At 35.6% G+C, this 115,850-nt stretch overlaps 1 protein-coding gene across 1 annotated transcript; it reads right to left on the reverse strand.

The window, feature by feature from the left end:
* Nucleotides 1-24,066: 24,066 nt before the first annotated feature.
* On the reverse strand, nucleotides 24,067-86,862 carry LCA5 (lebercilin LCA5). The gene is made up of 9 exons (XM_055329878.1): nucleotides 86,806-86,862; nucleotides 69,261-69,442; nucleotides 66,346-66,683; nucleotides 61,532-62,061; nucleotides 32,833-32,970; nucleotides 31,821-31,917; nucleotides 30,974-31,116; nucleotides 28,567-28,699; nucleotides 24,067-26,853 (listed from the first exon to the last, which is right to left on the reverse strand). The coding sequence occupies exons 3-9, from the start codon at nucleotides 66,539-66,541 to the stop codon at nucleotides 25,991-25,993; spliced, it is 2,100 nt and encodes a 699-aa protein (XP_055185853.1). The 5' UTR covers nucleotides 66,542-66,683; nucleotides 69,261-69,442; nucleotides 86,806-86,862; the 3' UTR covers nucleotides 24,067-25,990.
* Nucleotides 86,863-115,850: the final 28,988 nt, after the last annotated feature.

Below are 115,850 nucleotides of genomic sequence, written 5' to 3' on the forward strand. Positions count from 1 at the left end.
TTTTCCGATATTCTTTTTTTTTCTACTGATTGATTGGAATATTAAAACACTTGAAGAGATACAAGGTTAAATATTGAAGGGAAAAAAATTTGCTAAGATGATACATCAGCCATAGCAAAGATATTCCCCACCTTTTGGGACAATCCAGGTTAACTGGCACTTTTCAGCAGAGATAGCTGTGGTTAGTAGAGCAAAGTGATAATACTGCACCATCTTAATTAGACGTGACACATTAGTCTGAGGAAATCTGAGAATTATGGCAAATAGAGTCATTTTTAGCAGGTTCCTCAAACTACCACCAAAGCTAAAGGTGCATCATCAGAGCAGCAGATATGCAGGAGCTGCTGGAAGCCGTTGGCTCAGTTATACCACTACATGGACTTTCAGGCCTCCTAGGACATATTTTGAGCTTCACAGGCTGGAGTTAAAAGGGTTTACATGTTCATTTAGATTTCCCTTCTGAATAGTTCTTAGAAAAAAACAGATCCAGGAAAGTATAGATTCCTTTAAATCTCCAGGGCAGGAGTTTAACACAAAAAATCCCTCCTCCTCTGATTTTTTCTGCTTAGGTAAGAAGCTATTTTAAAGTAAGTGCCAAAGACATACTTTTCAGTGTTTTCTCAGCACTACAGCATGGCTCAGTAACTGGCTGGGCAGGAATCGTAGCACTCGTGTGTCTGGTTGCCCTATCTCAGCATGGAGTGGGAAATGTTCTGTGTTTCAGAATTCTCTTCTGGAACCAAGGCCCCTCTTGGGGGAAAATGGCTCTTGAAGAGTTTGCTGCTCATAGGAGCTTCTGAATGGAGGAGTGAGAAAGTTTCTAGCCTGGGCAACATAAATACAGCCTAGGTACAACTGAAGGTCAGACGTGTCTACCTTCAGTGGCCTTGACTGCTGAACAGAAATGGTGGTTTCTGTATTATGCACTAAACTCTGTCTGAGGCCAAAGCCTGTGGCCCTGGGGAGGATGCTATTGAGTTCCTAATGACCCCATAACCACTGAGTCTTCTAACTTTCACAAGCCAGCTCCATTTGTCCTGTTAACCCTACAAGGTAGGCAGGACAAGTATCATTATCCCCATCTTGCTGCTTGGGAGAAATTAAATGATTAGGCCTGACTGTCTATACTCTGCTAGCTAACAACCCTTGGCTCCCTACCCGTAAGCCAATGCTCTTTGCTTTATATCATTTATCCACTCTCCCTTTGGTCCTGTGCCATATGTCAACAAGGCAATCTGATAAAATAACTAACACTAAAAAGAGATCAGAGGTACTTCCTTTTGGTCTCTCTCCTCTAAGATCATTCTGGAGATATCTTAAAATGTTCACTGTCTTGGTTAGAATTTTTGGCTAGAAAGGACAGAATTTTCTCATGGCTTTTAGGGGTGATGAAAACTGTGAGTAAATGTGTATCCTTTAAAGTGTCTCATATAGGATGTTCAGGAGCATACCCATGGATCTTTCGGTTGTTCAAAAAAAAAAAAAACTGGTCAAGATGATAGGATGCTGCTTTGTGCGTGGTCAGGAGTACTGGGAGACAGGGCTTGGGTACTATACCCATTAAGTAAAGGAACTTGACCTGTGTGTTATGAAAACTCTGCCAGGACATAATAGTCATTCAATTGTAGAATCATTCAGGATGTTTCTTTTAAACAATAGGGCAGTTATTCTTGCAAATTTTATTTCTGTTTTCCCTGGATTTGAGAATTGTTTTGGTGACCAGAACAACCGGAACAGTTTTGGGAACAGGTTTAAAGTGCTATGAGATAGGACAAGGAAAGAAGAACTGGCAGGAGTCAATGGGATTGTTTACCTAAGTGAGCCTTGGTCCAGAATATTCATGAGCAGCAGAATTGCTTAGTGGCCTTCTGACAAAGAGAAAGAAAATAAATACTGAGGATTGTTTCTGAAGTCTTACCCATTACAGGGTCAATCACTGAAGGCATTTGATCTCCATTAGACTTGTCTAGCCAGCAGTCCAAGATTCTACCAATCAGGAAACCACGGTTTTTCTGAGCTCCAAAACTAGAAAGCTAAAAATGACATCCCCCATACTTGTTCATACCCAGGGTTCTGGAAGCAATGAGGTGGAAGCTTTTTTCCTTCAACCTGGGGCTTTTTTTCTGCTGGCAACCAAGCCTATGGAGTATCCAGTCTCTAGCTGCTATAGAGGCAGCAGGAACCAGAGTCTGGGCTCCAGTCCCAGCAATTGCAGTGATGGTAGCTTTCTGATCTTGGCTTTTACTTCTCTGAATCAGAGCTGTATTTAGGCATCCTTGAAGTTAGGTGGCCTCCTGATTACCTCAGAAGAAGTAGGAGTGTTCTGGGAGTCTGCTCCTGAAGCCCCATCGAAAACCTGCTCCTCCAGTTCTGATTTCATAAGCACTTTATTCCTGGTATTAAATCCTTTTTTTTTAAAACATCTAGTATAGTTTCTGTCTTATGCACTGAACTCTTGTCTGATACAGAGTACCACAAAAGATTAAAAAAAAAAAAGACCTACAGTAGACATGTCCTGCTGACATTTAATTTCAGTAATGAAGGAGTAAAATCTGGGCAAAGACATTAGCAAGAGGAGGGCATTTGAATTAAAATAATAGTTCGTCTCTGTAACACTGAATACCAAGAGAATTAGAGTGGTATCAAGTTTAGGAAATGAGGCATGCTCCTCTAAAAGATTCATAATATATAACTGTGCGGTACAGGTTCTGAGAAGCTTGTACTAGGGAAGCATGCTTAATTTTGTTCACCTTCATATTTCTCAAACTCAGAAAGATAGCCATTATTTGGGGAATGCTAGTTTACTTCAATTTGAGAGGGAAAATACAGTCCTAATAACTATTCTTAAAGTAACCTAGTTCTTATAATACCTTACTAAGGAAATATATGAGACACCAAAAAAATAAATAAATCAAAATTTGAAAAGCAGAGGCAGAAAAGTCAACAAGCAGTAAAACCAATAAAATTGTTAATGTCTAAGTAATTGTTAATATGGTTATTAAACTTAATATTCATATGAGGCAAAAGTCTTGAAAGGGAAGATAAAGTAAAATAATAACAATTAATTTAAGAGCCTATAATGTTTCAACAAAAAACTAAGAAGTGGAAAAGGAGGAATGAAAAAAGTATGCTAATTTTTATATTCTACACTGAGGAAGGTCAAAAGGTTTAGATTTATTCTTGACACTGATAGAAAAATTTGGGAAATAAATGAAAGAATGAGTACATACATACATATTTAATTTTAAAGTAACATCAGGCAGCCCGGGTGGCTCAGTGGTTTAGCGCCGCTTTGGGCCCGGGGCCTGATCCTGGAGACCCGGGATGGAGTCTGATGTCAGGCTCCCTGCACGGAGCCTGCTTCTCCCTCTGCCTGTGTCTCTGCTTCTCTCTCTCTCTCTCTCTCTGTCTGATGAATAAATAAATAAAATCTTAAAAAAAATTAAAATATTAAAATAACATAAAAGTATCAAGATTAGCGGCTTTCAAATTAACAGAGAGAAAGATAAAAACCTAAGCAAAAAATCAAGAAATCCTATTATTAGAGGACAAATGTAAAACAAAACCCAGTAGTAATAACTATAAGTGTAAAAAGCTAAAACACTGTACTGGCTTTTTAAAAAATCCAACAATATGTTCTTTATAAGCAATCTATGAAAAACATTATATGGAAAGCATAAAAGAAACCAAGGGACAAAGATGTAATGAGAAATTCAAATTAAAGCAAAGTAGGAGGTCTTGATACCAATACCAAAATGAAATTTAAGTTAGAAGGTAGTTGGAGATAACTGGGTGATGGACATTAAGGAGGGCATGTGATGTAATGAGCACTGGGTATTATACAAGATTGATGAATCACTGACCTCCACCTCTGAAACCAATATTACATTATATGTTAATTAATTGAATTTAAATAAGATTTACATTATAAAAAGGAGATTTTAATGATGCAAAAAATTACACACTAATGTCAAAGGAGAAAGAAACCATTTTTTCCTTCTCTGAGTGCCTGCCTCCCTTGAAATAGAAACTCCCCAACCTCTCAGAATTAAGTCCCAAGCCTCCAGATGTGCATCCCTTACAGCTCTCTTATGTTCCTTCCACAGAGATGACACTGGATCAGCGAAATCAGTAAAGGATCATTGTGCATTCGTCGTCTCCTCTCTTTGGCATGCTCTCTTAGAGCCACCTACTTTAAGTGAGTTCCATATGGAAACCTCCCTGAAACATAGAATGCCGTTAATGTGTGACTTCAGAGAAATTCAGTCTTCCCCATCCAAGCCACTAGAATTAACAGTAAAACAGTGTGCTTGCTATTCAGAAATGACTTCATACAATCCCTAGGATGCTCTTCTAACCCCATTGTTGTCCCTACCCCCGCTACTTAGAAAGTTTGGGGCCACTGCCTTTTCCTGTCCTTGCTACCCCGTTTATAACTAAATAAAGTGAGTAAGTTGTCAACTTTGGCTAGAAATCTAAACTTAATCCTCCAATGCAATTTAGCAAGCAATGAAGCTAATATTTCATTCCAATCTGATTTCTGAATATCTTCTCAATAGTTTATAAACTGGAAAGGAGAGAGCTGTGGGTAATTACACCCTCCAAACCTCCAAAATGGAGGCCATTAACTTTAATGAAAATACATTAAAGCAATATATAAGAAGAAATTGACAAAAACCACATTCCAAAAGGGAGACTTAAACATTCTCTTTTAATTCTTAGAACAAAAGAACAGGGGCAGCCCGGGTGGCTCAGTGGTTTAGCGCTGCCTTCAGCCCGGGGCCTGATCCTGAAGGCCACGGATTGAGTCCCACGTCAAGCTCCCTGCATGGAGCCTGCACCTCTCTCTGCCTGCATCTCTGCCTCTGTGTGTGTGTTTCTCATTAATAAATATTAAAAAAAAAAAAAAAAAAAAAACTTAAAAAAAAGAACAAAGAGATAGATAGGAGATGGAGAATTTGAACAAATAAGAGTTTAATGAAAAGATACACTGAAATTTGTGCTCTACGAGAGAATAAGCCTTCTTTTCATATATCCACAGAAAAAAATCCACAAAATTTGATTATATATTAAGCTTCATGTAGAACCTCAATAAAAATTTAAAAACTGACAATTCTAGGGCACCTGGGTGGCTCAGTCACTTAAGTGTCTGACTCTTGACTTCAGCTCAGGTCATGATCTCAGTGTCATGAGATTGAGCCCCACCTCAGGCTCCTCACTGGGTGTGGAGCCGGCTTAGAATTCTCTTGGTCCTTCTCCCTCTGCCCCTCCCTGGCTTGCATTTGTTCACACATATGCAGGTGCTCTCTCTCTCTAGGAAAAAGAAAAGTGACAATTCTACCTGACATATTCTCTGACTATAAAAATAAAACTGGAAATTACAATACAAAGCAACAATAAGATAAAACTTAAAATAGATTAAAGATATTAAATAATCCTAACTTTCTAGTCAAAGACATAAAAGTCAGTTTCAGAAAGTTAAATTATATCAGATGCCTCTTTTGTACCTCATATCCTACTTGGTCTCACCTCTGATTCCATCTGTATTTGTAGCTAATATTTCCAAACAGATTTCAACTTATTTTGTGCACAAAGCAGTGTATCTCAAGGTTGAGGCATTCTCAGTACTCATGGATTCTCTATCAGGAGGTAGGGGAGGGGGGACGCTTATGTAGCTCAGTGGTTGAGCATCTGCCTTCATCTCAGAGTGTGATCCCACAGTCTGGGGATTGAGTCTCACATGGAGCTCCCTGCATGGAGCCTGCTTCTCCCTCTGCCTGTGTCTCTGCTTCTCTCTCTTTCTGTGTCTCTCATGAATAAATAAATAAAATCTTAAAAAAAAAAAAAAAAGGAAGTAGGGGAGGTTAAGGCCCTCAACCAATGGAGATGGGAGTCAATGGAGAAATAAGAAATACTTCTTCCTTTTGTCCCTTAAGGATACAATGCTCTGACATATTTAGTATAGTCCTTAGAATATCCTTATGGGATCAAAGACCACTCATTAAGGATCATCAACTTATGTTGATGTACCTATGAATTAGATTTCCCTCCTTTCCCGAATTCAGTTTCCCTGGTCTCTCATTCCCATTTCCTGGTATCACTTCTCAAATAAACTCCTTGTACATAAGCTCTTATAAGTCAAGCATGGTCCTGGAAAGCTCACCTTGGGATGGTATCTGGAACCCAATTCACCAATCAGATGGCAATGAGAACCCCACTGTGTTGAAATGAACTTCACTTAACTGAGAGATGATTAGAAACATCACCACAAAAGGATGCCTATGAGTGCTGAATACATTTAACTACAGAATTAAGAGTAAAGCAAAGGTCTAATAGGGTATCAGAACAGAGTAAAAATGTTTTATGTCCTGATATTATGAGAATTATAAAACCAATAAAACATGGGAATAAAAAGGAGAAATAGGAGCTATAGTAAGTATATTAGTTTCTTCAGCTGTAATAGTTTGGAGTTAAAAGATATCACTTAAAGCTGACAATCCAAGAAGGAGAAATATAATGATATTTAACAATATAAAGAGTAAGAAGTAATATTATCAACTAAAATCTGTTGGTGAAGAGGGGTAAGGGGAAAGAAACATGCTAATTTTTAATTCTGCTGAATAGAGAATAGGTACTCTTCAAAGTAGTAGAGGACTAAGGGTATTAGATACTAGAAAAAAAATCTTAAACCTTTCTTAGTATCAAAAAAATACACATAGGCATATGCATGTGCAAAGAAAACTAACCACTTAGTCAAAGAAATTTTAAAAACTGCTAAAACAGGGTACATAAAGTAATACAATGGAACAAAGATCAAGCTTATCTGAATATCAGTAAAATTAATAAATGTATATATTGAAAGAAAGATTTCCAGACTGGATCACAAAATAAAACCCAATTTTATGCTTTATACAAGAGACATATCCAAAATAAAAAGACCCAGAAAGTTTTAAAATAAATAGCAGGCAAATACCTCCCCAAATAAAAATAGGTTCAGGATCTAAATATTAAAAAATGGTGGAAGTCAGACCAAAAAGCAATAAATTATGCATAAAAATAAGGACTTTACTAAACCTAATGGCCACAATTCATAGTGAGTAAATAATTATGAATCTTTCATATACCAAATAATACCTCTACAAGTTTTATAAAGCAAAAATTACAGAACCTGCAAGGAGAAATAGAAACATATTCTACAATATAATTCACCACAATATTAGGCCTAAAAAGACAATTATATTCTCCTGTTGATACCAAAATATTTGGAAATTAATTGGATACCCATTCTTGATTATAAATACTAGAAAAGATGATTATTTGCTTAATATGATAAATCTATCTCAGTCCAGAGTCAGCATCATGCTTAAAAGGGAAAACAATAGAAGCATCCTCACCAAAAATTATATATAAAACAATTATGACCACTGTCACTACTATTACATATAATCTTTTACTGGAGGAAAAGAGCCAGTGTAATCGACCAAGAGGAATAAAAAGCAGAGACAGGAGAAATGGAAATGAACAGCTAAAACTATCCAATGGAAAACTGAAAAAAAAATAGCTTCACATATACAAATAGTAATCAGAAAAAAATATATGATGAAAGCAAAGTTGGTATTTATAATAGCAACAAAAAGCTTAAAAACCCAGGGATGAATTTAACAAGAAATGTGTGACACTATACAGAAACAATAACACTCTAGAACATTACTGAATGATACAGAAGAACTAAACAAAGGGAAACACATTCTTAGATGTCAGCCAAATATAAAAGTATCTATTTTAAAACAGCAAAACTTAAAAAAGAACTAGACAAAGTGATTCTAAAATTTAGAAGGCAAAAAATAATATCAAGAAAAACTGAAAAACATGAGATGTGTCATGAAGAGGCCTAGTACCACTAGATATGCCACTAGATATATTTATTTTATAGTTTCAAAAATTAAAACAGTGTAATATTAGCCCATAAGTAGGCAATAAAAAAACCACAATAGAATTTTCAGAAATAAGTCTAAATGCATATTACATATATATAATTCATATGTATAATTCATATATATGTAACACATAATTTCTTATGTAATAAAGGTGGAATTCCAAATAAAAGCTTAAAGATGGACCTTTAACAGTGTTAGGACAATTGGATAGCCATTTGGAAAAAATTAAGTTGAGATTGTATCTCACAGTATAAACAAGTATAAATTCTACAGAAAATGAAACTAAAAGAATTGTTACAATAAAATAAAGGAGAATGCTTTTATAGCCCTCTACTGATTCAAAATAAGTGACTGCTAAATTCTGCATAAAAATAAACTATACATGGTAAAAATAAAAACACCAAAAAAAACCCCACCCATGTACACACATACCATAAGCAAAATCAAAAGACAGTGACAAATTGGAAAGAAATGTTTCTAAGTCATATAACAGATAAAGGGCTAATCTCTCCAATGTAAAAATAAATCTTAGAAATAAAGATTAATAACCTAACAGAAAAATGGGAAATGAATATGAACAGGCAGTTCAGAAATGTAAACGGCTTTTAAAACGATCCCACACCTAATAAGGGAAATCACAAATGAACACTATGTTGAGGTATCTATCAGAAGGGCAAAACAGGCACTTGTAATGCTTATGTATGTATAAATTGGTTAAAACCATGGAGGATAATATTGTAGTATCTGTCAAAATAACAAATGGTATACCTTCTGGCCCATCAATTCTACTGCTGGGAATTTGTCCTACAGATATGCTTAGATATATGTGAAATCGATATACAAAGTCATTCAACAAAGCATTGTTTGTAATAGCCAAGACTGGAAGCAACCCATATGTCAATCAATAGAGGACTGGTAAATTAATTTTGGATATCCGTAATAATGGAATAACATGAAGCTATTTTCTTTTAAGTGAAGATACTTTCTGTGTAATGATATGAAAAGGTCATTGTATTAGTTTTTCAAGGCTGCTATAACAGCTCATCACAAGCTGGATGGCTTTCAAACAACAGAAATTTATCCTTCTACTGTTCTGGAAAAGGAAGTCTGAAATCAAGGTGTTGGCAGCACCATATTCCCTCTGAGTGTCCTAGAAATCATATGTTCCATGCTTTTCTTCTAGCTTCTGGTATTTTCCAGCAACTCTTTCCATTCCTTAATTTGTAGCCTTCACTTCGTTATCTATCTCCATCTTCATGTGGTGGTCTGATTGGTGTTTGATTAAATAACTGGGTATTATAGATAGCCAAGTTCACATGTAAAACTAGCCATCATAATTGCCATAGATATATATTGAATGTAAAATAAATCAAGGTACACGATAGTGTATACCTTTCATTTACAAAAGAGGAAGAATAAGAATTCATATTGCTTACAATGGCATAAATTCTGGAAGGGTTTTCATGAGTGCATGTGTAACTGGTTAGGGACAAGGAAAGGAATAATAATTTATTATATATCTTTTTATATCATTTGTTATTTGAACCATGTAATGTACTACCTGGACAAAATGTTTAATTTTTTTAAAAAGGATGTAGCAGTAGGATCTGTGATACTGATGTGGGAAAAGACAGATTATTAGAATAAGATACAAAGTCCCCAAATACACACACACACACACACACACACACACACATTGGTTTTTCAAATGAGTGATAGACCTAGAGGTCAATTTTATGTTCTTTTGCTTATCTGTATTGTCTATTTCCTCAAAGAGCTTATTTCTTCTTAAAAATGTTTAAAAATTAATAGCCTCTCCAATTTTTTTTAAAGATACATTGCTTACCTTGAGGGATTTGAAGAGAAGAAAAAAGTCAGAAAGGCCCAGCAACTTCCATCAATTGTATATTTCAGGTATTTATGAAACTCAGAATTACTAGTAAGACATGATCTTTAGGAAAACTGACATGATCATCTCTGCTATTATCGATTTATTTCCATTTACACCTTTTTTCTACACACTGAGTAACCCTGTGCAGATCCATGGCTACAAATTCCATACAAATGTGACTGAGTCCTAAGTCATTATCCCTGATGTAGATCTTTCTATTTTTGGCTTGGTATATCCTATGGACATCCCACAACAAACTCAATAGGCTTATGAAGAGCTACTCTACTCATATCATCAATCACCTCCCAGATCTGCTCTCTTCATTAAAGAGTCTGTATCACTGGTACTTCCTCAGCCTCTTCTTGTTCCCCGTTCTCCCATATCTAATTGATAACCAAGCACTTACCAATTCCCTCTCCTGAATAACTACAATTTTATGTATAGCATATTTTCATTGACCCTCTCATTTCATTTTTCCTGTTTCATTGAGATATAATTGACCTATGTCATTATAAAATCTAAGATGTATAGCATAACAGTTTAACTTACACTTACTATAAATTAATTACTGCAATAAGTTTAGTGAGCATCCATTATCTCATAAAGATACATGAAGAAGAAGGAGGAGGAGGAGGAGAAGGAGGAGGAGGAGGAGGAGGAGGAAGAAGAAGAAGAAGAAGAAGAAGAAGAAGAAGAAGAAGAAGAAGAAAAGAAGAAGAAGAAGGAAGAAGAAGAAAATAAGAAAAGAAGAAGAAGAAAAGAAGAAAAGAAGAAGAAGAAGAAAGAAGAAATAATAATAATAATAAAAATAATAATAATAATAATAATGTTTTCCCATAATAAGAACTCTTAGGATTTATTCTCTTAATTTTCCTACATATCATTCAGCAGTGTTAACTATAGTCATTATGTATATTACACCCAAGTTCTTATTTATCTTGTAAGTGGAAGTTTTTGCCTTTTCACCAACTTTTTCCAATTCCTCTACCCACCCCAACACCTGTCTCTGGTAACCACAGATCTGATCACTTCTTCTGAAGTTTTTGTTTTTGTTTTTGTTTTTATAGATTCCAGACATAAATAAGATCATACAGGATTTGTCTTTCTTTGTCTGACTTATTTGACTTGACATAATGAACTTTAGGTCCATTTTTATAAATGGCAAGATTTCCTCATTTTATGGCAGAATAACATTCCATTGTGCATATACACCACAATTTCTTTATCTGTCAATGTTAACACTTGTCTGTTTCTATATCTTGGTTATCGCAAATAATGCTGCTATAAACATGGAGATGCAGATATCATTTCAGGTTAGTGTTGTTTCCTCCTAATACATTCCTAGAAGTGGAATTACTGAATCATATGATAGCTCTGTTTTTAATTCTTTGAGTTTACAGCCATTATTGCCTCAAATATATTTTCTGTCCCTTTCTCTTTTCCTTCTGTAATGTGGATTTTCTTTTTATTGTGTCCTATAATTCCCACAGGCATTCTTCATTTTTTTTCATTCTTTTTTTTTTTTTTTTTTCTCCTCTGACTGGGTAATTTCAAAAGTCTTATCTTCCAGGTCCCTGATTCTTTCTTCTGCAGGGTCAAATCTGCCTTTGAAGCTCTGTATTGAATTATTCAGTTCAGTTATTGTATTTTACAGCTCTGGGAATTGTGTTTTTTTAATGTTTTTTATTTTTTTGTTGAACTTCTCACTTTATATATGCATTGTTTTCCTAATTTATGTTTCGTTTTCTGTGTGCTCTTGTAGTTCACTAAACTTTTTAAAGAGGATTATTCTCAATTCTTTGTCACAGTCCATAGATCTCTACTTCATTAGGTTCAGTTATTAAAAGTTATGAGTTTCCTTTTGTGGTGTTACATTTACCTGATGTTTCATGATCCTTGATTCCTATGTTGGTATCTGTGGATTTAGATAAGTGGTCGCCTCTTCCAGACTTCATAGGTTCACATTGGTAGAGACAGTTCTTCCACAGTCAGTTTGGTTTGGGTTTCTGGACATGTCTCCTGGTAATGTCCTTGGGCAGGTGGGACCTGCTATCAGGATCTAATTGGGGCAAAGCAGCAGTTTGCTCTCTGAGGTCAGGGGTGGTGGGACATGCCACTGGCTGAGAACAGCTGGATAGGACTCCTGGCTTGATTTCCTGCCCAAGTGATGTTGTAGGATGGGCTCGGTTATTGTCTAGACTCTCTGATCAGGATTACTAGACAGTTAGGCCTGAGTATTATACCCAGCAATAGGCAGGGCAGCAGGTCAGGACCCAGGGCCTGCACAACTCCTTGTTTGGGGCCCCAAATAGAGCAAGAGTGTGCATCAAATACCCTGGTCTGGTGAAGACATTGGTTTTATTCTGCAGGCAGGGAAGTAACAGGCTGTTGTTTCTATTCAAATGTTACTATAAGCAGGGCTGTTGGATGGGCTACACAACTTACTAGTGTGTGGTTTGATAAGTTTCCCTGGTCAGGGGGCTGAAGGCTGTATCCACCTATAGCCAATAGATGGAGTTACAAATTATTTCCCTGTCCAGGTACGGCAAGAGAAGTTATATAATACCCCTTACCTTAGAGGACTAGGAAGGCCCACTCCAGAAACTCCTAAATTTTCCTGAACAGACTTTCTAGTAGGGAAAGCTGGGAGCCATAATCCACAGCAGGTAGGGCTATGACTCAGTACATCTGCTGCGTGTAGAAGACCAATCTACAGGGCAAAAATCCTGTTTGGGGACCCAAATTAGGCAGACTTGCAACCCACTGAGTTGTCTGGTCAGACTGCCCCTACTCTGACTTAGTATGCAGATAAGCAGAACTGCTAGTTGGGATTACCAGTTGGGCTGTGCTGGTAGGAACTCTTTCATGATCTGAGTGCTAGTTATTAGAAGCCCCTCAAAAAAAAAAAAAAAAAAAGGAAACCCCTCACCACTTCTTCATCATAATTAGATTCTCAGTGATTAAGCCCAGCAGATGACCCTGCAGTCTCCATGAAGCAAAACCAGCATAGGAGCTCACACAAAGTGATCCAAAATGCCAAGGGTCCTGGATGTACTTACTGGGCTCTCTCCTCCCACTGGAGGAACTGTAGGCATGGTGCTGTGGCAGCCTGGACAAAGAACAGCTGTTCCTCTTACCTTTCTAATGCAGTCTGCCTTGGTTTCTGTTGGGGGCAGGGATGAGTGCTTCAGCCTCAGTCCTGTGTTATTGGATTGTCTCCATGGTGTCTTGTCCATGAGTAGTTACTTGTTCTTATGAGAAGGAGCAAAGTCAGGAGGAAGCTACCTTACCATTTGGTAACATCACTTTTTTTTCATTCTTTTTTTTCTAATTGAAGTATAGTTGATACAGTTATGTTAGTTTCAGGTATACATGATGATTCAACAAGTTTATAGGTTTTGCTATGCTCACCATCTGTCACCCCACAACACTTTAAAATACCATTGATTCTATTCCCCATGCTGTACCTTCCATCCCCGTGATTTATTCAATTCCATAGCTGGAAGCCTGTGTTCCCATTGCCCCTCACACATTTTACAGATTCCCCCACCCCTCTTCCCTCTGGCAACCACTAGTTTGTTGTCTGTTTTTTGAGTCTTTTTCTGCTTTTCATTTTGTTTACTTGCTTTTTAGGTTTCACATATAAATGAAATCCTGTAGTATTTATCTTTCTCTGACATTTCACTTAGCATGAAATAGTCTAGGTCCATTCATGTTGTCGCAAATGGCAAGATTTCATTCTTTTTTTATAGTTAATAGTCCATTATTTATGTACAATGTGAAACTTGGTTTTTTTCCATATCTTGACTATTGTAAATGATGCTGCAGTGAACATAGAGGTGCATCTATCTTATCTAATTGATGTTTTTGTTTACCCAGTGGTGGAATTACTGGATCATACAGTATTTCTATTTTAAAATTTTTGAGAAAACTCCATATTGTTTTTCACAGTGACTGCACCAATTTACATTCCTGCCACAGTGCACAAGGGGTCCTTTTTCCCAACATTTTTGCCAACACTCGTTACTTATCTTTTTTATTTTACCATTCTAACAGGTGTAAGATGATATCTCATTGTGGTTTTGATTTGCATTTCTCCAATAATTAATGATGAGCATCTTCTCATGTGCCTGCTGGCTGTCTTTATGCCTTCTTTGGAAAAAAAAATAATCAGATTGTTTTCTTTTGTTCAGGTGTGTAAATTATTTGTATATCTTGGGTATTAACTACTTATCAAATATATCATTTGTGAATATCTTCTCCCATTCAGTAGGTTGCCTTTTAGTTTTGTTGATAGTTTTCTTCATTGTGCAAAACTTTTCATTCTGGTGAAGTTCCAATAGTTTTTTATTTTTGCTCCCTTTGCCTGAGGAGATATATCTGAAAAAAAAATATTGCTATGGCCAACATCAAAGAAATTAATGTTGATGTTCTCTTTTAGGAGTTTGATGGTTTCAGGTCTCCAATCCTTTTGTGTATGGTGTAAAAAAAAAAAGTGGTCCAGTTTCATTCTTTTGTATGTAACTTCAATTTTCTTAGCACCATTTATTAAACAGACTATCTTTTCCTCATTGTATATTTTTGCTCCCTTTGTCATAGATTAATCAATCATATAAGTGAGTTTATTTCTGGGCTTTCTATTCTGTTCTGTTGATCTATGTGTCTATTTCTGTGCCAGTACCATACTATTTTAATGACTACAGCTTTATAATATATCTTGAAATCTAGAATTGTGATAACTTCAGCTTTGTTCTTCTTTCTCAAGATTTCTTTGGCTGCTTGGAGTCTTTTGTGGTTCCTAATACTAATACTACAAATTTTAGTATTAGTCTAGTTTTATAAAAAATAATATTGATATTTTGATGGGATTGCATTGAATCATTAGATTACTTTAGGTAGTATGGACATTTTAACAATATTAGTTCTTTCAATACATGAGGATGGATTATCTTTCAGTAATGTTTTATAGTTTTCAGAGTACAAATCTTTCACTAATGATTTCTGGGTATTAATTTTGTAGCCTGCAACTTTACTAAATTCATTTATAACCTCTAATAGTTTTTTGGTGGAGTCTTTAGAGTTTTCTATGTATGGTAACATGTCATCTGCAAATAGTAACAGTTTAACTTCTTCCTTAGCAACATGGATGACTTTTATATCTTCTTTCTGTTGTCTGATTGCTGTGGCAAGGACTTCCAGTGCTATGTTGAATAATGGTGGTGAGTGAACATCTTCATTTTATTCCTGATCTTAGAGGAAAGGTTCTTAGTTGTTCCCCATTGAGTATGATAGCTGTAGGTTTGTCATATAGTCTCATAATCTTGAGGTATGTTCCCTCTAGACCCACTTTGTTGACAGTTTTTATCATGAACAGATGTTGAATTTTGTCAAATGCTTTTTCCACATCTATTGAGATGATCATATGATTTTTATCCTTTGTTTTATTGATGTACTTTATTACATTAATTAATTTGTGGATATTGAACCATCTTTTCATCCCTGGAATAAATTCCATGTTTCTAATGAATGATCCTTTTAACGTATTATTAAATTAAGTTTGCTAATACTTCATTGAGAATTACTGAGGATTCACTGATATATTTGGAAGCTTTCTTTTATTTTTTGGATTAGTTTGAAGAGGATATTTGGTATAATTCACCTGTGAATCCATCTGGTCTGGGGTTTTTGTTTCTTGGGAGTTTTTTTATTACTGATTCAGTTTTGTCATTTGTAATTGGTCTGTTCAGATTTTCCATTTTTCCTGATTCAGTTTTCGAAGATTGTAGCTTTTTAAGGATTTATCCATTTCTTTTAGGTTGTCCAACTTGCTGCTATATAATTTTTTGTAGTAGTCTCATAATCCTTTGTATTTCTGTGATTTCAGTTGTTACTTCTCCTCTTTAATTTCTGATTTTATTTATTTGGGTCCTCTCTTATATTTCTTGATGAGCCTGGCTAAAGGTTTATCAATTTTATCTTTTCAAAGAACCAGCTCTTGCTTTCCTTGATTTTTTCTGTATTTTTTTTAGTCTCATTTCATTTATTTCTACTCTGATCTTCATTAACATCCCCCCCCCCATTAACTTTGGGCTTTGTTCTTTTTATAATCCTTTAGGTATAAGGGTTAAATGTTTCTCTGAGATTTTTCTTGTCTCTTGAGGCAGGCCTTTACTGCTATAAACCTCTGTCTTGGGACTGCTTTTACTGCATCCCAAAGATTTTAGAACATTGTTTTCATTTTCATTTGTCTCTATGTATTTTTTAATATCCTCTTTCATTTCTTCATTGATTCGTTGGCTGTTTAGCAGCATGTTGTGTAGCCTCCATTTGTTTGTGTTTTTTTTTTTTGTTTTTTTCCTGTAATTGATTTCTAGTTTCATATCATTGTGGTTGGAAAAGATGCATGATATGCTTTCAATCTTCTTAAAGTTATTAAGTCTTGTTTTGTGGCCTAACATGTAATCTATCCTGGAGAATATTCCATGTGAACTTGAAAAGAATGCGTATTCTGCTGTTTTGATGGAATGTTCTATCTCTTTTATGTCCATCTGGTCTAATGTGTCTTTCAAAACACTGTTTACTTATTTTCTACTTGGATTATCTATCCATTGATGTAAGTGGGGTGTTAAAGTCCTCTCCTATTATTGTATTGCTGTCACTTTCTCCCTTTGTGTCTGTTAAAAACATGCTTTATGTATTTAGGTACTTTGGTATTGGGTACATGGACATTTACCATTGTATATCATCCTGTTGGATTTATTCCTTTATCACTATGTAATGCCCTTCTTTGTGTCTTATTATTGTCTTTGTTTTAAATTCTATTTTTGTCTAAGTATTGCTATCCTGGCATTTGTTTTTGCTTCCATTTGTATGGAATATCTTTTTCCATACTTTCACTTTTTTTTCTGTACAAAGACACATTCTTTAGGGCTAAAGTGAATCTCTTATAAGCACCATCATTAGGTCTTTTTTATCCATTCCTCCATTCTATCTGTAGAGTGGAGCATTTAGACCATTTACATTTAAAGTAATTATTAATAGGTATGTACTTATTGCCATTTTGTTAATTGTTTTCTGGTTATTTACACATTCTCTCTTATTTCTTATCTGCAGTTCTTGAATGGTGTAATCTAGCTTCCATATTAGTATAGAAGTTGCTCGTCCAAAATAAAAAATCTCATGTCATCTAAAAATCCACTTTTGACTTCTAGTAAAGGGCATCATATAGAATAGAAGCTCCATAAACTCTTTTTAAATGAATGGATACATGAACTGGATGACTGACAGTTGAGTAGGTTCAGTCACAGTTATTTTCACTTACTAGCTACAAAACAATTGTTGGAAAAATGCCAACCATTTAAAGCCATTTGCTCATCCTAACCTTTGAGACAACTGGCTATATCACATCAAACTAGTGTAGATGAAGTTGTTTTTCTTTATAAGTTTCTTGATTTTATTTTATTAAATCAGCAAGAAACAATGATCATAATTTATATGAAATTTTGGAATTGAACACACCAATAATCATAATAACTACAATAGGATTTCTGCAGTACTATAGACACCATGGAGATGTATTTCCTCGTGGCAATCTAAAATTCAGAATTCTTTCAGCTCCAAACCCATATATATTGTGCAACACAAAGGAATACTCTCCCTTAAATAAATGTGATTAATTCTCATCCACTAAATTGTTATTCAAAACACATTCTTTATAAGTGTACCTAAACACTTGTAAAGCTAAAAGCATCCAGAGATATATAGCACTCATCTTGCTATAAATTTAAATGCAATCCTGACCTGTATTCTTATGAATTAATAAAAATGTTACTTGGGCAATCCAGGTTTTGCAATTAATCAAGAGAATTGTATCTTTAAGAGAGTATCCTAGCAACCTTTCAGTAGCTCAGGAAAGACCCAACTGACAATATACACTGATTTAATTATGCTGCTGGCTCTATCAAACTTTGTAGTTAAAAAAATACTTAAAAACAGAAACAGAAATTAAGTCACAGCTGAAAATGAGAACTGGTGAAGGAGCATAAGGGAGGAATTTCATAATTAAAGGAGAACTTTTTACTTGGAACATGTTTATCAATATAGTAGAAATGAAATTGGTAAAATTATCATTGCTGTAGAAGTGTCAGAGCCAATATATTGATTACTCTGAGATTGCTAGTCCAGGACCAAAATTACATTGGGAAAATCACAGCTTTAAGAATATGTTTAAAAGTTGCAACCCCAGTACATTTTAAGTGGCCATCCAAATGTTCACTTTCTAATGGCAATGCATTTCAGGGGACCTGAGCCCTAGAAAAATATGTTTCTCCGGAGAACACATTTGGGAATATAGCTAATTTCATTACCACCACTTCCTTCAACTACCACTCCCCCTACCTTATCATCACTACCACCACTATTTTACCTGGTCCAATACTTGGCACCATCTTTATCTGTTTATATCTTTATCTATTTATAACAGATTATACAGCAACAGGTCTATCCTTGTTGAAGTGGGGTTTTTTTCATAATAGACAAATCAAGGAAGCTAGAGAAAGACAGATGGAGACTTTATATAGCATATAATATACAAAATCATGAAAACATGACCTACTTCATCTGTGAGTAAACACTATCTCTGGGATGTATATCTAAATTCTTGTTTATATATATATATATCTGTCTTCACAGATGCAAAACGTGGACACATGAGAAATTTGAATACTTAGTTCTATTTTTCTTTTATTTAACATATTCCCTGTTTGTAGGGTAATTTCATTTAGATATTTTTAATATTTCTTAAACCTCAAACACAGAATATGCTTGCCTGGACCATTAAGTACACAAACATACAACACACACACACTTTGAAAAAGCTAAACATTTAAATTTAATAAATTTGTTGCTATGCCACAATGCATGTTCTACAAAGAATGTCAAATTTAAACCACATTGATTACTTCTTCAAGGAGTGCTGTAGGACAACAATTTGAAGGTATTTCTGGAAACTTGGGTTTTATAGACTATGATAGAGGAATGACATAGGAACTACCCAATCTTTTTGGTGTTGGGTGTTCCAATAGCATTCCTTTTTCCTGACTAGTTTAACTCTTCTGATATATTTACAACAGAAAACTGACAGTTACAGACCATAACTGTTATGGCCATAAAAAGAGACAGTGGTTTGTTTCTAACCCAGAACATAGAGTGTGAGGGGGCAAAGGTGAGTTCATATACTGTACATGCACCCTGTGATCCCAAGCTATGCTAAATTTCAATTTGCAAAACCATTCAGGTAGCCAATCTAAAGAGGAATGCCCCCAACCACTACCGACTAGTGTTAGCATAGAGCACTGTTTCTCAAACTTGAGTTCCATTAGGATCTCTGGAAGACTTGTACAAATACAGACTGCCTTACCTCCAGTTTCTGATTTAGGAGGTCTGGGGTGGATCCAGAGAATTGGCATTTCTAACAAGTTCTCAGGGGACACTGATGAGGCTTGGGGGTGGGGAGAAGACACACTTTGAGAATGACTGCCTAAAGTATAAAGCAAAATTGTTTAAAACTAGACTTCAGAGTTATGGGCCCCATTGATTCTGGACTTCAGTGATAATGTTTGAGGTGATAATATTAACAGATTTTCCTAGCATATGTTCTTTGGTTCTACTAATTCTATTTCTCTACTGAAAAATATTTTGGATACAGAACATAGAGATTTGTGATTACTTGAAGGAGCTCTTCTCTAAGTGCTTAGGAGAGTAAATTTTACAGATTTCACTAATATTAGAAACAAACATTGAAGCTAAATTTAAGATTTGGAGGGTAGTTCTTGTAGAAGAAAAAAAAACATTGCAATAAAACTTGTTTCTAGGTGTAACCAGAAGTTTTCAGTATCTATGATTGCCTATTTATGGTAACTCTCAGGTTCTTTTTATCAGGGTGAAAAAACTGAAGTCTGTGATGTCCTGTTACAGATAGTGTGAAAAAGTAGGCCTCACCAAAACACATATTAACTGGGACAAAAATTTTGAAATTTGATATTCAGGTCAGTTAAAGAGAAGAAAGGCAGCTGCCTTTGGCTATGCTATTCATGGCATCCCCCAGCTATACTAGCAGAGAGACTTCTTCCTGAATTCTAATACTCCGCCTTTGGAGCAGAGTATGGGCTCCTGATTTCTGTTACCCATGGAAACAGCTGGAGAAGTAAAACTATGTGTGTAAAACTGGTTCTCCCACGGGTTGCCTCTTCATAGAAGCAGCAAAGTGTCTTCTGTGGAAGACAACTTCTGCAAAGGTCCATAAAGACAAGATGACTTCAAGATGCTGGGTTATAGGGTAAAATAGTTTTTAAAATACCACCTTGATTCTGTTGTTTAAAAAAAAGTTTGGGGTGATGCAGAAACAAAAGAAAATGCTGAATAGGTAACACTCTCCTGCTACTGACATGCCTATTTTTATCAATTCTCTTCTCTCAAAACATCATTTCATTTACTCCTCACATTAGCTTTTTAAAATATGATCAGCCCTGTTTCACATCTGAGAAACCTTAAGAAAAATTAAATATTTGACCAAAGTTGTAATTAGTAAGTGGCAAACTCCAAATTAACCTCTGACTGAAAAGCCAGTTTTCTACTTTATTCTGGCTACCCATTTCTAATTTTTTATTCTAGCTTGAGATAGAATATGTTTCTTTATATACAGATATTTTAATATGAAAAAATATATATCTGGAACTTTTCTGTGAACACCAAAGTGTTTTTTAAATGTCTTGCATACTTATCTTACATAATGATGGAACAGTTCACCTTTCAATAACAAAATGAATTTCATAGTGCAACTCTATGGTTGTAATATTACAAAAATAGCTTGTTCCTAGGAATAAGGTGTTTTGAGTAACTAATGCTTGTTCCATTAAGAGCTTTTCAATGTTTTTTCATAATAGTCATTACTTTAAACATTTTTAATTGGAAAATACAGGCATACCTCATTTTATTGTGCTTCACTTTATTGCACTTCACAAATACTACATTTAAAAAAATTTTTTTTCATTTTTTAGAATTCGAAGGTTTGTTGCAACCCTGCATTGAACAAGTTGGTATCGTTTTTCCAATAGCATTTGCTCACTTCATTTGTGTCACATTTTAATGATTCTTGTTAATATTTTAACCTTTTTCATTTTATTTGTATGGTGATCTTTAATCAGTGATTTTTTTAATCAAAGTATAGCTGACACACATTACATAAATTTCAGGTGTACAACATAGTGATTCAAGACTATGCTACTGCTCATTAACGGCACATCAGGTCACCCAGGAACTCTGATGAGGTACAGTGATATTCATGTTGTTTTCATGCCTGCTAACACAGCATCTGTTCTGTAGCCATGGATTAAGGAGTAATTTTGACAAACAAATCTTATTTAGGAAATACATTTTGTAAGGCTGTAACTGGTAATGATTCCTCGGATGGATCTGGGCAAAGCAAGTTGCAAACCTTCGGGTAAGGATTCACCATTCTAGATGCTATTAAGAACATTTGTGATTCATGGGAAGAGTTCAAAATATCAACATGAACAGGAATTTGGAAGAAGTTGAGGGGCTGAAGACCTCAGTGGAGGAAGTAAATGAAGATGTGGTGGAAATAGCAGGAGAACTAGGAATGGAGCCTGAGATATGATTGCATTACTGCAATCTTGTGATCAAACTTGAATGGATGAGGAGCTGCTGCTTATGGATAAGCAGAGTGTTTTCTTGGGATGAATATCTAAGCCTGAAGATGCTGTGAAGATTGTTGAAATGACAACAAAGGATTTAGAAGATCCTGTAAACTCGATAAAGCCATGGCTGGGTTTGAAAGGATTGCCTCTAATTTTGAAAAGCTCCACTGTGTGTAAAATGCTGTCAAACAGCATCACATGCTTCAGAGAAATCATTCATGAAAGGAAGAGTCCATCGATTTGGCAAACTTCACCGTTGTCTTATTTTAAGAAATTGCTACAGCCACCCTCACCTTCAGCAACCCTCACCCTGATCAGTCAGCAGTCCTTAACATTGAGGCAAGACCTCCACCCGCGGGGGAAAATAAATTGCAACTTGCTGGAAGCTCAGATTATGGTGAGCATTTTGGTGGTGGTGCGTAATATTTTTAAATTAAGCTATGCATGCTGCTTTTAGGTATAATGCCACTGCACACTTAATAGACAATAATGTAAATCTAACTTTTATATACACTGGGAAACCATAACACTAATTTGACTCACCTTATTGTGGTGATCTAGAACCAAATCCACAGTAACTGTAAACAAATTTTTCATGTCTAAAATTTCTTCATCATGGAAAAATGCCTCCCCCATTCCATAGAAGTTATAATCATTCCATGAAGAGGGATAGTAGAGTTTTGTCCTTCTCCACAATGCCACTAGCCCCATACGTAGACATATAACATAAACTAGCCAACCAGACCTTTGCCAGAGCTATAGGAAAGATCTTTTTGATATGCGTACCAGCTGAAGAGAGCCACGCCAAGAGGTGGACAGAGTAAGCGCTATTATTTGAACCTCCAGATCAAACCACACTTTTTTGAGCTTTCTATATTCAAGCCAAAAATAATTTTCTGTCTAAGCTGGTTTGATTTGGGTTTCTGTCAATTACCACTTAAAGAGTACTAATGCAAAATTCTTTTCTAAAATATCTTATTTCTTTGGACTTCTTAAATTGAGACTACTAGATGTAGTCTATTACCTGTATCCATCACTTTCATATTACGGTCTACTAGCTCCTACTATAAAATGGGTTAACAGTATCTACTTTAGAAAAAACTTTATGAAGATTAAATGAGCTAAAGCACATACATAAAAACACCAACTGCCAGGCCTGGCACTCAACAAATATCACTTCTCTTCCCTGTTTCTCCATAGCATTTCCAAAACATTAACAGCAACAATTTGAGCCTTTACAGTTCTATTTTTCATGTATCACCTCATTTAATCTATGCAATCACCAGAAGGTAGGTACTATCATTAGTTCCATCCTATAGAGGAGGAAAAGAAGGTGCAGAGAGGTTTTGTAGCTTATCTAAGGATATATACATTGTGGGAGAGCTGGGGTACAAATGATCACATTATGCGATAAAAGTCCTGTGTTTTCTGAATTTCATTTTTGCTGTGAGGCTTACTGCATAGTTAGAACTTTCCTTGCTTTATTCAGTATTAAGTGCAGATCTAAGAGGCACAATATATTTAGATGTTTCATGATAATTTAGGTTTTTTTTTTATCTTGTGCAAAGTGTAGTGTCTATATATGTACATACCTATTTTTCAATTATACCATAAAAGAACCTCAATAAGCTATGAGAACAGCTAATGTTTACTGAGCACTTATAATGTGCCAGGCATCCTGCCAAGCATTAACCTAAGTATTTCACTCATCCTTCATAACTACTTTAAAAAGTATTAAACAAGAGCAGTAACAGCTGAGCAAACCCAAGGACATTCAGAGAGTGGGTAGGAGGGCAGAGATGGAAATGTGTGCAGCCTGGCTTACTGTGCTCTGCATTCACGGTGAGGGCAAGGGCAGGGTTATCTTACTCTCCTGGCACCTACTACTTGCAGGGCACCCAGTTAATGAATGACTGACTGCATGCTCTTTACTAAAAAAGAGAGCACTTTCAAATGATATAAAAGGTGACTTTAATGTGAAAGGGGCATTTGTTGTGCAGAAAGGAAAAAGCTTTAAAGGCAGATCTTTTCTTGACAATTTATAGTTCCCTTTTTAATCCTAAAAATCCCACATTGTTACTGGTAACACACATTTCCCTTCCCCTTTTCATCAAGCAGATCTGCATGCTGTATCCAACTAACACCCAATCAGGGCTGCCAGAAGGTGAGTATGTCTGATAGGAGATGGAGAGGAATATCAGAAAAACAGTGAGTCAGCCATGAAGTAAGTTTATTTTATGATTCAATTTAATCCTCCTTACCCCCACCTTTTTTATATTATGAGCAATATATGCCATTAGGATAGCTATTAAGGGTGAAAGGATTAATTAAAACTATAATTATCTGATAAGACTAGCATACTGTCTAACCTGATTTAGGGCAAATGCATCTACTTCAATTAAAAATACTGGACAGGAAAAAAAAAGAATAATGAAATAAAAATTAACTATGCAGGTCCTGTTTCTACCATGAATTTCCTAAATGACCTGAGGTATCATTCAAACAAAGAGCCATAGTGTGTTTTGAGATTTTATTAGTTAAAACTGAGTTCTGAGTACAAATAACAAATTTAACTTGACAATTAGAAAAAAAAGATTTACTCTGAGGTTTGTTCATAAAGAAAAACCTGTTCTGTACATTTTAATCTCTAATTTTAATGCCTAACACCATAATGCTTCTAAGTCTATAACTTAATTTTAGGTTTAATTTTAATAATTCTGTCTTATTATATTTGGTGAAAGAGACAAAAACATTATGTAGAGAAAAAGCAAGAGACTAATTAAAATGACTTGAATATAAAATTTTACTGAACGGCTTTTAAATTAGAATACTTTTGGCAGAAAAATTAGCAGCTATGAACAAAATTAACATTACATAATATTTTATCAAGAACTGCATTACAATATTGCGGTTTACATATATTAGAATGATTTGCAACATACTAAAAGCTTATTTATATCAGACATAAAAATCTCTTCGCTAAAACAATTTTTTAATGTAGTTTAGCACTTTTGGGAGATTCAGTTCCCAATAAATGACAGTAACACAATTTAGAAGATGAAAGATAGCATATCTTTTCATTAGAGACCTATCCAGGTAAGTCTTGCCAAATAGTTATGAAATTATATTCAATAATAAGCATTCATAAGAACTCAAAACAGTAACTCTGGTCCCCTCATCAGTATATATGCTTGGCATCAAAAATCATATTAGTGAAAACATACTAAATTTTTCTAGGGAAAAAAGCTCATTTTAGAGCAAGTGTCAATCTACATTTTTTAATACTTTTCCTGACACACTGTTTCCACCACTCTTCATTTTAACAGCGTTTTCTCCATGGGTGGTATATTACTGCTTCTTAAAGACCAATCATACCCAGCATAATCCAAAGTCATCAACTCCTCTGCAGCTGAAGTAAGCTACAAACAGCAAAAGACCAATGCATTTCAATAGAAAACATCCAACAAGGCAGAACCCATCTCAAAAAACATTTTTAACCAAAGGTTGCTTTAAAATTAGTCCTATCAACCCAACAGTATTACATTATCAGTATCGTTGGTTTTGACAGTAAGTTTCAACCTTAAAAGTATATATTATAATTTCCAAGTTAAGGATTACACTGGAAACATAATTGAGTTGAGAAATCTTTCTGTATTAAATAGGATGAAATTTCTTTAATTTCATGTATTTGGGTATGAAATCTCATACCCAGTCACTGAGCTATAGAATATAGGAGAAGGAGGTAAAGGATTACTGATTACACTGTACCCAAGCCTCTGGGAGTCATGAGAGAATTATCCATGCAAACAGACGAATGTCTTCTGAATTCAACCTAATATGTTAGCACAGTTGTAGGTAAGCCATTTAGTGCACCTCTTAAGTGGGAAATCCCTGTGTTGTCACTGCTTCCACTTAAGAGTAGCTAAGCTTTGCTCTGTAAGAAAGGGACCCCTGTCCCATCCACAGAGGACAGGAATCCTAAGTAGCACCAATGCTCCACCATCTGAGAACTATGCTTCCCAACCCAGAGCATCTCACCTTTAATTTCCACTCCACAACTGGGGAAGACTATATTTAGCTCAGTGAGGACATGACCAAAAACTAAGTAAATAAATAGGGATAAAAATAGAAAATAAATATGAACTCCATTGGAGTAAAACTTCCTATAGAGGTGATTAAGAGGTTAAAAAACTATTTGTGAATAAAAAGTCAAAACCAAGTAAAATACATCTCTATTTTTGGTTTCATTCAAAAGAGTCTCCTTCATTCTTGGCAAACTAGCTATGTGGTATGATATGATCTACTTCTTTTCATTTACACTGTATCTATTAAAAGTCATTCCTTAATAAGGACTTTTTAATATTAAAAATTCTAAAGGTTTATAATAAATATTGTATTAAAATACTTTAATATTTACAATTGGAAAAAATGTATACTGTAGTCAGTCATCTCAAGGCTACTTCTTCAATTTCATCTTCTACAGTTTCAACTGCTTTTACTGCTGGTTTACTGTTTGCATGTTTTAACCGGTGTCTACTTGGATTAAAACTTCTTCCTTCACTGAGGAAAAAGTCATCATCTTCATCATGTTCTCTATCCCTGCTGCTCTTATCCCCAGGAAGAAAATTTAGAGGGTCAAAGTCTCCTTTGCTGATAGCCAAAGAATTTGGGTCACTGCTTTTAGAGGAAATGGTGCTGCTGCCACTGGCACCAAATAGCTGTTCCATCAGATTAGCTTTTTTCTCTCTTCTTGTAATTAAATCTACGCTGTCTTTACTAAGTTTCTCTATATTGTTTCTTTGGACATCTAAAAGGCCACTCTTTTGGCTAAATGGATTTGACTTCCCTGATGTTTTTGCAAATGAAGGCACATAACTGCCAAATGCAAGTTCATTTGGAGAGGCTGGGCTTCTAATATTTCCCAGATTCTGAACATCTCCTTTTGTAGTGAAAAGGCTGATGTCTTGCAGATGATGCCCATTATATATTCTCTCTGAGGATTCAGAGGACATGTACGTTTTGGGGGTTCTCTCTAGGGAGGGCAGTTTTGATTCCAAATCAGGTAGCAATGGCAGAGGAGGGCATTTTGTATTCCTCGAATCTTGGAGTTCTCTGTTGATTTCATTCAGTTTAGCAAGTAGCATTTCTCTCTTCAGCCTTTCTTCTTCCTCTTCTTCCAATTTATCAATATTCTGAATTTGGTACATTTCCATTTGGTATCTTCCAGTTTCCAATGTGGGCTTTTCTTCTCTCTCCAGCAAAGAGATCTTCTCTTTTTGCCTTTTAGCAGGTTCTTCTCTTTCCCACTCTGTATGAAATCAAATTTTAAAAAGGGGATTTTACAGCAGATATTTTTAAGCAGGAAAACTCAATTCTTATCTTTTACAAAATGGTGTATCTAATTTAGTTATTAGTACAGTGAGAATGAACACCACGAATTTCACTGCTACACTTTATATTCTGGAATTCAGAAAATATACTTAATGTGTATTGCATTTAAAATTCACATTTATAGGACAAATTTTATCTCCAGTGTAGAGGTGAGGAAGAAGGTTCTCTATTTTTTATACTTAATATAAGTGCTTTACACTGAATGGAAGGTGATTGATGGATGGAGTTTAGTTCAAACTTAAATTGAACCTCTGGATGCATACACTGAGAAGAATACAACATCACTTATATAGTATTGAGTGAAGATACCTTAAGTTGGGTATCAGAACACTTCAGATAAAAAAAAAACACTTCAGATAAACCTCAAATAAGGAATATTCTATTTTTTAAAGTGGGTCTTTATTCTTCAAAAGTGTTAATCTCATGAAATATTTAAAGAAGACTAAAGAGATAGGAGACCTAAATGTAATTCATAATCATATCTATAAAGGACAATACTGTGTCAACTAATAAAACTGTAATATGGATAGCAGATTTGAGAAATATGTTGTATCAAAGTTAAATTTTCTGAAGTTGAAAACTATACTGCAATGATGCAAGAAAAATCCTTATTTTGAAAAAATACACATGGATGTATTTTAAGGTATGGGCATGAGGTATATACAACTTACTCTTAGTAACCTTAGTAAATGGCATATATTCTCACTGATGTTAGAGATCATTCCATACAAATTCCAGGAAAAAAAAAATAAAGTTGAAAAGAAGGGGCCAGTCTTCTGTTACTTTCTTTTCCTGTTACCTAGACACAACTGACCATAAGACATTTCTATTCTATGCTTTCTAGATGAAAGCATCTGTGACTTACCCAATAGTAATTTATTTTCTACTTCAAATGTTACATTGTTTTAAACACACACAAATATACAATCACTAATTTAAGCAACAATTGAATCATAATTTTATGTTCTATTAACTTTAAGAAGAGGATTTCTCTGTAAGCAGCTTCCATAAAACTAATGAACTATATGCAGATGCTCAGACAGGGATTCCTTTCGCCCATACCGATAAGACATTTTATCCAGATGGAAATGAATTTATTCCTGAACTTCATTTTCAGTATCTGAAACTATGTAAGTTGGTTCACTAAACTTCCACACTACCGGTTGAACATGGTAAAGATTTACTTTACATACTAAATCAAAAGAAAACTTACAGGAATATATTTAGGATTTCACAATTCATTGATGTTAATGTCTGGGCTAGTGTACAGACTGGAATCTCAAGGGCAAGCCAATAAAGTGCACTGTCTTTCAGTTACCTCTTCATCAAGCTTTAGTTAACATACACACAAAAATTTTCTCTTTTATCTCAATTCTACTTCATCTGAATTTTCCAAAAGGTAACTTGTCCTTATTCCCTAACCCCAAATACCAACTTGAGTTATATTTTTTCTTTCCTTAGTAACTTTATTCAAATGTTTGTGATTCCTAATAGACCACCTACTACCATTATATCGACCTTTTCTTATTCTGTATAACCAATTCACTATTCAGCTGGAAAATACTCAGGGATGCTAACACTTTCTTTACTAAAGGATTCTGATTCATCACTTGATTAAACTCTTTCTTACCATCCTCCAGCTTCTCAACCTCCTGTTTTACAACATGGAGTCCTTGATCTTTGACAAATTTTTCTTCTCTTTTCACAGCTGAGTTTAGAATCCCTGCTTCTTCATGTTTACCTCTCTCTTGAAATTCCAGGTCCTATTACATATTTTTTTAAAAAAATGCAAGTCCACATGTCAAAAGGGGAAAATGCTATTTAAATATCATAGAGTCATCTCCCATTAAGTATGACACCAACTAAGTTAGAAATTAAAGCACATTTTAATTTAATAAAGCAGTAAGTCACAACCCCTGAAAGATGCTTCAAAAGCACACAAGATTATTTGCTTTAGTTAAAAATTTTTTTTAAAAGTGTAAGATATATCAAATCAATATCATGGAATTAAAGCCAATAACCAACATAAAATACTGAATAGACATGTTTCAGAAGTATCTTTCCTTTGCACATATCACAACCAAATCTGATTAATTCTGTTAACCGGAAAAGGCTATTAACCAACTATAGAGGCCATGTGAGGAGGTGCTGCTGAACTATATAATACAGGAAGTAACAATTGCATTCCATCTTTCAAATTTATACTTACTATTTCTAAAGTCTTTAGTAAATTTCATAATATTTAAATCAAATAAAAATGTAAGATTAAAATTACTTGTTTCTTATGGTCCCTTTCATGTGTAATTTTTCTGAGTAAAAGTAAATACCTATTATTAGTACAGCAGAGGATTGTCCCCTAGTATCAATTTCCTTGTTTTCCTTTTAGTTACAGAATCCCTTGAGTTTTAGCAGGGCATACAGATGCTCAACTGGAGACTACATTTGCTACTCTCCCTTGGAGCTAAATAGGACCGAAGGGATGTGAGTCAAAATATGTATGCAACTTCTGATCACATAAAAATAAAAGCTTCTTGCCCTCCATTTCCTTGTTCCTCCTTCTCATAAAGGTGGTGAGCCAGTTCCAACCATACTCTTTAAGGTGGAAGAACAGTAAGACAGAGGATGACTACCAAGGAACAAAGCTGTTTACCTATCATGAACTACCCACTGACCTTCAATCTATTATAAAAGAAAAAAGACTTGTATGTTACTTGAACCACTGTATGCTGGGTCTCTTTCCAACAGCAAATTAGTTTGGACTTTAATAATGTTCCCATTTGCTGAGACCCTTTAAAATGGCAGGATCAGTCTTAAGAGCTTTATAAACTTTGTGATTAGTTATTACCACAACCTGAAGGGTAGCCCATTCCTGTTTTATAGAGTAGGAAATAGAGGCTCCAGGAAGTCACACAAACTAAAATGTTAGAACCAGAATCTAATTAAAAAGCAGTGCTAACTCCAAGGCTATACTCTCTTCATTATATTAGATTGCTGCTCCTCATGCTGAATCCTACAAAGGATCTTTTAAAGAATGATTTTGCTATTCCACACTTTACCCTCTTTAAAAAGACAACATGATCTACTTTCAATGATAGTGAAAATATAGAAAGAAGGACACTTAGCAGATAGCTACTCAGGAACCAAGTCAGACCATTCTTTCTGTTTTATACCACAAGAAAAGATCTCTGGGTCTCTGGGAAACTTACAAGGCACAAAAACAGGAATATATGAAATATGCTGGATCCCTGGTAAACTGTTCTCTTTGGAATTTAAACTATAAATACAAAATATAGAACCCTCTTAGAGAAAAGAACATACTGGTATTCAGTTTATAAGTCCTTTTAAATGAAGGTCCAAGACAGACCCCCCTGAATTTCACTCTAATTTGAATGTTCTACAGTCAGATTCTGCTGTAATTACTTTGTTCAACATTCAGCTAATCTGTAAAATTCTCATATAATAGGAGGCAAAAAAAAGGGGGGGGGACAAATTAAAAAAATCATTTGAAAACCAGTAAAAGTTACTATTAAATGTAAAAGCAAGGAGGATTTTTAGAGATTATCTGGGTACATAAAAGGTAAGAAACCTCTCTCTCTGGGGATCTGAGTGGCTTAGTCAGCTAAGTGTCTGATTCTTGACTTCAGCTCAGGTCATGATCTCAGGGTTGTGAGATCAAGCCCTGCTTTGGGCTCTGCACTAAGCGTGGAGCCTACTTAAGGTTCTTTCTCTCCTTCTCCCTCTCTGATCATTCTCTCTCTCTCAAAAAAAAGAAAGAAAAAAAAAGAAAAAGAAAAAGAAAAACCTCTATCTCCAACCCAGAAAGTACAACTAAACTTCTTGAAGCATCTGGAAGATCCAATGACAACTAAGAGTCCATCCAAAGGAATTTAATAAATCACTCTCTTTAAAAGGCTACTTGTACATTTACACAGATACAGCAGTAGCTTCACTGCTAACTTTTAAAATGTTTCATACCGTGTTTTTTAGGAATAACTTCAAACCTAGAGTTTAGTACCTAATCATGTTGCTAAACTCACCAACGTAAGACGTTCAGGTTTTTCCCATTTGTTTTCATAACACATAACTGTTTGTGGTGTTATAGGAAATTCTTCCAGCTCGAAGTCTTCACTGGTTTGTACTCCTTTTGTACACTGGTCTGTAAAATCACTCTGGCATGCAGCTACCATGAAAATTACAGAAGAATTTTCTAATCATATTGAACAGTGCTAAGATATATGGAATTTAACTACTATATGTTCACCATTTACATGAGATAATGCATGTTTTGCTCAGCTCTAGGACTACTCACTATTACTATTTCTGTTTCTAGGATTTACTGGCAATTAAGTAATTGAGAACAATTTAGACAGGTAAACCCTATTAAGCTTTTACAAAGTCTGTTTTTAACTTTCTGCAATTCAGAAAAGAAAAATTTATACTTTTGTTTAATAAAAAAAAGTAAAGATATGCATAATAATACCAAAGTGTTTATGAGTGAAATGAAATGACAGCTGGGATTTACTTTAAAATGCTCTTAAAAAAAAAAAAAAAAACCTCTAGAAGTAGGAAAAAAATAGATGAAATAAGTTTAGTAAAATATGTAACTGTTAAAGCTAAGTGATGCATGAATGAAGATTCGTTATAATCAAACTCGTTTGGAGTATTCTTATTTTTATAAAAGTTTCAAAAATAAATTTTAAGAAAAAATTTGAACCTTAGGAAAAACAGAACAAGTTGACAGGATTTCTGAAAATTAACTATAAGGAAATTTAAATTTACTTCAATGAAGTTCTTTTCCTTTTGCCTTCCTTCTACTTTAGAATTATTTAATTTTACTATTAATAAGTGACACAATATGTGTTTCAATAATAATAGCTACTATACCATTTTTTCTTGATCTAAGTTCTTTTTCTTTCTTTGGAGAAGATTTTGGCAGCCGATTAGAATATATGTTTTTTATATCCAGTTCTCTCTCCTTTTCCTGAAAAGAAACCCAATACAATTTAGGATGTAGAGTTATCAGTTTGAAATAAAACAAAAATTCTCACCTTGTCAAATTGGAATATATTATACTATAATACTATAATGTCCTTACCAAGTTGGCATGTATTATATTGTATCTAGTTCAGTTTCCCTTCTTATCCACAGAATAACAGAAAGGAATGTCTCTAGGACATCTACGTTAGGACAATGATTTACCCTAAAAAGTGCAATATGTACGGGCAATCAAAATAAATATGGCAAAATTCATTTTCTATCCACTCTCACCTGATCTACTAGTGTCTTTAAATGTGATCCAAGTTTAGCAAGAGACCAAAATCATTTTGTTAGCATCTTTCAAACATAGGTTTTGAATTACAAGTTAAAAATTATACTTTTTTTTTTAAAAAACAGTGTTCTTTATCATTTTGAGGCTACGGCTCTTTCTGAGAATTTGATTGACAAAATGAAAATTCTATGTAAAATCACATTCAGTTTAGCACACAGTTTCCACCTATCAATGATATCTGGATACCTTTAAGAAAACTAAGTAATGTGAGTATTTCTTCTCAAAGCTGAAAATGAAGGACAATATTTGAAATAACTTTTAAAATAATCCTGGGGGTTATCTGAGGAAAAATATTGGGTTACTCAACCACTTAACAGAGAAAAACTCTAGTTCCAACAATTCCTTCCAGGATTTCATAACTTATTTCAGTTATATCAATCCTATTAGGATTATTGTTTCACTTTTGGCATTTGTCATAGTGATTATATTAACAAAACTTTTCTTTAAAAGTACTGAGAATAGAATTTTGTAAATTATATTGTACCAACTTACAAATGTGAGTGTTTTAAAATGCTGAGTGTTCAATATATTTTATATATATTATTCATTAAATAAATACATTCTTACTTTTAATTTGTGATACAGTTGTTGTAGCTCCTTTTGAAGGACTTTATTTTCATCATGAGCCTCATATGCTCTTTTCCTTTCAGCAAGCAATTGTCGTTGGAAACTGTTAGTACTCAGCTCAAGGTTTTTGGATAGTTCCTATGATGAGTATATGAACATAAAAAAAATAGTACTTGAGAATAACACTGCACTTAGCAGTGAAATAATGTTTTTAGTAGTACCATACAAGACCTACAAAGCAGGCTGCACGTAGTGTTCATGAACATAAAATAAACTGGAAAACAGATCTACCAACAATTTAGTAAGGTACTTTAGCCTATGTTTCCTTTTTTTTCCCTTTTCACAATGATTTGTAAATGAATTCTTGAGCATTTGCCTGAAGCATACATGAGTAATCATTTAGGTTGGTTGCAAACTCAGCCAAAGGATGTGATGAGAAACACTGGCTTTTGGGAATCATAGTTCAGGCAAATATATACCAAGACAGTTGCATAAAACTATATAGCACTATCCAAGGTGCAGAGATTACCCTGTAAAACATTTCTAGATAAAAATAGTAGTTCTACGTTCTTCAAACATTTTCCATAAAGTTTGTGAAAAAATTTAGGTTAAAACATTTTCTTTTAGGTGACATCAACATCATGGTGACATGAGTTATTCCTTTTTTCCCCACCTTTCAATTTATAACTAATCAGATCCATAAAGCAAACATGCATAATTAAACAAAAGCACTTCTGCACAGCATGTCAGGACACCTGAGAGAACCATCCATCTCTGCACCTGAAAGTGGGTGGACTAGACATCAGAGAAGGCTGTGGAACCAGGGGTGATGGTAAAGTGGCAGAAGTGGTGGCAGGCCCATATGACTTTTCTGGCAGGAGGTGGAAGTGTAAAGGTGTTAAGTGGGGATGTGCCCGGCCACATATGTGGCAGTTGAAGGGACCCTTTCTGAGGAGAGACCACAGTGACTGAGGGGAAGGAAAAGAAAGGGAAGGAGGCAAAGAAAACTGAAGGAATACCATTTCCTGCTGTATGCCCAGGATTCTGACAAGAGATCAATCGTGACCCTTTGGGAAACAACCTGAGTCAAGGATCCCCTAAGGGGAAATGGGCAGAGCATCAAGTGGTAAACACACACCTCCCTCCACTCTGCCACCACACCTTTTCCTTCCAGTCCACCAGCTTTTTTTTTTTCTTAATTGTATAATTGTTTTTCTCATATGTATTTTATCTGAAGGCCCCTGATTCTCTCAGTACTATTTATTACGTATGTAGACCCTTCTGGTCCCTGAGAATGACTTAAGATCTTTAAATAGCACAAAGAACAACTGGGAACTTGAGTACTAACTAGATATTTGAAATATTAAAATGTTAATTTTTTAGACATTATTCTTGGTATTGGTTAATGGCACTGTGTTTTTAAAGTCTTCGTATTTTAAAGAGATACAAGGTAAAATATTTATGAATACAACAATAAGATATCCAAGATCTACGTCCAAATACTACAGAGAGGTGGGAGAGAGTATATATGAAAAGTGTATCCTATAAGGTAGCATTTAAAAAAATTATTCTTTATTGAAGTATAGTTGACACACAATGTTACATTAGTTTCCAGTGTACCACATAGTGGTTCCACAATTCTATATCTTATGTTGTGCTCACGACAACATCTCATCATACAATGCTATTACAATACCATTCACTATATTCCCTATGCTGTACTCTTTATTCCCAGGACTTATTCATTGCATAACTGGAAGTCTGTATCTCCTACTACAATTCACTCATTTTGCCTATCTCACTACCACTCTCCCTTCTGGCAACCATCAGATTAATCCCTGTCTTTATGGATCTGTTTTTGCCCTCCTTAGGCCCGATCACCTATTTAACCCATCTCCCCCCACCTACCTCCCCTCTAGCAACCCTCAATTTGTTCTCTATAGTTAAGTATCTGTTTTATGGTTTGTGGCCCCCCTTTTCCCATATTAATTTGTAAATGGAATCGTTTTTTTAATTTCACTTTCTGCTACTTTGTTATTAGCATATAGAAACACAACTGACTTCTGCATATTTTGTATCCTCCAACTTCACTGAATTTATTCTAATAGTTTTTGGTGGAGTTTTTAGTATTTTCTATGTATGGTATCATGTCATCTGCAAACAGTTACATGTTTAACTTCTTACCAATTTGGATGACTTTTATTTCTTGTCTGATTGCTGTACCTAGGTCTTCTAGTACTATCTTATACAAAAGTGGCAAGAACAAGACATCCTTGTCTTGTTACTGATCTTAAAGCTCTGTTTTTATCCACTGAGTATGATGTTAAACTCTAAGTTTGTCATATATGGCCTTTATTATGTTATATTCCCTCTATACCCACTTTTTGAGAAATTTTATCATGAATGGATGTTGAATTTTGTCAAATGCTTTTTCTGCAGTTACTGAGCTGATTGTATGATTTTTATCGATCACTTTGTTAGTATTGTGTATCATGTTGATTGATTTTTGAGTATTAGACTGCCCTGATATCCTGGAGTAAATCCCACTTGATCATGGTAATTTTTAAAAATATATTGAATGTGGTTTGCTAATATTTTATTGAGTATTTTTTTTTTGCATCCATGTTCATCAAGGATATTACTGGCCGGTAGTTTTCTATTTTTTAGGGTCCTTGGTTTTGATATCAAGGTAATATGACCTTATAGAATGTATCTGGAAGCTTTCCCTCTTATACTTTTTGGAAGTTTGAGGAGAATAGGTATTAACTCTTCTTTAAAGGTCGGTAGAATTCACCTGGCCCTGGACTTTTATTTGTTGAGAGTTTTTAAATTACAGATTCAATTTTGTTACTAGTAATCAGTCTATTCAAACCTCCTACTTCTTCCTAATTCAGTTTTAGAAGATTGTTATGTTTCAAGAAATTTATCCATTCTTCTAGGTTGTCCAATTTGTTGGCATATAATTTTTTCATAGTATCCTTCTCATAATCCTTTACTATCTCTGTGGTGTCATTTGTTACTTCTCTTTCATTTCTGATTTTATTCATTTAGGTCCTCTTTTTCTTGATGTGTCTGGCTAAAGGTTGATCAAATTTATTATTCTTTTTAAAAGCCAGTTCTTGGTTTCATTGATCTTTTCTATTGTTTTTAAGTCTCTATTTCATTTATTTCCATTCTAATTGTTATTATTTTCTTCCCTCTACCGGCTTTAGGCTTTGTTCTTTTCCTAGTTCTTTTAGGTAAAAGGTTATATTATCTGAGATTTTCTTGTTTCTTGAGGTTGGCCTTTATCACTACACTATAAATTTCCCTCTTACACCCGCTTTTGCTACATCCCAAATATTCTGAAACATTGTGTTTTCATCTGCAGTTGCCTCTGTGTATTTACTTCCTCTGTGATTTCTTCCTTGACCCCTTATTTCATAGCATGTTGTTTAGCTTCCTCTTTCATATTTTTTCATATTATTTTTTTAAAATAGATTTTATTTATTTATTCATGACAGAGAGAGAAAAGGCAGACACAGGCAGAGGGGGAGAAGCAGGCTCCATGCAAGGAGCCCAATGCAGGACTCGATCCTGGGACTCCAGTATTACACTCTGGGCCAAAGGCAGACGCTCAACCACTGAGCCACCTGGACGTCCCCATACTCTTTTTTTTGTAACAGATTTCTAGTTTTATATCATTGTGGTCAGAAAAGAATGCATGATATGAATTCACTCTTAAATTTCCTGAGACTTGGTTTGTAGCCTAATGTGATCTGTCCTGGTGAATGTTTTACATGTACTTGAAAAGAATGTATATTCTGTTGTTTTGGGATGGAATGTTCTGTTAGGTCCATCTGGTCTAATATGTCAGCTCAGGCACTGATTTTCTGCCTAGATTATCTATCCACTGATGTAAGTGGGGTGTTCAAATCCCCACCTGTTATTATACTGTCCATTTCTCCATTTATGTCTATTAGATTACATTATATATTACATTATATGTTTCATGTATTTAGAGCACCAATGTTCAGTGCATAGATAATTACAATTGTTATATATCTTCTTCTTGGATAACCCCTTTATTATTTGTAATAAGAGACAAAGAAGGGCATTATACGTCTATTTTAAATTGTATTTTGTTTGATATAAGTATTGCTACCCCAGCTTTTTTATTTTCACTTCCATTTGCACTGGAATGATCTTTTTCGCCTCTCTTCACTTTGTCCGTACCTTTAGATCTGAAGTGACTCTCTTATAGGCAGCAAATAAAGGAGTCTTGTTTTTAACCATGCCTCCCATCCTCTCCCTACCATGTCTTTTGATTTGAGCATGTAGGCCATTTACAATTAATCATGAATATGTATGTGCTCTCTTTCCTTCAGATTGATGACTGATTTAGTGTTTTGTTACTTTCTCCTTATTTTCTTGTGTATCTATTATAGGTTTTGGATTTGTGGTTACCATAAGGTTTGTATATAACATGCTAAGTACACGTACCCAGTGTTAAATTGATGGTCACTTAAGTTCAAACACATTCTAAAATAACTTCATTTTTACTTCTCCTTCCATGTTTTATGTATATGTTATCATGTTTTACATATTTCTATTTTGTTTGCCCTTATTTAATATTTTAGTTAAAATTAATTTTGCTATTTTTGTCTTTTAACCTTCATACTAGCTTTGGAAGTAACCCAAGACTGACTCAGTCCCCACCCATTTTACCTCCAGCCATCATCTAAACAGAGCAGGCCCAGCATGGAGTGCCCTGGGAACCACAGCCTATGTCAGACATAACTTCAGCCAGTTAACCTAAAGCACCAGGAACACACAATCTACACAAGATATGACCATATACAAGACCACTCCTGCAAATTTATGTAAAGTAGCTATTCTGCTATTTCTACAAACACAGAAAGTCAAGGAAATGAAGAGAAAGAGAAATATGTTACCAATGAAAGAACAAGACAAAAACCTCAGAAAAAGAACTATATGAAACAGATAAACCAATTTAGCTAACAAAGAATTCAAAGTAATGATTATAAAGATGCTCACACTGAAGAGTAGAAGAACTCAGAATTTCAACACAGATAAAAAATTTAAGAACCAATCAGACTTGGTTCCTGTCCAAGATGGCAGAGGAGTAGGAGACCTTAATTTTCTCTGGTTCCAGGAATTCAGCTAGATAGCTATCAAATAATTCTGAACACCTGCAAACTCAACTGGAGCTCTAAGAAAAGAATTGCTGCAATTCTACAAATAGAAAAGCGGCCACTTTCTGCAAAGTAGGAGGTGTGGAGAAGCAAATCCGAGGCAATACATGGGAAGGAGGAAGGAGCCTCTGCAGCAGCTACTGGAAAGTGATATATCAGCAGAGCACAAAATTGGAACTTTTAGAAGTCGGCTCCGGTGAGGGAAAGGTGCTCTGGTAGCAAAATAGGACAGAATCCTAGGTGGGACAGTGTGGTCTCAGGATCCCCAAGGTCACTGAAAGAACAGGGGTGCCTAAGTGCATCAGAGCAGGAAATCCGACTGCATCAGCAAGCCCAGGAGTGGGCTCTTGGCTAGGTCTTGCCACAAACCACAAACTGTGGCACAGTTGTCCTGCTCTCCAGGACAGGGCCCAGCAAACAGCAGAACCTCAGTGAGAGCCCCCCTCCAAGGGGAGTGGTGCAGGTGCATGGTGCAGGACCCTACAGGGTTTGGAGACTCACAATTGAGGTCAAGTGCCTGAAACAGAAATGATCAGTCATAGGCCAGCTGAGCACAAAGTGTGGACAGAGACAGGAGTGACTGATTTTCCCTGAGGAGCATGGAGAGTGCCTGAACTCCAGAGCTGGAGACTGGGAGGCTACTATCTTCACCCTCATCCTCTAAAGCAGGTAGAAAGCCTTTAGGGAGCAAAAGCCACATAGAACAATCCAGAACAGATTACTTAGCCTGACCCCCTGGCAAGGGCAGTGCAGATCCACCTGGGGAGAGGAGAGATACCTGAGAATCAGTGTAACAGGCCCCTTCCCCAGAAGATCAGCAAGAACATTCAGCTAAGACCAAGTTTACAGATCACACAGAAGTGGAAAACCCCAGTGCTAGGCAAATATAGAGAATTTGTGTTTTTTTTTCTCATGATTCCTTAGTCTTCCAATTTAAAAACTTTTTCTTTTTCCTTTGCAACCAATTTCTATCAACTCTTTTAAGTCTTTTTAAATTTTCATTAAAAAGATTTTTTTTAAAGATTTATTCACAAGAGACACAGAGAGAGAGAGAGAGAGAGAGAGAGAGAGAGAGAGAGAGAGAGAGAGGCAGGCACAGACACAGGCAGAGGGAGAAGCAGGCTCCATGCAGGGAGCCCAACGTGGGACTCGATTCCGGTCTCCAAGATCACGCCCTGGGCTGAAGGCACTGCTAAACTACTGAGCCACCCAGCTTCCCTTAATTTTCATTTTTATAGTTACACTATCTCCTTTTATTGTAATTTTATTTTTGTACACATAAGTTTTTCTTTCTTTACAATTTTAGGATGCAGTTTCTTCTAACAGACCAAAATACACAGAATCTAGTGTATTGCTCTGTTCTCTTCATTTGTCTGATTAAATTCTTTTTTTAAAAGTCTTTTTTAATTTTCATCTTTACAGTTACATTCTATCCTTACAATGTATTTAATTTTATTTTTGTGTATGTGTATAAATATATATATATATATAAAACCATATATATATTGGATAAAAAAGTAAATCCCATCAATATGCTTTCTGAAAAAGACTTATTTTAGACCCAAAGACACATTCAGGTTGAAGGTGAGGGGGTAGAAACCATTTATCATGCTAATGGACATCAAAAGAAAACTGGAGTAGGAATCTTTATATCAGACAAATTAGATTTTAAACCAAAGACTATAAAAAGAGATGAGAAAGCATACTTTATCATAATTAAAGGAGCTATCCAACAAGAATATCTAACAATTGAAAATATTTATTCCTCTAACACAGGAGCAGCCAATTATATAAACCAATTAACAAAATTAAAGAAACACGGTAATCGCAATACAATAATAGTAGGGGACTTTAACACCCCACTCATTGCGATAGAAAGATTATCTAAGCAGAAGATCAATGAGGAAACAAGGGCTTTGAATGATACACTGGACAAGATGGACTTCATAGATATACTCAGAGCATTCTATCCTAAAGCAACAGAATACACATTCTTCTCGAGTGCACAAGGAACATTCTCTAGAATAGATCTAGAATATCTAGATATAGATCACATACTGCATCATAAAACAAGTCTCAACTGGTATAAAAAGATTGGGATCATTCCCAGCATTATTTTCAGACCATAGTGCCTTGAAACTTGAACTCAATCACAAGAGGAAATTTGGAAATAACTCAAAATACATGGAGGTTAAAGAGCATCCTACCAAAGAATGAATGGATCAACAAGGAAATTAAAGAAGGATTTAAAAGAATTCATAGAAACAAACGAAAATGAAAACACTACTGTTCAAAACCTTTGGGATGCAACACTGGCGATCCTAAGAGGAAGTATATAGCAATACAAGCCTTTCTCAAGAAACAAGAAAGGTCTTAAATATACAATTTAATCTTATACCTAAGGAAGCTGGAGGAAGAACAGCAAATAAAGTCTAAACCTGGAAGGAGACAAAAATTAATAAAGGATAAGAGCAGAAATCAATGAAATAGAAACCAAAAAAGAAAGATTAACAAAACTAGGAGCTGGTTCTTTGAAAGTATTAATAAGATTGATAAACCCCTGGCCAGACTTATCAAAAAGAAAAGAGAAATAGATAAAATAAATAAATAAAATAAATATGTAAATAAATAAAATAAAATCGTGAATGAAAGAGAGATCACAACCAACACCAAAGAAATGCAAACCATCATAAGAACATACTACGAGCAACTATATGCCAACAAATTAGGCAAGCTAGAAGAAATGGATGCATTCCTAGACATGTATAAACTACCAAAACTGAAACAGGAAGAAATGGAAAACCTGAACAGACCTATATCCAGCAAGGAAACTGAAGCAGTAATCAAAAATCTCCCAATAAACAAGGGTCGGGGGCCAGATGGCTACCCAGGGGAATTCTACCAAATGTTTAGAAGAATTATTACCTATTCTTCTGAAGCTGTTTCAAAAATAGAAATTGAAGGAAAACTTCCAAACTTTATCAGGCCAGCATTACCTTGATCCTAAAACCAAACAAAGACCCCAAGAAAAAGAATTACACACCAATATCCCTGATGAACATGGATGCCAAAATTCTCACCAAAATACTAGCCCATAAGATCCAACAGTACATTAAAAGGATTATTCATCACGACCAAGTGGGATTTACTCCTGAGCTGCAAGGGTGGTTCAACATCTGAAAATCAATCAATGTGATCCACTACATTAATAAAGGAAAGGACAAGGGGATGCCTGGGTGGCTCAGTGGTGGGGTGTCTGCCTTCTGCTCAGGGCATAATCTCAGGATCTGGGATCGAGTCCCATATCGGACTCCCTGTGGGGGGCCTGCTTCTCCTTCTGCACATGTCTCTGCCTCTCTGTGTCTCTCATGAATAAATATTAAAGTCTTTAAAAATAAATTTAAAAATAACAAAAGAAAGGACAAGAACCATATGATCCAATCAACAGATGCAGAAAAAAATATTTTACAAAGTATAGTATCTTTTCTTGATTAAAACTCTTCATAGTATAGGGATAGAGTGATATCCCTATCATAAAAGCCATATACAAAAAGCCCACAGTGAGTATCATTCTCAATGGGGAAAAACCTAAGGTCAGGAACATGACAGGAATGTCCACTATCACCACTGTTGTTCAACACAGTACTAGAGGTCCTAGCCTTAGCAATCAGACACAAAAGAAATAAAAGGCATCTGAATCGGCAAAGAAGAAAAACTCTCTTCATAGATGACATGACACTTTATGTGCAAAACCTGAAAGATTCCACCCCAAAATTGCTAGAACTCATACAGGAATTCAGCAAAGTGGCAGGATATAAAATCAATGCACAGAAATCACTTGCATTTCTATACACTAACAATGAAACAGAAGAATAAGAAATTAAGGAGTCAATCCCATTTACAACCGTAAGATACTTAGGATAAACCTGACTACAGAGGCAGAGGATCTGTATTTGGAAAACATAGAACACTCATGAAAGAAACTGAGGAAGATATAAAGATGTGGAAAAATGTTCCATGCTCACGGATTGGAAGAACAAATATTATTAAAATGTCTATGCTACCTAGAGCAATCTATACAGTCAGTGCAGTCCCTATCAAAATACCATCAACTTTTTTCACAGAGCTGGGAAAATAATCCTAAAATTTGTATGGAACCAGAGAAGATCCTGAATAGCTAAAAGAAAACCAAAGCTAGTAATGTCACAATTCTGGACTTCAAGCTCTATTACAAAGCTATAATCATCAAGACAGTATGGTACTGGCACGAAAACAGACACATAGATTGATGAAACAGAACAGAGACCCTGAAATGGACCTTCAATTCTGTGGTCATCTAATCTGTGACAAAGCAGGAAAGAATATCCAATGGAAAAAGTCTCTTCAACAAATGGTGTCAGGAAAATTGGACAACCACATGCAGAAGAATGAAACTGGACCATTTTCTTATACCATACCCAAAAATAGACTCAAAATGGATGAAAGACCTAAATGTGAGATAGGAATTCATCAAAATCCTAGAGGAGAACACAGGCAGCAACCTCTGTGATCTCAGCTGGAGCAACTTCTTGCTAGACACATCTCCAAAGGCAAAGAAAACAAAGGCAAAGATGAACTACTGGGACTTCATCAAGATAAAAAGCTTTTGCACAGCAAAGGAAACAGTGAACAAAACCAAAAAGATAACCAACAGAAGAGAAGGTATTTGCAAATGTCTTATCAGATTAAGGACTAGTATCCAAAATGTATAAAGAACTTATCAAATTCAACATCCAAAGAACAAATAATCCAATCAAGAAATGGACAGAAGACATGAACAGGTATTTTTTCAAAGAAGACATAGAAATAAATGGCCAACAGACACATGAAAAAATGTTCAACATCATTCAGCATCAGGGAAATACAAATCAAAACCACAGTGAGATACCACCTCATACCTGGTCAGAATGGCTAAAATTAACAAGTCATAAAACAACAGATGTTGGCAAGGATGCAGAGAAAGGGGAACTCTCGTGGCAGGAATGCAAGCTGGTGCAGCTGCTCTGGAAAATAGTATGAAGGTTCCTCAAAAAGTTGAAAATAGAGCTACCCTATGACCCAGCAATTGCACTACTGGGTATTTATTCCAAAGATACAGATGTAGTGATCCAAAGGGGCACCCACACCCCAATGTTTATAGCAGCAATATCCATGATAGCTGAACTATGGAAAGAGCCCAGATGTCCATCGACAGATAAATGGATAAAGATGTGGTATACAATGGAACCATCAAAATTTGATGGATACTCAACCATAAAAAAACCTGAAATCTTGTACTTTGCAATGACATGAAGGGAACTAGAGGGTATTATGCTAAGTAAAATAAGCCAATCAGAGAAAGATAATTATCCTATGATCTCACTCATATGTGGAATTTAACAAAACAGAGGATCATAGGGGAAGGGAGGGAAAAATAAAACAAGATGAAATAAGAGGAGACAAACTATAAGAGATTCTTAATCATAGGAAATAAACTGAAGGTTGCTGGAAGAGACGGGGATGGTAGGATGGGTCATGGGCATTAAGGAGGGCATGTGATATAATAAGCACTGGGTATTACATAAGACTCATCAATCACTGAACTCTACCTCTGAAACTAACAATATACTATATGTTGAGTTCAAGTTTAAAAATAATAAAAAATAAATGGAAAAAAAGAACCAAAGTTGAATACATAACAAAAAAAAAAAAATAAGAATACACTAGAAGGAATCAACAGATTAGCAGATGCAGAAGAATGGAACACCAACAGAAAGTACCCAAGCTGAAGAACATAAAGAAAACTGCATTAAAAAAATGAGGATAGCTTAATGAGCTCATGGACAACATTAAGCAAACAAACATTTGCATTATAGGGGTCCCAGAAGGAGAACAGTGAAAAGGGCAGAAAATGTACTTGAAATAATAGCTCAAAACTTCCCTGAAAAAGGAAACAGACATTCAAGTTCAGTAGAAAAAAGAGTTCCAAAGAAGGTAAACCCAAGGAGGTTCACAATAAGACATATATAAATTAAATGTCAAAGATTAAAGAGAGAATTTTAAAAAGCAACAAGAGAGAAGCCAATGTTATATAGAAAGGAAGCCCCAGGGCAGCCCCGGTGGCTCAGCTGTTTAGCACCACCTGCAGCCCAGGGCATGATCGTGGAGACCCTGGATCGAGGCCCGTGTCGGGCTCCCTACATGGAGCCTGCTTCTCCCTCTGTGTCTCTGCCTCTCTCTCTCTCTGTGTGTCTCTATGAAAAAATAAAATCTTAAAAAGAAAGAAAGAAAGAAAGAAAGAAAGAAAGAAAGAAAGAAAGCCCGCCCCATAAGGCTATCAGCTGATTTTCAACAGAAATGTTGAAGGCCGTAAGAAAATGGCATGGTATATTCAGGGTGCTAAAAGGAAAATACCTACAACCAAGAATACTCTACCCAACAAAGTTATCATTCAGAATGGAAGGAGAAAGAGTTTTTCAGACAAACAAAAGTTAATGAAAGGAGTTTATCACCATTAACCTGGCCTTACAGGAAATGTTAAAGAGCCTTAAGTGGAAAAGAAAAATCCATATTAGAAAATAAAAATTATGAATAATAAAAAAATGTAAAATATGACAAATGGAAGATATAAAAAAAGATTTCTTTTAAAATATGTTCAAAGTTAAGGGGCTATCAACTTAATTTAGACTTCTATATACTTAGGATCTTACAAATGAACCTCATAGTAACCACAAACACAAAACCCATAATAGATACATAAAAAATAAAGCCCAGTACAACCCTATAGAAAGTCATCAATCACAAGAAAAAAAAGAGGAAGACAAGAAAGGAACAGAGAAGGGACACCTGGTGATTCAGCAATTGAGCATCTGCCTTTGGCTCAGGGCATAATCCTGGGGTCCTGGGATTGAGTCCCACACTGGGTCCCCAGCAGGGAACCTGCTTCTCCTTCTGCCTATGTCTCTGCCTCTCTCTGTCTCTTATGAATAAATAGTAAAATCTTTAAAAAAAAAAAAAAGGAACAAAGAAGAATAAAACAACCAGAAAACAGTTAATAACATGGCAAAAAGTACATAACTATCAATGATAACTTTAAATGTAAATGGTCTAAATCCTCCACTCAAAAGTTAAGGAGGTAGGAAGATAGGGATAAAATATCAAAGCCCATCTATATGGTGTCTACAAGAGACTTGCTTCACACCTAAAGATACCTATGGACTGAGAGTGAAAGCATTGAAAAAGATATCTCATACAAATAGAAGCAAAAGAAAAGCCAAGGTAGTAATACTTTTATCAGACAAAATAGGACTTAAAACAGACCATAATAAGAGACAAAGAAAGGCACTACATAATAATAAAGAGTTCAATCCAATAAGAGGATATAAAAATTACAAATAAATATATGAAGGAAATATTAAAACATTATGGAAGAAATTGGTAGTAATAACAATAAAAGTAGGTGATTTTATTACCCCACTTCCATTGATGGAGGAATCATCCAGGCAAAAAGTCAATAAGTAAATAATGTCTCTGACACATTAGACGAGATGGACATAACAAGATATAAACAAAACATTCCATACAAAACAACAGGGTAGACATTCTTTTCAAGTACAAATGAAATATTCTTCAGGACAGATCATATGTTAGGCCACAAAATAATGTCTCAATAAATGTAAGAAGACTGAAATCATACCAAGCATCATTTTCTGATCACAACAGTATGAAACTAGATATTAAGGAAAAAAATGGAAAACACACAAACACATGGAGTATAAATAATATGCTACTAAACATCCAATGTGTCAACCAAAAAGTCAAAGAGAAAATTAAAAAAAAAAAAAAAACACATGCAGACAAATAATGAAAATTCAATGTTCCAAAATCTTGGCATGCAGCAAAACCAGATATAAGAGGGAAATTTATAGCAATAAAGGCCTACCTGAAGAAAGAAGTCGTCTCAAGGAAACAACCTAATCTTACACCTGAAGGAATCAGAAAAAGAACATAAATAATAAAGTTCTGAGTAGAAATAAATGGAATAGAAACAAAAAACCCAAACCCAAAAACCCAAAACAGAAGAGATCTGTTAAACCAAGAAGTTCTTTGAAAAAGATTAAACAGATTGATAAGCCTTTTAGAAGACTTAATAGGTTAAAAAAAAAAAAAAGTAGTAAAACCAGAAATGGAAAAGTAACAACCAACATCACAGAAATACAAAGGATTAACACAAGAGTATGAAAAGTTATATGCCAGCAAATTGGACAACTAAAAGAAATAGATAAATTCCTAGAAACATTCTATCTTCCCAAACTGAATCAAAAAGAAACAGAAAATCTGAATACACTGATTACTAGTAATAAAACAATCGGTAAACAAAAAACAAAAGTCCAGGACCAGATGTATTCACAGGCGAATTATACCAAACATTTAAAGATGAGTTAATACCTATTCTCCTCAAACTAATCCAAAAAATAAAAGAGGAAAGAGAGCTTCCAAACACATCAACAAATCCTCAGTAATTCTCAGTAAAATATTAGCAGGCCTAATTTAATATTACATTAAAAGGATCATTCACTGCAAACAAATGAAGTTTATTCCAGGAATGAAAAGACAGTTCAATTATTTGCAAATCAATCAACATGATACACATCCACAAAACCAAGAATAAAAATCATATGACTGTCTCAATATGTAGATAAAATATTTGACAAAATTCAACATCCATTAATGATAAAAACTCTTTACAAAATGAGTTTAGAGGAAAGATACTTCAACATAATAAAGACCATATAAATCCATAGCTAACATCATATTCAATGGTGAAAAACAGAGAGCTTTTTCTTTAAGAACAGGAACAAAAACAAGGATGTCCACTCTCACCACTTTTATTCACTTTTTAGTAGAATAAACATAACTAGAAGTCCTAGCCACAAGAATCAAGCATAATGAAATAAAAAACATCTGGATTGGTAAGAAAAAAGTTAAACTATCACTATTTACAGATGGTATGATACTATACATAGAAAATCCTAAAGACACCATCAAAAAGACATTACAAATCAATTCAGTAAAGTTGCAGGATATAAAATTCACAGAAATTGGTCAAGGTTTTATACACTAATAAAGTAGCAGTAAAAGAAACTTAAGAAAACAATTCCCTTTACCATTGTGCATTAAAAGAATAAAACAAAGTACCTGGGAATAAATTTAACCAGGGAACTGAAAGACCATTACTTTGAAAACTATGAAACACTGATAAAATGAATTGAAGATGATATAAACAAATGGGAAGGTATTCCATGCTCAAGGACTGGAAGAATTAGTACTGTTAAAATGGACATTCTTTCCAATACAATCTAAAGATTCAATGCAATCTCCACTAAAATGCTGAAAGCATTTTTTTTTCATATAACTAGAATAATCCTAAAATTCATATGAAACCACAAAAGACCCTGAATAGCCAAGCAATCTTGAGAAAGAAGAACAAAGCTAGAGGCATCACAATCAGTTTTCAAGAAATGCCACAAAATGTAGTAGTCAAAATAGTATGGGGCTAGCACCAAAGTAGACACATGGATCAATGAACAGGACAGAGCCTAGAAATAAACCCCCACTTCTAAGGCCAGCTAACCCACAATAAAGGGGGCAAGAATGTAGAATGGGGAAAAGACAGCCTGTCAATAAATAGTGCCGGGAAAACATAGGTAGTAATCTCTTTGACATTGGCTGCTGCAACATTTTTGTAGATATCTCTTCAGACAAAGGAAACAAAAGCAAAAATAAACTATTGTGACTACACCAAAATAAAAAACTTCTACACAGAGAAGGAAACCAACAAAATGAAAGGGTTATCTACTAATTGGAGAAAATATTTGCAAAATAATATATCTGATGAGGGGTTAATATCCAAAATACATAAAGAACTTACAAAACTCAAAACCACAAAAACAATCTGATTAAAACAGGCAGTGAACTCGAACATTTTTCCAGATATATAAAGATCGCCAATAGACCCTTGAAAAGATGCTCAACATCCTTTATTGTAAGGGAAATGCAAACCAAACTCACAATGAGATATCTTACACCTGTCAGAATGTCTAAAATCCAAAAAATCAAGAAATAACAAGTGTTGGCAAAGACCTAAAAGAAAAGCAACCCTCATGCACACTTGGTGAAAATGTAAATTGGTGCAATCACTGAAGAAAACAGTCTGTAGGTTCCTCAAAAAATTAAAAATAAAAATACCAATTGATTCAGTAATTCTACTACATATCCAAAGGTAATGAAAACACTAATTCAAATTAGCCATTCTTTGAGAATTTTTATAATCTTGATGCCAAAACTGGATAAGGACAGCCTGAAAAATAAATCCTAAGCCATTTTTATATGTGAATATTGTTGTAAAAGTCCCAAATATTAGCCAAAGAAACAGAGCAATGTACAAAAAATGTATCATAAGTAAGTATCATTTATTCCAGGAAAGCAAAGGAAAATAGTTTAATAACAATATATAAATGTAACTTTTCATGTTAATTAAATGAGAAAAAATCATTTCAATAGAAGGAAAAAAGCACTTGAACATTTAATAAAAGTCAATGTTATCCATGATTTAAAATAAAATTCCTAGCAAGCCAGAAATAGAAGTAAATTTCTTTACATATAATATACATAATATGTACACAGAAAAAAGATCCAGGATACAAACCTAAATGCTAAAATTGGTGATATCTGAGTGTAAGAATGTTTTTTAGTTACTTTTCAGTAGATATAGTATACACCTACAGACTATAGAGGCATATAGTATATACCATGTAAGTGGTATAATACAGTACATAGTATATAACAATTTAGAAGATGCATATAATTTTTTGTATAGAAAAAAATTAATAGTTACAGTATATTTTGATATACCAATCTTGTAATCTTAGGAAAAGAGTAAGGATAGTTGTAAGTGAGAAACAATGTTCCAAAACATATTCAAAACTTTGATAGAGACTGGCATTAAGTTTACTGATTTAAAATGTCTAACTTCTACCTCTGCCTACTTTTGAAAACACTGGTACTTGCTTTTTCTCATTTTTCTTACCTGTCCCTAGTCTTCCTAACTCCCTAGTATATACTGACTGACAAAGGTTCTGGAATCACATTCATAAGGTTCTTCAGTTCTCTGGGGGATAATTCATTTGAATGTAGAGACTGAGCCCATTTAAATAAGTTATCTATCTCTTATTATTTCTTCATCTGCTTTACGCAGGACAAGATAGAAACAAACCTGGAATCTACTAGATATACTTTCTCTGAGCATTATAAGCAGTGGGCTTTGGTCTTATTACTCTAATAAAACCTTTACTGTTTTCTTTTAAAGTGTTTACAAGCCTTTGCTTATTTTTCAGTTCTTGTCTTCAAACATACAACTAGATTTTACTCCAGATTTTAGCATGGCTAGTACCAAAATTAAATAGATTTCAGAAGTGGCTCCTGCCCAACAAATTGCATGTAAAGAATCAGCATGATATGACGGATTTTGAAAAACAATTTTTTTCCAGCATGTGTATCATCTTATCAGAAGATACTGATAAAATAGCCAAAGTCAATTTTAATATTTAATTCATGCTACCATAAAATTATGATAAAACTCAAATGTACTATTACAAGAAGATACTACTCAGCTTTTAAATATGTGACAAAATTGTAAGGATTTTACTAACTGGTAATAGAATAGAAAGAGTAACAGAATGAGACAGTAGATTGCAGTTTTAATTCCAGACATGTGGTTCTAGTGTCCTGTGTGATTCTATGTCACCTAGAAGAAAAATAGCATCTCTCTTTTCTACCTTCCTCAATTATTAAATGCTTCAGATGAACTAGAGAGTTCCCCAAGAAGGTGTTTCAGAGGTTGCAGCAGATGGTTGGGCAACTGAGTTTTTGCAGCCTAACTCATCAGTCACCACACTGTTCAGCCTTTATTTGGCTGCCTGTGAAGAAATGCTAAAATTTGAAAAACCAATGGATGAAATTGGTAGTTTTAAATTCTTTTGGAAAATAATAGAACCTTTGGAGTACACTGAGCTCATTTGAAAACCAATGCAAAAACAATTCCTATGGTCCTTTCAAAAACTTGAATACTACCATACTGTGATGTATTTATTTTTAAATATTTAATATACTTTTCTTTGAGTGTGCTTTATTTTTCAGTCATACATCAGGTGCCTAATAAGTACTAGCCACTAAGCTAGAATCATCATGAACTTTATAACACTGTTTATCACCACCTGCAAGATTTTACAGACTGAAAACTTAGGTTTAGATAATCTAAGTGGTATTGGATATCATAAAGCTAGCCCAGTACAGAACTAGAATTTGAACTTAGCTTGAGTATCTTTGTGCATATATAAAATTGTTTCATTACGAACTTAACACCTTAAGAAGCAGTATTAGCTAACAGCATAATTAAATATAAACTAATTTTTTTATTTGGTCTTTAATTCTGAGCCAATAATTTCTGTTGGGTTAGCAAACTCATCACTGTTTCCATGTTAAGGATGCTTTCATAAAAATGCATATATTTTAAAATCTTCTTGAGTGATATTACTCACAAGTAAAGCTAATTTATTTTTTATTTTTTTATTTTTTTGTAAAGCTAATTTAATCATAGTTCTTATAGTAATAAAGTCAAATTCTTTTAAAGATTTTATTCTTTAAAAAATGTAACATATTTTATAAATATTTTGTAATACTTATAATATTTAACTTTTATAATAAAAAATAAAATCTTTAAAATAGAAGAATTTATTATTATAAAAAAATCTATTAGCCAGTACCATTCTTTAGATTCCTTACATTACCAAATAACCAAAAGTGATTTGCTTTACTGAATTCTACTTCCAGGAATTTTTCATTAGTATACTTATATATGCATGTAAAGACTTAAGTTCACTGCCACATATATTTATATTATACCAAAACAAGTTCCTAATACATATGTTAGTAAGGAAAGAGGTTCAACATATTGACATATTGGCAACATTATGACATATCTACATGATGGAATAGTATACTGCCTTCAAAAAGAATGAGGTAGGAGAGAGTGATGTCACCAAAATGATGACACACATCATCCCTAACATCACTTCCTCTTACAAGAACAATTAACAACTACTCATGGACAAGACAGCATTTAGACAATCCTAGAACACAGGAGTGAGGCTAAAGCAACCCCCTGCACCACAGAGACAGAGACAGATTGCATTAGAAAGGTGAGGGGAACAGCTACACTCTGATCCCACTGCCCTTCCCCTAGGCTGCCACAATACCATGCCTATCGTTCCTCGAGTGGGTAGAGAGAGACCAGAGAGACATTCGGTTCCTGCAGAATTGTGGGTTACTTTGTGGGAGCCCTTAACTCTGGTTTCACTTCATAGGATCACAGGAAGCTGTGGGACTCAAGCATTGGGAATATGACTGTGACAGAAGTGGAGAGAGACTTCTAATAACCAGCACTCAGATCTCGGCAGACCAAATTCCCATCTGCAGGGCCCAAGTTAATAATCCCAAGCAGCAACTCTGCTCATCTGTAGATCAAGTCTGGGGTGGAGTCTGACCAGGAAACTTGGTAGGGTGCACGTCTGTCTACTTTGAGTCCCCAAATCAAGAATTTTACTAGCCCTAGTGTTTGGTCTTCCCATGACTAGCAAAGCTGAGTCACAGTCCTACTCTATTGCGGACTGTGGCTCTCAGCCCTTTGAGACCAGAAAGTCTGTTCAGGAAAATTTAAGAGTTGTTTAGAGAGGGCCCTCCCAGTCCTGCCAAATAGAAGCCTGAGTCACAGCACCACTTGCTGCAGAACATGGCTCATAGTCCCATCTGACGGTAAGAGTTGGCAAAAACACCTGGAGGCTGCATAATAACCCAGTAACTCTCAAGCTGAGAGGTGGGCAAGCAGAGCTGATGACCTAGACAAAGCTAGTAGCCCTGCTGAGCCAGGGAACTTGGGGCACAAGTCAGGTTAAGTCAAAACCATAAACAAAGAGCATTAGTGGCCTTGTAGCTGCTTCTCTAGCTGTGCCTGGACAGGCTAATTCATAGTCCTACCTATTGCTGAATATAGCCTTTAGTCTACTTGACGAGGAAAACTTACCAGACCACATGGGAAGCTGTGTAGCCCATCCAACAGCCCTCCCTACAGTAGCACTTGAACAGAAAGCACAGCCTGGTTCAAGCCTCGCCAGCCTTGTCTGGAGATCTGGAGAGCAAAACCAGTGGCTTTACCAGAACAGGATATTTGATGCACACTCTTGCTCTATTTGGAGCCCCAAACAATGAGCTATGCAGGCCCTGGGTCCTGTCCTGCTGCCCCGCCTATTGCTAAGTATAATACTCAGGCCTAACTGTCTAGTAATCCTGATCAAAGAGTTTAGACAATAGCAGAGCCCATCCTACAACCTTGCGTGGGCAAGGAATCAAGCCAGCATTCCTACCCAGCTGTTCTCAGCCAGTGGCATGTTCTACCACCCTGACCACAAAGAGCAAACAGTTACCTCCCCCTGAAACAGACCTAATAGCAAGTCCCACCTGCCCAAGGACATTACCAGCAGACGTGTGCCGAAACCCAAACCAAACTGTGAAAGAACTGTCTCTGCAAAAATCATAAGAAATCAAATATGACACCCCTAAAGTAAACTAATAAAGCTTTAGTAATTGATCATAAAGAAATGGAGATCTATGTACTGTGACAATTCAAAATAAACATCTTGAGAAAGGGGAACCCTCTTACATACTGTTGCTAGGAATGCAAACTAGTGCAGCCACTCTGGAAAACAGTATGGAGGTTCCTCAAAAAATTAAAAATAGAAATACTTTATGACTCAGCAACTGTACGACTAGGTATTTATCCAAAGGAACAAAAATAGTGATTCAAAGGGGTAAATACACCCCAACGTTTAGAGCAGCAATATCCACAATAGCCAAAATATGGAAAAAGCCTAGATGTCCATTGACAGATGAATGGATAAAGAGGAATGTGGTGTGTATGTGTGTGTGTATATATGTATATATACACATATATACACACACAGCATACATACAATGGGATATTAGTCAGCCATCAAAAAGAATGAAATCCTGCCATTTGCAATGATGTGGATAGAACTTAGAGAGTATTGTGCTAAGTAAAAGAAGTCAGAGAAGGAAAAATACCATATGTTTTCACTCATATGTATAATTTAAAAACAAAACATGAATGTAGGGGAAGGGAAGGAAAAATAAATAAGACAAACAGAGAGGAAGGCAAACCATAAGAGACTCTTACCAACTATGGGAAACAAACTGAGGGTTGCTGGAGGGGAACTAGGTGGGGGGATGAGGTAATGATGGGCATTAAGGAGGGCACTTGACATAAGGAGCACGAGGTGTTATATGCAACTAATAAACCACTAAATCCTACCCCTGAAACTAAGAATATATGTTAGTTAAATTGAATTGAAATAAAAAAGAATAATCCTCTTGAAGTTTGGTGAATTGAACAGGCTGGAATGTAGGATATTTCAAATTATTCAGTCAGAGGAGCGTAAGAAAAAAGTATGAAAAGGAGTAAAGAAAGTCTATGAGAGTTATGGGACACAATGAAAGAAACAATAATCATATAATGGGAATTCCAAAGAGAAAGGGAGAGAAAGTATATTTAAAGAGATAATGGCTGAAAACTTCCCAACCCTGGGGATTGAAATAGACATCTAGGTGCAAGAAGCCCGAAGGACTGCAAGTAAGTTGAACCCAAATAAGGCTATATCAAAACATGTTATAATGAAATTATAAAAAGTCAAAGACATAATTTTTAAAACAGTAAGGGAAAAGAGAGGTTACATACAAGGTAACTCCCATAAGACAATCAGGATTTTTCAACAGAAACTTTTCAGGACATAGGAGAATGGGATGACACCCATTCAAAATTTTTTTATAGATTTATTAATTTGAGAGAAAGCGCATGCATGTGCATATGACTGGAGGGGCAGAGGGGGAAAAAGACAGAATCCCAAGCAGACTCCATGCTGAGTGTGGAGCCCCATGTGGGACTTGATCTCATTACTCTGAGATCTTTACCTGAGCCAAAACCATGAGTCAGACACTTAACTGACTGTGCCACCCAGGTGACCCAACATATTAAAAATATCGAACGAAAAAACTGTCAACCAAGAATGCTACCTGACAAAGCTCCCTTCAGAAATGGAGGAATAAGGACTCTCCTCTACAAACAAAAACTGAGGGAATTCATCACCACTAAACCTGCTTTACAAGAAATGCTAAAGGGAGTTCTTTCAGTGGAAATAAAAGAACACTAATTAATATCATAAAAACCTGGGGATCCCTGGGTGGTGCAGCGGTTTGGCGCCTGCCTTTGGCCCAGGGTGCGATCCTGGAGACCCGGGATCGAATACCACATCGGGCTGCCGGTGCATGGAGCCTGCTTCTCCCTCTGCCTATGTCTCTGCCTCTCTCTCTTTCTCTCCCTGTGACTATCATAATTAATTAATTAATTAATTAATTAAAAAAAAGAAAAAAAATATCATAAAAACCTAAGAAGGAAAAGTAAAACTCACTGGTAATGGTAGAGTCACAGTTTGATCCTGTAATATGGTAATTTTGATGCATAATTCAACGGAAGCTCTAGATTAAAAGTTTACAAAAACACAGTAAAAATAACCATAACCACAATAATCTTATTAGTTACACAACATTTAAAAATATGTAAATCACAACATCAACCTAAAATGTGAGAGGAAGGAAAGGTAAAGGTGTAAAGCTTAGAACTGTATTGAAGTTAATTTGTTATTAGTTTAAAATAGTAATATAGTTTAAAGATATTTTATGTATAAATAAAATATCATGATAAATAACCACAAGGGGGAAATCTGTAGTGATTACACAAAACAACAGGATAAGTCAAAGTACACAGTTAACACAAGACATCAAAACACACAAAAAAGACAACAGGATAAAAAACAAGGAACAGATCCACAAAACCCCAGAAAACAATTAACAAAATGGCACTAGTAAGTTGTTACTTTAAATACAAATGGATTAAGTTGACCAATCAAAAGATACAGAAATGATGGTGGAATACATTAAAGGGGCGGCGCACCTGAGTGCCTCAGTGGTTGAGTATCTGCCTTTGGCTCAGATCATGATCCCAGGGTCCTGGGATGGATTCCCACATCAGACTCTCCACAGGGAGCCTGCTTTTCCCTCTGCCTATGTCTCTGCTTCTCTCTGTCTCTCATGAATAAATAAATAAAATCTTAAAAAAGAAAAAAGATCCATTGATATGCTGCTTACAAGAGACCCAACTATAGCCTTAAAGACACACACAAAGACTGAAAGGATGGAATCATTTCAAGCAAATAAAAAAAATGTAGCGGTAGCTACAGACAAAGGAGACCTTAAACTAAGAATTGTATAAAGGGACAAAAATTATTATAAAATGATAACAAGGTCACTTCATCAAGAAGATGTAATAATTATAAATATTTATGCACCTAGGATCAGAGTACCTAAATACATAAAGTAAAAACCAACAGAACTAAAGGAGAAATAGAGTAATACGATAATAATTGGGGACTTTAATACCCCACTGTGAATAATGAACAGGTCATCTAGACAGAAAATACAGTAAGAGCAGATTTGAACACTACAGACTAAATAGGCTTCACAAATGCATATCCAACAACAGCAGAATACACATTCTTCTTAAGTGAAAATGGAATGTTTTTTAAGATAAACCATATGTTAGGCCCCCAAAACAAGTCTTAGCAAATTCAAGATTGAAATCATACCAAGTATTTTCTCTAGCCACAATGGTATGAAACTAGAAATCATTAACAAGAGGAAAATTGGAAAAAACTGGAAAATTCACAGATATATGGAAATTAACACTCTCGAATAACCAACAAATCAAAGCCAGAAAGAGACACCACCAGAAAAAAAAAAAAAATACAGACAACATCCCTGGTGAAAACAGATGCAAGAATTCTCAACAAAATACTAGAAATCCAAATTTAGCAGCATATTAAAGGAATCATTTATCATGACCAAGTGGAATCTTTACTTGGGATGCAAGCAAGTATACTTCAACACACAGAAATCAACAATGTGATATACCACATTAGTAAATTGAAAGAAAAAATCATATAACCATCTCAATAGATACAGAAAAACCATATGACAAAATTCAACATCTATTCATGATAAAAGCTCTTAAAGCTTTAGGTATAGAACGAACATACCTCAACATAATAAAGGCCATATATAATCTCAGAGCTGAGTCTTGGGTGGTTTCCTCCACTCACACCTTTGGGTGTTTGTCTCCCTAATCATGTATCCACTTCTAAACTACAGTGCTCTTATATCACTCTGTGAATTCTCTCAGTTCCATCAACTAATAAAATAAGCCTGCACCCAACTTAGAGGATGAAATTCAGGGAGGAGTTTTTGCACAGCTAAATTATTTACACATGACCTTGAAAAATACTTTTTTGTCCCCTCCCCTAAGAAGGAAATGTAACTCAAAAAGGGAATAATAACTGGCCTGAAATCCTTCCTGGAATGAGACAATCTATAAACAAAAACGCTGCCTGCCACAGCTTAAGGACAGACTCTTTAAAAAAAAAAATTTTACTCATTTATTCATGAGAGACACAGAAAAAGAGACTCGATCTTGGGTCTCCAGGATTACACCCTGGGCTCAAGGCAGCGCTAAACCGCTGAGCCACCTGGACTGCCCCTTAAGGGCAGTTAAAATGAAGTTTTAAAAGAAACTTTTAAACTTTCTTTTAAAAGAAAGTTAAAAGAAAAAGCTACACCAAGTGAAAGAAGAAAAAACACCATTCTTAGGAAAGAGCAACACAGAACTTGAAAACAGCACTACTAATATTTCAGTTTAATTACAAAGGATACTCAGGACTTTCCTGGGTCTTAATGTGTAAAATGAAACATATCACAATTGAGGTCCTACATTTTTCCTTTACCCAATTAATGGTAGTAAGTATAACCTACTGAATTTGAAGAAAAAATATTAATTTAGTGTCGGGTAAAGTAATAAAAATGAGTAAATGAATGAGGCACAAAAGTAAAAGCTAAATTTCACACCAAATTAAGAAACTAAATAATATATATTTCAAATTTTGGGTTGCTTACTGAGATTATGAAAGATATACATAATGGGCCAAAGACCTTAGAAATATGAAAAGGTAAGCTAAAAAATAGAGAATTACCCTCAGGTGCGTTGCCGAGGCTCCTCCATTCAGAAGAGAGCTAGTATATGGTGTGATAGCTGAAATAAGATTGATTTAAGAGAAGGAGTTTCATGATAACATATTAAGTGTCAATTCCAATATAACTTCAAACACAACAGAAATGAAGTAGTTTATATCTCCCAACCAAACTCTGGGACTTACAGCTAATGAACTCAACACTCCTAAAATTTGAGAGTAAACTTCTGAAACCAAGCTATTCCCTCATGTGCATAAAACATTCATAACCTCTTATGAAAATAATTACAAAAAAAGAACTTTGAAATTTGAAAATCAAAATTCAAACATAATTTTGTCATCCAGAGAGAACTGAAACTATTTACAATTATTCTAAAGAAAATAAAATATATAGGCATAATCTAACAAAAACTGTAGGATCTATAGCCGGAGAATGACAAAATGATGGTGGAAGAAATCAGAGATGACCTAAATAAATGGAGGAATATACTATGTTCAAGAGTAGGAAGGTTCGGGATCCCTGGGTGGCGCAGCGGTTTAGCGCCTGCCTTTGGCCCAGGGCGCGATCCTGGAGACCCGGGATCGAGTCCCACGTCGGGCTCCCGGTGCATGGAGCCTGCTTCTCCCTCTGCCTGTGTCTCTGCCTCTCTCTCTCTCTCTCTCTCTCTCTCTCTCTCTCTCTCTCTGTGACTATCATAAATAAATTAAAAAAAAATTAAAAAAAAAAGAGTAGGAAGGTTCAACATATCAATTCTCCACAAACTGATTCATGTTTAATGCATTTACCATTAAAATCCCAGGAAGGTGTTTGTAGACAAAGACAAGCTTATCCTATAGTTGATATGGAAAGGAAGAGGACCTAGAATAGTTAAAACAGCCAAACTTTTAAAAATAAAGCATAACATGAGAGGAACTACTCTACCTGATGTTAAGGCTTACTATGTTGCTTAGAATGAAGAACGGTATTGGCAGAGGGACAGACACATAAACCAATATAACAGACTAGAGAAATCAGAAATAGACCCACAAAAATATGCCCAACTGATTTTTGATAAAGGTGCCAAATTCAATGGAAGAAGGATAGCCTTTTAACAAATGATACTGGAGTAACTAGGCACCACAGGCAGGAAAAAAAAAAAAAAAAGAACCTCAACTTAAACCTTACATCTTATACAAAAATTAACTCATTGTACTTTAAAGTAAAACATAAAACCATAAACCTTTTGGATAAAAACACAGTAGAAAATCTCTGGGCTACAGAGAAAGGGTGATAGAAATAGGCAAAGAATTCTTAGACTTTACACCAAAGCACAATTGATAAGAAAAATCTGATAAACTACAATTACATCAAAATTTAAAACTTTCCCTCTGAAAGACCCTGTGAAGATGAAAAGACAAGCTACAGACTAGGAGAAAATATTTGCAAACCACATATCTGACGAAGAACCTGTAACTAGAACTTAAAAAGATCAGTAAATGCACAAATGATACAATTAGAAAATAGGCAAAAACATGAACAACATGAAAAGAATCTACAGATGGCAAATAAGCACATGAAAAGATGTATATCATTAGCCATTAGGAACAATACAAGTTAAAACCAGAAGATAGGACTATACACCTATCAGAATGGCTACAATACAGAAGAGTAGTAACATCAGATGGTGGCAACAAGGATGTGGAAAAATTGGATCACTTATACATTGCCAGTAGAAATGTAAAATAGCACTGCCATTCTACAAAGAGAATGGTGTTTCTTACAAAACCAAAATTGCATTTGTCATACAAGTCAACCAAGTGCACTTTGAGGCATATATCCCAGAAAAAAGAAAATTTATGTTCACACAAAAATCTGTATATGAATGATCACAGCAGCATTATTAGTTAAGAGCTAAAAACTGGAAACAACCCTGATGTCCTCCAATGGGATGTGCCATAACACTCTGTAATACATCCATACCATGGAATACTACTCAGGAATAAAAAAAGAACACACTATTGATATATACAACAACTTGGATGGAACTCAAGGGGAAAAAATGAAATCTATTCATCTCAAAAGCCTAAATACCACATGATTTCACTTATATAACATTCTTAAAATGACAAAATTATAGAAATAGTGAACAGATTAGTGGATGCCACAGGTTAGAGAGAAGGCAAGAAGGTAGCTGTGTTTATAAAAGCTGGTAACACAGGATCCTTGTGATGGAATTGTTCTGCATTTTTACTCTGGTGGTGGTCACATAAATCCACATGTGATAAAACTGAATAGAACTAAACATATATATACACACACACACAAACACAAATGAATGCATGGATTGTATCACTGTATCAAAAACAAAGCTCCTGGTTGCAATAATATACTGTAGTTATGCAGTATGTTACCACTGGGGAAACTGGATGAAAGGTATATGGGATCTCTATATATAATTTTCATACAACTGCTTATCAATCTACACAATTATCTCATAAAGTTAAAAACATTTTTTTTATATCTAGCATGAAAAAAAAATGAGGCCACTATGGAGTTAACTATTTCAAAGACATTACTACAGATGACTGATTTTCATGCTGCCAAGTGGGCAGCTATATAATTAACTTCTATCTACTACTCAGAATCCAGACTTCTGTTTTTCCTCTTTTCCTTCTTTCTCCTCTTCCTCCCAAAGTTCCATAAATCTCCTTTATAACGCTATAAGAGAGAACCACAGTATATGTGGGTGTATTTATGTGTGTGTGTCTACATTGCAGCACCATATTCTTTAGTTTTATACATACACAGAACTTGTTTTGTTTTTTATTATTATTAGCATTCTGTGCTCTTGGCTCCCAATTTTAAAATCCATGATATAGTGCATTTTATACATTCTTTTAAAAATAAATTAAATTGTTGTTTGTGACAATATTTGCTTTCAGTCTCTACCCCTACCCCGCCTCAAGGTAAATTTCCCTATGTTTGCTCTGCAGTTTGAGTTGATCACTGGTGAATCCTACACAATATAGAGTATCTTCCGTGCACTGAAACAGAAGATGATTACTGTTGGTATAGAATGGTATAGAATAAGTTAGGCACTTTTTCTGACCACTGATGTACACTGTATTACTAAGCTACTGCCCCTGGGCTTAGCATTGGTATACTGAACATGGTATACTACACAGAGAAGTACTATAACGTACCATGTATTAAAAACACCTAATTACGGGTGCTTGGGTGGCTCAATTGATTAAGGATCTGCCTTCAGCTCAGGTCCTAGGATTGAGCCCTGCATGGCATCATCATGCTCCCTGCTCAGTGAGGAGTCATTTTTTCCCCCCTGACTCTCCCCCTGCTCATGCTTGTGTGCTCTCTCTAAAATAAATAAAATAAAATAAATAAAATAAAATAACACCTGTTCAGAGAGCTCTCACAGCAGACATTATTCCCATACTTTTTCCCTAGTTTTGCTTTCCAAACTACTCATCTATCTTATTAAGCCCTAACTCAGGGCTTCTGTTTTGATATACACATAAATATATACATACATATTCATACATATATATACATTGTATATGTATTAGTTGCATGCAATTTTATCAAGTATACATGATACACACACACATATACCACGTAGTATCTAATATAAATTCTTTGTGTAACAGTCATAGGGTAGTACTATTTTTTCAACTTGTTCCAAGAAAAATATCTTTTTAAAAGCTCTGCTATATCCTCAGAGTAGTAACTCAACATTCTTCCACCTACCTCTCATATTAGTTTCTATTTGGGGGAATAAGGGTAAAGCCCTGCCCCCAAAAATGTCTTTATAAATGTTCAAAGAAATAAAAACAAAGTATTTTTCATGTGGCATTTCTTATACAATGGCCCCAAATGTCAGTTTTATACACTATAGCTATTAGTGCATCATTTCTCAATTTTACAGAAACAATCAGATAATCAAATAATGTATTTTCCCAAAATGACTAAGATTCATGGAATTAAACACTTATTCATTAACAGGTAGCCCAATAATGTATAAATTTTTTGTATCTTGCTCTTAAATATGCAATCTTAATTTTTCCCTAATGTCTTACTCAGAAAGACAATTTTAAAAATATTCAAAAAATAGTTTTTGTTTCCAAGCATATGCTGAACTGTAATAAGCAATCTTAACAGAGCACATTAAATACTTGATGAAAAACAACACAGAACAGCACAATTAGAAGCTGTATAAGTTTTACCTTAATTCTTCTCTCGGTGTCATCTAATTTTAACTCTGCTGAAACTAGTTTCTTTGCCAAATCATCTCGCTCAGGTAGGTGTCTAGCTTCAGAGATCTTTTTCAGTTTCTGTAAGGAAAATTTTGTCCTAAATAGTTCACCTTCTGTATCTTTCACCCTTTTCTCAGTTGCCCGTTCTTTCTCTTGAGATTTTCTTAAGCGTTCTTTGAGTGCTGTAATCTCATTGTTATGACGAGCAATAAGTTGTGAGATTTCATTTTCTGTATCTTCAAACTTATTCAGGGCTTTCTCCTGTCTGTATTGAAGTCTTTTCAAAGCCTTATTTTCTTTTAGCAGCTCAGCTAACTTGACCTGGAGTTCAGTTACTTCATTCTGCAATTCATTGATTTTTAGCAGTCTTGCAGATAGAACCCGTTTTGTAACAAGATCAGTATCTTTCCAAAGTGGCTCCCTATTGAGGCTCTGGGAGCGAAATCCCACTCGGACTCCCTTTCTGTTTGGTGCACCCTTAGGGCTTGGCTTCCTAGGGGCTAAAAGAGAAACAGTAATAACGTAAAGTGAAAGCTGTACTAATGTAATATCATTTATTTATTCTAACACAAGTGGATCTATGACATTCTTCGTTTTGTTCCTTAAATATGATCTTTAATATTTAAATATCATGTTTATTTAGAGATCTTAATATAACATTTTTATTAAGAAAGGTTCAGAATCCTTTTTAAGAAAGGTCAAGAATATTCTGAGTTATCAAAATGATATCCCAATAGTTTACAGGGAATTATTCTACATTACTTTAAAAAATGGCAGTATCAGGCTATACCATTTTTAACATTATAGATAATATGGCAAGCCAGAATTTGAACACAAGGATCATCAGCATGGTGTTTAAAAAATACTGGACAAAACACTGTAATATTCAAGCAACTTATGCCAAGATATTTGGAATTATAATCTGCAATGTGGAAATTTTCCACAATGTCTTCTCTAAATTAATTAGCACTTCTTTTTTATTTGGGGGAAATAAGACAACACTACACTGTACAGAGAGATGACTTGGGAATCAGACTTTCACTAACTTAATAACTCCTTGGGCAATTCCGCTAAACTTTTCCAGGTCTATTGTCCCCACCCACAGAATGAGGATAACATCACCTACATAACTAGGCTGTTGTGAGTATTAAACAAAAAATGTATGTAAAACAGAAAGTTCTCCACATATATTCTCTGTCAGTAATAAGAACTTAATCCCATTTATCAGTGATTGAAAATGAAAACACTTTTAGCAGTACAGATGTGATCTTACATGCTTGCTCAAAGGCTTTCTTTTGTGTGAGATTCAAATCAAAAACATTTGATGCAATTTGAGAACAAGATAAACACAAAAAACTACACCCTAAAAAATACAGGCATATAAAATCTTTAAACTGTACATATTAAATAACATTTTGCAAAAATCTGGAATGTCATTTTTACTAAAAAATCATTAAACTTAGGCCCCAATATAAAAAGCACCTGCCCTTTAAAAACGACATCTGGAAGTCTGCCACAGTTGAAAATAATGAACTTTACTCTCCAAGGTGACTGCATCTTTTCCAAGAAGGAAATGCATTCCAGAGGGGAAAAAAAAGGAAAACTAGAAGATTCAACCTTTTTCTATCCTCTCTCCAGTCATGCATACCATTCTGTGAACAAGTAAAGAGTAACAATATTTAGAATTTCTATTACAAAGTTTCTTTTAAAAAAATGGAAGATTGTAAAGAATATGTTTTGAATGTGTACTGATTTCTGTAATTGTGTGAATACACAACTGTGTATATAATTGTGCGAATACACAAAAGGAATTGGTAATAATAAGAAATGAGGGAAAGTCTACTTGCAACTTTGAAACTATACTATCCAATATAGTAATAGTCACTAGCCACATGTGGCTTGAAAGATTTGAAAAGTGGATAGTCCAAACTGAGATATGTCATAACTGTGAAATACATACTGAATTTCAAATTCTTATTTCCAAAAAAATGCATAATGTTCCAAATAGTGTTGTATATTAACTACATTTAAAAATGATACTATTTCGGATGTGTTAAAATATACCATTAAAATTAATTTTATATATTTTTCTTTTTTAATGTGGTTATCAGACAATATGAAATTACATACTTGGCTTGTGTTTGTGACCTGCATTATATTTCCCCTGGACAGTAATTCTCCAATTTTATTTTATTTTATTTTTTTTACTGCTCCAATTTTAAATTGGAGCATCCATCATTTCAATTTTCTTTCTTTCCCAACATACTGAGTTAACAGTTTTGGTATCCATATACTATTATGGAATATGTACTCACTTCTTGGAATGACAGAAACTTTATACATAAAAATTATTATACATAAAGATGAATGTTAACTATTCCAATCTCTGATTTTTAAGTATAAAATTATATTCCTTAACAAACAAGATTTCATACAACTAGAAACTTATTTTATTTGAAAAGCTAAAGCCTATATAAGAATCAGGATAGAATTTTCCATTAATACCTTACTTCACTGTTTAGATAGAAAGAGCTTCCAAAACCAACTTTTTCACATCCTAAAAATCTGAACATTTATTTTTAGCATATTCTATTAGCAAGACTACAAACTGATCATAAAAAATACACTTAAACCGAACTCAAAAATACTTCCTAGCTGTCATTTACTTCTTTATTTTCATTTTTAAAACTATCAAGATGAAAGACAGTGCAAATAAGAGAAAAGATGATTGTCATATATATCACTCATCTACCCTTTATTAAGTCAGTGTGAAAAAGGTGAGAAAATATTACTTTTTTTCTTCCTTCAGGTGATAAAAATAAAATATGACTCCTTTAAAAAAAATGTAGTAAAGATGAATTATGCATCCAGAAAAAACTCAAGATATTTATATGGATAAAAAATGAAATATAAGTACATAACATGTAATATATTTTTAAACACGTATAACAAACTTATTAAATTTTATCATTATGCATTTAACTTTTTATAAAGCAACAATTTTATTTCTTAAAAACAATAAGATATGCCGAAAATCAATAAGAGAAAGGAAGAATATTTTATCAAACATGCAAATCCACAAATTCAAGTGTTCAAGATGATGTTTTAACCACATTTGTTCTTTCCTTGGATTACTGTATACACTGGCGGTTGCCAACTTATAAAGTAATGAATTCAGTGTTTAAGGAAACCCTAAAGTGTTTTAACTGTAGTTGCTGTGGTCCCGTTGACTGACCTAAGGTAGATAAATTATCAGAGATTTTAATTCAGAAGACAATACAAAATAGAATATAGTACAAGTCAGACTGAAGATAAGAACTGAAATTTTTCTGAGTGATGCTGAAACTGATTTTTAAAGCTCTTTCTCAATTATCTTCTTAAATAAGGTAAGGTTTAAGAATTTCTGACTCCTTAATTGGGTAGCCTCCTAAACTGCTTCTGGAGAAGTAGTGAAAAATTAAAGTATCAATAATTTCCCAAATATGTAAGTTATTTCTTAGGAATAAATAGGTATTTTCTAACATTTGTTCTTAATTGAGATAGCAAAAACTTAGTATCAGGTCATGCATTCAACCACAAAATCAAAACAAGAGGCTCACGCTGAGACAGATTTGGAGGAAAAGACCAAAAACTTGCAGCAATGCACAGTCAAAAAAAAAAAAAAAAAGAAAAACCAGGGGTCCATGAGAAGGTTGCTTTCAAAAGTAACACATATTCTTTGCAAATATTTTAAAGCAAATATTATTTTTCAAAGTAAAAATTCATAAAGGCAAATTTAATTACACTCCAGCTAAATCTGTTCAATAGCTATTTCCCTACAGAAACAGCCAATATATTATAGGTTTCAAGGTGTTTCATGACCCGGCCCATTTTCCTTTTTGGCTTCCAATTTTACTCTTCCCTGCCTTGCAATCTAAACTCTATAATCATTCTAAGCTAGTGCGTCACAACTGTGCTGCATTTTTTAGTGCATAATATAATTACCTCATTTACTTTGACTTATTTTTCTATGGTCTATTTTTCTATGGTGGTCAAGTACAAGTTACTAAGTACAGTACATCAGGGGTTTTTGATCAGAAATTCAGTAAAGATGAAGAAGAGATTTCTAGAACATTGCCTTGTCAAATAGGTAATAATTAAGAATTTTGTAAAAATCAATGCAGTTCCAAACTGGTAACATTTTAATAAGTCCAATTATTTCCAATGATTAATCTTGTTTCCATTATAACACAGTTTTGTAAAAAACAGTGTGTGTGTGGTCCCAAGTCCCAAGTTCCATTTCTAGATTTAATTTGAACTTTTGCAATAAGCACTGTGTAACCTAGAGGAAGTAATTTTACTCCATATATAAAATGCCCCTTAAATACTTTATAGCAATGTCTTTTATTGCTTTTTAGAAATGAAGATTTTAAAAAGGTATAAACATTTTGTGGATTTTTTTTTGCCTTTACATTAGAAACATCAAAAAAAAACACATTTATTTGGGAAGAGAACAAGATGAGAAGGCTTATTTATGGTTCCTTCTTCTGTATATAGTACAATTTTGATTATAACAAAGGATAATACACAACACCATAAGCAACTATATATAACATTATATACACAACTATATATACAAATATATAAAACTATATATACAAAAATACATATTACTCAAAACATCAATCAGCCCACTGCCATGCATATATCAATATACATAGTAACAGAAGTTTCATTTATACAATTTTCCTAAAAACTCAAAATGAATGTTCTAGGTCCACTGGGCTCTTTCAAAGAACTCTTACCTTGATGATGCACTTGGCTATCTGATATTTGCCTTTTGGGATTTTTTCCCTTAATACTCTTAGGTGAGGAGGAATTGACTAACGATGACCGGCCAGAAGACTGTGGAGTTCCAAAATCAGATGAACAATAAGAGTAATGGTGTTTGCCTGCCTTACTTTCTTGATCATTATCTGGACTTCTTTCTCTTTCCCCCATTGTTTTGAAAAATGGTCTCTATTCACATAATTTCACAGATTCCTTTCTCCAAAAAAATCCATGAGGAGCCTCAAGAGCAATGTTTAGAGTCTTCAGATCCTGGTGATAACATTCATGTCTGCAATTTGTTTTCTCTAGGTATCTGTAGTAGAGATTAGCACATTAGCAAACAGAAGATACACACTTTTTGTCACTACAATTAAGGAAGGGAAAAGGAAACTCAGATTTTGTGAAATAGGTTTTACAGTTAATTACAATTAAAGATATTAAAAATAAAATACTAATAATTTTTAAAAGAGGCTATATAATTCAATTCATCTGTATTTTCACACACTGTTATTTAAAATATTTGGAGAAAAGACAGAACATTGTAGCTTGGACAGAACATGTGTAAAATGCCTGACATATAATGGTTTTTGAATAAAAGTTATTAACTCAATTTGACTCCCCTAAATCTTAAAATTTATAATAAAACACAAATCCTGATTTCTGACAAATGTATAATGACCAAATTACCATTTTTTTTCTTTTCTGGGGAGGCAGGTGGTGGTTAAGGCAACCCTGCTAATAGAAAAAAAACCCTAACTACATAAAAATATAAAACTAAAGTATGAAAAAAAAACCTAAAGTATGTAAAAAATTAACCAAATTAAAACACCTGATTAAAAACATTTGCAGTATGAGAGAAAAATGGTTACCATCCTTAACATATATAAATACTCATACCACCCCAGGAGAAATATATGAAATCAAAAGTTAAGTGGGTAAATACATGTTAAGAACCACAGCAGGCAATACAAATGCTAGGCACATAAAAATAATCAACTTCAGGGATGCCTGGGTGGCTCAGTGGTTGAACGTCTGCCTTTGGCTCAGGGCATGATCTGGGGTCGGGGATTGAGTGTCACATCAGGCCCCTTGCAGGGAGCCTGCTTCTCCCTCTACCTATGTCTCTGTCTCTCTCTCTGTCTCTCGTGAATAAATAAAATCTTTAAAAAACATTCAACTTCAGATATCATTTTTAAACTTACCAAAGTTTTTCAAAACAACATTCAATGCTGCTAGAATGCCTATCAAGAAAAGATTTACAAGATTTTTGGGAAAAAAGTTGGCAAGACATACTAAAACTCTAATTGCGCTTTTATTTTTTTTTTCTAATTGCGCTTTTAAACTTTGATCCAATAATTCCATTCCTAAACAAGAAAATAATTCTAAAAATGCAAAAAGTTATGCACAAATGTTTATGCAGTACGATTTTTTAAAAGATTTGAGAGAGAGCACACGTGCGGTGGTATATTCAGGGGGAAACAGGAAGAAAGGGGAAGAGAGACTCAAGCAAACTGCGCAGAGCATGGAGATAGATGCACTCCTGGATCTCAGGACCCTGAGATCACAACCTGAGGTGAAAAGAAGAGTCCATCACTTAACCAACTGTGCCACCCAGGCACCCCACAGTACATTTTTTTTAAGGAAGCAATGTAAATGTGTAACCATTGCAAAATAATTAAGAATATTGTAAAAATCAATACAGCATAATTTCAAACTTAAAAAAGTTTGTGTTACCAGAGAAAATGTTTAAACTACTTTGGAAAAGACAAAATTCAAACTAGTGAATACAGTAAGATCTCAACTACACATATTCATTGGAAAAAAAAATACTGAAAACACTGAGTATTCTTCTCTCAGGAACTGAAAAAAACAATGTGCAAAATAAGATACAAATATACCAAAATAGTGTCTGGGCAATATGAATTTTAGGTGATTTTTTTCTCTCTTTATGTATTTTCATTTTCTAACAAAATAAAATTGGATTACTTTTTTAATTAGAATAATTGTTTTTAATATTTAGAAAAAAACCAAAAATCTCATTGATGAAATTAGTATTTCAAATACAGTGGTTCTAGTACTATATGGAAAAGACATCCATATAAGGCAGCACTACAACTGTCCACTGCAGCAATATTACAGCATTAGAGGCTAAAACAATCAAAAGGACCATCAATAAAGAACTGACTATATACCCACACAATGAAGGTTAGTACTATGAAGCTAGTAGAGGGATAAGGACTACTTCTGTGTATTTTCTGTGGTCTGGAGTGATCTGCACAATATATTAAGAAAAGAAATATGGACAAAGCATGTATAGTATGTCACCATTTATCAAAGAAAGATGATTACAAATTTATATAATGTTTCATATTTTTAAAAAGTTAAACTAAATTTTTTTTAAAAGGTTCTGTAGGGCAAGGCTATCCAATAAAACTTTCAGCAAGAATGGAAATGATCTATAATCTGTGCTATCTGGTAAGGTAGCTGACCACATATGGCTATTGAGCACCTAAACTGTGGCAAATGTGACTGAAGACTAATTTTTAATTTTGTTGAATTTTAATTAACTTAAGTTTAAAAAGCTATACATACTGGTGTTTAGCTCGCTGAATTTCAATGATCTCATCTTTAAAGGGAATAATAATAGTAACCTTAGAGAATTACTGTGACAGCTATATAGGATAATTCAATAATTATGACAAAGTAAGCACTTGGTGAAAATCGACAATTACATTTACAATCCAAACATACAAAATGCTCAGTAAATTCTGATTGATATTCCTTGCCAAAGACTCAGTTTTGATTCCAATAGTATAATTACAAGCTAATCATATTGTACGAGGATTATTTGTTTATAAGCATATAGCAGAAGTAGCTCCCTATGACCTACCCCATCTTAGAGTGCCACCTAACTTTTCATTGCAAAAGATAGAAACCACAGGGGCGCCTGAGTGGCTCAATCAGGATCCCAGGTCATGAGATGGAGCCCCATGTGGGGCTCCCTGCTCAGCAGAGAGCCTGCTTCTCCCTCGGCCTGCTGCTCCCCTGCTTGCGCTCGCCTGCTTTCTCTCTCTGTCAAATAAATAAATAAAATCTTAAAAAAAAAAAGAAGATAGAACACAGAAAACATTACCTGCCATTCATCTCCTATGCACCAGCACTCACCCTTCCCCATCCCTGCCTCAAATATATGCACATAGTTTAAAAAAAAAAAAATCCAGTTCCATTATCCAAGCCCTTCTACCTGGAATAGCTATTTTAGTGGCTTATACTTTCATGCTTATGCTATTTCTTGAATTAGCAAATTATGACTATAAAAATGAGGACTTGACTTGTGACTCATTTTAAATGGTTGCAACATGAAATGACTTGTACGTTATAGGTTTCTTCTCAGAATTTCTAATTGTCCTTCTTTCTTACTGAAAAGAAAAAACAACCTTCCTATATCACTACTTACCTAGCTTGCTTAGTCATTCTATCTATAGCCTGAAACCCATTCCATTCTTCTTCTTAAAGACATTTTTCTTAGAGATCAATTATTTCCGATTCTAATTTAAACCAATTATTTTGTAGACCTGTTGTTCCACTGTCATTCTGAAATAATTTTTATAATACTCGGAGTTCATCCACCATTTCTAATAGCTCATGACATCATCTTTATTAGTTTTGATCATCATTTTACCGGTTCATATCCTCAAATAACTTGTATAGAAAGGATAAATAAGTTGAGATAAATGTTCTGAGTCTTGTACCAGAGAATATATTTTGCCCTCCAATTTGGTAGTTTTCATAAATTCTGCATTCTAAGTTATTTTCTCTCAGAACTTTAAGGACACTACTTCATTGTGTTCTAAATTCTCAGAGGTTCTTGCAAGATGTTATACTCTTTCTTTTATTCAACATGTTTTTTTTTTTTTTGAGATCTCATCATGTAACCATAATGAAAAACCACCACAAAAATCCCTGCCATTATGGAGTTTACACTCTAGTTATGCTCACCCGATTCTCATTCCCTTATATGTTATCCTTTTCTTTTTCTCCATAGGAGTTTTTAGGATTTTCCCTCCTCTTAAACTGAAATTCCACAACAGTGTGCATGGTGGTGGGTCTTTTTTCATTGATTGTGTTGCCCCTTTATCTCCCTCTTCCTTTGAATATTGAAACAAGTATCTTTAAACACTAGAAATGTTATGTTACTTTTCTGATAACTGACTTTCCTGTTTATTCTTTTTGAGACTTCTACTGGCTAAATAACAGACCTGCTTTCTGTTTTTCTATTTTCACTCAACTTATCTTTTAATTATCCAGGTTGTTGTGTTTTTTGTTTTTTTACTTTGTGCAAACACCTTAATTTCCAAGAACTCTTTCTTGTTCTGGTTTTTTAAAATAATTATTCTGTTCTTGCTTTACTGAGGCAATATATTTTCATTCCTCTGAGAACACTAAATAGACATTTTGTTTGCATTAAATTATCTTCTGATCCAGGAACTCTGTTTCACAGGGTGACAGTTTTTCTCTTTTCATTGGCTTTTCATTTATATATAGTTTTGTTTCTTTGAAGCTAATTTTTGGTTGTCCATTGATTATCTATCTATCTGTGGACATAATGAATAGGGCTTCCTGACTGAAGCATTTTGCTTTAGAAAGAATAGCAGAGAATCAGCCATTTTCCGGGGGACTCCCTAAAACCTAGAACGACGAGGGATAATCTCCAGATACAAATGTTCACCATGGCAACTCTACTTCTTCTTTAGGGTTGTCTTTATTTTGATTTCCTGAGGAAATTACTTCCGTATTTTTTGATGAGAAAGAAAGGGAATGGTGAGGGGCTGGGAATGTTACAGAGTCACTGTGTATGGGATTGGTTAGGAAAGAAAGCATAACTATTATAGTTTTTCAACTATTCTTCCTTTCTCATACTCAATTAGCCTTTCTCTCTGGCTTTTCAAATTCTAAGGTTCTCTAAGATTCTGTCGGATACATCTGAATCTTTCTTTGCTATAGTTCCCTCTTGAATATTTTCAGACACAGTTTTCTCTGTTCCAATGTGTTTCATCTATCATTACTCTTTTCCTCCTTCAGAAATGTGCTGTGATGTCTTATCTTCTGAGAGTACCCTGTTACCCCTTCAAAATCATAGGTTCATTCTGTTACTTTTCTTTAATATAGTTTTAGTATGGTCTTCAAGAAAAAAAAGAGAAAAACACAAATCTTTAATAATAAATATATTTTAAAGCCAATTATTTCTAACAGTTGTCTCTTAAGACAACTTGATATAAGCAATCTCTTTTCCAAAGTCCACGAAACTCTATTCAATTCATGCACCAATTCAGTCAAAAAAAATTAATAGTCCAGACATCGTTATAGAAAATGAGGAAAGCAAACTGAGCAAGAATACACCGTGAGTTCTTTTAGGGCAAGGTCTGGTTCTTCCAGCAAAAAAAGATGATTAAGAAAAAGTGATAATATATTATATACATATCCTTTATATATTCCCTAAGAATATTACCTATTATATTAAAACACTTTAATGGTAACAAAAAAATTAAGAGTAACCCCCGAAATACTAGAGAATATCTTATCTTTGTCCAGTTTCTGATTTAGGATCTATTCTGAACTAAAGTGGGTTTTCTAACCTACATAAACTTGTAACATCCCATAGTATGTTACAATTGTTCATGAAAATAAACATTCCTTAGAAAATATAAGCATTCAGTGACCTAAGCCTTCCTAAAGAATGGATATTTAGATACTTATGAAAATTCACTTTTAAAAAATTAGTACTTAGACCTCGTGGGAGCACTGTAGCCTGGCTAAGTACTGCCAGGAAAAAAACAATTCACCTAAGCAAAGAAATAAAAAGTAACCAGTTAGAAACAAAAGATATGAAATATTAGACTTAAAAAAGTAATAAATAAAGATGAAGTAAGGCCAACTACTAAAACAAATATCAATTTTTCTTATAAAGTTCTGGGGCACCTAAGTGGCTCAGTCAGTTATGCATTCAGCTCTTGGTTTTGGCTCAGAAGTCATGAGATTGAGCCCGGCATCCAGACTCCCCACTAAGCAGAGCATCTGCTTGCAGATTCTCTCGCCCTACCCTCCTCTCACTCACACTCTCAAGAGTGCTTTCTCTTTCTAGAATAAGTAAATAAATCTTAAAAAGAAAAGTATAAATACTAAACAATCAATGAGTCAACAAAGAAATCAAAGAGAAAATCAAACAACACCTAGAGACAAATGAAAACACAGCAGTCTAAAATCCTTGGAACACAAGAAACAAGCAACATTTCAAATAAAGAGGAAAAAATAATAATAAAAATCAGAGTGAAAATAAGTGAAATAAAGAACAAAAATATCAATAAAGCTAAGAGCTAGTTCTTTGAAAAGATAAACAAAATTGATAAACCTTTAGCCAGACTCACCAAGAAAGAACACACAAATAAAATCAGAAATCAAAGAGAAGTAACAAATGAAATACACAGAATTATAATAGAGTATTATGAAAAATTATATGCCAGCAAATTGGACAACTTAGAAGAAATGGATAATTTCCTAAAAAACAAAGCAAAACAAAACGAAACAATCCTTCCAAAACTGAATCATGAAGAAACAGAAAACCTAAATAACTGATTACTAGTAAAAAAAAAAAAAAAAAATTAAACTGAACTGGTAATTAAAAAACTCCCAACAAGCAAAAATCTAGGATCAGATGAGTTCACAAATGAATTCAACCAAACTTTTAAAGAATACTTATTCTCGACATTTTTCCACAGGCAACAAGATGGCCAACAGATACATGAAAAGATGCTCTATATCACAGATCATCAGAGAAATATAAATCAAAACCACAATGAACTATCACCTCATACCTGTTGGAAGGGCTAAAATAAGAGACACAAGAAACAACAGGTGCTGGCAAGGTTGTGGAGAAAGGGGAACCCTCTTGCACTGCTGTTGGGAATACAAACTGGTACAGCCCACTGAAAACTGAAAACAGTATGAAGGTTCCTCAAAAAATTAAAAATAGCACTACCTGGGGCACCTGGGTGGCTCAGTCATTTAAATGTCTGACTCTTGATTTTGGCTCAGGTCATGATCCCAGGATAGTGAGGTTGAGTCCCGTATCAGGCTCCACTCTGAGAACATGGAGCCTACTTAAGATTCTTTTCCTCTGCTCCTCCCCATTCCCTCTCTCTCAAAAAACAAACAAACAAACAAACAAGAAACTACCGGGCAGCCCAGGTGGCTCAGCAGTTTAGCGCCGCCTTCAGCCCAGGTGATCCTGGACATCCGGGATCGGGTATCCATGTCAGGCTGCCCGTGTGGGGCCTGCTTCCCCCTCTGCCTGTGTCTCTGCCTCTCTCTCTCTCTCTCTCTCTCTGTCTCTCATGAATAAATAAAATCTAAAAAACAAACAAAAAAAAAAAAACTACCTTATTGCACTACTAGGTATTTACCCAAAGAATACAGAAAAACTTATTCAAAGGAATACATGCACCCTGATATTTATAGCTGCATTATCTACAATAGCCAAACTATGGAAACAGCCCAAATTGATAATGACTGGAAAAAAAAAAGATAAATATATCTTTACATATATACATCACAGTATATACAAACAGTCCGTCACATATATACATGACGCACTGTTTTTACTCAGCCATAAAAAAGAATGACGTCTTGCCATTTGCTTAGATGGAATGAGAAAGGATTATGTTAAGTGAAATCAGAGAAAGACAAATACCATATGATTTCATTCAAATGTGGAATTTAAGAAACAAAACAAATGAGCTTAGGGGAAAAGAGAGAGATAGGCAAATCAGGAAACAGACTCTTAACTATAGAGAACAATCTGATGGTTACCAGAGGTGGATGGGGGATGGGTTAGGTAGGTGAAGGGGACTAAGGAGTGCACTTGCAATTAAGCACAAGGTGTTGTATAGAAGCAATGAATCACTATATTGTACACCTGAAACTAGTATTACACTGTATGTTAACTGGAATTTAAGCAGAAACTTAAAACAAAAATAAAGAAGACCTATTCTCAAACTATTCCAAAAACAGAAGAGAAAGGAAAGCTTCCAGATACAGTCTATAAGGTCAGCATTATCTTCATCTAAAAACAGACAAAGATACCAAAAAAGAAAACTACAAGCCAATAAACCTGATGAACACAAATGCAAAATTTCAACAAAATATTAACAAATCACATTCAACAATACATTAAAAGAATCATTCAGTACCATCCGGTGGGATTTATTGTAGGAATACAATGACAGTTCAATATCCGCAAACCATCAACATGATTTACCACATAACAAAATGAGGGATAAAAATCATGATCATCTCATTAAATGTAGAAAAAAACATTTGAGAAAATTCAAAATCCATTTGTCCGTCTATTGAGCAGAACTTTCAACGAGTTTACAGAAAACATACTGCAACATAATAAAGGCAACATTCGTCAACCTACAACTAACATCCTATTCAATGATAATACAATTGAAAGCTTTTCCTCCAAGAACAGGACCAGGATAAGAATGTCCACTCTCACCACCTTTACTCAAAATAATACTAGAAGTCCTAGCTATACCAATAAACAAAAAAACTAAACAAAAGGCATCCAAATTGGTAAAGGAAAAAGTAAAACTGTCACTATTTGTAGGTAATATGAAATTATACACGGAAAACTCTAGAGACTTCACCAAAACACTATTAGAATAAATTAATTAAATAAAGTTGCAGGATACAAAATTAACACGTGGAAATGCTGCATTTCTATACACTAATAACAAAGTAGCAGAAAAAGGATTTTTTTTGTAGTCTTTTTTAAAAAAAAATATTTATCTATTCAGAGAGAGAGAGAGAGAGAGAGAGGCAGAGACACAGGCAGAGGAAGAAGCAGGCTCCATGCAGGAAACCTGATTGGATCCTGGGTCTCCAGGATCACACCCCGGGCTGCAGGTGGCGCTAAACTGCTGTGCCACTGGGGCTGCCCAAAAGGAATTTTTTTTAATTCCATTTATAATTGTTTTACAAATAATAAAATACCTAGGGATAAACTTAACCAAGAAGGTGAAAGAACTATATTCTCAAAACTATAAAACACTGATGAAAGAAACTGAAGGTGATACAAATGGAAAGACATACATACCATGTTCCTGGGTTAGAAGAATTAATACTGTTAAAATGTCCATTCTACTCAGAGCAATCTACAGGTTCAATGTAATCCCTATCAAAATACCAACAATATTTTTTACAGAACTAAAACAAATTAATTTTTAAATTTTTTTAATTTTTAATTTTTTTATTTATTTATGATAGTCACACACAGAGAGAGAGAGAGAGAGAGAGAGAGAGGCAGAGACACAGGCAAAGGGAGAAGCAGGCTCCATGCACCGGGAGCCCGACGTGGGACTCGATCCCGGGTCTCCAGGATCGCGCCCTGGGCCAAAGGCAGGCGCCAAACCGCTGCGCCACCCAGGGATCCCCCTAAAACAAATTAATCCTAAAATTTGTATAGAAGAATAAAAGACCCTGAAGAGTCAAAGCAATTTTGAGAAAGAAGAAAAAAGCTGGAGATATCACAATCCCAGAAGTTACTGGCACAAAAATAGACACATAAATCAATGGAACAATATAGAGAGCCCAGACATAAACCAATAGTTGCATGTTCAATTAACCTATGACAAAGAAGGTAAAATATACAATGGGAAAGACACTCTCTTCAATAAATGGTGCTAGGAAAACTGAACAGCTACATGGAAAAGAATGAAACTAGACCACTTTTTCAAACTATACACAAAAATAAGTTCACAGTAATTAAAGACCTAAACGTGAGATCTAAAACCATAAAACTCCTAGAAGAAAATATAGGCAGTAATCTCTTTGATATAGACCTTAGTAACCTTTTTAAGATATTTCTCCTCAGGCTAGGGAAACAAAAAAGCAAAACTAAACTACTGAGACTCCACCAAAATTAAAACTTTTGCATACCAAAGGAAACCATAAACAAAAAGGCAACCTAGTACATCTGTTCAGGGGTTAATATCCAAAATATATAAAAAAACGTATGTAACTCAGTACCTAAAAACAAATAATCCAATTAAAAAGTAAGCAGAGAACTTGAATAGACATTTTTCCAAAGAAGACACATAGACAGCCAAAAGACAAAAGAGAAAGGGTTTAACATCACAAATCATAAGGGAAATGAAAATCAAAACCACAGTAAGATTATCACTTCACACCAGTCAGAATGGCTACTATCAAAAAAAGAATTACAAGTGCTAGAGAGGATGTGGAGAAAAGAGAACCTACACACACTGGTAACCAGAATGTAAACTGGTGCAACCACTGGAAAACTGTATATTCTTCAAAAAATTAAAAATGGAAATACTATATGATCCCATAATCTCACTAACGAGTATTTACCAAAAGAAAACAAAATCACTGATTCAAAAAGATATATGCACCCCTATGTTTACTGCAGCATTATTTACAAGAGTCAAAATATGGAAACAACACAAGTGTCTGTCCATAGATGAATGGATAAAGATGATGTGGTATACAGACACTGGAATAGTACTCAACCATAAAAAAAAGAATGAGATCTTGCCATCTGTGACAACATGGATGGACCCTGAGGATATTATGTTAAGAGAATGTCATTTAGAGAAAGAAAGCCATATAATTTCACTTGCATGTGGAATCTTAAAAAAAAAAAAAAAAAAACAACAACAAAAAAAGGAAACAAGATGAAAACAAGAAAAACAGGAAGAGATCCATAAACACAGAAAACGTGGTTACTAGGGCTCAAGTGTATGGGATGGGCAAAATAGGTGAAGTGGAGTGGGAGGTTCAGGATTCCATTAATGGAATAAGTCACTGGATGAAAGTTACAACATACAAAATCTAGTCATTGGTATTAGAATAGCATTAGATGGTGACACACAGTAACCCCACTTGTAGCAAGCATAGCATTACCTACAGAGTTGTTAAATCCCTATGCTGTATTCATAAAACTAATATAACATTATGTGTCAAATGTACTTCAGTTTAAAAAGTATAAACAAATAAAAATAAGTAGTATAGCTTAATAAGATTACATACCAACTTTGGACTGGAAGGAACCCTGGAGAATCACTCCTTTCTTTAAAAAGAAGAAAGAAACTAACACCCGGAAAAACAGACTTATGCAAGATTACAATTTACCTAAGGTGACAGAGTTAAGTTAGTAAGCCTTGAAATGGACCACAGGCACATCTCACGATTTGCAGGTTTAGCTCCAGACCACCACAATAAAGTTAACATTTCAATAAAGCAAAGTCTGAAATAAAAATAGTCAAATGAATTTCTTGGTTTCCTGATGCAAACTACACTGTAGTCTAACTGTGCAAGAGCACTATGTCTTTAAAAAATGTACATACCGGGCAGCCCAGGAGGCTCAGCGCCACCTTCAGCCCAGGGCCTGATCCTGGAGACCCGGGATCGAGTCCCAGGTCAGGCTCCCTGCGTGGAGTCTGCTTCTCCCTCTGCCTGTGTCTCTGCCATTCTCTCTATGTCTCTCATAAATGAATAAATAAAATCTTTAAAAAAATAAAAATAAAAAAATAAAAAATGAACATACCTTAATTTAAAAATAATTCATTGCTAAGAAATGTTAATCAGCATCTGAGTTCTTAGTGAGTCAGATTCTTTTTGCTGGTGGAGTCTTGCCAGTGTTGATGGCTGCTAACTGATCAGGGTGATGGTTGCTGAAGACTAGGTGGCTGTGGCGATTTCTTAAAATAAGACAAAGTTTGTCTCATTGATTGACTCCTTCTTTCACGAACAATTTTTCTGCAGCATGCAAGGCTGTGTGACAGTTATTTTAGTCACAGTAGAGCTTTCAGAATTGGTCAATCCTCTCAAACCCTGTCACTGCTCTGTCAACTAAGTTTATATAACATTCTAAATTCTTTGTTGTCACTTCTACATAAGTAAGTCTTCACAGCATATTTACTAGGAGGAGATTCCACCTCAATAAACCACTTTCTTTGCACATCCTTAAAAAGCAACTCCTCTTCTGTTCAAGTTTGACCATGAGACTGTAGTAATGCAGTCACATCCACAGGCTCTACTTCCAGTTCTCTCGCTATTTCCACACCTGCAGTTACCTCCTCCATTGAAGTCTTGAACCCCTCAGTCATCTGAGAGGGTTCGAATCAACTTCTTCAAACTGCCATTAATGTTAATACACTAACCTCTTCCCACAAATCACAATGTTCTTAATGGCTTCTAGAATGGTGAATCCTTTCCAGAAGGTGTTCAATTTACTTTGCCCAAATCCACCAGAGGAATCATTACCTATGACATCTACAGTCTTATAAAATGTATTGCTTAAGAAAACTTGAAAGTCAAAATTACTCCTTGATCTATTAGCTGCAGAGGGGATGCTGTGTAAACAGGTATACAACAACACAAATCTCACTGTATATCTCCATCAGCTTTTGGGTGATGAGGTGTGTCATCGGTCAGCAGTAATATTTTGAAAAGAATTATTTCCTGAGCAGTAGGCCCCAACAGTGGGCTTAAAACATTCAGTAAACCATGTTGCAAACAAATGTGCTGTTATCCAGGCTTTGTTGTTCCATTTTAGAGGACAGGCAAAGTAGATATAACATAATGCTTAAGAGCTCTAGAATTTTTGGACTAGTAAATGAACACTGGTTCAACTTAAAGTCACCAGCTAATTTAGCCCCTTATAAGAGAGTCATCCTGTCCTTTGAGGCTTTGAAGACAGGCACTGACTTCTCCTTTACAGCTATGAAAGTCCTAGGTGGTATCTTCTTCCAACAGAAGGCTATTTTGTCTACATTGATATCTGTTGTTTGGGGAAGCCATCATCTTTGTTACCTTAGTTAGACCTTCTAGATAACTTGCTGTAGCTTCTTCATCAGCACTTACTGCTTCACCTTGCACTTGATGTTAAGGAGTTGATTTCTCTCCTTAAACCTCATGAACCAACTTCTTGTATCTTCAAACTTTTCTTCTGCAGCTTCTTCACTTTTCTCAGCCTTCACAGAACTGAAGAGAGTTTGGGTTTTACTCTGGAATAGGTTTTGGCTTACAAGACTGTTGTGGCTGGTTGGATCCTTCACCCAGATTACCGAAACTTTCTCCAGATTGGCAATAAGGCTGTTTCATTTTATCTTCCTGTGTGTGTTCACTTCAGTAGCACTTTTAACCCCCTTAAACAACTTTGCCTTTACAATTGCAATTTGGCTGTTTGATGCACAATGCCTACCTTTTGGCCTATCTGGGCTTTCGACAGGCCTTCCTCACCAAGCTTAAATCATTTCTAGCTTTTGATTTAAAGTGAGAAATGTCTGACTTTCACTTAAACACTTACAGGCTATCATAGGGTTATTAATTGGCCTAATTTCAATCTTGTTGAGTCTCGGGGAATAGCAAGGCCCAAGGACAGGGAGAGAAATAGGGGAACGGCTGGTTGATGGAGCGGTCAGAATACAGACATTTATCAATTACGTCCACTGTTTTATATGCGTGCACATCATCATTACAATAGCAATATCAAAGCAATCAGAGATCATCATAACAAATACAATATTGAAAAAGTCTGAAATATTATGAGAATTAAGAAAATGTGTTACAGGAAGTAAGCAAAAGGTACTGGAAAAATGGTGCAAAAAGACTTGCTCAATGCAGGGTTGCCACAAATCTTCAAGCTGTACAAATTGTGTAAAATAAAGGGGGGGCACAAAAAACAGTACCTGTGAAGCACAATAAATCAAAGTACAGTAAAACAAGGTACGCCTGTACAAGTTTTCTCTTAGTTGAGTAACACATTAGGTATTGTAATATCAACAATAAGATGAGAACTACCTCATCTTTGAAGCTACCTCCATCTCCATCTATCCCGTACTGTCGCCCTCCTGCCACTAGAACTGAATAAGCATTTCTGCTCCTTTTCAGAGTTAACCTTTCACCTGTCTCCATTTCCGTATCTTCTCTCCATCACAGGATAGTATCTGTTACTCTACTCTGTATAGGATCATTCCTACCAAAAGAGGCTCTAATAAAGCTATTGCTTGACTCCATGTCCTAATACATCTATACCTCAGTTACTCTATTCTAATTTTCCAATAAATCTCTTTTGAGGAGTAATATAGAATCTAGAATGTTATCTCTACTTTTCTATCTATGTTCTTCTGAATCCACACTAGTCAGGTTTTCATCCCCACCCTTCTACTAAAATAGGTTTTGTCAAAACAGACAACGACATTCATTTTGGCTAAACCTTGTAGCCAATTTTCCATCCTATTCATCCTTGAGCTTACAGCAGCATTTGAAACAACTATCTCCCTCCTTCAGAAAACTCCCTTTTCTTTTTTAGTTCCCACAGTCATCTGCTTCCCTGGTTTTCTTAAACTATCTCACTGGCTGTCTCTTCTCAGTCTCCTTTATTGAATCTGCCTCCTCTTCCTTATCTCTAAATGTTGGAATACCCAAGACACCACATATTGTCTCTCATCTTCGTCTACACTCTTTCCTTAGGTAATTGTATCTAGACTTCATTTACTCTGACTTCCGCATTCGCATGTCCACCTTCATATCTGACTACTCCATTTAGGTATCTAAAAATGATTTCAAACTTACAAGCCCAAAACCAAAATCATAATTTGTCTTCTTTCTACCCCACTCTTTCCTACTTTCCTAATTTCATTAAATGGCAACCCCATCTACTTACTAAATTACTCATATTGCAAATCTAAGGATCATCCTGGATTCCTTCTTAACCTCACATCCCACACCCAAACCATCTGTGAAACTAGATGGTTTTATCTCCCAAAATACAATCCACGTTAATTATTTCTTACCATTCCTATTCCTGGTCATGGCCACCATCTTTTCTCACTTGAATTTCTGCAATAATCCCTAAATGATATCCTGCTTTCATCCTTGCTTCCACAGTCAGAGAAAGCTACTTGACACAGAGATCAGACAGCACTGCTCTCCTGCTTAATACTCCTCAATGGCTTCTTACAGCCATCAGATTCCTCAACCAGACCTGCAAACTCATATAAGATCTAGCCCTTCTGCCTACTTCTCCATCCTTACATCATGCCACACATCTACTTTTTCAACCCAAGTGGCCTTCCTAGGTGCTTCTGAGATGCCAAGTTTGTTGCCAACTCACACACTTTGTACTTGCTGCACCCTTTACCTAAAAGGCCCTTAAAACAAAGCGGGCACCTTCTCTTCATCCTGTCAGCAGCATAAATGTCACCTTCTTAACGATGGCTCTCCTGACAATTCTATTAAAGTGAGCCCACTCAACTAAAATAAATAAATAAATTAATTAATTAAATAAATAAAATAAAATAAAATAAAAATAAATAAAAAAAATAAAGTGAGCCCACTCTTAGTTACTGTTTCATTTTCTTCATAGTCCTTGTTACTATTTTTTTAATCTTTTTTTTAATTTTTTTTTTTAAGGATTTTATTTATCCATCCATGAGACAAACACAGAGAGAGAGAGAGAGAGAAAAGCAGAGACACAGGCAGAGGGAGAAGCAGGCTCCACGCAGGGAGCCCAACGTAGGACTCGATCCCAGGTCTCCAGGATCAGGCCCTAGGCCGAAGGCGGTGCTAAACTGCTGAGCCACCCAGGCTGCCCCAGTCCTTGTTACTATTAGAAATAATCTTATGTTTATCTTTCTCTTCCTACTAAATAGAAGATACATAAGAACAGAAATCTTATCCACCTAGTTCACCATGGTAACAACACCATTCATTAGTTTTTTATGGAATAGATGATTATTCTAAAAAGCTCTACCAAATAGAACATTAATAATTTCATTCTATAAAATTTATCTTTCTGTTTTAAAGGAAATGTTAAATTTTCCCTCTTTTAAATAACTAAGATTTACTTATTGCTGAAATTCCTAAGGGAGAAAAGTTAGCATATCAAAAAGGTCTGCTCAGAGCCATTACTAGAGTAAAGTTGGAATATTCTAACTCAGTTGATTTTAAATAACTGAGATGACCTAATAGGACTTCAGACAAAATAAATTTCACTTGTATTTACAATACTTTGTTTGACTAATATAAACTAGTCACAATATTATTAAATGAAAAAAATTATTTTTATCTTAGAAGAAAAAAGTTACCTAGATTAACAGAACACTGAAGATTTATATTCCATGTATAGTTCTCCAGCTAATTTAAGTTAATTCTTTGTGATGCAGAATGAGTCAACTAACAGTTGTTCATCTGGCTCCCCTATCTGTACCAGGATAACTAGATAAAAGCAAAAAAGAAAAACTAAAAGTCTTGCCCTATTTCGATTCCTAACAATTGTTTATTTTCTAAATATGGCCAAGAGGGCTACTATGGCAATGGTAGAACATTAGCGAATGTAACACATCATTTTTCATCCTAAAATAACCTTCTTAAAAAAAATCCCAAACCTTATAGGTCACACATAAAAGGTCAGGAAAGAAGATGACCATCAGCCCCCTTCAGTTCAAGAATGACTTTATCAGTTTTTTTTTTTTTAAATTTACTCATGAGAGACAGAGAGAGAGAGAGAGAGAGAGAGAGAGAAGCAGAGACACAGGCAGAGGGAGAAGCAGGCTCCATGCAGGGAGCCCGACGACATGGGACTCGATCCTGGGTCTCCAGGATCAGGCCCTGGACTGAAGGCGGCGCTAAACTGCTGAGCCACCTGGGCTGCCCCAAGAATGACTTTATATCCAGTTTCAAATGAATCAAAAGTAAGTCTAAGCTAGAAAGCCTACTATATATGGAACAGTATAATTGTCTGATTCATGTGACTTTAAGAAAGGTTCTTAAAAAGTTTTAAGGGAAAAAACTGTATAAAATCAAAGAACTGTTCATTTCCTGTCATTTCCCTGTGTTCAGCTTCTTTGTATAAAACAACGATGCCTGGCTTGGCTGCTGCCAGCAGAAGAGTCCACACAACAAGCAACTAGACGAGTAAAATAAAAATAAACCAAGACAAAAAGATCAAAGTAAGGAGATATCTCTCCTTAAAAAAGAATATAAGTAAAAAAAAAAAAAAAAAAAAAAAAAAAGAATATAAGTGACTGAAGATGAGACAAAGGTTAAAAAAAAAGAAATTTGTTGCATTTAAAACTGCAATTGCAGGGCACCTGAGTGGCTCAGTGGTTGAGTGTCTGCCCTCAGCTCAGGTCCTGATCCCCGGGTCCTGGGCTCCCTGTGAGGAGCCTGCTTATCCCTCTGCCTATGTCTCTGCCTCTCTATGTCTCTCATGAATGAATAAATAAAATCTTAAAAAAAAATAAAACTGCAATTGCTTCTCTCCTCTAAAGGAGAAAAAATTATTAGAAACTGATAAAACCAAGTCATTTTTTCTACTCTTCTACCCATGTGTTCCAGGATACTCCTAAGCATTTCTTTATTTTACCTTTATTTACACAACACCTACTCTTGCTTTAAAATCAAACAATGTTTAGATATTAAGTATAGTTTCCTAGACTCTAGGTCAAATCAAAATATATGCTAGACTTAACATTTAAGACATTATCAGCTTCGTTTAAACAGCATTTTGAAACACTGGGTCAAATTAAAGCATCTCAACTACAATATGCATTCCCCAAGTCTGGCCAGTCATAGAAAGACATCACAGAATATTCGTTCATACATGCATAAGGCATTTACTGAATACCTACTATGTCAGGCACCAAACTATGAATGGAGATACAAAAAATAAGATACAACAGATACCCTATCATTAAGAAACTCCAATAAAAGAAGAAAAAGGTAATGTACGAGTATGACTACTAATGACCAAAAAAATAAATAAATAAATAAAGTATGCTAAATAAAATTAATTAGAAGTCAGAGGGAATTTGGGAAGACTTCCAGAGGAGATAATGCCTAAATGAAGTCTTTAGGTATTAGCAGAGGCTAAACACAAGTATGTGCATTTTGGGATTGTTTTTTTTGGCAGGGGTTAGGGGACGTTGTTAATGATAGATAAGGTTAGTCAAAGGAGGTGTGCAGTTCATGACAGAAGATCCTATTTCAGTAAAAGGGAGCAGCATATGCAAAAGTAAAAACATTATGAAATAAGTGAGGCATATCATCAAACTGCAAATAGTATACAATTGTGCTAGCCAAACACAGTGGCTACTGAGCACCAAAAATGTACCTAGTCAGAATAGAGATACACTAAAGTGTAAAATATACATGGATTTTGAAAACTTAACATAAAAAAGAACACAGGGATCCCTGGGTGGCTCAGCAGTTTAGCGCTTGCCTTAGGCCCAAGGCATGATTCCGGGGTCCTGGGACTGAGTCCCACATCGGGCTCCCTGCATGGAGCCTGCTTCTCTCCCTCTGCCTATGTCTCTGCCTCTCTCTCTCTCTCTCTCTGTGTCTTTCATGAATAAATAAATAAAACCTTTTAAAAAAATGTCTTTAATTAAAATTTAAAAAAATAAAAAAGAACAAAGTATCTTCTTAAAGCTATTTTTCATTATTCATGTTAAAATATTACGTTGAATGTATTGGGTTAAATAAGATATACCATTAAAATTAATTTCACCTGTTTGTATTTTTCTCCAACTACTGAAAAAAAATGTTTTAAATTCTGTATACGGTTCACATTGTATTTCTTTTAGACAATGCTGGTTTAGAATGACTGCATTGGGCGGGGGTGGGTAATGATAAAGTAATAAATGAGACTGGATCAAGTGGAAGAGACTACTATAAGAAGGATACTTATATCATACAAAGAAGTTGGTTAGAAAAAAAGGATCTTCAGTAAAATTTAAATGATCAAATCTGACATTTACATATATCCATCTCCTACCCAAGAATTGTAGGGCCAATAAGGCCGAGGGTAGAAGACCTCTGGTCTTGAAATCAGGTGACAAATGTTAGCGCTTTGAACTAACATAGGGTATCTACAGAGACGTAGAGTACAGAATTAAGAAACGTTTATCAAGCAAAACACTGGACTTGATGACAGGTATGTGGAATATGAGAACAGAGAAGAATCTACATAAATTCCAAAGTTCTGGGCTTACAAAATTGGGTAAATATGGTACCATTCACTAGGATAGGTTTGGTGGGGAAAGATGATGGTCTAATATCAGACACACTGAGCTTAGGATGCCTGTGAGAAATCTATGTGGAAATATCAAAAATTAGCTATATAAATTTAGAGCTAATTGAAGAGTTCCAGGACAGAGATAAAAACTGATTGTGCGTTAATAAAATATAGATAGTGGAAGCCAAGACAATCAGAAGCCTGATGATGAACTCAGCCAAGAAAAGCACACCAGAGTGAAGAGAAGGCAGAAAACTAAATTAAGAGGAAACAGAATAATTAAATGGTGAGCAGAGGAGGAGCACCCCACAAAAATGATCAATAATAACAGGGAAGAGAACTAGGTAAGAGTGCAGCATCTTCTTTTTTCTTTGGCTGGGGGCGGAGGGAGAGGGCAGAGAGGGACCTTAAGCAGGCTCCATGCCCAGCACAGAGCCCCATGTGTGGCACAATCTCACCACCTGAAGAACATAACCGGATCCAAAATCAAGAGTCAGAAGCTTAACGGACTGAATCGCCTAGGCACCCCAAGAGTAGCATCTTCAAATGGACTTCTGTGTCTTACACCGTTCCATGACTACTGAACAGAAAAGATGCAACGCTGACAAAGAAAGAAAAATCTCTTTTCCAAAATCAGCAATTACTTTTTGATATTTGAAATGATGCTTTGTCAATTCAGAAAATCAAAACAAACTTGTTATTTCCTTGTGTGCGTTTGGATAAACATACACGTCAACATGCAACACGAGCCCAAAGTAAAATAAAATAGCAATATAAAATTCAAATGTGGAACTATACTCAAAAACATATGGACTAAAATAACGTGCTAAAGAATCTTCAGAACTGTACCCTTGTTTCCAAACTGCATGTAGTCCCCCCTTTAAAAACCATTTAAATGATGACTTCTGATCCCAAAGATCTAATCCAAGTTCTTAAACTGAAGTTAAAGGACCAGCATAAACATATTTCTCCCCAAGTGTACTTTCCTAGGGAGAAAGGTCCAAACTTTCTTCAGATTTTCAGAGGAGGGTCCAAGAGGGAAAAGATTAAGAAAGTCTCCAGTAATCGCACCCCATCGAATTGCTCATACAAACCAAGTTCCAATAACAAATCCACTTTAGCAGAACCACCCCCTTTTTTTTTCATTTACCTAAGTATAGGTACGAACACCTCAATAAATCAATCCTCACAACGATATGTACTGTTCCCATTCCCAAATGGCAAAAATATGTGTGTCCCTAGTAATGTGTTACTAGCCAAAAATTTGTTAGTAATTGATGTTAGTAGTTTATCCAAGGCGACAAAGCGAATGAAAGTGGTTAAAACTCACGTGAATCGGTAAAACCCCCCAATCTTCACCACTGCTGGACACGACCCTTTAGTCCTGCCAAGGTGAAACACCGGCCTGAGCCCTCCGACTCATCTACGCCAAGATTTTTTTTTTTTTTTTTTTTTTTGCCAAACATCTTTCCTCTCATCCCACCCCCTGAAAGACGTGTAAAAATTTCACAGCCAGGACGAAAGGGCCTTTCCACTCTATAAGCGTGGTCTTTAATCTCCACTTATTTATTATCCCGGAGACACCGAGAGCCTCACAGCCTCCTTCCCCTCCTTGGCTCTGTCCCTCCTTTCCCATCTTCAGTCTCCACAGGCCTCCAGGGTTTTCTAAGAATTCCCAACCGTTTCCTCTAGATCTTCCTGCGAGGAGCTCCCTTCCTCCTCTTGGTCCAACAACAACCAAAGCTTCTCCAACTCCGTGTCCTCCTAACTTCCCGGCCCCCACCTGTAGGCCCACCTGCCCGCCCTCCCGGCCCTCTCCCGGCTGCCACGCTCCGCACGCATTTCCCTCGGACTTTGTTCCCTCCGCCTTCCCAAACCCTCCCTATCCCTAATCCTCCCATCCGCCCCGCGGCAACAGCGCCCCTGGCACGCCTCCCTCCGCGAGGAGCCGGCCCCCGCCCCAGGTCCAGCCCCACTTCGCGCCCCCAATTCCCCAATCTCCACGCCCACCCCGCCCCCGCCCCCTCCTCAGCTCCGCCGAGGCGCCCCGCCTCCTTGCCTTCTCTCCACGGACCAAACGCCCCGCCGGGCTCTCGGGGTCGAGCCGCCCAACAGTGGATTCCTGGCTGTTGCGAAGATTGCGGGGCGGGCGCCTAGGTTGCCGGGGTGCGGGAAGTTTGAACACAGGCCCAGGGTAGGGGCGGGACCGCAGCTCCCCCGCGGCGGCGACGCCGCGGCTCCGGCACCAGGGTAACGGAGACGGAGGCCCATACTGCCCTGCGGCAAGGCTCTGGCCAGGGATGCCCGCCCCCCTCAAGCTCCCATTGGCCTCCGGCATTAGACGACCATTCCTATTGGGCTCAGTGGAGCTGGAAGGCGGGACGAGAAGAACGGCGGAAGGCGGCCATTGGTGGACGGCTTCCGCGGTAGCGGCGACCGAGAGTAGGGAGGTGGTTCTGCCCCGGCGCGAGCGACCGAGCGGGGGCCTCTTAGGCGGTGCTGGGCGGCCCGCGACCCGCGGCTTCCAGGGCCTGGCGTGGCTCGGAGGGGAGAGGGGATCGGTCGTAATGAATCGTGCGCCTTGGCAAATGCGCGATTGGAAACGTTGAAGGTTGTTTTGAGTCCCTTTTGGAAATGCATTGATTTTGAATTAGAAAGATATTATAAACAAATAGCTAGTTACTTCTCGGTCTTTGCCCCGAAATTGCTTATTTCCGGGAGGAGGTGGACTTGGTGTACTAAGGCTTCTTCCTCGTCGAGGTCCTGGCCTTAAATCTCGAATGCGCCGTGAGTTTGGCTTGAAAGTGATTTTTGAGGTTTCGGAACCGGTTAGAGGGGGGATGACATTTTAGATTATTTGCAGTTTTTTTGTTTTTTTTTAAGTGAACGTCTGCGGCGCATGTCAGTAACCCGTTGAGAACTGCGGTGTGGCATTTTCCCCTTTAAAAAATTGACTGCATTAAATGGCATTAATTGCAGGAGGCAGGAGAAGTAAGGAAGGTTATTTTAAGCTTTTCTCAACCTTCTGATTACCCAGAGGGCTTAACACCGCACCCCGCTTTTTCGCCATTGGTTAATTTCTTGAAAACTGGGCTTTACCTCCATTTTGCAGAGAATCTAAACCTTGAAAGCAAATAACATTGTAATCAATCTTCTCATCCTAAATTATGGTAATTCTGTTTCTTGCTTGGCCTCGTTTTCCCAATTTTGCACTATTTCAAAGCTTTCCTTTTATCCTGTCAACATATTTTGCGTCAATAACCTACCTAAACAATACTGTAATTAAATGCAATTTTCTGTATAGAAAGTAGAAGCTAGGAATCGTCTGTTGAAGATGACTAATACCTTAAAGTGCACTTAAATAACATTTCATCAGTTTAAATCTGCTAACATTCTTCGTTAAAATAGCTCGCTGGCTATTACTGATTCCGTTAGAGTTAATATTATGTAGTTTAATAAACGCAGTGGTGGAGTACTTTTAAAGGAAATAGCTATAAAGGGTGAAGAAACGCGCTGTTTTTAGATGAAAAAAAAAGACGTCTCTCCCCGAGGAGTCAAATGAAGGTTGCTAGCGCTCAAGGACAGCTGGGAATGAAACTAACATTTTTTCGCACCGACAATGTGCTAGGCAATATGATCTCATTCCATCTTCATTTCTGATTTTAGACAGGTATTGTTACTCATTGTTATACCTGAGGAAACAGATTCAGAGAGCTGAAAGAATCTACCAGGAGATACTAAAGCAGTAGGTGGTAGGGGCAAAAATCAAGCCTAGGTCAGCTAAATTCCAGGCTTCAAATTGAATGCTTTCAATGGGTTTCGCTTACAGGTTAATGGAGTTGCTAGAAAGCAAGAAAGTATTTAAAAGACTAGGAGTCTCCAAAAAATTGTCTAATTGTATGTTAACACATTTTCAAGATGTTTACAATGTGCAGTTTTATTCACTCTATCTTATTTGGAGAAATGACTACTGCTCCAATATATATATAGCAGTGCTATATAATAGCACCAGCGCTGCTATAGCAATAGCAGTGACTATTAAATTTATTTGACCTTGAACAAAAACCCAAAGGATTTATAAATCTCCAGGAGTAAAAACCAGCTTATTAAACTAATTTTTAAAAAAGTTACCCCAAAACATGAAATAATTTCTAAATTTGTATATGCTTTTACATGGTTTTGATATAATCTTTTTTAATAAGATTAGATTTTTCTAAGATAATACTATTTGACATCTCATTCCACTATATACCGCAATGGGATTCTGCTTTTCTGAAAAAAACAAAGTCAACAAAAGTATATTTTTATATTATGCCACTTGAAATTATATTTAACAGGAATCAGGCTTCTTACTCTTTTTAAAGATTATATTTCTGAAAGGAATTATACTAATGATCATTAAGCACTTGGGAGTTTTAGTTTTAACATTTTGGGCTTATACAATATTTCTAACATTTTGGGCTTACACAGTATTATCTCCAGATTAATTACATTGCTAGCTGAATGTTCCTTTTCTGCAAGACTTTGATTGCCTTAATGCCGTGTAATGATACAGATAATATCAATTAAAATCTTCCTAGAAGTGCTAACCAATAAAATTATTCCCATTTTCTGTATAGAAAAACTAAGAAGTTTGAACAATGTGTCAGAAGTTTCATAAAATTAATAGGCAGACTTTCCAACTATGACAATCCAGAAAGTACAATGACTACATTTTAAAAGGGGCATACTATAAATAATCATATCTTGGAAAGCACACCAGTATAATTATCCTTAAAGTTTAGTTGTCCATTTAATACCATTCTTTAAAAAAAAAAAAAAAAAGCACTGTTAAAATTTGATATATTTTACCTAGATAGGTGATAATAAAAAATTTGAAACTTTAAAATCTAACTTCTGATGTCTGTATTGCAGAAAAATTTTAACTTATGAAGAAATTACAGATTGGGGCACCTGGGTGACTCAGTTGGTTCAAGTGTCTACCTTTGGCTCAGGCCACAATCTCAGGGTCTGGAATCCAGCCCCTACTATGGACTCCCTGCTTAGCAAGGGGTCTGCTTCTCCCTCCTCTCCCTCTGCCCCGCCCACCGCCACACTGCTGGGCCTCCTGTGTGCATGAGTGCCTTCTCAAATAAATAAAATCTTAAAAAAAAAGAAATTACAGATAGATTGTCAGCATATAATACTAACTTTTAAACAGTATCTAATATGCTAGGTGTTTAAAAGAAATTGAATAGCTTAGGGAAACTTTGAAAATAACAGTAAAATTGGAGACACAGTGATCTGATCTTCTAGAAACAAATTTAGCCTAATTGTTATTATTTGCCTTTGCAGTACAGAAAGCTGATACCCTTTGATTATTGCTTTGTTAAGGGATTTTTTTGATCCTATATTCAATTTACAAGTTAAGTATTTTGTTAGTGGAGGAAGAAAGAAAACTATTGAGATGTTTACTACTATTTTTCTCCTTTTATAATTGATGAGTAAATCATTAATAGTTTCTCAATTTTCATGGAGTTTCATGGTCCTTTACTTTTGTTTCGCATAAAAAGAGTTAAGCGAAAAGTTGGTTCAAGCTACTATTTAATACATGTTTTCAGAATTCATTACTCCACAATTACATCTTTAAGTAAATTGACCTACAGATTAAATGCTATCTCCAAAGCAGTAGAAACAGCATTGAAGGAAATCATAATTCTATTTGCATTCACATTGTTAGATTTGAAAGGGAGAATGTCAATACAATTGTCTTAGTAGACAATTGCCTGTTCTCAACTGAAAGTAATCCATAGGAAATTCTGTTAAAATCAGTGACTGTATTTTTAATTTATAATAAATATGCTAGATAATTTTAATTAATATTAAATAAGTTATTAAGTTATAATTTAATTAATGTGCTAGGTAATTTTTAATTTTAATTCACAGATATGCTAGGTAAATCTATATTATTTATTGAAAAAAAAAGCATTTTTACTACTTTGGAATCCTGGCATAATAAAATAGCCAATTATTTCTCTAGTGAAAACAGGAGAATCATATAGCAAAATTGCAATGGAAAACTAAGTTAGACACTTTTTATTCATTCATTAAATACATATTGAGTACCTATTATATTCTTTTAGAGGATACAGAGATGAAAATAAAGTCCTTGTCTTCTAGCTGTCCACAGTGTAAAGAAAAAAATTTCTCTCATCGTAGTTACTATGTAATAAGGGCTATTAAAAGGAATGCCTAGGATATTAAGGGGACTTAGAGGAGGGACTCTTAGCTCAGCCTGGCTCCAGATATGCTTCCCAGAAAAAGTACTCTTGAATTGTATTTATGTTACATAAAAGCTAACTAGAGGTAGGAGTACAGAAAAGATAGAAACAAATTGCTTTAGAGGGGCAGGACAAATCCTTGAGGAAGACATGATGGGGAAAGATCAGGGTACACTGAGAAAGGGAGTGCCAGAGATAGGACCTGAGAGGAAGCAAGTATAAATGTTTAAATGATTTTTTAAAGAAGCATATACTTAATACCAAAAACCAAGCAGTGACAAATGAGGTTTTGAATAGAGGACTAATATGATTTAATGCACATTTGAGAAAGATTGTAGCAGTGCCATTATGCAGGGTAAGACTAGAAGCAGAAAGGTCAGCTAAGAACTTCAAAACTTCAGGAAGGAGTGAGTAATAGAGGCAAGAAATGATGAGGCCTGCCTCAACTAGTATCAGTTGAGCACCTTCTGTTCCTGGCCCTGAGTTTAAAATTTTATTAACTCCTTTTGATCCTTGCTACAACCTATTTTAATCCTTGTTACAATTCTATGATACCATGTTATTTTTATTATTTTTTTTATTGCAAGTGAAGCAGGCGGGGTGGGGGGTAATTTAGGGGCAGGGGCTGAAAGAGACTAAGTGCTTTGTCCAAGGTTATAGTTAAATAGAGAAGTAGAGATTTAAACACTTGTCTGACTCTGGGACTTGAGCTTTCAACCACCCTTTTTTTTTCAAACTGTTTTTGCAACTCATTAATGAATGAATCATCAAATCGATCTATGGCTTATGAACACTTTTTTTTATATGGATATAGAGTGGGACAGAAAATATCAGTAATTTGTGTACAGGAAAGATAAATATCATTTTATGAAATTTTTGTTTCAGTTACTTTAATATACATGTAACATGTATTTTTTTAACTATATCTCAAAAGTAAAAAACATTTGAAAATCACCACACTGCAATCATAGTAAAGAGAGAAAGAAAATTGATGTGCACCCCAAGTTACCAGACTCATTGTATGTGGGAGGGTGTAGAGAAAAGAAGGAGACTAGGTTGACCCCAGATTCCTGGTAAGACACCTGGAACCCTTCACCAAGACACTGAGTACAGAATGCAAGTGTGAAGTAAAGGACAGTAATGAATAATTTGGGGACTGTGTTTGAGACATATATGGGACATCCAGGTGAAAATGCAGATGATGTTTCTTATATAGTTAAACACACATCTCTAACATGTGCTAGTAATTTTACTCCAAGGTCAAACAGGGGAAAGAAAAGCACATATCTAAAAAACATTTAACAGTGTTTATAGCAATTTGATTCCTATTAGGCAAGGTATGTAGAAACCCAAATATCTATCAGCATGAGCATAAATTTTTTAAATGTATATCCCTTTGTGTACAACTCAATTGAATCATAACTTCAATGAATTTTTATAACAGTAATTATGTTTTATAGTAGTTCAGTTTAAACATAATTTCTGAAATCCTTATGAAACTTAAAAACTTAGATTGATAGTACCTCAATTTAATTAATGAATAATCTTTTGATACCTGAAAAATTTCTAAGACTGAATGTTGAACAATAGTTACTAAGCATGATTTTGAGTTCTGGGTTTTCCTTTTTTTATATATACACAAGTGATTATATCTTTAGGTGATGTTAAGAAATGTGTTATTCTTTCATTCATATACAGAATTTAAAAAATAAACAAAAACAAAACAAAAAAATAATAAAAAAATAAAACAAATGATCATAGGGGAAAAGAGACAGAGAGACAAACCGAAAAACAGACCCAACAATGGAGGACAAAATGATGATTAGAGGGGAGAAAAAATGGGGAGATAGATGAAATAAGTGATGGGGATTAAGGAGTGCACTTGTGATAAGCACTGGGTGTTGTATGGAAGTGTTGAATCACTAAATTGTACTCCTGAAACTAATATTACAATGTATGTTAGCTAACTGGAATTTAAATAAAAACTTTAAAAAACAAAACAAAAACAAACAAAATGTGCATTCTTACAATGTAATGCTGGTCAAAATTAACTACTGAATAACATGATAAATTTCAAAGATATGTTGAGCAAAAGAAGTCTGATATTGCCACCAACAATTAGCTCAAAAACAGGCAGAGTCAATTTATACTGGTGAAAATCAGAACAGTTGACTATGGGGATGAGGTAGTGATTGACTGGAAGAGAATGAAAGAGATTTTTAGAGTGTTGTAAATGCGATATTTCTTGACTGAGGTGGGATTAAAAGAGTATTTCTTTCAACTTTTTAAATGTATTCATTTTTTTAAAAAGTGCATTGACTTATATAATGAAAAATCTAGAAGTAGACCTATCTCTAAATATGGTTAGATCAATACATTCAATGTCATTGAAATTGTTTTCTCTTAAAAATATATTTTTTCTCTTTATCTTGCATGTACTGTCCTGTGTATTGGTTTTATAGCAAACAGGCTGTAGGAAAAGCCAGGTATTCACTCTGAAGCTCCAAACTTACTCTATTCACATAGCAACCCCATGGAGAAAGGAACACCTCTTTTCTGATTGGTCCAACAGAAATCCTGCTGTTCATTCTGATTGCTGATACCTGAACATAAACTAATTACTGTGGCCAAGGGGTTGCGTGGGGTAGGGGAAGTAGAAATGATCAAATCTGAATTTTCATGTTCTTCCAGAGGAGTTGAAAGAAATGTCTCTCCAAAGGAAAACTGGAATGTTGTTACTAGAAAAAGGAATACCAGACAAAACAAAACAAAAAAAGTCCCCAAACGTGATGATGACAGTTTTATTCAAATAGATTTGTAAACTAGTCTGGCCTACTTAACTTAAAACTCATTTAAGAAAAACCTATGTGATTGTAAGTTCCCCAGGCTGTAAGTATAGATAATATCAACCATATACTGTTGTGTTTTGACTTCTGATTCATAGTACTTCCACCGTCAAAAGACTTTCTCACAGTAATTTCTGGGAAATCCCAGAAAGTGTCTCATACTTAGTAACACACTGACCTTCACTGGTTGTCCTTGCTAGAAAAGATAGCAGGACCACTGCTGTGTCATACAATAGTCTATCCCATTTTTTTTTTTCCAGAACCCAACAGTTTCCGCTGGTGGCTGTCACTGATTCACTGAGTACCATCGCTAACTATGTCAGTGCCAGAGCTGAACTGGAATAATGCCGGAAGTGTGTCTATTATTTATCAAATCCTAACCTGCCTTTCTATATTCTGTTATATAGTGCTGGAGTTAGGACTCAACAGACTACATTTCCCAGAACCTTTGCTAGTTGGTTTGTCATGAGGTTCTGCCAACAGAAGGTGTTAGGAAAAAGGTTGAAAGGTAGGAGTTGGTGAGAAGGAAGTTCCTTGTTGATGCCCCTGATTCTATCAGTGATACTACAGCACCAGCAGCTGGCTCTAGTCTAACATGTCTTTTGCTGCTCTAAGTCCACATTTCTAAAACTATCCCCTGGGGATGTACATACCAACCCCGTGGGGCCTTTTCTCTGAGTTCCTAGGCTCTGGTGACCCCAACCCCAATAATTTTATTCCCTTAACTATACAGTTTAACTGCTTCCTACATACAAATATCTGGGTTATCTCCGTATTCCCTTTGTGATCCTTTAGACTTTCAACACCTATGTAACAATTCCCTGTATTAAATACCCTGCTCAAACCTGAACGTGAAAATTCAGGAAACCTGATCATACCCTTTCTACTTTCCCTACCCCATGCAACCCCTTGGCCACAGTAATTAGTTTATGTTCAGGTATCAGCAATCAGAATGAACAGCAGGATTTCTGTTTCTCAAAAGAGAAACCTAGTGTGGTTTCTCTTTTCCTGACAGTATCCTGACTGATCTAGTGTTCTAGAACCAAGTTTTGGAGATGAAGGTAAAATGCCCCTATCCCCATATGTTACTCTCTGTCAGATGGATCCCAGTAAAGTGTTACTTGCTATGGCAGACCAAATGTTGTGGGCCTCCCCCCCACCCCCGAAAAATTTATATGTTGAAATCGAGTCCCCAATGTGATGGTATTAGGAGATGGGGCTTTGGGAAGTAATGACATCATGTGAATGAAGCCATCATGAATCTGATTAGTACTCTTATAGGAAGATGCCAAAAAGCTAGGTCTCTGCTCTCTGCCATGTAAGGATACAAGAAGACAGCCATCTGTGAACCAGCAATTGGGTCCTCACCAGACAACAGATCTGCTGGCTCCCGATCTTGGACTTCCCAACCTCCAGAACTGTGAGAAATAAATTTCTGTTATTTAACCTACCCAGACCATGTTATGGTACTTTTGTTATAGCAGCCTGAACTAAGATACTTGTTATGCCCAGATGTTTTATATAAGTTAATGAAACAGTGCTTTCATTTCTCTTGCATTACGGCACAAACACAGAAGGGAGCTGGCCTGGTATAGCTTTGAATAAGACACTGTGCTATCATTAGACACTACCTTCTTTGACAGCTCTTGATCAAGATAGCCATGATTAACTCTTCCCTTTGGAAAAATTCTTTTGCAGGAGGATTCTGAGGTCTAACACTTAAGCTGAGATTCTCACTGTATGTAAGTAGCACCTACAATTTATATGGCTCTGCACTGAGGCTGATGAGTAGATGGGCTGAGCACATGCACAGAATATAAATAAGACTGAATGAATATGTTCATTATCATGTTTGCAGCCTACACTATTATCTACCTCCTCTGCCACCTTCATCCCCCAAAAACCTATAAACAACAACAAAGAAAAAACTCCACAAAACTTTTACTGCCTTCCAAGGAGTAATTAACACAATAGGTGACCAAGCAAGCACTAAAATGGCTCAGAGTATGATCTTATATTTGAATAGCATTTTACATAGCACTCTCACAAAGATTACTTCTTTTGATTTTAAAACCACCCTGAGGGCAGCCCGGGTGGCTCAGCTTTAGCGCCACCTTCAGCCCAGGGCGAGATCCTGGAGACCCAGGATCGAGTCCCATGTCAGGCTCCCTGCATGGAGCCTGCTTCTCCCCCTGCCTGTGTCTCTACCTCTCTCTCTCTCTCTCTCTCTCTCTCTCTGTCTCTGTGACTCATGAATAAATAAATAAAATCTTAAAAAAAAAAAAAAAACCCTGAGAGGGGTGCCTGGCTGGCTCAGTCAGAAGAATGTGCAACTCTTGATCTTGGGGTAGTGAGTTCAAGCCCTATGTTGGATATAGAGATTACTTAAATAAATTTTTTTAATTTAACATAAATTTAAAAAGTAAACAACTCTGAGAAATAGGAAGGGCAGATATTTTCCACTTTTAATAGGTCTGGAAACTGACCCTGAAGGTAGATCAGATTTACCTAATAGAAACATAACATGAGCCACATATTTAATTTTAAATTGTCTAGCAGTCACATTGTTTTAAAAAATGAAATTAAATTTACCATGTATTTTAGTTGACATAATATACCCAAAGCATCATCATTTCAACATGTAATCAATATTTTAAAATTATCAGTAAGCTATTTCATACTGCCGTTTTTACTAAGAATTTGACGCTGTGTATTTTACAGTTACAACTCATCTCAGTTCAGTCTGGCCACATTTCATGTACTTCAGTAGTCACATGTGGGTTGTGACTACACTACTAGGACAACATAGGATTAAATTATTTACCCAGAGACATACAATGGGGAGTAGTCTTCCCAGGTAGTCAGCTTCTGAAAAGGGAAATAATAGTCTGGAAACCTAGAGACCTGAATTGCAGACATGACTTTGCCTGTCACTAGTTGTGGTGACATAGTATTCCTTTTCTTTAAAGCTTGTTTTATGGTTTGTTAAACAAAGCAAATGGCATTAATAGTTGTCTTTACTTCCTACCCCTCCCCTCCACCCCCAGCAGAACCTTACTTCAAAAGAAATCTTGTATGGAAGCCCAATATTTTAAAACAGGAAGTGTGGTTACATAGGAAGCATACAAAGGGCTGCTTCTCGATCAAAGAGGGCATGGCAGTGGGGAGAGAAGGGGCCACAAGTGGATTACAATGTGTTCAGTGCACACACCTGTTTGTGCACACACATGTACACACACAGAGGCATTTTCTGAGGGAGTTCTGATGAACGCTTTGGGCATATTTGAAAATGCTTGGAGGAAGTCATGTCTAAGAGTTTTCTTATTTTAAAAAGTCTGTGATTCCATGGCTATAAATTCTCTCAGGCATGGTTGACTCTTTCAACCAGTGTTTAGTTTAAGATTTTTTTTAAAAGATTTTATTCATCCATTCATAGAGACACACACACACAGAGAGAGAGAGAGAGAGAGAGAGAGAGAGAGAGAGAGGGACAGAGGCAAAGGCAGAGAGAGAAGCAGGCTCCACACAGGGAGCCTGACGTGGGACTCGATCCAGGGTCCCTAGGATCAAACCCCGGGCTGCAGGCGGTGCCAAACCGCTGCGCCACCGGGGCTGCCCTAGTTTAAGATTTAACCAAGAAAAAAGTCCAGTACTATCCACAGACATCACTATGTTGGTGTTTGACTTACATTTTATGTTTCATAGAATCATCAATTTTCATAAATAGAGGAGGTGTTTAAGAAAAATTAAGTGGCTTTCTGATTTTTTTCCTAAGTAATGAAAGCTTCTCTTCAAACAGAACCTTACATAGAAAACTAAAATACCCTATGATAGAGTCAGGATGGGCCTGCAAAGTTGAAGTGGATGTGAGGAAGTAGAACCCTGGGATCCCTGGGTGGCGCAGCGGTTTGGCGCCTGCCTTTGGCCCAGGGCGCGATCCTGGACACCCGGGATCGAATCCCACGTCGGGCTCCCGGTGCATGGAGCCTGCTTCTCCCTCTGCCTATGTCTCTGCCTCTCTCTCTCTCTCTCTGTGACTATCATAAATAAAAAATAAAAAATTAAAAAAGAAAAAAAAGGAAGTAGAACCCTAACAACTCAGCATCTCTTAGATGCCCTTGTCTAAAAGCAGGCTCCAAGAATCCTCTCTCAAACCATCAGGGCAAACTTATGCAGAATTTTAACAACTAGAAGTTAAGCCCAGCTCCAACCCTTTCATCTGATGGGGAAACCAAGGCCCAGGGAGGTGCTCAAAATCTTACCACAAGCTGGTGTCAGAGCTGGCACAGAACCTAGTCACTGATAGGCTAGAGCTTGCTGGCAGTGGCTCAGAAGGGCCAATTATTACATCTTCAGAAATTTTGCGAGCCAGTTGACATCACCTTGGTAACTGGAAATCAGCCATGGTGAAAATATTTACACCACAGAAATCAGCAAAGGCTACAAATCAGGGCTCTTCTCAGAGAACTGGTTGTGAAAACCTTTTGCCAGCACACTGGTATCCAGTGTGCCTGAGTCCAGGTCTTTATATGCTACACAGCAACCTGAGAACAGATACACTGCCTTTTGATAGGAAACACAATTTTAAGTTAATAAAAAAAAAATCTAAAAATTTAAAAATGTGTCTGTTTATAAAAAAGACTTAATATCCAAAATAACTATTTTTCCTCAATATTTACCACTTTCTATTGTCCTGTGGGCACTGGTTCCATTGTCTTTCAAGCTGTTATTTGGAGTCTTCAGTAAATGTGTGCATTGATTTTTAATATTAAGTGAGCCAGGCAGATCAAACCTTTTGAACATCAGTCAAATTAAAGCCTAAACATAAGAAGAACATAGAATAAATGATCGAAACTGCCATTGGAGTAGTGAATGATCTGATATACCTTCTATCTCAGTCCCCTCTGGTTCTATTTCTGGCTAAGAAGGTATTAAAAGGTCTGTGTAAACAACTGCAGGTCTCCAAGCTTCTCAGATGGCCTTGAGCCTCCCGTATTTAATCCTCCCAACCGAACTTCTGATTCATCGTCTTAACAATGATCCTTTCCTTCTGCCTCTCTCTCCCCTCCCTTCACTGCTTTTCTTCTGTCCTTTGTGGCACTAGCACTGCATCGCTCTCCTCCAGGGCCTGTTTGGGCATGCTTGTGATGTCAGATGCCTGCACTTCAGCTGTCCTTTTGTATCCATGGTGATGGATGAAAAATAAGCTGCTTTGCAGTGATTTGAACTTTAATCCATTCAAATGATGCATGCTTAATTACTCAGGTGATTTTTCCCACAATACTTTCAGATCACTGAAATCTTGAATTATTAAAGAATTAACACACCTTCTCTTTCCTTTTTTTTTCTTTTAACCTTTTATGCCTTGGTAAGTTCAAATAATCTTCTTTGATCACAGCACCTGAAAATTTTTTTCATGATAATTAAGTCAATAGGAAAATAATTTTGGAAATAAGATTCCAAAAGAAAAAAGGTTATAAAAGATATTATTTGAAGCTCCTTCTCTCTACATGCTTATAAGGAATTTTTATTAGGCTGAGTAAAGTGTGGAGGGCTTACAAAACACAAAGGAAACATGATTTAAAAACTGTAAAACATTTGCACAAAGTGGTGCTGCCCAAAATGTTGACCACTTAACACTATGGTACTTGAAATCACTTTAGTGGCCTATTAATGTAGTATTAAGTAACTGGCTTCAAATCTCTTTGAATTCAGGAAAGAAAACATCTCAGTCTGTTGGTAGTCCTTAGCACCTTGCTAATACTCTTAATCATGTTTTTATTTTTTATAAAAAATGAGAACTAGCTTTTTACATGCAAATTGCATGCAATAGATTCTAGCTAAAATGTAATAACTATGTTTAAAATCTGGCAATTTTCATAGCTTCTTTCATTTATAAATAACACTGACTTTCTAGTGATGTAAAGTTCCTTTATACTAAAAAATTATTAATCAATACAAATAGCAAAAATCGTGAAATTAGTACGCCTAGGAAATTCAGTTCTCTACAATTGTACTGTAGTCACAGCCAAGATCTGCCTCTCTTTCTGGGGGAGGCGGGGAAACATGCATTTGTACACTTTTCTTAAATTAGCTATAACCTCTCTTATTTTCCTGCTTCAAAATCTGGACACTCAAAGGTCAGTGTATCCGGAGGTGAGTAAACCTTGGGAAAACATTAATATTATATAAAATAACTAAGATATGCAGACTCCTGAAGAGAAAAAGTAGAAGTAACCAGGAACTGGAGAGAAGAGGGAATGGAAGTTGTTGTCTAATGGAAACACAAATTTTGTTTAGGATGATGGAAATATTCTAGAAATGGATAGTAATATACTATATAGAAATATACTTAATACCACTGAAATGTATACTTAAAATGATTAAATCAGTAAATTTTCTGGTATGTATGTGTGTTTTAACTACAAATTTTTAAATATTGCAATTTATGGCTGTCATTATTCTTGGTGAAAGAAATCTTAGTGAATTGATGTGGGCACAAACTAGTGATGGGTCACACCCTACCATTAGAGTTTAGTGAAGCTGATGCACGGAATGTTCTGGGCACTCAGAGGCAACAAAGGATCTGCGGCAAGTCTAGGCTGTGGCTGAGGATCAATAACCTAGTGATTCACTATATTGGATCCCAAGACAAGAACAAGGGACCCAACTGTGTAGGCCCAGGCAAGAAATCAGACAGCAGGAAACATGATCCCCCTTGTCCAGTTTGACATCCCTGAACTCTGTTTCTTCTCATCAAGGGCATAGTGACCAATTGCCTGCTCTTAGTGACAGGAAAGAAGTGGGGTCAAGGTCATGGTATCTGGATCAGGTGGCATGGTAGGTAGAATAGGGTAGGAATTTCATGTCCTTTGACCTTGTTTCTAACACCAAAATTAATAAATAGGAACAGAAGTCAGGTAGACCCTAGCAAATATGACATAATCCGAGATATTTAGGAAAATCATAACAGTTGAATGAATTAAGATTTTCTTCAGATAATACAAATAATGAAGTAAAAAATTTACTAGATTTGAAAGACACTGGAGAGTGTCTCCCTCCCCACATCCTGCTAAATGGAATCCTGCCTGGAATTTTTCCTGTTGCCCTAGAACTGTGGCTAAGTCTAAAGCTGAGGTCAGGGATCCCTGGGTGGCGCAGCGGTTTGGCGCCTGCCTTTGGCCCAGGGCGCGATCCTGGAGATCCGGGATCGAATCCCACATCGGGCTCCCGGTGCATGGAGCCTGCTTCTCCCTCTGCCTGTGTCTCTGCCTCTCTCTCTCTCTCTGTATGACTATCATAAATAAATAAAAAAAAATTAAAAAAATAAATAAAATCTTTAAAAAAAATAAATAAAGCTGAGGTCATTCTCTTAAAAGCTATAAATAATTAGGACTCAAAACCTTTGATGGAGGCTTACTAAAATGTAGAACGAACCTTACTACCATCAACCACAACCCTAGAAAAACTCTTCTCTTCACCTCACCTCACCAAAGGAATGGCCTCATAGGTGCGGGTGAGGGGAGAAACTCCAAGAGAAGAATTTGTAGAGATCCATAAGGTGCCTTAAAGAAGGAAAAACTGGCATCGAGATTCCTGACTTGTGTCTTGTCCTTTGTTGCAGCTCCTTTGTAAATTTGTGCTGCCATTGGAATAAAGCATTTGAGACAGTTCTTAAGAAAGTTTTCCATTGTTCATTGGGGCATCTGTAAGATACTAATGTCCATTTCTACTCTAGAAATGACTAAAGATATGAGTCAAAAAAAACCACTGAAAATAACGTTTAAAGATACAGTATAGCTGAGAAGAACATGAGGACTCCTGGCTCCAATCTGATTCTTCATGACCTTAAAGGCCATGGTAGGATGTTCGGGTTTCATGATTCCATATAGAGGAGTGACAAGTGAGAGGAGAGACAGAAGAGTGCAAGGCTACCTAGGAGGTTGCTGGGTGGTAGATGCACAACCCAGAGAGGAAACTGAGAGGATGGACTCCTAGCCAGATTGAGGGAAGTCTAGTTTGCCCCTCTCTTCCTCACATTGAAAGGGAGCTGGGTGAAGCTGAACATTATCCCAAAGGAGGTACACTTCATATACTTGGAGATCATCTCATTCTCTGGGGCACTGGCCTCAGATACGAACATGCTGAACTAGAGTGAGGCCAGTGATGCCTCCTCACCACGACCAGTGGACCATTCGTGTAGAAGGTGGATGCTTTCCCTATCTTTCCGCCAGAATTAGTTGTACCATTTCCCCTATTTCTGTTATGTTCAGAGTTCTGACTTCTACTACATGGGGGAAAGAAAAGAGATTGAAGGGTGCCTGGGTGGCTTAGTTAAGTTTCTGCCTTCAGCTCTGGTCACGAGCTCAGGGTTCTGGAATTGAGCCCTGCATCGGGCTCCCTGCTTAGCCAGGAGGCTGCTTCTCTTTCTCCCTCTGCCCCCGACTCATGCTTGCTCTCTCTTTCTCAAATAAAGGAATAAAATCTTTTTTATTTTTTTTTTAATTTTTTTTTAATTTTTATTTATTTATGATAGTCACAGAGAGAGGGAGAGAGGCAGAGACACAGGCAGAGGGAGAAGCAGGCTCCATGCACCGGGAGCCCGACGTGGGACCCGATCCCGGGTCTCCAGGACCGCGCCCTGGGCCAAAGGCAGGCGCCAATCCGCTGCGCCACCCAGGGATCCCTAAAATCTTTTTTAAAAAGAGAGATTGAATCAGAAATGAGACTGAAGTTTTATTTATTTATTTATTTATTTATTTATTTATTTATTTATTTTTTGAGACTGAAGTTTTAAAACTGGGCTACATTTCAAAACCTGAAAGTAACAAGAATCTTATGGAATCCATCCAAGATGTCCATTTGAATTCAATAGAACATAGTTGAAAGCAGTGATGGGGGGCAGGGGTATGTGATACTATTTTAAATTATTTATTTGTAAATTATTTCTTTTATTTTTGAGAGACAGAGAGAGGGAGAGAGACAGCATGGGGAGGAGCAGAGGGTGAAAAAGACAGAGAATCCTCAATCAGGCTCCAAAAAGAGCATGGAGTCCCATGTAGGGCTCAATCCCAGGACCCCAAGATCATGATCTGAGCAGAAACCAAGAGTCAGACACTCAACCAACTGAGCCATCTAGGCACCTTGATACTATTTTTATTAATAACACACTGAGCCAAGGCAGCCCAATTAACATACAAAGTCAAACTATATACATAATTTTATATCATGATTTTTTGCTTAATAGTAACTACAGTAACAACATCTATCTTAAAAAGTCTTCATTACTATCATTTATGATAGTCTCATATTTCCACTTTATATATATATGTCATAATTTACTTAACATTACTCTGTTACAGGACATTGGTGGTGTTTCCAAATGTTAAGAATTGAATTGTAATACTTATTTGTTCCTTTAATGTGATTATTATTATCATTATTAAATATCCACTGATCTGTAGACCAAAGTGATTCTAACTACCTAGTAATTTGGGATCCCTGGGTGGCACAGCGGTTTGGTGCCTGCCTTTGGCCCAGGGCGCGATCCTGGAAACCCGGGGATCGAGTCCCACGTCGGGCTCCCGGTGCATGGAGCCTGCTTCTCCCTCTGCCTGTGTCTCTGCCTCTCTCTCTCTCTCTCTCTCTCCCTGTGTGACTATCATAAATAAATAAAAATTTAAAAAAACTAACTACCTAGTAATTTGTTAGAAGACATCTAGGAGTTGTGATGAAGTGTTTAAGTTGGCAGCATTATACGTTTCATCCTTCTGGTGTTTGCCAGTTAATTGGAGCCAATGACTATAATTCTACAGGGTATAATATGTCCCTGCCTTCTAGAGTATAAGCACCACAAAGGTGGGAGTTCATCTCTGTTTCATTCTCTGCTATATGCCTAGGACCTAGAATAAGGCCCAACAGAGAATAGGCACTAAAAAAATACTTATAAACAATGAAAGCAATTTTGAGTAGGCATGGGATATAATTACTCCTCAATTTCTCTTTGGTTTTTGCAGAGTGGGTTTATTGGACTCACATAAGTAGGTGGTTAGGGCAAGAATGGATCCAACAGAAGAAATAATGAGAGGGTTCAGGGCATATAGCAGAAGACAGAGACAAGAGGAAAGGGGAGCTCTGGATCCCTGGTATCTAAATAAATATTGATGCAATCCTATGGTTTCATTTTCATTAAGATCTAAATTGATTAATCAGTAAGACATCAGGTTCATAATAAGATGCCTGAAACCAAGCAATGGATATATGGGGGAAATTATTCCTAGTGTTGCTAAGTGGTGAATTGCACATATCCGTCCTCTTGGGAGTCTCAGTAAAATAATGGAAGATCCATTAAATAAATGTTTTTTTTTTAATTTAAAGATCAAGAACATACCATTAAGGGAGGGTGCATAGAATGGAGATAGCAACTGACCACATGTTTGAGGAAATCCTAGAAAATAGAACTTAAACACGATCAGACCAAAGGGACACACAGAGGAGTGAAACACTACAGCCCAAAACTCCTTTCTAGGGGAGGCCCAGAGAAATTCCAAGTTCAGAGGCAGCATTTACAAGAGTATGTTCAGCATGGGAATATCATCAGCACAATTATTTAAAGAAGTGCTGAAATAATTGGGTCCTCCCTGCTCCCCTGTCCCTCTCTTTCTCTCTTTCCCCTTGGTTTACATTTCCCAACTGAATCTATAAACACAGCATAGAAGAGCTAGTTTTTAAAATGAAAACAATGAGACAATATAAACATCAACAATTTAAAAGTATAACAAAAATAGGGAAGAACAGAGGTGGAAGTGTCCTAATTTCTTCATCCTTCATAACAAGTTAATGAATACTGTCTAAAATCATTAAGTCAAGAAACAGAAGTAAAATGTATTATTTTAAAGAATAACCACTGGGGCACCTGGGTGGCTCAGTGGTTGAGCGTCTGCCTTTGGCTCAGGTCATGATCCTGGGGTCCTGGGATGGAGTCCTGCATCAGGCTTCCCATGGGATCCTGCTTCTCCCTCTGCCTATGTCTCTGCCTCTCTTTCCGTGTCCCTCATGAATAAATAAATAAAATCTTTTTTAAAAAAGTAAAGAATAACCACCACAAACAAATGAACAAACAAAAGTCCCTTAAAAATATTCAATGGACATGATTATCTGATGAAAATGATTATGTCTGGGGACTGAGACTTGGCACAGGAAATAGGAGGAGGGGCTAAGTAGGTGTCCCTCACAGACACATTTGTATTCTTTTTTTTTTTTTTTTGATAGTCACACACAGAGAGAGAGAGAGAGAGAGAGAGAGAGAGAGGCAGAGACACAGGCAGAGGGAGAAGCAGGCCCCATGCACCAGGAGCCCGACGTGGGATTCGATCCCAGGTCTCCAGGATCGCGCCCTGGGCCAAAGGCAGGCGCTAAACTGCTGCGCCACCCAGGGATCCCACATTTGTATTCTTTTAAAGGGCTTCTATGTTTTGATATTGCTCTAATAAAAACAAACTAATTTTTAAATGGAAGTTAATGGAAAGTGTAAAATGTTATATTAAAGTGTCAATAGTGGTTGTTTTTGAATGATAAGAATTAGGGACAATGGGGAAGGTGGATTCTACAATTCTACATGTTCCAAGTTTCCTATCTCCATTATTTCTATAGTAGAAAAAAGTATTAAAAGATGTCATGACCATGGGTTTGCTGTAAAGTATTATATATACAAATAAAGAATTTAAAACAATATTTGGCTGAAAAAAGGAGAATCAAAGAGCCCAAGAAGGAAGGCTGGACTTTACAATCACTGGTATTTGGAAGAAGCAAAAGTTGGAACTGAAGAGACAAAGCTGGTACCACTTTGAGAAAGGAATACATTCTGAATGTACACTAGAATGAAAAGTTTGACCAGCCACAGAATTTACTGAGCCACTCCTAAATTTTGCCCCACTGGGATCCTGTATATCTAGATTTTTCTGTATGATGAGGAGCACACATATCCATTTTTCCTCTAGTATTTATTGCAACCAGATAAAAATTTGACCACTGCAGAAATCACAAATGATATTTTTCCCATTAGGACATACTCTACTTGAAGCTCTTCCTTCCTGATTTTGCACTTGCTGATCATGTCCCTAAAAATCAGACATGATTTTATGCTGTTCTTACTTGGTCAAGGAGTCAGGGCCTTGCAGGCTGTTGAGTTCTTTTGTAAGAACTCATCACATGTGGTGTGGTTAATGCAGAATATGATCAGAAAGTAACTGGTTACTGTAGAAGGTGCATCTGCAGAGCAGACCTACAGAATAAGAATCTTCATCACAGGTGATTTGCCTGCACAATAAAGTTTGAAAAGTACTGGCTTGGGAAAATTCATGGTTGCTTTAGAAATATTCTCAGCTGTCAAAACAGAGACTTTATATCTTATAAATTTTACAATTAACTTCTGAGCATGCTGTAACAATTACTTGATATTCTAGATAGGTTAGATACTTCTCATAATGCTTGCAGTATTTCAGATAGCAGTTACTCTAAGCATTGGATGCTATGCCCTAGGGTGTAGAATCAACCCCTTCACTGTCTTGGAAATTCAGACCCTTTTAATTGTGAAAGCAATAGACCAGAGAGGATTCCATCTCCCGAAGAGTTTTTCATAAGGAAGCTGGTCTTCAGTAATTGCTGGAATTTTCCTTTGAGGAGTATTTACATGTTCTGCACAGCCAAATGAAGTAAGAAAAGACAGAGTTCACAGCTGAAGCAAGTCAAGGAACAAATTAGTTTCAGCATCTTATCTGCCATGGTCTCTGAGTTTATACATACTGGTTCTGATGTTACTCTGATCCAAAATACAAAGAAGGAGGATGGTGTTTGTATGTTTTCTTACACATGGAAATACTTTGCAAGTCTGAATTCTAATGAACCTCTGCAAAATCACAACAGAACCTCAATTTTAGACAAGATACTCACATGTTCAAATGAACTTCATGAAGAATGAATTTATCTTCTCAGTGAAAATAATCCATGCTTGTGGCCCCAGTGAATAGGAAGGACCCAAAAATTTAATGTGTGTTTTGGCTTTGATTTCTTTGTTTTTTTTTTTTTTACCACTTGGATGGGCATGCAAACATGATGTATCAAAACAAGAAGGGTGATGCTTGTAGCCATGATGGACAGAAACCATTAGTATACTGAAGATCCTGGGTGACTTAATCTCATAAGAATGAGCCATTTTCTTCCTTTTCCACTATATATCTTTTTTTAAAGATTTGATTTATTTATTCATGAGACACGGAGAGAGAAGCAGAGACATAAGAAAAGGAAGAAGCAGTCTCCCTATGGGAAGCCTGATTGCAGGACTTGATTCCAGGTCCCCGGGATCCTGACCTCAGCCAAAGGCAGATGTTGAGCCACCATGTGCCCTATGTATCTTTGATAATGTATAGCTTTCTGAGAAAATTAATATGGTCTGGTCCCATTTTTAGTTTTTTTTCCATTCTGAAGAAATACTATAGTTGTTGTTCACAAACTATTATTTGATATGTCATCACCTATTCTTTAATGGTCATTTTCGTTAGGTGGTCAGTTGAGTGCGCTGAGAAACTCTAGCTCATGAATACAATTCTCAATGCCCTTTGGAGAGGAAAAGACCTATCTCTCCCTCTTATTTCTCCTGTTGTAACTACAGTAGTTGTATTAACACTATGTTATTATAATGGTTTTCTGATGTATAAAAAAATTAAATAGGAGTTTCTAAAAGTGTCCAGTAGCTTTTTTATTTAAGAAATTCCAGGGTGGGAGGAAGATGTAATTTTTAAGTTATAAAGTTTGTGCTTAGGACATAATATGTGCAAAAATATTAAGAGAGTCTTTCTAATCTTCATTTGACATTCTACTGACAGTCATTTGAGAGTTCTTGTTTCTGGAGTATTCTTTGAAATTCAATAGAGGATTTATTGAGGAGTCTACAACAGGGAATAAAGGATGCTGACTTGAAATTTGTAATGCAGATGTACCTCTCGATCCTGAAATTCAGTCAGTCAGAATATAGGTGAAAAATATAAAATTTAATAGCTTTCATATTGTAAAGTGGTGTGGTTAAGAGCACAGACTATGAAGTCAGAGGTCAGAGAGACTTGGCTTTGTCATTCAGAAGTTGCAATTTGAGGCAAGTTACTCAATTCTCTCTTTTACTTCCTTGTCTGTAAAATGGAAATCATAATGCCCATTTCCTCAGATTGTCTTGAAAGTTAAATAAGATAATTGATTGGTAAAATTCAAGGCTAATGAATGTAGGTATTATTATATCATTATTGTATACCTGGCAATATCAAGGTAGACAATGAAAGAGATAGAGATTATTATATAGACAAGTATGACTTTTACAGATATTGTCATTATATATCTGCCAATATCTGGCTAGATAATGTAAAAGACAAGATATTTCATTCACAGTAGTCATATTCTGTGACCTACATAAAGAAAACACTAAAAATATACCTTGTTCCTGGAAAAGAAAACTGAATAATTTAAAGGTGTTGAATCATCCCAAATTGAATTATAGGCTCACTGACATTTCAAAAACCATTTCTTTAAGTTATTCAAAATAATCTTAATTTTTCTAAGATTAATAAACACCCAAAGTGAGCTTTAAAACTGGAAAATGATAATTATGAGGAGTACTGACACACTATTAAAATATATGATAAAGTAAAAGTCCCAAGGCAAAGAAAAAAAATTATTCATTAAGTGATCCTGGGAGAAGTCCTGGGCTTAGAGATCTTTATTTATAATTGGGACTTTATACCAGTTCATTAAATATATACCAACTGAATTTAAGAATTAAATTTAAAATTCAAAATATAAAAAGCAAGCATAAAATTAAAGTAAACGTTTATCAAATTTCTGCAAAGAGGAAAGTTCCTAAGATTAAAAATAGGGGAAAAAGTCTCCACTAAGCCAAAAAAAAAAAGAAAAAAGAAAAGAAAAGAAAAACCCAACAAAGGATATATGATTTATAGATAATTGCCTAAAGAGAAATTAATGCATATTAACAAATGTGGAATAGCCTAACATCATCAGAAGCCTTTAAAATAGTTAGATCCAAGTAGATCCATTTTCATTTCTCCACTTATTTCATATTTCAAAAATAAAAATGCTGATGGCCTATAAGGAGTTAATTAAAAAGGCAAGCTCAGAACAAAGCTGGAGTTATCAAAATCTCAAATTTCAAGATACACTACAAATGTGTAGTAATTAAAACAGTATGGTACTGGCACAAAAATAGAAACCTAGATCATTGGAACAGAATAGAGAGTTCAGAAATAAACCCATGCTTTTATGATCAATTAATCTATGACAAAAGAGACAAAAATATACAATGGGGAAAAAAGTCTCTTTAACAAATGATGTTGGAAAAATTAGACAGCTGCATGCATACGAATGAAACTAAACCACTATCTTACACCATACACAAAAATAAACTCAAAATGGATTAAAGACCTAAATGTTAAACCTGAAAGCATATGATTCCTAAAAGAAAACATTGGCAGTAATTTTTTTGACACTGGTCATGGAAACATTTTTCTAGATATACTTCCTCTGGCAAAGGATGCAAGAGCAAAGTTAAACTATGGGACTACACACAATAAAAGGCTTTTGCATAGTGAAGGAGACCATAAATAAACCAACAAGGTGACCTGCTGAGTGGGAGGAGAAATTAGCAAATGATGTATTTGATAAAAGGTTAATATCCAAGATATATAAAAAAATTATGCTGCTCAACACCAAAAATACCAATAATCCAATTAACAAATGGACAAAGGACCTAAGTAGACATTCTTCCAAAGAATACATACAGATGGCCAACAGATACATAAAAAGATGCCCAATATCACTAATTATCAAGAAAATGCAACTTAAAAACACAATGAGATATCACTTTATACCCATCATAATGGCTAAAATGAAAAACACAAGAAATAAGAAGTGTTGGCAAGGATATGGAGAAAAGGAGCCCTCGTGCCCTGTTGGTAGGAATGCAAATTGTTGTAGCCACTCAGAAACACTATGAAGGTTCCTCAAGAAATTAAAAATAGAATTACCGTATGATTCAGTAATTCCATTACTGGGTTTTTACCCAAAGAAAATGAAAATAGTAATCCAAAAAGATAAATACACCTCTATATTTATTGCAGCATTATTTACAATAGCCAAGATATGGAAGCAACCTTATCCATCCATAGATGAATAAAGAAGATGTTGTATGTCATATAATGTAAATTATAAAAGAAGAATGAACTCTTGCCATTTGCAACACCATAGGTGGACCGAGAGGATTTAATACTATGTGAAATAAGTCAGAGAAAGACAAATGCCATATGATTTCAATCATATGTGGAATTTAAGAAACAAAACAAATGAACAAACAAAATAAAAAAAAGAAAAAAAAGCCAGACTCTTAAATAAAATAAGCTGGTGGTTGCTAGAGGAGAGAATGTGGGCAATGAGTGAAATAGATAAAAGAAATTAAGAGTACACTTGTCATCATGATGAGCACTGAGAAATGTAAAGAATTATTGAATTATTATATTGTACACATGAAACTAATAGAATATTGTATGCTGATTATACTTGAATAATAATAATTTAAAAGGCACACTCATATTAGGTGGAAGTACAAATGGGCTTAAACCTTTCTGTTAGTAATATATAAAAAGTCCTAAAATGACTGTATTTCTTAACCTAATAATTTCACTTTTAAAATTACTCTCCTTGAAGAAATCCCTAAACACAAAAATTGTCATATGGACACGATGATCACAAATTCATTTATAAAGGAAAATTGAACATACCATAAATAGTAACATATACTATTAAACTTTGGAAAATATTTAAAATGTTTATAAAATTTATAACAATGAGAGAAAATACAATAATTTTTTCTAAAGAAATAAACTTCCATACAAAAGTATAATAAAGGTGCAAAAATGTTACCTTTGTCTTTGGATAATGGAACTACAATAATTTGTTTTACTTATTTTTTACTTATTTTTTACTGATTTGTCTATCATGAACATATTTAACTTTTATGATTAAAAAAATAAAGTACTTTTGAAAACTGAAAGTAACATATTTACTTTATAATAATTTATGTACTGCTTATGTGAGAAATATACAAAATAGTGGTGGTCAATTTATATTTCTTCCTAACCACATGCATAATTATAGACTCCTAAGTGTCTGAGTAGAAGGATATATACATTTCAACAAACTTTGATTAAAAAATGATTTTTTTTAGTTTTAATCAATAGATATAAAGAGTATCACAATTAATATTCTTTATAATACCTTATAGATCATTTTAAAACTAACTTTTGATAAATAAGATGATTGGGGAAAGAAGAAGGAATACAGAATTAAAACTATGGATCATATTTTAATTTCTGTTAAAATTAATACCTACCTATAATTTTTTTGCCTATTAAAGTCATGATTATTTTAGTGGCTTATGACAAGAAAAATTAAAATTTGTGACTAAGGAGAAGGTACTGAATTATTCAAATTATCAAAATACTAAAGATTCAAATTCTTATTGAGCAACAAAAAGCATCTAGCATAGATTTTCAAAGAACATCTGTACATGAAAAAAATGTGTGGAACTATTAATAGATATATGAGAAAACTGGAACTATTCCACTGGGAATGTTGCCAGATTGTCACAACCATTACCATTACCATGTGATGGGCTTCCAAAAGTAATTATGTTTGGAATATTTACATTTGGACTAAATGCGCACTGGAGGAAAGAGCATTGTAATTAGTAGCAGATTAGCTTGCTAGGGTACAACCTTGCTTCAGCCAGCAAACATTAGATGTCCAGACAATATCTTTTTTCTAAGTAAATTTTAATATTTTATGAGACAATTATTCAGGTATATGTCTCATTTCGCATGCAAAACTTTTCCCAAAATGCTTCCAGGGAAGAAGTTACCCTGATTGCGAGGAATTTGGAATTAATCAGGCTGGAATGGAAAGACTATTATGTATATTACAGTTTATTGTTTTGGACCTCAGTGATTTAGGACTTGCAATCTTTCAGATCTGACTGGGGTCTTATTTTTCTTGGAATTATCAAGAAAGAAAATATTTGTGATGCAAATTAATATCATAAATGAGAATCTCCTAAGAGAGAAAACTAATTTAAACACATCAGCACGTTGTTTTGCTGAGTGTCAAACCAGTTTCACCTCTTCCCTTGCATGTGTCATGCAAGAGAGGAGGTACACAGTCATGGGAAACAAACTGGTGAGAGGATGTGCTAGAGCTTGCTGCTGTAGCTCCTGTAGATAGCTCGGCTCCAGAGATAGATCAGAAGTTTGGGCACAGGCCATCTATACAGAAGGGTCAACCGCTGTAAAATAGGCAATGGTTTCGGGCTTTGCACACATAAGGATAGCACTACAGCCTGGTGTCAGGACCCATTTTCTGTAATTGCATAAGCATGTAATGTAAACGTGATTAAATAGAATTCTTTTTGAAAGGAGGAAGCAATTTATTTGAAGGCATTTATTTTTTTAAGGGTTTTATTTTTTAATTTTTTTAATAATAAATTTATTTTTTATTGGTGTTCAATTTGCAAACATACAGAATAACACCCAGTGCTCATCCCGTCAAGTGCCCCCCTCAGTGCCCACCACCCAGTCATCCCCACCCCCCGCCCTCCTCCCCTTCCACCACCTCTAGTTCGTTTCCCAGAGTTAGGAGTCTTCCATGTTCTGTCTCCCTTTCTGATATTTCCTACCCATTTCTTTTCCCTTCCCCTCTATTTGAAGGCATTTAAACCAGAGAATCTATTAACTAAATATAGTGATATGTTTACTTAAATAAAAACTCTATATAAGGGATCCCTGGGTGGCGCAGCGGTTTGGCGCTTGCCTTTGGCCCAGGGCGCGATCCTGGAGACCCTGGATCGAATCCCACGTCGGGCTCCCGGTGCGTGGAGCCTGCTTCTCCCTCTGCCTATGTCTCTGCCTCTCTCTCTCTCACTGTGTGACTATCATAAATAAATAAAAAATAAAAAAAAAACTCTGTATAAGTTTTCCATGAAATAAGGAACATCCCTAGTTGACCTTCTGACTAATGATGAGACAGCTGTTGCACAGCAAAAGATTGTGGTAAGAAACTGAGGTGAACCTATAAGATACACTCTTGGTACTTTGGGTGTTTTTTAATTTAACTCGTTTTTGTAAAAATGTTCACACAGGCAAAAATAGATTAATGAATCTCTATGTAGTTATCAACAAGTAAAAACATTTTGGTGGCACAGACTTTGATTAGAATTACTACTGCAGGGCAGCTGGGTGGCTCAGCAGTTTAGCACCGCCTTCAGCTCAGGGCGTGACCCTGGAGACCCAAATTGAGTCCCACATCCGGCTCCCTGCATGGAGCCTGCTTCTCCCTCTGCCTATGTCTCTGCCTGTCTCTCTCTGTGTGTCTCTCATGAATAAATAAATAAAATCTTAAAAAGTAAAAATAAATCCTTACTGCAGAGGATGTCTGTCTCTTTCATCTTATTATCTAGAATACCAAGACACATATACCGATGAATGATTTTATGAACAAAGTTCATATTACAAGAAAATTAAAGGATTTAGTCCAGAAAGTTGTAACAGGAGAAAGGGACAAAGGAAGCTGCTAGAAGAATATTGTACTCTAACTGGTAGACCAATTTGATGTAAGAATTGTTAAAACGAAAGTGTGAAATAAAAATCACAATCCAACCCTACACTCAAACATATACAAAAAGGTAGGTTGATTGAATTTCGAGGGCACAGATCAAAAGAAGAAAGAAATAAGTCAATATATACCTATTTGGATCTGTAAAAGAAGGGCAAATCAGGAATGAGGATTGATTGGTAGAATAACAGTATATTGCAGTTGCAAAAAGAAGGCAACAAAGCTGAAAGATGCAAAAACAGCTAGGGATAACTGAGATAAAAGGAGAAGACAGAAACACTGAAGGGAAAGAAACAGGAGGAGCTCTGTCTAGTAAAAAACCCTGGAATCACAACATTCCAGTAAGCAGAAGTACACCCAGTGCCCAGATGTTGGTGTCTAATGTCATGCTGTGCTGAAAGGAACCAAGGCTCCCAAAGGATTGGTGGATTCCCGGGACTGGCATGTGGCTACCATATTAGAGAGTGTGGGGTTAATTTATTCCGCTTTGTTTCCCAGGACCCAGGAAAGTTATGCAACTTTGCTAAAGACACACAGTTTAGAGGCAAAAATCAAAATTAAAATCCACATCATCTGGGGAACCTGGAGCTCAGTCAGACTCTTTATTTCAGCTCAGGTCATGATCTCCAGTCATGAAGATTGAGCCCCACATTGGCTCCACGCTCAGTTTGGGATTCTCTCCCTCCCTCTGCCCATACCCCACCTCACCCACTCATGTGCTCTCTTAAAAACACACACACACACACACAAAACCTTTCATCTTCTGATTACTTCCTTTACTCTATGTCATATTACTTATAATGTATATATTTATGTATATAATATTTATTTTATTTACTAATATTCTGTTTTATATTTAGTTTATTTTAATGTTTTATATTTATATTTATTTATAAAAAATAAATACACTTTTAAATGCATATTTATAAGTCCATGGGAACAGGAATTTTTTTTCTGATCCACTGACACTTTCCCAGTGCCTAGAAAAGTGATGACATAATATTAGGTGCCTATGAAATATTTGTCAAATGAATGAATGCAGGAGCAAACAGTTACAAGATGTCATCATCATCAGCTGTATGATTATTTTAACCAGACTATAAGCTAAGTAATGCAAGTACTATGTTTTGTTCACCACTCTATCTTAAGTACCAGAGCTTGGTCTCATATCAATAGTTAAATAATTTGTTTGAAATATTTATGAGATGTGATTTATTTGGACCAAAAATTTAATTTTGATCAGAGGCAGCCTGATGTGCTAGGAAAGAGCCCTGGACCAAGATGGGTGGTCTGGGTTAGGATCTCAATTCTGCAATTAACTAGCTATGTAGCTTTGGATAATACCCTTCAGTTCTCTAGGCAGTGCCAAAATGAAAGGCTGAACCATATTTCAAATCTCCAGTTCAATTCTAATACTCTAAGATTATACTCTAATACTCTAAGATTAATACCCTTGCCAAAAAAATTAGTGCATGAATGCATGACATTCATCTGAAAACTCTCACTATATCACATAGATCATAAGGGAATCAAGACATAAATTTGGGTTA

The sequence above is a fragment of the Nyctereutes procyonoides genome, unplaced genomic scaffold, assembly GCF_905146905.1.
Source record: "Nyctereutes procyonoides isolate TBG_1078 unplaced genomic scaffold, NYPRO_anot_genome, whole genome shotgun sequence".
NCBI lineage: Eukaryota > Metazoa > Chordata > Mammalia > Carnivora > Canidae > Nyctereutes > Nyctereutes procyonoides.

What these genes read in the sequence shown, in the direction of transcription:
- LCA5 (XM_055329878.1), bottom strand. Translation starts at nt 66,541, where the DNA reads ATGGGGGAAAGAGAAAGAAGTCCAGATAATGATCAAGAAAGTAAGGCA. An exon ending in TAGCCAAGTGCATCATCAAG is followed by an intron (nt 62,062 to 66,345) that starts GTAAGAGTTCTT and finishes TTTCTCTTTTAG; the next exon opens with CCCCTAGGAAGCCAAGCCCT. An exon ending in ACTTAGATCAAGAAAAAATG is followed by an intron (nt 31,117 to 31,820) that starts GTATAGTAGCTA and finishes TTTTCATGGTAG; the next exon opens with CTGCATGCCAGAGTGATTTT.